This window comes from Pelophylax lessonae (assembly GCF_965119305.1).
Source record: "Pelophylax lessonae genome assembly, chromosome: 6".
Taxonomy (NCBI): Eukaryota; Metazoa; Chordata; class Amphibia; order Anura; family Ranidae; genus Pelophylax; species Pelophylax lessonae.
The window spans coordinates 199389601-199533779 of NC_138773.1; the positions used below are offsets into that span (position 1 = coordinate 199389601).

Genomic DNA, 144179 nt, shown 5'->3' on the forward strand with positions numbered 1-144179 from the left:
TCATGGCGCACTGGGTAACTCTGCTGGCAGCTGGGAAGGATGCAGGACAGGGTTCAGTGTTGTAGCTTGTTTTGCCACCATGCCTCCAAAAAGCTAGGGCTGGTTCTGCCACACCTGGCTACCCCACCACCTCCTCCTCCTCTTCTTCCTCCTCCATGTCCTCTTCTGCTCAATTGTCCTATGAAGTAGTAGTGCTCCCTAAGTGTTCAAGGGGCTATGCAAGTAGTCAGGCTAAAAGATGCACACCAGGGCAGAGATACTGTCAGCTCTGCAGGGGCAGGTTTAGAGATGGTTGATGCCATGACAGCTTGAGCTAGCAATGGTTGTATGTGACAATGGCACCAACCTTCTCTCTGGCCTCCAACAGGGACACTTGTCACATATTCCATGCTTGGCACATGTCCTGAATCTGGTGGTGCAGCGTTTCTTGACCAGATACCCGGGCTTCCAAGATCTCCTAAGGCAGGCCAGAAAAGTCTGTGGCCATTTCCAGCGTCCATACAATGCCAGTGCTCGCTTATCTGACATTCAATGGGAATTCAACCTGCCCACCAACTGCCTCATTTGTGACATGCCCACCAGCTGGAACTCAACGTTGGCAATGCTGCTTCAGCTGCACATGCAGCAGAGGGCCATCAATGGGTACCTGTGTGAGTATGGCAAAAGGACAGGGTCAGGGGAGCTTGGCTGTTTTTTGCCAGTGGCTTTTGATAAAGGATGCATGCACTGTCCTGTCACCATTTGAGGAGGCCACAAGGATGGTGAGCTGGGACAATGCATGCATCAGTGACACTATCCCTCTAGTCTACCTGCTGGAGCACATGCTGCGTGGAATCATGGACAAGGCACTTGAGGCAGAACAGCGGGAGGAAGAAAAGGTCTTCCTTTTCTCACAAGGCCCCCTTTATGCAGATATCATTCCTGCAGGGCCACAAAACAAACAGGAGGAAGAGGAGGAGGATTGCGGCAGCATGGATGTAGAGAATAGCATTCAGCAGTCTTCAAGGGATGGTTTTGATTCCTCAGAAACCCCAGGAGTTGTACTTGGTTGGCGAGAGGTTGCTCCTGACAATGTCATCCTTAGTGACCCAGAGGACTCAGAATCACATGCCTCCTTCAACTTACGTTGCATGGGCTCCCTGATTCTGCAAAGCCTGCGAAAGGACCTGAGGATTTGTGCTATCAAGGAGAGGGATAATTACTGGTTGGCAACCCTTCTTGATCCATGTTACAAGGGTAAAGTTGCAGAGTTTATCCTGCCTTTCCAGAGGATGAAACATCTTGAGGAGGCCTTGAAAAAAAATTTGTGTACCACCTTTCCAGACACTGTCAACATTCTCTGGACGTGTTTCTGAGGCATCGTTCAGCCAAAGGAGGAGTAGTGGAGAAGGCAGCCGGCTGACCGATGCCTATAAACAGTTCTTTAGTTCTCAGCAGCACCCAGGGCTGTTAGGTTTAAGAAACCATTGGCAGCGTCTACATCATTTGGTGCATGATTATCTAGGCACACGAGCAGACTTGGAGACCTTTCCAGCTGAGCATCCACTGGGTTACTGGGTCTTGAGGATGGACCACTGGCCAGAACTTGCTCAATATGCAATGGAGCTGCTGGCCTATCCTGCTTCCAGCGTGCTTTCTGAACGGACATTCAGTGCTGCTGGAGGCTTTGTGATGGACAAAAGAGTGCATCTGTCCACAGACTCTGTTGACCAGCTGACTTTTATCAAAATTAATCAGTCCTGGATCAACAGCAGCTATCAAGCCCCCGATGCTGATGTAACTGTTTGAATTTGCTAGGGGTCTCCCATCCCTTGAAGACTGCATATGCTGCCTATCCTATTCCTCAACCTTGACTCTGCTAGATCCAACAATATTTTTGGTTTAGGTCACCACCAACCTCCAAGGCCTACTTTTTCTGCACTCGTGTGACAGGTGCATACAATTTAAATTTCGTATGTAGATTTTAAAAGCATGCCCTGTCCCTGTGCCGTGTGCCCAGCAAGAGTAACTGTGAGGGGTTATATTCAGGCATCACCAACACCAAAGGCCCAATTTTTGGCACCTGTATGATAAGTACATGCCATTTCAAATTTGTATGGAATTCTTACCAGCAGGTCCCATTCCTGCCCCCAGCAAGAGTAAATGTGAGGGGGTTACATTGTTCAGGCACCACCAACACCAAAGGCCCAATTCTATGAACCTGTATGACAAGTACATGCAATTTCAAATTTGTATGGAATTCTTACCAGCAGGTCCCATTCCTGCGCCCAGCAAGAGTAACTGTGAGGGGTTACAGTGCTCAGGCACCACCAACACCAAAGGCCCAATTTTTGGCACCTGTATGACAAGTACATGCCATTTCAAATTTGTATGGAATTCTTACCAGCAGGTCCCATTCCTGCACCCAGCAAGAGTAATTGTGAGGGGTTACGGTGCTCAGGCACCACCAACAGCAAAGGCCCACTTTTGGCACCTGTATGACAAGTACATGCCATTTCAAATTTGTATGGAATTCTTACCAACAGGTCCCGTTCCTGTGCCCAGCAAGAGTAACTATGAGGGGTTACGGTGTTCAGGCACCACCAACACCACAGGCCCAATTTCAGTTTCAATTTCACTCCAGAAGGTTTGCATAGCCGACACCCAACCTTGGTCAGGTCAGATGACAGCACAGCGCCCCCACTAGATCACTGATAAGAACACATACAACACTTGATCTTTGCCAATTTCAAATTGGTATGGAATTTTTAGGAGCAGAGCCCGCTCCTGTGCCCAGCAAGAGTAACTGTGATAAGTTGCGATGTTCAGGCACACCAACAACCACGGCCCAATTTTTCTGCACCTGTATGACAAGTACATGCGATTTCAAATTTGTATGGAATTTTTAGCAGCAGGGCCCGTTCATGCGCCCAGCAAGAGTAACTGCGATGGGTTGCGGTGTTCTGGCCCCACCAACAACCAATGCCCAATTTTTCTGCACCTGTATGACAAGTACATGCAATTTCAAATTTGTATGGAATTTTTTCCAGCAGCACCCATTTCTGCACCCAGCAAGAGTATTTGCGAGGGGTTACGGTGTTCAAGCACCACCAAAAACCAAGGCCCAATTTTTCTGCACCTGTATGACAAGCACATGCGATTTGAAATTTGTGTGTATATTTGTATATGACATTTTTCCCTTTAAAAATGTTAGTATTGCTGCAGCAGGCTACATACATTATAGAGATGCACTAATTTACAGGTACAGTAAGGGTGGACCCCCCCCCCCCCCCGGCACGATATGTGAATTAAATTTTAATTTTTATACTTTCACTTTAAGCCTCATTGAAATCAGTAAATCACTGCTTCTTTAAAAGTGATTGTTTTTAAAAAAAATGTTTGCATTGCTACATGTTCCCCAGGTCAGGACCCAAACCCCCATACACTTTTTTGGGCAATAATTAGCATTTAAGCCTTCAAAATGAGGCTGTTTGGTTTTTGACGTTCGAGTCCCATAGACTTCAATGTAGTTTGTTTGTTCGAACAAACTTTTCCCCTGTTCACGGTGTTCTGATGCGAAACGAACAGGGGATGTTCGGCTCATCACTATTCATTTCATCAGTTCAGTCATGTCAAAATTAATGAAGTATTCATTGGTTTTTCATCAGTGGTCATCAATTTTTTTTACATTCACTACTAATGCAAAAACGGATGAAAAACTGACCATTTGTCAGTTTACAACTGTTTTTCATCCGATCCGCTTTCCGATCAGGTCCACCTGTCAGTTTTTCAGGTGGACTTGATCAGATGCTCCATGCACCCCTATGGAGCAGTGGAACTCAGCGGTGACATGTCCGCTGACATTCGCTGCTATCCGATCCGGACCGTGAAATCCAGATGGATAGAAATCCTATTTTCCATCCGTTTGGAGAATCGGATGGGATATGATCGGATGAAAACAGACAGGCTGTCTCTTTTCATTCGATCTCCCACAGAGGACAGCGGTGATCTGACAGCTCTGTCTCCGCACACAGAGCGGAGACGGACCTGTCATCCGCCTGCTCAGCGGGAATCGGCGAATCGATCCCCCGCTGAGCAAAATGTCCGCCGGGCAGAAAGCCCGTGTGAAAGAACCCAAATAGAGCTTTCATCAGTTTAAAAAAATGGATGATGACGGATGCAGATGTAAACTGATCATCCATTTACATCCGTTTTTCCATAGGGATGCATTTTTCCATATGGATGCATTGATGTACGTTTTTCATCCATCAACGGATGGATGAAAAATGGACAGCATGTGTGAAAGGGGCCTAAGACCTAATTCCACAGGGCGTGTTTAGCCCCTCTGAATGCTAGGAGAAAAATTGCTTAAAAAACACAGTAAAAGATGAGTATTGTACATGCATTTAGGCGCATCAAGAGTTTGAGCGTTAATGGATTCTACTGGCCAGAATATTAATTTATTTTGACCATTGGAATGCACTAACGCTCACAGGCTAGATGTGTCTAGTCTATTAGACATGACTACATGTGTTTAGGTACCTTCAGCTTCTTTTCTGCTCCTCAGCTCCTCTCCTGAATGCGCATTTGGTGTTTTTTTTCAGCCTTTGGAGGCTCCTTTTCTAATATGCCTGTAAACACTTATAATGGATACATAGGCAGGGGAGGACTGGGCCAGGTGGCAGAGGGGCAGTTGCCCCCTGGACCACTCTGATGCCCTGTAAAAAGGCTGCGCCACTTCTGCCTCAGACATGCCTAAATGATTCCTGGTGGAGAGAATTAAAAAGTCCCCGCTGCTATCCTACTGAGTGCGGGATTAGGACGAGGACAGAGCGCAGCCCCCCCCCCCCCCCCCCCAGCATGGATGGTGTAAACTGTGTCTGAGCAGAGGCCGGTTCCATGCCCCACTGGAGACTCTCCCCCAGCCAGCCCCACATGAGCTGTCCAAGTTCCCCCCAACCTCCCTCTGCTGGCCAGGTCGGGAACCCGGATTCAGCCGGTGGGTAGAGAGTACCTGGAGTGGAGCTTTAGCCTGGAATGGGGGTCACTGCACCATGGACCTCTGGATTTTACTTGCCCCCTGGGCTGAAAGTTGCCAGTCAGCCCCTGTACATAGGGGTAACTAACTAAAACCGATGCACGCAGAATCTGGTGCAGCTGTGCAAAGTAACCAATTACTGTCTAGGTTTTAGCCCTTGTTCACATTGGCTCAATTTGACATGTGATTTGACAGGTCAAATCCCATGTCAATTTGCAGCCTTTGCTGGCTGGCAATGGGAGAGTCCCAATCGGCAGGGCCATCTTAGGGAATGGGCACACTGGGAAGTTGCCCGGGGGCCCCACCTGCCCAGCAACCCAGCCCCAGCCAAGCATTAGTCCTGATTCCCGTGTGCATCCTGACGCCAAACTTAGCAGGTGGCAAGCGCCTGTTGGCCCTGTGCTGCTGTCAGGCCTCTTGGGTCGTGGAGGGGGAGCCCACATCTGCAGGAATGTCTGTCCGCCTCCACTGGAACAGGCACACACAAGACAATCGAGTCTGACTCCTGTCCGTGTGTGTGTGTTCACCGGACGCAGCCGCAGAACTTGGAAGCTGTCATTAGCCTGGCACTGCTGTACCAATAAATATCGCCTTATCAATAATTTGCATTTTTATTCTTGTGGGTGATCATGTAGGCGGGGCCCCAGTGCACTGCATTGGCCGTGGGCCACTAATGCTCTTATGATGGTACTGCCAATCGGTGCGACGCTGACTTTGTGGCGCTGCATATATTTTTCCAAAAGTAGTTCCTGCACTACTTTTGGCAACTTCGGGGGTGACTTTAATAGATATCTGTGCATGAACCCACACAGATGTCTTTCAAGTCGCCCCCAAAGTCAAACTGCAATTCGGCCTTGAAATCGCACGAGTTCAGGTGAAGTTGCACGATTTCAAAGCCGTGTTCAGTGTGAATGAGGGCTTATTGTCAAAGTTTAATTGAACAAGCTGAAGTTAGAAGCTGATTGGTTACTCTGCATAGCTGTACCAGATTCTGTGTGCACCAGTTTTAGTAAATCTCCCCCATAACCTTACTGTACATAGAGGTTCTTTTACAGGCTAACAAAAAAAAAAAAAGTAAAACGTCAAAACCATTTTGTACCCTCTGTGTGGATGAGCCCTACGTGAAATTTAAAACACAAGATTTTTTCTACCACAAATAAATGATTGAAATGAATGCGGTTCCCTTTAACCACTTGCCGACCGCTCACATGGAGCGTACTGCGGCAAAGTGGCTCGTTATCTTCCAGCGACGTAGCTGAACCTGCGATCTGTCCCTGTTTCACACAGTCCCCTCCCCCCACACACGTCAGTAAGCACCAGGCATACATTAACCCCTTGATCACCAATAAAAGTTAACCCCTTCCCTGCCAGTGTCATTTTTACAGTAACAGTGCATATTTATAGCACTGATTACTGCAGTAATGTCACTGGTACCCCCAAAAGTGTCAAAAATGTCAGCTAGGGGTCCAAACTGTCCGCCACAATGTCGAAGTCCCGCAAAAAAAAAATCGCAGATCGCCGCCATTACTAGTTAAAAAAAACAATAAAAATGACATAAATTTCCCTTAGTTAGTAGCTGCGATAACTTTTGCTCAAACCAATCAAAATACGCTTTTACCAAGAATATGTAGCAGAAAACAAATTGACCTAAAATGTTAAAAAATTTTGATTTTTACATTTTTTGGGGGGAATTTCATATAAAAAAATGTGAAAAATATTGTTATTTTTTCAAAATTGTCTCTCTTTTTTTGTTTATAGCGCAAAAAGTAAAAATTGCACAGGTGATCAAATACCACCAAAAGAAAGATATGACATAAATTTAATTTAGGCACAGTATCGCCCGACCGCGCAATTGTCCGTTAAAATAATGCAGTGCCGAATCGCAAAATATGGCCTGGGGTAAAATCTCCTGGTCTTAAAGCGGTTAAAAATACACTCATTGAGAATTTTTTTGTCAAAGACATGTAGCTAAATACATTTTGGCCTAAATATATGGCAAAAATTGAATATATTGGATATTTTTTAACTGTCAAAGTAGAAAATATTGTTATTTTTTCAAAATTGTCAGGTTTTTATATTAATATAGCAAAAAATTAAAAGCGCAGAGGTGATCAAATATCACCAAAAGAAAGCTCTGTTTGTGGAAAAAAAAGGACGTAAATTTAGTTTGGGTACGACGTTGCATGACCGCGCAATTGTCAGTTAAAATCGCACAGTGCCGAATAGCAAAAAGTGGTCTGGACGTAAAGCAGGAAAATCCTCCGGTCCTAAAGTGGTTAATCACTAAACTAAATAAAACATTTGCTTCGCAAAGCAACAATTTTCTACCCTTTATGAAAATAAAACTCATTAGGTTGCCATTTCTCAGATACCCGGCCGAACAACCAACAACCTCTCTACTATTTAACATCAGCACTCTATGATCTTCGCAGCAGTCCGGAAGTAAAAGCTTGTAATGCTCTAATTGTAGAAAAGATGGCATCTCCAGCATTCCTTTAGATGTGCATGTTCTTTTCACAACCTTGCCAGCCAATGTACACTGTTGAATTGTTTTTGGTTCAGTGGCCACTTAATAATTAACCTATAGGACTTTAACTTTGTACCATACATATTGTGCACATAATGAGTTAACCCTTTCATTTCTATGTGTAGCACAATTCCCAGCCACGGTGCTAAATGTGGGTCCCCCTGGGTCACTGCTAGCAACAACAGCACATTTAAGCATGTTTCCCCAAGTGTGAGCACTGAGACAAGGACCAGTCCAATATCTTTGTTTTTTTTTTTTTGTTTTATTTAGGAACTTGGATGGGAGAAGGGATGAGTGGGATACTCCAACAACTGAACTATGCACAAACAGGCAGGGACTCTAGAAAACGCTGACTTGACGCTGGTTAACGCTGGCCGGATGCCTGTTAACGCTGACTTGACTCAGATTAACCTGACTTGATTTTGGCCTTTACTTGCTAAAGTTCTTTAAAGCGGAGTTCTGGGCAAATTTTTTTTTTTTTTTTTTTTAGATAAAAATACCCCTAGGACAGTCAGGGCTAGTGCATTTAAGCAACACTAGCCTATGAACTGTCCCCTGTTTAGTGTACCTGTAAGAAGAAAAACTTACCTTGTAAATTTTTTGTACAGCCCTGCCATCTGCGGTGTGGGCAGCTAAAGCCGCAGTGTCCCTCTTCGTGTCCTCTTCCTAGATTTCGGAGTCCCAGAATGCCATGCCTCGTCACTGTGTGTCATCCCACAGCTGGTTCTGCGCATGCCCAGAAGCTGTTCTCATTCATTCAGAAGGGAATGACGCGCCTGCACCGGAAGTGACGAGGGACACCGGTGCAGGCGCATTGACTCCTGAGATTGATGACACTCATCTCCCAGGAGGAAGTGACGTCGGGGCCGCGGCCACAAAAGGAGGAAGTGGAAGGAAGGTAGGTTAATTTTCATTAAAAATAAGGTAAGTGAAACAAAAAAAAATAATAACAATTATCCAATTTTTTTTCAGGAAGCTTTAATGTAACTGACAGTGTAACGTGTAAAAATAACTCTGCTTTAAGCTCCCTGAGGTACTCCTTCCTGAGGCAGCTGATTATTGAATTTGACTGTACTGCCGAACATTTCAGGGCCCTTCCTGGCGCCCCCTTTACTTCCCTATCTTCAGGGCTCTAACACTTGGCACCCCCTTTAACTGCCACAACTACTGGTTAGATGGCTCCTGGATCCCCTTGACCTTCTGGAGTGGTCCCCTTTCCTAGGCAGACCCCTGGGCAGATCTTGAGTACTCACGACACTGTTTTTCCTGAAGGTCTCTTCCCAGCAGCTCCACTCGGTCAGCACACTTTGGATCCCTTTCTGCAGCCCAGCTCAACCTCCGGTCCCTAGGCTGACCGTCTGGACCACCTTCACTCTCTGTCAGGAGAAGAGACAGCCGTCACCTCCTCCCGCCAAAAGGCGCTCTGTCACATGCTCCCGCTGGATTTATTTCCAGTCCCAGGGTGCATCGCGGCAATCTCCGCCCACTGAGACAGTCATAAACCCTGGTGTGCTATTGACCAGGTTTCCTCCACTGTCCAACAAGTTCCCTCATTGGATACAGTGGGAAGTCTCCCCAGACTCAACAGGCCACACCTGGAAACATGTGACAGACTAGCTAACAATCCAGGACCCCCCCCCCCCCCCCGATAAGCAGACAGGGCCACCTATGGATTTACCTAGCACCTAATTAGGAGGGTGCTACATATGCTTCCAGAATCCATTTGAAGTTTTTACTGCTCTTCGTGTTCCCGTTTGGAACTTTCTAAGACATTGGGGTTAACTTATTAACCAGTTCTGTACCGGAAGGATTTTCCCCCTAATGACCAGGCCATTTTTTGTGATTCAGCACTGTGTTACTTTATTGCAAAATTGCGCGGTTGTGCGACACTGTACCAAAATAAAATTGATGCCCTTTTTTTCCCCACAAATAGAGCTTTCTTTTGGTGGTATTTGATCACCTGTGCGATTTTTATTTTTTACGCTATAAACTAAAAAATAGCGACAATTCTGAAAAAAAAAAATATTTCATCCTTTTAGGCCAATTTGTATTCTGCTATGAATTTTTGGTAAAAAAAAAATTGCAATAAGCGTATTTTGGTTGGTTTGCGTAAACGTCATCACGTCTACAAACTAGGGGAAAGATTTATGTCATTTTTATTTATTTTTCTATTTTTTTTTACTAGTAATAGTAGCGATCTGCGATTTTTAGCAGGACTGCAACATTGCGGCGGACAGTTCGTACCCTTAACTGACATTTTTGACACTTTTGGGGGGACCAGTGACTTTATTATAGTAATCAGTGCTAAAAATATGCACTGTTACTGTAATAATGACATTGGCAGGGAATGGGGTTAACACAGTGGTGATCAAAGGGTTAAGTGTGAGCCTAGGGGACTGTTTTCTAACTGTATTGGGAATGGGCTTGTGAAATGACCACAGAGACCCGTGTTCCTATATAGAAGGATCACAGGCGCTCTGTTGTCATTTCAAAGAGAAGAATGGTCAGCTGTGTTTACAATAGCTGACCGTCCTCTCTCAGCAGGGAGCGATCGCAGGTGCCCGGCAGCACCACTCGCGTGACCGACATAGCCCTACGTCGTTTCGCGCAGCCGAGCCAGCCTGCCGCAGTAAAACTGGCAAGTGATTAAAGACAAATAGACTGTTCAAATTACAAGGGAATTAACCCCAGAGCTTAGTGAAGGAGGTGAAGCTCTGCTGACTTCCATCATCCAATCTTTGTCAAGTAAAAATGCTTTTTTTTCTTATTTTCCTTGCATGTAATTGGGTATTCTTTGCAAATTGGTGAAATTTTACCAACATTTTTAATCCCCTTGCATAGTGTAACTACCCTTGCAATGGTCTATTTGCCTTTAGAAAATCAAACTCATTGTCACCAGAACTGATTGGGGTAGAAAATGAGGGAACAATATTCATCACCACTGTTTTGGTAGAGTAGGAGAGCACTAGAACCTTCCTAGCCTTCCTCAACTGTATTTTAAAAAATGGTTTGCTAGAGTTACCAAAAAAACAAAAAGTGTATTTTTAGTGTAGCACCCTCCCAGGTTGGTGCTATTGAGAGAATATAGTTTTTGGCTCTGTCTGCCTATCAAAGGATAGGCAGCAGGCAAACCTATATTATTTTATGCCTACCAGAGAGCAGGATCTGTGAGTTAGGCCTGCTCATAGTACTCAGAGTGTGATCCATCTGGTATAGGGAGTGTTTCACACTGGTCCAATAGGGAGGCATATTGGACAGTGGAGGAAATCTGACCAATGGGTACACAGGCCTTGATACAGCCCCAGTGATTGGCACAGACTGATTGTCTCGGTGCATTCTGGGGTGTAGTATAAAAACCAGAGGCACATGTGCTGCGGGGTGTATGGCTGGTGAGCAGAGTTCCAGAGGGAGGGTGATGGCTGCCTCCTCCTCTGTAGCAGTGGCACGCAGTCACAGGCAGTGGGACCAGAAGGAAGGAGCTGAACCCAGAGGTCCATGAGAGCTGACTGGAGGGGTAGAGACACTGGAGACCCTCAAAAAACAGTATCGTGAGTACAGGGGATGGTGTCTAGGGGCCTGAACTGAGGGGGGGCACCCCGGTGTAGGAGAGTCAGAGGACGGGTGTCAGCAGGTGGAGTGAAAGGGGGTACTAGGTGTGTATCACGAAGATAATTCATCCTAACAAGTTATCTACATAGAGGCTTAACTCTTAAATTCATCTAAGTGGCAAGGTGAATCAGCAGCCTGGCTGCATCTTCAGACAGGAGTCATCATCAACTGTGAATAGTTCAAGTTGGAATATCCCATTCTTCTCTTCTTCCATCTCTAATTTAAATAAAACTACAAAAACAACTACATTCCCTAGACTGTTCATTGACTGAGCTAGAGAGTAAAGAGTTAAATTGTGCAGGCTGCAGTTGCTATCGGTAACCCAGGGGGATCCCAAGGTGAACAATCCAGCAGTCCTCAAGGGGGCAGTGCTACATTAGTATATAGTCTTACTATCAAATGTGCCCCAACCAGACAAGGTTGTGGTGGTGAGAGTAGGGGGGGGGGGGGTGTCAGAGTAGAGGATGAGGGTAAGTTCATGTGAGGGTGTGGTAGGGCTTGAGAGCACAAGGGCAGTATGCAGGTATGATGATGGAAGTGAAGTGGGTCTGCAGACATTGGTTGAGAGTGTGTGTTGGACCTGTAGAGGTGCATTGGTGAGAACTGGGGAAGGGTATGCAGGCAGGAACATGCACTGGTGATACTTGGGGGAAGCATTCACTGGTGCAGTGGTAAGAGTCATGGTCAGGTCCTCTAATAGGGAAGTACCACCAGTCCTCCTGTAAGGGGCCCAGGCACACAGGGGGGCCCAGACAGTAGGGAGAATCAGTGTGGTAGGGAAGTTACAGAACAATGCCCTGTGCGGCTCTCTGCAGCAGCTGAAAGCCGGTTTCTCTCCCTCCAGCCAGCTTTTAGCTGCTGCAGAGAGACACACAGACACAGGGCACCATTCTGCAATTGCCCCCCCCCCCCCCGCACAGATCCCCCTCGCTGTTCTGTCAACATCTGAATCCCCCCTGTGTGCCTTTGACCCCTTCTCACAGTACTGCCAGCTTCCCTGCCCCTCAGGCTACTGCGGGTACAGGGGGATGAGTCAGGAAGGAGGGCAGTGGAAGGGGCCGGTAAATATGTAATTTACCGGCCCTTTCCTTTTCCGAATGAACACAATGAATGATCGATACCGATCACTTGTGCAAAAAGGTAAATCAGCGCAATTAAATATAAAGTGGTGTAGTGTTAAGACCCAATAATTTGGGACATATAAAGAAAATACAGCAGCTATATAAAACCTCCTTCACTAACGGGAGAAATGAACTATAAACAAATATGTTTACAGCGCTATATAAAATCAAATACAGTGACAATGTGCATCATATAAAGTGCAATATATATTCCTCTTAAGTGCAATATATAATGTCCATAAAGTGCATTCAAAGTAAAGTGCATAAAAGTCCACTAAAATATAAATATAACCGTGGATTAAAATTCAATAAGGTGCTTGATAGATGTTTCATATAAAAGTGCAAGTGACACCACCACCGTTTAGCCACCAGATGGCCTCTCACCTCACTGAAGCATTAAACCAGCCTTGAATCCTCAATAAGACCAGTATAGGGAATGCCACTTCCTGAATCGATCTCACTGAAGCATTAAACCAGCATTGAATCCTCTAATAAGACCAGTATAGGGAATGCCACTTCCTGAATCGATCTCTCACCATCCCATGGACATGATATGTGAATAAAGATAATGAGGCATCTAAGTGTACACTGCTATTATCCTTTAATTGATTCCCATTCAAAGTAGAATTGCACTCACATGAATCGGCACAATGGGCTTGTGCGGACCGTACACACCAAAAACAGTAGCTGTCGGGAGCCGTGCTGGTGGGTCGCTGCTTGTCCGTCCAGGTCTCCTCCCCCTATACGCGTGGCGTCTTACGCTTTCGCGACACGACTTTCTCAGTAGGGGTGGAGCTAATGACGGACCAGCATGCTTATATACACTACACTCCTCCTCTAAAGGTGCGATCTCCGGGTGTCCCCGGAAGCCGGAAATGTAGGTAGGAAATGCAAACCTCTATGTGCTAGGCTATCTACACTACACTCCTCCTCTAAAGGCGCGGTCTCCGGGTGTCCACGGAAGCCTGTCAACATCAAGTTCTGTCAACATCTGATTCCCCCCTGTGTGCCTTTGACCCCTTCTCACAGTACTGCCAGCTTCCCTGCCCCTCAGGCTACTGTGGGTACAGGGGGATGAGTCAGGAAGAAGGGCAGTGGAAGGGGCCGGTAAATATGTAATTTACCTGCCCCTTCCTTTTCAGAATGAACACAATGAATGATCGATACAGATCACTTACTGTGTTCATTCATAACTGAAGCATAGTAAACTATGTTTACTATGCTTCAGCCTTTGAACCATTTTGATATTTTTGGGGATGGGTGGGCCCTGTCAGATAGGCAGATCAACTCATCCTAATGATGCAGATATTGGTACCAACATGAAACCCTGACACCATCTTAGAGAAATACAGGTGGGAAGGTAAAGTGTTACTAAACCCAGGAGCCTGCATTCACTATATTTGGTCTCCCACAGTACACAGAACATGGAAATGCAAATATTTTAGTAAATATAAACTGCCAAATACCTTTTCTCATCAGCAGTATATAGCAGTCGTGTGACTTCTTCTATCAGTGTCTGGTTAAAGCTTGTAGGAAGAGTTTTCATTCTACTCTGACCGTCCTATGAGGCCGCAGGACCCCTGCTTCCCTGTCTGGAGAGTGCTGATTGGCCCTATGCTGGTCACATGCACCCTCCCAACAAAAAAATCCTCTCTAGCAATACATATAAAACTGAGCATGTGCAGTGTGCACCCAAGGCTCTGTTCTATTAGGAAACAGATTGGGGACTGTGGAAGAAGGGGAGGATCAGTGAAGACAGGATCAAACAGCCTTTTTACACAATGGGGAGGATTAATCTCTTAGGTTCCACAGTGAGTATAACATGCATGCTTTACTGCATATACACGTTGATTTTACTCTTGTGGGTTTAGTAACACTTTAATCTTTAAAAATTACCCTTTCTAGGAACAATATTTATTCAACCTAATCAAACATTTTTATTTCTAATCAACTACGGTAATGTTTATCTTATATTTTTATTATGAACATCCTTAAAAGGGCATTAAACCCAAAATCAAACATTTATTATACCGCAGCTTACCACTTTTTAGACGTGATGGCTGCATTCCTTTTCCTTTTTAGGCTTCCTTTCCTTTATTTTCAGCTGGTGATCCAGCCAGTCAGTTGTTTTTCAAAAGACTAAGCCTTCCAGCAGAATGTATCGGTTACAGAGATGAGACAAACTTTTTAACACTAGTAGGGGTGCTTACAATAATAAATTTTTATTTATGTAAAACCTTTATCCCAAAAGGAAAAAACTGTTTACTGTAACTGCTTATGAATTATAAGCTTAAGTTTGGCTTCAATTTGTTAGTATATCAAAATCTGCTAGTACATCTAACACTCCCCTCTCCCAAGACTGATAATGTTGCTGTCCATAGGTGCTCCCTGTGCTCATTCATCCAGAATGGGGGCACTGTAATACAGGAGGTGTGTTACTGGGCAGATCACCAGGTAAAAGCAGAGGGAAATTACCTTAAAAAAAGAAAACTATTGACAGAAAGAGGGCTCAATTCATTTGGGCCTGTTTCCATGGGCCTGCGGCTGCAGTCCACCATTTAAAGTGTAACTCCACTTTTGTTGAGAAAAAAACATTCCCCTCTGGGTGATCTATGTACATTACAAGGATTTTACCAAACTTTGTTGCAGATTCCTACCTTTTGTTATTCTGAAGAAATCATTGTTTGTTCCCCTGTGCTGAGTGGCTAAAATTTGGAGTGGTTTCATAATTATCTATCAGCTGTGGCAGCTGCAGGGCTCTAATGATGGAATCTGCTGGGCCTGCATCCCTTTAGACATGTTCCTATTGGGAGTATCTCACCAAAAATGACATTTTTATTTCAGGGGATGCCAGAAATCTGACTTTTATCTTAATCACTTTATGACCGCAGTTGTACTGCGGCAGGCAGCCGCTTCTGTGCAAACCAACGTAGGTATACGTCGCGTAGGTAGGTCGCCGCTTGTCAGCGGGGGTGCAGATGCAGTGGGCAGACGGCTATGATTGCTGCCTAACACCCGCGTTCGTTCCCCGTGAAAGACAAGAACAGGCAGCTGTTGTAAACACAGCTGACTGTTCTTCTCCCTTAACCACTTCCATACCGAGTCATGTAATATGACGTCGGCAAAGTGGTTGTAAGGATCCGGGCCGCCGTCACATGACGTCGGCCCGTTCTAGCAGCCAGTGCGCGCCCCCGGCGGCGCGCAGCGGCGCGATCAGGGATGAGGCTCGTCCCTCTGACATAGCCCATCCCTGATCAAGGTAAACAGCCAATAGAAATTGGCTGTTTACCACGTGATCGGCTGTGTCAATCACAGCCGATCACATGAGCGGCTCCAGCACGAACCGCTCGTTCTCTCTGCAATGCGCGCCCCCGGGGGCGCGCAGAGCAGCGATCGGGGACGAGGCTCGTCCCTCGGACAGAGTCGATCCCCGATCTAGGTAAAGAGCCAATGAAATTGGCTCTTTATCACGTGACCGACTGTGTCCAATCACAGCCGGTCACAAATGTCAACAGAGAACACGGTAACTAGCTGTCACCGTGTTCTCCTCCTCCCACACTGATCCTGTGTGAGGAAGAGAGTGTGGTAACAGCTAGTTACCAAGTACAGTGCACCCCAAAACACACTGATTGATAAAGAGCACCTGTCACTAGCCCATCAAAGTACCCGAGTACCTGTCACCAGCCCATCAGGCCATCAGGTACTCAGATGACAGGTACTCGGGTACTCTGATGGGCTGGTGACAGGTATTCGGGTACTCTGATGACAGGTACTCGGGTACTCTGATGACAGGTACTCGGGTACTCTGATGACGGGTACTCTGATGACAGGTACTCGGGTACTCTGATAAAGGGTACGCAGGTACTCTGATGACAGGTACTCTGTACTCTGATGACGGGTACGCAGGTACTCTGATGACAGGTACTCGGGTACTCTGATGACAGGTACTCGGGTACTCTGATGACAGGTACTCGGGTACTCTGATGACGGGTACGCAGGTACTCTGATGACGGGTACTCGGGTACTCTGATGATGGGTACGCAGGTACTCTGATGACAGGTACTCGGGTACTCTGATGACGGGTACTCGGGTACTCTGATGACAGGTACTCGGGTACTCTGATGATGGGTACTCGGGTACTCTGATGACAGGTACTCGGGTACTCTGATGACAGGTACTCGGGTACTTTGAGTACCTGTCAACGGAGTACCCGTCATCAGAGTACCTGAGTACCTGTCACCTACCCATCAGAGTACCCGAGTACCTTCCACCTGCTCAGAGTACAGGACGCCTGAAGTACCCGAGTACTTGCCGCCTGCTCATCAGTACCCATCACTACTCATCAGTACTCATCGGTACCTATCACGTATCAGTACTGATCATCAGTACCCATCAGTACAGTATCACCTATCAGTATCAGTACTACTCATCAGTACCAATCACCAGCCTGTCACCTGCCCATCAGAGTACCCGAGTACCTGTCACCTGCCTATCGGAGTACCCGAGTACCTGCCACTTGCTCATCAGTACCAGAGTACCTGTCACCTGCCCAACAAAGTACCCGAGTACCTGTCACCCTTCATACAGCCACCATGTCCAAGTCCAAAAAGGTTTATATACGTCCTCCGTTTAAACCTAAATACCGGTGTTATGGCAGCAGATAGCTGCCATAACCCTGGTATTTTTTTAAACGGTGGACGGTTGGCTTTCCGATAAGGGTGGTCCCAGCGGCGGATTCGCCGTGGGATCACCCTTCCGGGATGGCGGAAGAGGCGCCCCCCCCCCTCCCGCCGCGTTCCGGTCCTAATGCGCCCTGTCTCCGTGAGCTCGCGCGCAGAAGCGAACGCATACAGAAACCCCGCCCACATATGTAAACGGTGTTCAAACCACACATGTGAGGTATCACCGCGATCGTTAGAGCAAGGGGAATAATGTGAGCCCTAGACCTCCTCTGTAACTCAAAGATGGCAACCTGTAGAAATTTTTAAATTGTCGCCTATGGGGATTTTTAAGTACCAAAGTTTGTCGCCATTCCGTGAGCGTGCGCAATTTTGAAACATGACATGTTGGGTATCTATTTACTCGGCGTAACATTATCTTTCACATTATGGAAAAGAATTGGGCTATATTTACTGGTTTCTTATTTTTTAATTAAAAAAAGTGAATTTTTTCCCCAAAAAATTGCGTTTGGAAGACCGCTGCGCAAATACGGTGTGATAAAAAATATTGCAATAATCTCCATTTTATTCTCTAGGGTCTCTGCTAAAAAATATATATATATATAATGTTTGGGGGTTCTAAGCAGTTTTCTAGCAAAACAACTGATTTTAGCTTGTAAACACCAAATGTCAAAAATAGGCCTAGGCAAGTGGCTAGGATGCATGATGATGCTCCTTGGATGTTAGGCCCCTCTGTATGGCTAGACTGTGAAAAGGTCTCACACATGTGGTATTGCCATACTCAGGAGGAGTGGCAGAATGTATTTTGGGGTGTCATTTTTGCTGTGTACATGCTATGTGTTAGGAATATCCTATAAATTGACAACTTTGTGTAAAAAAAAAAAAGTTTTCATTTTTTTCCCACATTTTCCAAAAACCTGTGGAAAAAAATGATATGTTCAAACGACCCATAATGCCTCATAGAATATACGTTGGAGTGTTTGCTTTCCAAAATGGGGTCATTTTGTGGACTTTTCCATTGTATTGGTGCTCTAGGGCCTTGAAAAGTGTGATAGGTAGTGAAGGAGAATGACAGGACCTCTTTCTAGTTGCTGGCAACCATTTTCTAATGCTTGACCTGTGTCACACCATTTTAAATGTAGCCTTGACTTATAATGACTTAATTCAGCCTAAGGTTACTTTAAGTCTTTAGTTAACACGAACAATGACCTAAGTAAATCATCCGATATGTTTTTTCAGTGTTTTCACACCTTAGCTAAAGATACATTCTTTATCGCACATTAACTTCCTCTTTAGTTATACTAAGTCTTAGGGTCTAGACAAGGCATATTTGGCAATTTCTAACGAACATTCTGTATTAACCCATTGTTAAACTTTTGTGAGACATGACTCTTCCTGAGAGCACTCATTCCCCCCTCCCAACTGTATTTCCTGTTCAATACTGTGTATAATAGTTACCCCGCTTTGCAAATAAAAACTAGAATGTTTTAGACTGATCACGGTTTGGACGTGTTTTCTTTAGCAGGATAAAACATTCTCCAGAGCTCTGCTTTATTTTGCATAGAACAGACTAGATTGAGCCAATAAGTCAGGGACTTAACTTTTGAGTATACATTTAAGGTATCTAGGGTGAATATAAAGAGAAATCACCAACAGATTGGGGGCTACGTCTGGGATCGGAGAGAGAGCGGCCATCACGGGTCCAAGGATTCACCGGTCTGGGTAAGGAGATATTTTATTTTATCTGTTTGCCTGTCCGGTGGGACTTGGCCGTTTGGCCCTGGTTCCGTTCTTTGAGCCATAGACACCAAACGCTCAGGGAGCATGTTGGATAATAGAGCAGCTCTGGGAGACGCTCTGGATCTTTACATATATATATATATATATAGAAGCTTCAGGGAAGCTTGAATACTAATATATATATAAAGATGCTTCAGGGAAGCCAGAATATCTTTCAGGGAAAGATATTATATGTTAGGTTGTTGAACCTGAATACGTTCTGGGAACGTATCGAGACAGTGTCTCTGGGAGACACAGGATTTGTCATTTATAAGGAAAGACAATATCCGGGGCTTCTGGGAAGCCCAGGGGATTTTTTCTCGAGAAGAATCCCGTTCCTCTGGGAGGGACAAATAAAACGTCTCTGGGAGGCGTTGAAGCTGTCTTCAACGACGACAGTATTTTTTTATTTGGGTTTCAGGGAAGCCCAGGGGGTTTTAGGAAAACCCCGTTCCTTTAGTGAATAATAAATAGATGTCAGTCTGTTCTGTGTAGAAAAAAAGAAACTACCCCTTTTCTTGCTAACATCTTTCTATCGCATAGAACTGTAAGATTTAGAGTATAAGATAATTTGTTTGTGTGACCTAACAAAAGCTTATTTAGTAAGTAGATAAGTTCGTTCATCACGTGATTGTTTTGTTATTTCATTTTGTTATGCCATTTGAAAATATTGTCATATTGTATTGGAGTATTATATTGCTGGTTTGACATATATGGAAACTGTGTCTATAATTATATAGGACTTGTAAAAATTGCGCCTGCTGACTGTTAATATAACACTGATAGCGACAGTTTCATTATTACTGTAAAAATTGACTGACCGATCGTAGGTTATCAGACAAATCAAGATAAATGTTTTTTATGTGTATTGTTTGTTTGTCTATAATGGTGGGAAAGCCTTCTTGATAGCCACTATACCTGGGAGTATAAGGTGTAATATACATACACCAAATGGCTTTTCAGGAGGGTTTTTAACCATAAAGAGGGTCTAAGGACCCAGATACATTTAAGTGATTTTGTGAATGTGTAAATCTTAGAGACATGTTTTGTTTATGGTTTTGTGAAATTATACTGAAGGTTTAGGTCTGATGCTGGCCATACATGATACAATTTTCTTACAATTTTCAGTGCGGTTTTCTTGAAATTTACCTTCAGCTATGTAGTACAAACCTTTGCCTAATTGAATACAAATGAATGTGTTTAATTTTGACCTCTTATGTGGTTTGTGGTGGATTTAACAGAAAATTGTACGATAAAGAGTTGTCCGGACATGTATGGCCAGCCTTAGAGATATTAGGATACTAGTAAATCTTTTAGTAAATGTTTAGTTGAGTTGATAAAAGTACATGGAAAAAGTGGGGAGAATTGGTTTATTTATGCCCCGTATTAGTACAATAGAATAGGAAAAAAGCTACGTAGAGATATTAGAAGTGAAAGTGAAAGTCTTTAAACACGCAGATATAGACCACAGCGATTGCCTATAGACAGAGACAGGTGAGACAATTTTGGGCTGCAGTTAAATGTCATTGCTGAGTAGCACAGTCTTAGAATTCAAACATTTGTCTTTAATTTAAAGTCACAGTACATGTTAATTGTAAAACAGCAAGTTTCTGGTTGGGCTACTAAAACTTTGTAAAGGTTTAAAAAAAAAAAAAAAAAAGCCATAACAGAGAGCGATGCTGCTGGCTCTTTTGATCTGTCTAAAGAAAAGCAGCCTGTCAGGGCGCATTTTCAAGGGCGATATCAGAAGAGGCAAATAAAAGAGTAGGACATTTTCAACATAGGCCCCCCTATAATAATAATATTACCTTACAAATACCCCTGACCACACCTGCACCCCACGGTTTCATTCTCCAAGGCAGGTGTAGTTTTCTTCGTAATGTCAGACGAGCAGAAAATGTTTGTGTGTCAGATACATTTAAAACTAGCACATTTCCTTACACGAGGGGAAAAGAGGGGGGGTCACTGCTGCAAACGCACTTCTGCATTAGTTCCCTAATTCAGAACAGTCGTAGAACAAACGATCTCAGCATTCCCATACATATGCAATTATTTTTATAGAATTTTTTAGAAGTTTTGCCATTTATACAATTGTACCCATCCTGTATGAGCGTAGTAATAATGAATAAAAACACTATTTTATTAAAAAAAAAAAAAAAAAGAAAGAAAAAATATAAATTGCCGTTGTCGGCAGGATATTTTGAAGTTATTTTTTATAGAATTATAGATAATGAAAAATTATATTTTGCAAATGATCCCCTATGTGAAGGGGAGCCTTCCTGAAAAATTTTGAAAATTGGCTATTTGCCAAGAAAGCGTTCAAGTGTCATATCTTTATTCCTGTTATAATTATGGAATTTATTTTTGGACAGAAAGGGCTACCGCAATTAGTGTGACCATTGGACCCTGTTGGCACAGAGCCAAAAGTTTCAAATCAGATTAACTTTTTATCTGATTATAGTTCTTGAATGATATTTTATGGGTATCCTCTATTAAAAGAGGGGAACCTCTGGCCAGATTTTTGTTAGAATCTGAAAAAAAACAAAAAAAAAAAAAAAAAAAAAAGTTTTTTGGAAAATTGGCACTAAGCCAAAAAGTTTTTTAGTTCTTAATCTGATCAAAGCATGCAAGTGGTATCTGATATGCCATCTCTACTGACAGCCATACCATCCGATGCTACCCACTGTACAGTGATTGGTTTAAGTAGTGTGTTTTTTTTTCAAGCGTCCTATTGGACGAGGAGACACAGCCATCTTTGTTTCTTATTTTTTCAGTCCAGGTAACTTACCTGGTGTAGAAATGCCTTAGGGCCAAGTAGACAATTCAATTGTCCGCTCTATAGTTCTCCAGACCATGCAAGAGGGGATGGACACCTGCTCATGGGTCAGTCCCGCTACAATATGTATATGACATATGTAGTCACTCTGTGGAGGCCAGTCAGAGCGAGTGAGTTTATTGAAGAAATGTACATGTATGTGGACACAAAGTGTCACAGGAATTATGACAGTAGTGTCAGGAAAGTGTTGTTTACCTTGGTTTTGTTCTCACAGAGGGTGATAGTAGAGTCAGTCATATAAGAAGTGGGTCTTGCCAGCCCACAGTGGGTCTTGCCCGCCCACAGGATCATTGCTTGTTATGGATCCGGACTGCTCCTATCTATAATAACATTTTGAGACAAACCACAGGTCCAGAAATGTCACAAGAATTGTTGAATGTGTTTATGTATCTGAAAAATGCTGTAGTTATAGCGCCTGCACAGAGCCTCCCAAATCATGGAAAAATGTTTTGTGTTTATGCAAGGGACAATTGTAAGACCATGACAGGTGTACTTGCCCAGGAGTATGGTGGTGGACTTTGACCTATAGTTTTTGTCCAAAGATGGTCGCAGTCCAGGTCTAAAGGCATGCCTGAAGTGACTCCGAACATAGCACATAGCATCTTGTGAGATGGTAATAGGGATGGCCACATCATTTGCCCTAGGTAGGCCCCAGTTTTCGATGGATTACTGGTATTAAAGGGAGTGTTTCACCACAACATGGTTGTATAGATATAATATATCAAAACAGCCATTGAGGGAGCAGAGGATGTTTTTTGAAGATGGTTCCTGCTCCAGGCCAAAAGATCACACATTGTTAGAGCTACAAACGCATGTACAGAACAAGTTTTAAGGACTTGGGTGATGTTTTAGAAAAAGTTGAGAATAGCCTTTTTCTAAAAGAGGGGAGCTCTTGTGTGTATCCCCGCAGCTAGCGCCCCACTGTTTATTGCCTAGTATTATGGAATAGGACACAGGGGGTGGGAAAGAACATATGAAGTATTACTGACAGTTTAGTGCAAGCATATGTTGCTAGGTGCATCACCTGTATTAGGAACAAACAATCCAAACATGAGCATCTCCAATACCCAAACAAACCCATTCACACATCTACAAATAGATTTCACATATAGGCCTAAAGCAGGGAAGAAATAAGAGTTCTTTTTAGTCAAATAGTGGACGTGTTCAGCAGATGAGTGGAAGCTTTTAGGACCACAAAAAGGGAGATGCCCACACGGTGGCATGCATCAGGAGATTATTCCTGGATGGGGGTGCCTGCTTTGAATTAGGTTTAATTATGCTCCAATTTTCATATCAAAAATATGCCAGGAACTAGTTAAAAAATCTTGAAAATAGATTATTATCCGCAAAGTTCAGGTATAATGGAAAGAATGAATAGCACAAATAAAGAGTAATTGAAACTTAAGAATCAAGTGGAACGGAACGAAAAGTTGCTCGCACATTTTCTTTTCTTTTTACAGGAAAATACCCATCCCTTCAGAGAAGGAGACGTAGTGGTGATGAAGCTGCTGCCCAAAGGAAAGAAACAAAAGGATTTCGCCTACGGCCCAGAGACCACTGTGGTAGCAGTTACCAGGACCGCTGTTTTGACCGAAACACAGCCCTACTTGGATCCATGCCACTAGAGTGAAGTTGGTGCAGACAGGACCTGAGCCAGAGGATCCAGAAGCAAGCAAGAAGGTACTAACGGGGGCAGACCGCCCTGACCTTGAACAGGAGGATCCAGAAGCAAGAGAGGTACTAACGGGGGCAAATTGCCCTGACCTTGAACAGGAGAGTCAAGAAAAGGGGGTACTGACAGGGGCAGACCGCCCAGACCCTGTAGAAAATGACTTTTCCAGTTGCACCGGACTCAGGCAAACTCTGGCTGCTGATAATCCTGATTCCATTTTCAGTGTTTTCCCTTGTATGGACTGTTACTAACTGCATCTATCATCACCCAGAAGATTTGGGTGTCATGAGAAGTATATGCGGACCATACCCTGCACATGAGACACATAATAGAATAAAGAGAGAATTGAGTATTGAGCATAATGTAGATGAGAATCCACCCACTTTTCATAGTGAAATGTTATTAACAAAATTTAAATATGCTTATGCTAGGAAGTCAGGTTTTGAGAAATGTTGGATATGTAGCAAACTCCATCCAGAAACAGCCCGCATCCCTCTTATTGCTGTCCCTTTGAATATTACCCAGTTCCTTAATGAGACCTCTGCTACTTTAACTAATGTGTCAAGTAATAATAATATCACCTTCCCAGTAGATGGTAGAAGCCATTTCCCAGACTGGTGTTTTAGCCTAGGAAATAACACACGTGTTACATAGTTACATAGTAGGTGAAGTTGAATAAAGACAATAGTCCATCCAGTTCAACCTGTGTAGGTGTGTGTGTTAACCCTTCCATTTGCAAAAAGTCAATTCTTAATATTACTTCCTGCCAGGCCCCATTGAAAAAATCATGTTCCCTGTTTGATATATCAAGTCCTAGTTTAAATAAGACCATAATGAGTAATTACCAGAATTTCTCTAGAGACATACAAAAAGTACTGGACCACCTTGTGACCGCAGTACAGAATAGACGCCTACAAGAATATATTGCCCAAAGACCGTTTTCACGGGGACAAAGTATATATGTATGTTGTGGGAAGGAATGCTATCCCCGGGATTAAATAATTATTCTGGAATCATTGATGAGATCATGGAAAAGAACTCAGATGATATTAAGTTGCTAAATCTTGAAAAAAGGGCCATTAGGAAGAAGTTAGAATTACATGATCTAGCTATAGAATGTATGAGTGCTGCCCTCACTGGCCTCTGTGAGCATACTGATGACTATGAATGTTGCACTTGGATATACAATACCACTTTGGAAGTGCCAAATTATTATGACATAATTGCCCAACACAGAAAGGAGGTCAATAAGTTGCAAGAAAAGGCCCGTAACATTGCTAAAAGCTGGGATCCCTTTGTAGGTATGGGAGGTTTTGGTTTTGGAGGGATATTTTCCTGGTTAAAAGACATTGCTATGATGATTGTGATAATTTTACTTTTTCTATTATTTTTATATGCATTTTTTAAGCTTATTATGTGTTTAATCGCTAAAACCACAAAGAACCCAGACTCAGCTAGCAGAGGGGGATCTTATGTAAGTTTGTACTTTAACAGAGATGCTGAAAATGTTGACACATTTCTAACAGCTAGACAAGGTGTTCTGATCCAACAAACCCAAACCCCTTTTGATTATCAGGAGTATGTAAAGTTTTATAAAGCCAAGAAAGCTAAGTCTACCATTTAGGTGGGCAGGTTTAGGTCCTTATTTGATTATACTAAGGAAGCCAAGGACATTGTCGCCTAACCTGCTATCCCTTCCCAGAGAGGCCTTGTGTCCTCTGATGACACCGTGTAAATGATAAGGAGAAAAATCATGCATGTGTAATTATGATTTTTTAGAGGGGATTGAAGGAGAATGACAGGACCTCTTTCTAGTTGCTGGCAACCATTTTCTAATGCTTGACCTGTGTCACACCATTTTAAATGTAGCCTTGACTTATAATGACTTAATTCAGCCTAAGGTTACTTTAAGTCTTTAGTTAACACGAACAATGACCTAAGTAAATCATCCGATATGTTTTTTCAGTGTTTTCACACCTTAGCTAAAGATACATTCTTTATCGCACATTAACTTCCTCTTTAGTTATACTAAGTCTTAGGGTCTAGACAAGGCATATTTGGCAATTTCTAACGAACATTCTGTATTAACCCATTGTTAAACTTTTGTGAGACATGACTCTTCCTGAGAGCACTCATTCCCCCCTCCCAACTGTATTTCCTGTTCAATACTGTGTATAATAGTTACCCCGCTTTGCAAATAAAAACTAGAATGTTTTAGACTGATCACGGTTTGGACGTGTTTTCTTTAGCAGGATAAAACATTCTCCAGAGCTCTGCTTTATTTTGCATAGAACAGACTAGATTGAGCCAATAAGTCAGGGACTTAACTTTTGAGTATACATTTAAGGTATCTAGGGTGAATATAAAGAGAAATCACCAACAGGTAGTAAGAAAGTTTTATGTGTATTTATGCTCCTAGAACGCCTGAAGGTGCTTCTTGGACGTGGAGTCTCTTTTTGTGGCCAGGCTGTGTAAAAGTCTCACACATGTGGTATCGCCATACTCGGAAGGAGTAGTAGAATGTATTTTTGGGTGTAATTTTTGCTGTGTACATGCTATGTGTTAGAAATAGCTTATAAATTGACAACTTTGTGGGAAAAAAAAGAAAAAAATATTTTTTTCTTCATTTTCCCAAGAATTGAGGGAAAAAATTACAACTTCAAAAAACCCACCATGCCTCTTACTAAATACCTTGGACTGTCTAATTTACAAAAAGGGGTCATTTGGGCGTATTTGTACTGTCCTGACATTTCAGGGCCTCAAGAAAGGAGATAGGCAGTCAGTACATCTGGTGTGATCAATATTCAGTAATTGGTACCATAGCTTCTAGACTCAATAACTTTCACACAGACTAAATAATATACACTAATTTGGGTTAATTTTACCAGAGACATGTAGCAGTATACATTTTGGCCTAAATGTATGAAGAAAAATTAATTTTTTGCAAAATTTTATAATTGAAACTAAAAATAAAGTGTTTTTTTTTCAAAATTTTTGCTCTTTTTTTGCATATATCACGAAAAAAAAAACCCCCAGTTGTGATCAAATACCACCAAAAGAAAGCTCTATTTGTGTGAAAAAAATGATAAAAATTTTGTTTGGTTACAGTGTAGCATGACTGAGCAATTGTCATTCAAAGTGTGAGAGTGCTGAAGGCTGAAAATTGGTCTGGGCAGGAAGGGTGTCTAACTGCTCTGTATGGAAGCCGTTAAATGAGCACAGAGCCCATGTGATCCTTCTATATAGGATCACATGTCTCTATGGTCATTTCACAAGCCATGCCCCCCACAGTTAGAAACACACCCCTAGGTACACATTTAACCCCTTGATCACCCACAGTGTTAACCCCTTCCCTGCCAGTGTCATTATTACAGTAACAATGCATATTTTTAGCACTGATTACTGTAGTAATGTCACTGGTCCCCCCAAAAGTGTCAAAAATGTCAGTCAGGGGTCCGTTCTGTCCGCCGCAATGTTGCAGTCCCGCAGAAAATCGCAGATTGCTGCCATTACTAGTAAAAAAAAAAAAAACAAAACAATAAAAATGACATAAATCTTTCCCGTAGTTAGTAGATGTGATAACTTTTGCGCAAACCAATCAAAATACGCTTATTGCGATTTTTTTTTTTTACCAAAAATATGTATCAGAAAACAAATTGGCCTAAAATGTTAAAAAATTTTGATTTTTTAATTTCTTTTTTTTGGGCATGTGAAAATTATTGTTTTTTTTTCTCAGAATTGTCGCTGTTTTTTTGTTTATAGCGCAAAAAATAAAAATTGCACAGGCGATCAAATACCACCGAAAGAAAGCTCTATTTGTGGGGAAAAAAGGACATCAATTTTTTTTGGGTACAGCATTGCATAACCGAGCAATTGTCCGTTAAAATAACGCAGTGCCGAATCGCAAAATATGGCCTGGTCAGGAAGGGGGCAAATCCTTCCGGTCCAGAAGTGGTTAAGCAGACTTCTGGGAAAATTGGTGAGCCAATCACACAAGCAGGAAATGATGTTTCTGGGGTGTGGTCAGTACACATTCTGTGTACAGAATAGCTCCGGGTAGCCATATTGCATTGCATTTTCAGAAAATTACAACAGCTGCAGATTGAAAAGGAAAGGTCATTTTTAATAACATTCAATTACAATATGACTTGTGTCGCAATTGTATACACTATATTGTTTTTCTTTATTTGCTATTTTTTTCCCTACAAGTGGAGTTACCCTTTAAATTTGCTATTTTAGTTTCCTCACTCAGATGTATGCACTTTTTTGAGGTTACTACCCTTAAATATTTTGAACATACCTGTACAGGTACATTTCAAGTAGATGATTGACAGCATGTGACATTCTGGAACGCCTTGCATCTCATTTGGAGCAGTATAAAAGGCAACAACACAGCAGAAATCCTTGCAGTTGGCTGGACACTGGACTTATGCTCCCCACCCTATCGCCCTGTCTCTTGCACCTTGTGTGGTTTGTCAACCTTAATAAAGGGGGGACTTTTTTTTCATTAAATAATTATTTCACTTGAGTCCTATGAGTGAGCAAGTTGTTCTCCGTGTTGTATATTTGAAAATTGATTATTGATCTCAATATGCAGTGCTTATATTAGATTTTTTAAAACCAGGTGCTGCGGCCCCAATTGTTTTTGCCACAAAATGGTTGTTTGGTTTATTTATTTAATGAGTTAAATTAATTGTAAACGATCAGGTTGTAAAACAACCCATTCAGTTTACAATGGAAATGAAAGGTAAAACATTTTTTATAGATTAAAAAAAACACTAATACCTTTACTCTTAGGGCTCTTCTTTACTGTTAGGGCTACAAGATTGTGGAATTGTCTACCACAAGAGGTGGTTTCTGCGGGAAGTATGGTGGCTTTCAAAAGACTCTTAGACTTACATCTCAAGGATCATGACATTAAGGGCTATGTGAGATGATTACAGCCACACACACCTACACAGGTTGAACTGGATGGACTATTGTCTTTATTCAACCTCACCTACTATGTAACTATGTAACTATGTAACCTTTTTTCCCTTTTTTATAAGTGGTCACATTCCCTCTGTTCTCAGTTGCATAAGAGCGGGGGTAGGAGAAACAGCAGCACACTGAGATTCCCAGTGAATAGCTGTGCAGCAGGGGCGTGTCAGGGCAAGTCTGATCTTTGAAGGAGAGTACACTGAGTTTCCAGCATAGTTAGAGAACTGACTACGGTGTGCTGTCCTGCTTAGTGTGGTTAGTTTTTAATAGGAAAGCAAGGGGGACTGGTGGGATCACCAGGGATTTCACACAAAGGTAGCAATACAAAGAGAACAGGGGACTTTCTCATACAAGCACATAGTTCAGCAGGCACATATCAGGAATATGAATTGTTGGGGTGACAAATGCTTTAATTTGCACAAATGTGCAGCCTGCAGGCCTATGCAGCCACCACATCTAATGATTGATAAGTTGCAATATATTATATTTTTGGTTTGGGGCTTAATACTGCTGGGGGAAAATACCAATTTATTTGCTGTATTATTCTTTTATAAACTATAGAGTGTATGGTATATGTGCATGGGTAACAACCGAGGAGAACAAAGAGAACATGCTCTACCTTTACCTGAAAGCCTGGAAACTGGCCTTATTGGGGAGATTGTTTTTTATTTTTAATAAAGGAATTGTCAAAAACTTGTGTACTGTCTTTATTCACTTTTTACACTTTTTTGGTGAATTGCCTAAGTACCCCATACTCATTTACATGGGGGGGGGGCTGGATCTGGGGGCCCCCTTGTTCCAGATTCCGATAAGCCCCCCACCCACACACCCCCACAGCCACAGCCCAGGGTTGTGGGGAAGAGGCCCTTGTGCCCATCAACGTGGGGACAAGAGCCCCCTCTCCTTAAAGCATCCCCCTATATTGAGGGCATGTGGTCAGGTATAATTCAGGAGGGGGTACGCTCTCTCCGCGGGGAGCGATTTCGGGTGCCCGGCGGCAATCGCAAGTGCCAGCCCAGCACCTTAGCTTCCCCACTGGAGAATGGGCGCACGTGCCCCCAGGGTCACTCCTACGAACTGCCATAAAGGTAAGGCAATTTACGGGAACCTGCCAACCTGCCGCTGTATTTAGGCGGCGGCTGATCTGCAAGTGGTTAATCTCGTTTTGGTTGCTGTCACTGCAGAAAACCCAGCTTCACAAAGATGGGATTTTAGAAATGAAAGCAGGCTTTTCAATTCTTTTGTGGCAAGGAGGAAATTCCACCTTGACTTTAATCCAGAACATATGGAGATTTGAAATTGTCTCAAACATACTTTTAAGGCCATCGTCATTTGCATTCCCACGCAGTTGATCCTCTTCTAGCACAGACAATGTTGATTCACCTGGTTTATTCACAAATGATAATCTGTATTTTCAGCCGCTCCCCAGCGCTAGCATCACTGCCTTAGATCCACCCTAGATCATCAGGCATTAGATTCTCATAAGGAGCGTGCAACCAAAATCCTTTGCATGTGCAGTCTATGAGAATCTAATGAGGAACAGGGTTCAGGCGGTAATGTGAGTGATAGGGAGCAGCTGTAAATACAGATGAAGCTTTGCTCACTCGCCTGACCCTCACCTCCTGCTGTATGGCCTAGTTTCAAACAGGTCACTGACTAGTACCTGTTAGATATATTTTTCGTGTTCAAATTATTGGTGTCATTATAATGTTCTCCAATTCTGGTTCTAAGTGACGCAAGACATATATATGAAAATATTGTTTCATAATAGAACAATATTTTATCTAAATGTTCTCTGAATTTGATTAAATTGATTGTTACCTATACATTTTTTTTATCTATGATCAATCTAGAGATTGACTCTAAAGATTATTACACTCCAATATCAAATACTGAATGTTTAAGAGAGGTTGATCACTGATCTTATGCTAAATATCACAAGACTGGAGCAAGAAATAATGGATACTAACAGATCAAATACTTACAAAATCTCCGGGATTTACAAAGAACCATGTACATGCAAAAGAAAAAAAAAATCCAAAAGGTTGCATTCTTTTCTAAAGAAAAATAGATCTGGTTCCCCCAGTGACAGAAGGGTAACTTCAGTTCACAGGAAGCCTCAGACATACAATCTGAAGTGTCTGGCATGGTACAGCAGCCCAGTATACAAACTTATTAATATTATTTTTTTAAAAGATCTGTATTATTACTGAAGGAAAGCACAGAACAAACAGAACACAATGCACAAGAAAATGGCCCTCGCATGGGCTGGAAGTAAATAGTGCCAAAGAACAGGTGAGGGTACTACTTGAAACACTTGGGTTTGCCTCGCACAGTGAAGAAATCAAACGTAAAAACATTACACATCAGAAACTGGTGGATGTATCTGTATGGCCATCCCATACCAGGGTAAACCAAGAACCCTATAAAGAGACCAACAAAACGTCTTAATCAGTAGGGGGAATGGACACTATAGCAGGTTCTGCCAACCACTTAGATCATATCCGGTCATATTTCTTCGAGCAACCTCATTTAATGTAAGTATCCTTGTTTAACCTCCTTAGCGGTAATCCCGAGCGTGACTCGGGGTTGGTTTTTCATATCAGGAGCGGTAACCCCGAGTCACGCTCGGGGTGGATTGCAGAGAGCGCAGCGGTGTTCTCTTACCTTATCCTGGCGATCCAGCGATGATCTCTCATTGCTGTGACCGCCAGCCGAGAGTTCCGCCGCTCCTCCGTCGGTCTCCGTCGCTCTGATCACTTCCTAGTTCCGTTCCCTGCAGCAGCGATGCTGCATGGGAGCGGAACTAGGGAGGGAAATTCAAAAAAAAAAAAAAAAACGTTGCACAAAACACAAAACACATTTTATATATATATATATATATATGCATATATATATATATATATATATATATATATATATACATATATATATATATATATATATATATATATATATATATATATATATATATATTTATATATATACACACACCGGTATATATATATATGCATATATATATATATGTATGCATATATATATATATATATATATATATATATATGTATATATATATATATATATATATGCACACACACATATATCTATATATAATATATAATGCATGAATTATAATCTAATCAATAATATAATTTTATTATATATATTATATATTAAATAATAAAATAATATTATTGATTCGATTATAATTCACGTGTTTGTGTTTCAAATTTATCACATCTGGGATGTCTACTAGACTCTTGTTTTGGTCAGGTTTAAGTCAGTAATTACTAAGAATTGTAGGCCTATAATACATAACGCCAAATTTCCATGAAAAGAATTGTACTGCTTTTGGTATGTAATTCCTGACATAATCATACCGCCAGGGAGGTTAACGGTAGGCTGGTATTCACTGAGTGTTCCCAAAAGGAAAGGAAGGGTGGATTTTTTCCAAGTCATAGTGATGGCCTTACAGGCATAGAAAAGGATGAAACCATGGTTCTTTCTGCTATTGTGGGGGATCGAGTTTTCTACCAGGCCCAACAGGCAAAGGCTCAGAGAGGGATTCACTGAAGTATGTGCTACTGTATTTATCATTCCCATTACTTCCTCCCAGTATCGAGCAATCACAGGACATGTTCAGAAAATATGGGAGAAATCTCCCGGAGAAGAGTTGCACCGTCAGCACTCTTGAGAATGCAAGGTATTCATTTTTTGAACAAGGTAAAAAGGGGCTGAATCGGCGCTAATTTCTCCAAAAGTATGTGACACTATAGCTGAGCTATGTGTAAAAATAAAATAAATAAATCCACTTAAATCAAACACAGTGATTATCTTGAAACAAGGGGGTGTATGGAAGTGGGGGAGATGATAAGTGATAACACACAGTGAACGAAAAAAAAAGTGTAGAGATGCAGTGCTAGTACATTGGTGACTGTAGATACACAGATAATTCTTGAATCTAGGATGCAAAATCCATAAACATAACTAAATATAAATAATGATGTAGAAAAAAATGATGCAGAAAAAAAAATATATATAAAATTAATAATATCAAAAAGTACAATCTTGTGCAAACGGTGCTTCTAATTCTGTGAAATAAAGTGAATTTTTTACTAAAATAATGTCCAAGTGCAGCAAAACATATATAAATGGTGTGACTGAAGGTGATTTTTCAAGGATGGTAAGTGACTATTCTTGTGAGATCCAAATGGTGTCATGCAGGGTGAGCAAGATATCCAAACAATAGGTGCAATGGCCGCTCACCTCACATCACACCAATAAAAGCTTTCTTTTATTATGGTGGCCACTCAAGGGTCAAGATGGTGGGTTCCTCCTTTTCTCCTCTCAAATAGGATTTACAAATAGGGGCTCCCTCAATATCCACTCCTTAAGTATGTGCTCGAGTTTTATAAGATCACTGTTTTCACTCCCAGTTGCTCAAAGAAACAGAATTTGGGCTTTCATAGTGAAGTATGTAGCATTTATTAAACAAAAAACAAGTAGTAACTTACAATTCAGCTGAAGACAGCAAGTAGCCGCAATAGCGGTATATGAGAAGGGGACTTCCGGTTTCGGCCGTAACCAGAAGTGACGTCACCTGGTTCCACACTTGAGAAAGTCACGTGATTAGTGACGCAACGCGTCGGGAGGAACCAGGTGACGTCACTTCTGGTTACGGCCGAAACCGGAAGTCCCCTTCTCATATACCACGGGAGACTGGGTGGGAGACTCTGTCCATAGGAAAACAATCAGTCGTATACTGCACAAATCTGGCCTTTATGGAGTGGCAATGTAACGCTCCTGCGTTTTTTGTAATAAGGTGGATTTGCAGCTGCAGAAAATCTCCACTCAGCAGTCATGTAGAGATGTGTTGAAATACCAATTCCAACTTCCAAGACTCATCACTGTGGTTTGTCTGGTTCAGCACACAAGTATACACACTCAATAAGGTGTTCCTGGAGTGATAGATGTATATAGCAGTATAGTGGTGATGTGCTGAAGGGACAGGTATGAACAGTGACAGTAGATGACAAGCACTTGAGAGAAAGGTTCATGAGAGTATAGATGGTAACAGGTAGGATGCAGATAGGTTAGCAATCATGTATGGTAGTAGGTGGTAGGATAGCAGATGACATACAGGAGAGACTAACCCAGTGCAAGGATAGATGTTAACAGACTCAAGAGCTAGCAATCTAATTAGCAGTGCAGATGGTAGGTTTAGTATTGCTAGAGAGTGACAGTCCTTATAGTGCAATAGTAGTAGTGTAAGTAAGGTTATGGAGGTTTCCCCTGCGGGGTACTTATCACTATAGTATAGTAGTAGAAGGGTCCGGTGATGAGGAAGTGATCCAGTAGCGAGATACAGGGATCAGTAGCGAGGTTCGAGTCTGAGGAAGTGATCCTGGTAGCGAGATACAGGGATCTGTAGCGAGGTTCCACAGCGAGACACGCTTGTAAGCATAGATGCAAGGCAGGTTGAACGAACATGTGAGTGAGAACACCGGCGGTTGAAATAGCCGCTCTGCGGCGCTCAGTGATGACAGCATCGGTCTTAAAGGTGTATGCGCACCTACCAGAAGAGAATGGTGGGACGCATACACGGAATGGAAAGTGGAATAAGGGTACCAGAGGTACCAGAACATTACAGGCAAGAACAAAGCCATTTCTTAAAGATATCCATAAAAAGTGTCGTTTAAAGTTTGTCACAAGCCACCTGGGAGACACACCAAACATGTGGAAGAAGGTACTCTGGTCAGATGAAACCAAAATCAAACTTTTTGGCAACAATGCAAAACGTTATGTTTGGCATAAAAGCAACACAGCTCATCACCCTGAACACACCATCCCCACTGTCAAACATGGTGGTGGCAGCATCATGGTTTGGGCCTGCTTTTCTTCAGCAGGGACAGGGAAGATGGTTAAAATTGATGGGAAGATGGATGGAGCCAAATACAGGACCATTCTGGAAGAAAATCTGATGGAGTCTGCAAAAGACCTGAGACTGGGACGGAGATTTGTCTTCCAACAAGACAATGATTCAAAACATAAAGCAAAATCTACAATGGAATGGTTCACAAATTAACATATCCAGGTGTTAGAATGGCCAAGTAAAAGTCCAGACCTGAATCCAATCGCGAATCTGTGGAAAGAACTGAAAACTGCTGTTCACAAACGCTCTCCATCCAACCTCACTGAGCTCGAGCTGTTTTGCAAGGAGGAATGGGCAAAAAACTCAGTCTCTCGATGTGCAAAACTGATAGAGACATACCCCAAGCGACTTACAGCTGTAATCGCAGCAAAAGGTGGCGCTACAAAGTATTAACTTAAGGGGGCTGAATAATTTTGCACGCCCAATTTTTCAGTTTTTTATTTGTTAAAAAAGTTTGAAATATCCAATAAATTTCGTTCCACTTCATGATTGTGTCCCACTTGTTGTTGATTCTTCACAAAAAATTACAGTTTTATATGTTTATGTTTGAAGCCTGAAATGTGGCAAAAGGTTGAAAAGTTCAAGGGGGCCGAATACTTTCGCAAAGCACTGTAAAATGCACTTTTTATCTTTCAAAAAGTGTTTCCTAGTGCTAAACCTTTCCTCCAATTTCCAAATTGCTGCATTTGTAAATATCAAAAGCCAATATAAATTAATAGTAGTGGTAACAATAAAAAACACTGGTGGGTTTAACAAGTAATTTTGTATAATTCTCCTTTAAGGGGGCATCCAATGCCTACATACTTTTGCTGATAGGTGTCCCTCGTTCCCATCTCAAAAAGTTGGGAGGTATGCTATTACTAGTAGAATCACCAGGTGAAGCTAAAGGGAATAAACCTAAATAGAGATAAAATGAATGGAGCCACCACATTTAAGGATTGGTAAGCCGCAACGAAAACCATTTTGTTTTTAGATACGCTTTAAGCGAACGAATGATTGCCAGATGTGCAGCACCACCTAGTGGGTGGAAATGTGTACAACTAAAGGGATGCTGGGGGTCCCTATTCTCAGATGGAACCCGGAAAGAGATGGATGGAACCTGGGAAAGTAGTAGAAGAGAGGCCTGCTAATTCGCTTCAACAGGATCCCAGCTCTGTCCATCACTAAGGGTGAGATATGGTGGGACCATGAACTAACCATCCACGCCCAACTCAAATCTTGTTTTTACTAACTGCCCTGGCTTTCCTGATGATCTGTAAGCTAGCATGTGTGTATGTAGTCTTGTTATGTTTATATACAAACCAGCTAGAGAGTCTGGCTGACAGTATATATGCATACTACTCGCTTGTTAAATGGACACTATCACCCAAATAAATAGTTTTTAACATATTTTTTTATTTTAATAGTATTGTAGTTGTTTTCCCATATTTGCATGGTGCGTCCAGTGATTTATTAGTAATAATAGATCTTAATGTGTAGCAGCTTCTCTGTCAAATTGTAACGTGCATGCCTTTCTAGTAGTCAGGGCCAGAGCTGGATTACAGATAACCAGGGCCCTAGGCAATGATAAATACTTTGGGCGTTTTTTTCATTGAGCTTTAGTTTTACAAATGACATGTTTTTTTCTGCTGCTCCGTATGATCATTGTAAGTACCATTCACTCTCTATTAACCACTTTACCACCGGAGGATTTTGCTGTCTTACGTCTGGGCCACTTTTTGCAATTCGGCACTGTGCAATTTTAACTGACAATTGCGCGGTCGTGCAATGCTGTACCCAAATGAAATTTACGTCCTTTTTTTTCCCACAAACAGAGCTTTCTTTTGGTGGTATTTGATCACCTGTGCGATTTTTACTTTTTGCGCTATAAACAAAAAAAAAAAATGTTTATTTTGAAAAAATAACAATATTTTTCACATTTTTTTATATGAAATTCCCCCCCAAAAAAATGTAAAAATCTAAATTTTTTTACTGTTTTGGCAAATTTGTTTTCTGCTACCTATGTTTGGTAAAAAAAATCACAATAAGCGTATTTTGATTGGTTTGCGCAAAAGTTATTGCGTTTACTAACTAAGGGAAAGATTTATGTCATTTTTGGTGTTTTATATTTAACGAGTAATGGCAGCGATCTGCGATTTTTTTGTGGGAATGCGACATTGCGGCGGACAGATCAAACCCCTGACTGACATTTTTGACACTTTTGGGGGTACCACTGACATTTCTACAGTAATCAGTGCTATAAATATGCACTGTTACTGTAAAAATGACACTGACAGGGAAGGGGTTAATTTTATTGGAGAGGGAGGGGATAATGTATGCCTGGTGCTTACTAACGTGTGTGGGGGGAGGTGACTGTGTGACACAGGGACAGATCGCATGTTCAGCTATGCTGAATCCTGCAATCTGACCCTGCCTGTCAGTTAGGAGATCCGCCCGCTTTGTTTACACAAGCGGGCGGATCTCCAAACTCGATTCCCCGACGATCGGGGAAGAACAGCGGCGATCGCCGCTGCTCCTCCCCTGGCCCGACTCCCACTGTGACTGAAAACAAGGGGAGTCCAGCGATGTAGGTCTACGTCGCTGGACGGAATCGAGCCACTTTGCCGCAGTACAGTCCCAGTGACTGGTCGGCAAGTGGTTAATAGGACTTTTATTGCAAGATTCATCATACATAAACCAGTATTTAGACACAGTGGTTCTTCACTCTTAACTTAAAAAAGTAAAAGTCAGCAGCTACAAAAAAAAAAAAAGACACTTACCTTTCCAAGAATCTAGCACTGTCCATCTGGGCAGGTTCTTTGCTGGTCTTAGTGCTGGCATATCATAGTTGCCAACATTTGAAAAAAATTTCCAGGGACACTTTACAGCACAGCTATTAATTACTTACTACATCCACTTCCCTGAAGTTCCGTCCACTCCACATAATTAATCCCCGCATACTTATCATCAGATTATAGGGTCTACTCAATAAAGAGAGAATTACAGGAAATTCAAAAGGGAATTTTAAACCGGAGGCCAAAGTAGCAAAGTTGGAATAATTCTCCCATTCAGCTGCACTACTTCTGCCTGTAGTTTAAAATTCTCATCACAATTCCCTGCAACTCTAAAGTGTCAAATGTGCTCAGTTGTGACCATACAAAAAATGTAATATGTAAATATAAATAAAGTGCAAAGTGTAAATAAGTACATTAAGTAAGTGCAAAGTGTAAATAAGTACATTAAGTAAGTGCAAAGTGTAAATAAGTACATTGCCGGGACAATGTAAATTACCCGGGACAGGCTTCTATTTGCTAGAACTGTCTCGGTAAAAAGGGGACAATTGGCAGGTATGGCATATGTACTAAGGGAAGCCGGCTGTGTCTCCTTGCAGCCCTTACCTGCACATGTGTGACCTGTGCTGTGCTTTATGAATGGTCACCCAGCCTTCTGGGACCTGTGGCGTGAATCCTAGGAACTCAGAGCAGAAGTGAGAGCAGATACTTGCTAAAACTAGGCACCTCCCCCCCCCAAAAAAAAAACACCTCCAAAAGGGGGAGAGGAGGGGGGAAGGAGGTGTTAAAGCTGAACTTCCCTTTTAGGGTGAAGTTCCACTTAAAAGAGTGTCCTAGGTATCTGTCTCATGGTAGTGGAACAAATGACGGAGCGTGCAACAGATTTATGAGCATTTTGGTAAGTTGTATATGAATTTGTCACAACAAAACTGTATCAAGCATCTTGCCCTTGAAGTGGCATATCAATTAAAGCTCAGCTCTGGGTTGGAAAAAAAAAATCTTGCAGTTCTCCTTGTAGCAACTGGGGGAGTAATGTAAAGACGGCTTTGCTTATCTTACCCCTGTTTTGGCACTCCAGGCAGCTTGCTATGGGGGCACCAGGGCCGAGCCACAGCTCCCTGTGTCCATTCAGACATGGAGCCATTGCCCGGTCCCATCCTCTCTCTCTCCTCATTGGCTGACTGACTTTGATTGACAGTAGCGGGAGCCAATGGCACCACACTGCTGTCTCAGCCAATGAGGAGGGAGTCCCGGGCAGACGAAACACTCCTACAACATCGCTGGATCTAGATGGGGCTCAGGTATTAGGGAGGACTGGGGGAGAAGGGGGGACCGCTGCACACAGAAGGCTTTTTATCTTCATGCATAATGCATGAAGATAAAAAACCTTCTGTCTATACAATCACTTTAAGGTAAATATTACACCTTTGCATCTTTGAGGCAAAAAAACCCAGTCATTTAACTTTTGCAGTGTTGAGGCCCCTGCAAGGGTAGCTTTTTTCCTGTGTCCTGAGTTGGGCTTTAACAGCTTCAATACAGGGCACTTTCACCCCCTTCCTACCCTGTACAATATTCAGCTGTCATGCAACGCTGTACCCAAATGAAATTTTTATCATTTTTTGAGATGGATAGATCTTTCTTTTGGTGGTATTTAATTAACATTGGGTTTTTTCTTTTTTTGCTAAAAAAAAAATAAAAAAAGACTGAAAGGTTTTTCTTTGTTTCTGAGATTTTAAGATTGTAAATAAATAATTTTTCGCCTTCACTGATGGGCGTTCATGAGACTGCACTGATGGGCACTAATGAGGTTGCACAAATGAGGGGGCATTAATTTGCAGCACTGATAGGTAGCACTGATATGCAGCACTGATAGGTGGCACTGATGGGTGCTGAAAGGTGGGACTGATAAGCACTGATAGATGGCACTGTTGGGCACTGATAGGTGGCACAAATAGGCGGCAATGATGGGCGGCACTGATGGGCGGCACTGATGGGTGGCACTGATGGGCAGCACTGATGGGTGGCACAAATGAGCAGTCACTGATGGGCACTGAAAGGCAGTACTGACTGGCATCGCTGATGGACACTGATTGGCAACACTGATGGGCACTGTTGTGGCTGCACTGATAATCAGGGCACTGATTATCTGTGCAGATCTCCCCTGTAAGGAAATTCTGCTGATCGGCTCTCCTCTCCTTACACTCTGTCAGTGTGAGGAGAGGAATGCCAATAACCTGCATTTCCATGTTTACATGTAAACAGCTCTGATTGGACACAGCTGATCACATGGGTAAAGAGCCTCGTCATCAGTGCTTTAATGAGATCGATGATGCGCCATGTCCCAAGGACACAGGGGTGAATCATTTTAATATATGGCGGATGGGAGGTGGTTAAAGATACATTTTGTTGCAGAGTTACACACAAATTACATGTGCAATACAGTCAATCATTTATTTAAAAGTGAAAGGGATCTTATTTACCTTCACGTTCCTTATTACCAATATCATTTCTTTCTGAATTTGTCACAACAAAAGCTTCAAACAGTAAAAGCGTCACAAACATAACTACTTAACAGAGTCGATACCAACAATGAAAATATTATAGGATTTACATGAATTTGCACAAAGGCTTCCGACTACATCCACACCATCAGAAATGTGTTGTTAATAAATCCCCCCCCCCCCCCAGTGTAACCCCCTATGTATACTCAAAAAGACCTCAGACCTCACAACTACACTAAAAAAAAAAAAAAAAAAAGTGTTGAAAAAAAATTGGCTAGGCAACGATGTTTGACGTCGCTCCGGTCCTCCAAGACCATAGACTTCTGTCTCTGAGGATCCGGGACCGATCGTTTTCCCCACTGCCGGCGGGTCTGGTAAGCGGTGAAAATGGCCGGGACGCGTTGGGAGGGAGGGGGGGTCACCTCTTCCGCCGCACCGTAAGGGTGATCCCGCAGCGAATCCACCGCTGGGGCCACCCTTATCTGAAAGCCGATCGCCCGCCGTTTTAAAAAATACAGCTGCCATAACCCCGGTATTTAGCATCAAATGACCGACGTAAAACTGCTGGGGGAGGTGGGTAAGTGGTTAAAGTGGTTGTAAAGGCTTAAGGTTTTTCACCTTAATGCAGAGGCTCCAGCCGCTGTCGCTTACCTCATTGGACAGATTGATAGCAGCGGGAGCCATTGGCTCCTGATGCTGTCAATCAAAAGCTGTGACACAGGAGTGGGGGGCGAGTCCTGCTGTCTGTGCCAATGGATGCAGCAGCGGGAATCAGGAGCGAACCCACATGGGTGCCCAAGTGGGCACCCAATGAAGAGGACACAGAGGTCCCAGAAGATGGTGGGACCATTCAGAAAGCTCAACGTGACTCGCACATGCGCAGTGGGAAACAGGCTGTGAAGCTGCAAGGCTTCACTTCCTATTTCCCTTACTACAGATGCCAACGCCTGCACTCAAAGCCGACTGACAACTCGGTTAGGGCTGCCAACATCGCGGGATCACTGGAATTCTTTAAGTAGTGGTCCAGGCGTGCGGTATGTTATGAATGTGTACTGGTTGTTAAGAAGCAGCAAGAGCTCGCTCACCCCCTCCCTTTCCTAACATGCCAGGCTACATGCTCGGATAAGGGACTGGTATGGATTTCGGGACACCATGCCATCTATAAAAAATATGTTGACATGAGGGTTGCCTTTAAAATCCATACCGGACCCAGAGAGCCTGGAATGGATTTGGGGGGGGGGGGGCGGTTTAATTTTTAATTGCCAGCTATTGTTGTCAGCTGATGGCTGATCGATAAACAAGGAGGCGGCTGCTGCCCGCTTCTTAACATCCATGTTGTTTAGTGGTTCTTAAGGAAAAAAGTGTCTGCCTGCTCCTTAATAACACCTAATTATTAATCCTATTAAATATGCTGGCTACCAATATGTGTTAAATTACTGCATGTTTTCACTACCAAAATACAGCATGACTTCATAAAATAACTCACTTTTTAGTGAATACCAAAAATCGCTGTGCAGTATCTTACCACATACTCAGACTCTTTGTGAATGGAGCCCTGTATGTCTAATTGTGTTCACTAAGCCTAAATGCACACACCAGTAGTTGGTGGGTGAAGGTTATGGCACAATGGCCCCAAAACCATTTGCAGTAGTTGGGGTGTGGTTCAGCGGCAGACACAATTCTGCATGCAAAAGACACTGTGTTGGATTCTGTTCTGAATTTGGTGCAGTTTAAGTGCTGAAGTCACTTTAGGCTATCAAAAAATAAATAAATAAGCTAAGGCTCAGTTACAAAGATGACATTAGACATTCCACATATTCCTTCATCACCCCACCACCACACACTCTGATTTTCTGTTTTAGTCTGATCTGCATCCTACTGACGTCGGATAACTTCTAAGGCAGCTCAGGTAGACAGGCTAGAGCTAAAATAAGTTTCCTCAGGCTGCTTTTCTTATCTTAGCCACTGATAGCAGCATGAAGGCACAGCAGTAGAGGAAGCAGAGGAACTCCGGGGTTTCTGCCAAATAACCAAGGAAGTAATGTCACTCACTGCTCTACTGGGTCAGCGACACCACTTAGGGAAAATGGCAAATGAACACCCCAAAAACATGAAAACATTATAAATACCATTTTTTTGGGTGCCGAAATGCCTTAAATAGGTTTTTCCTACAAAAACACAATGTAGTATAATATATAAATGAAAGACAGTACACCAAACAGCTTATCTATACAGGTAATAGCACAAATCAGAACTCACCATCAAGACCATGAGTCTAGGCATATGCAAATCCTGATGTGTAGTACAGCAGTGTAATTTTCAGGATGGTAGGATTCTGAGTATCAACTAGTGAACAGAAAGGTACTAGTAATATAGTAGCTCACAGGTATATGGACACCTGGAAACCAGAAGGAGGTGGACAATGTTTCAGGCGGAACTTCTTCTCTATCTCCCCCATCTGTCCAAGTCCCCAATTCAGCCAAAGGTTTTTCAGAGCAGTGTTGCCAGCTCTGCACATGTCCAGTTTTCAGTGAGTTTCTACGCTCAGCATTTCCTCTCTATCACATCTGAGCAACTTTTGTCACTATAGAGTCACACATGTGGGTGTATACATAGTGGAAAATGACAGCCCACTCCCTCCCTCCTCCTCCATGCCCACTAACCAGCTAAACACATTGGGGGTGGGATATAACATGTAGATTGAAGGAGGCTTCCCCTCCCTCTTATTTTAAGACACAGGCTGAAGGGTCGTGACACAGCCTCTGACTGGCAGAAATTCCCCAATGCCATGTTATTGCCAAAAAATAATGAAGATTTGATTTTCAAATATATATTTGTATGACAATTTAAATAGTTTATTGATATTAATTATTTTTTTTTACTCTGTATTTTAAAAGCTGTTTGTTTGTTTTGAACATTTGAGCAGCGGAAGAGGACTAAAAGCTCCTGCTGCTTATTTTTTTATCTGCAGACAGGCTGGGAAAGAGCTGGGTCATGTGACAGCTGTATATCAATAAGAGCCGGTTCACACTAAGGCGATCCGACTTCGAGGGGCGACCTGTGAAGTCGCAGTGCACAGCGTGCACCGCGACTTCGGCTCGACTTGCAGGGACTTCACATAATGGAAGTCTATGCAAGTCGCTCCCAGGTCGCTCCAAAGTAGTACAGGACCCTTTTTCTAAGTTGGAGCGACTTGTGTCGCTCCTATTAGAACGGGTCCTGTGCTAATCAATGGCAAGCGACCGAGCGCGACTTGTCAGGCTGACAAGTCGCGCTAGTCTGAATGGGGTCTTATGAAAAAGGTATTTAGATATTTGTTTTTTTAAATAATTACAGTGCCAACATCCATATACAGAAGTAGGAGGGACAATGTAAATTAAACAGTGTGTGTTAGTATTCCCTTTAACACAACAGCGCAGAATGTAGTTTTTAAAAATGCACTACATCTCTGCAAATACCTTTCTAAAACTCACTTGCAGTGCACTAATGGCCTTTATTGTAAAGTGATAAATATTTTATTCTTCCCATCACCTGAACACCAGCTAAATTTTCACATGTGTCTGAAATTGAGAGGACCTGAGCAAGCTGTAGAAATGCAGATGGAGTATAAACAGCAGGAACACAAATCTGCAGTCTCCGTTAAAGTCTTGGTAACTGAAGTTCCAAAGGTTGGCTTTCATTGCAGAGATCTTTATGCCTCACGTAGTTTGGGCCTTAACTAGTGCAATGAGGTTATCACATGCAATGCAATTATATCATCATATTACAGTAAGTTTGGCAGAGATAGCACTGCAGATTGAGATAGCAGTTGTAGGTCTTCAATTGATTATTAGAGGTGATCAAGACTTAAACTCTGACCTAAGTGCCGTTTAGCATGAAATGTATCAGAAGGTCAAGATTTCTTGATGCAATGAAGCATCCATAAACATTTTATGTGCAGTATCTTGCTGGTTTGCGCTATCAAAGCCTTTGAATGTCATGCAAGCTTGCCAAGCACCCATAGAAGCTGGTGTAGTTAGGCTAAGTTAAGCTAAGTTTTTGTACAGCAGGAGGCTTGTACCCTTTTTTGGCTCACCCACCATAGCCCATGGGCCTGATTCAACCCATGTTCCCAATTCACTACTGCTGCTCTAAAAGTTCAGTCAGGGGAGGAAGGAGTTAGAGATGTTTAAAGCTGGACACCAGGAAAACTATGGCTTCTGTAGCCATAAAAGTGTGCTATACTTCAAGATATGGGTGCACATGTGACCTTCACCCCACCCCTTACTTCCACAATGCACTCTTCAGTATTTGTGCAACCAAATGTCATGTCAACCACTGTCATGTGGGGGGTGGGGATTTACAAACACAGACATGAACCTTCATGGGCTCACACAGGCCTTTCTAACTCCAGCAGGGAGACATCAAAGCATATGGACAGAGTTGTATAAAGTACTCGAAACCCATACTTGAGTAAAAGTACAAGTGCTCGATCAAAAAGTGACTTGAGTAGAAGTGGAAGTGCTCTATCAAAAAGTGACTTGAGTAGAAGTACTAAAGTATTCAACATTTTTTGTACTTAACCACTTAAGCCCCGGAAGATTTTACCCCCATTCCGACCAGGGGGTATTTTGCGATTCGGCACTGCGTGATTTTAACGGACAATTGCGCGGTTGTGCGACGCTGTACCTAAACGAATTTGACGTCCTTTTTTTCCCACAAACAGAGCTTTCTTTTGGTGGTATTTGATCACCTGTGCGATTTTTTGATCACGCGCTATAAACAAAAAAAGAGCGTCAATTTTGCAAAAATAGCAATATTTTTCACATTTTTTTATATGAAATTCCCCCCCAAAAAAATGTAAAAATCAAAATTTTTAAAAATTTTCGGCCAATTTGTTTTATGCTACCTATGTTTGGTAAAAAAAAATCGCAAAAAGCGTATTTTGATTGGTTTGCGCAAAAGTTATCGCGTTTACTAACAAAGGGAAAGATTTTTGTCATTTTTGTTGTTTTTTTTTTTAACGCGTAATGGCGGCGATCTGCGATTTTTTTTGCGGTACTGCGACATTGCGGCGGACAGATCGGACCCTTGACTGACATTTTTGACACTTTTGGGGTTACCAGTGACATTTCTACAGTAATCAGTGCTATACATATGCACTGTTACTGTAAAAATACACTGGTAGTGAAGGGGTTAACTTTATTTGGAAGGGAGGGGCTGTGTGTGTCCCTAGGGGCGTGGTTTCTACTGTGATTGGCTGTGGCTCTAGCTGTAAGGACACTGATCAACGGATCTACATACTAGATCCGAGTGATCAGTGTCTTTGCAGCGAGGAGAATGACAGGCAGCTTGTTTACACAAGCTGCCTGACATTCTCCCTCTCCCCCGCCGATCGCCGAGTGGCCGGCGGACATCGGGTCCGCTGGTCACACGCGCGGGGGGGTCCGTGACCACGCGGGAGCGGGAGCGCGCCTCCGGGGGCGCGCGCTCGCTCACTAGACCCTCACAAGCAAGCAACGTAGCCCTACGTTAGTTTGCCTGTGAGGGGCTGACCGCCGACGTAGATAGTCGTGCGGCGGTCGGCAAGTGGTTAAGTATTGCAAGTAGTTTTTTTAAAAATTTTGCTACTCAAGTACTGAAAGTAAAAGTACCAGTAGTTTTGAAAAAAAAATGCTACTCAAGTACTGAAAGTAAAAGTACAAGTACTGTGTTATGTAGTTATTAAAGAAAGAAGTCAAAAGTTTGAACATCATATTGTTTTTTATTATTTCAAATGCAGCTTTTATTTGTACATACAGTAGCTTTTATTTTCGTATGTGCTGATAATACACACGTTTTGAGCTTCATGAAACCTGCCATCTACTGTTCTGGCAGTGGTAATTTTTATAATTGTAACGAGTAACTATGCAGCACAAAAAAAAAATATCGGAGTAGAAGTATTGAAATCATTGAAAAAATGTAGTGAAGTAAAAGTGGAAGTAGGAGAAAAAAATTCTACTCCAGGAAAGTACAGATACCGCCTTTTGGTACTTAAGTACAGTAGTGAAGTAGTTCTACTTAGTTACTATACATCTCTGCATATGGAAGGTAAATATTAGGGGAGAGGCTATCAAGAGAACCTAACCTGCCACATTGCCATGAATTCCAGGCTCAGATAAAGTTTAATCACTGATAAGTTAGACCGTATAGTCACAGTATACTATATTAAAGCTAAATATTCAGATACATGTGCAAGTCTAATCAATAATGTGTATATAAATGAATTTTCTAAGTGCTCACTACTTTTCTGAGTTTGACTTACTTTTTTTTTGCTGCAGACTGCAAGGTCTATTTATTTTTCTACCTCCCCTTCTCTCCCAGTGATTGTGTTATTATGTATTATTGCCAGCAATGAGGATAACAAGATATGGGTCCAGTGGCTGGCGAGTATTGGAGGGCTGTGAAAGCATGGATAATCCCTGTATTTAAACTATACATATCTAGCAACAATGCTAATCATTAGGAGAGCAGCACTTGCAATTGCACTTGTTTGATGTTACATAGTCTTCTGTTCATTTGAATGTCAGTAACATTCCCTAGTTTTTATAGCCACATGAGTAACTCTGCCAATCACTGGAACAAAAACTAGAGATTATTAGAACTCTGAAACATCACACTTGAATAGTAACACCAAACTCAAAGTCTAAAGACAAAAAATAGACATTTCAGGAAAACTTTGAAGGTGTGTGGCTTTCAGTAAACCAACCACATGCTCAAGTTAAAACACAGAACTGTCCAACAGAAGCTAGAGGACACACAATACACGCATGTGAAAAACCATACAACACATCCCTATGTTTTACAAGCCCAGCCAAACACTGAAACAGAAGTTTGTATATCCAACACCCAATACTCAAGCAAAGTAACCCAGTATAAGTAGCAGAGGAAAGTAAAGACTTTCAACAAACGAGAACAAAGTATTGCAGGTCAGGACTCAGCAATCCCACTACACCTTAAGGAAAAAAAGCAATTGTTTGTCGACAGTAAGATGCATATTTTGGACAGAGAGAACAACTGGTTATCCAAAGGAGTGAAAGAGGCTTTCTATGTCATACCAGAACAAGTATCTTTAAGCATGGTTTGGTGTCTTCAACACCATCTGTCACCTATATATAATATAATTTTTACAACTTTACCCTAATATATGAAATCAATTCACACCTTTAGCTATCTAACCCCTACAAGTAACATAAGTCCCAGACCATGGAAATTTGATTATATATTATAATATTTTAGAATGCTAATTTAGCTTCCCATCATGTTCTTGGATATTCAACATCTACCTATGATGTGGACAACTACATGAGGCTTAATGTGGAGAAATGTAAAGTGTTTTTAGCACTTGGGGGCTAAAAACATAAACACAAACTATTAGCTAAGGGGGAAACCTCTGGGGGAATCAAGGATGGGGAAAGATCTGGGGGTCCTAGTAGAAGACAGACTGAGCTATAGCATGCAATGTCAAGCTACAGCTGCCAAAGCCAGCAGAATATTGGCAGAGATAAAACTATAATTCTGCCACTTTACAAAACTCTGGTCCGACCACATCTGGAGTATTCTGTCCAATTCTGATCAGCGATCCACAGAAGGGATGTGCTGGAGCTGAAGAGAGTCTAAAGAAGGGCAAAAAAAACTAATTAGGGGATTGGAGGACCTCAATTGCGAGGAATAACTACAAGCACTAAATGTATTTTTGCCGGAGAAGAAATGCTTGAGAGGGGACACGATAGTGATTTACAAACAAGTGACCTTCCTACGCTGGGATCAATATATAAAATATTCAGTCTCAGAGAGTGTAAGAGGACACAGGGCCACACAACAAGATTGGGGGAGAAGCGGTATAACCCTCAGCTGCGTAAGGGGTTTTTCACTGTCAGGGCGGTAAGAATGTGAAACTCTCTTCCACAATTGGTGGTTTCAGTGTGGGTATTGATACTTTTAAAAGACTCTTGGACGTGCATCTCAAAGAACACAGTATACAGGGACATGGGAAAGGATTAACCTCACTGATACACACACTTACACAGGTTGAACCGGATGGACTATTGATTGTATTCAACCTTAACTACTATGTTACTATGTTACCTTAACACATTCCATAGTGACTTGATTAAGGTGACTGAGTTACCAGTGTTGCTGTTAAATGCTAGGATATGTTCCTGACACTCGGCAGACCTTTTTTGGTTATGCTTCTTTGACAGAAGCCAGATATTTGGTCAGCTTCTGTCGGACCAGCTGCCGCACACATGGGTCGAATGTCGGCCAGTTTCTAATGAACGCCTGACATTCGACCTGTGTGTATGGGCTTAAGCGTTAAAACGGCTTCACCATTACAGAACGAGTCCTGTTGAATGTGACTTACTACTACTAGCTATGTCACGACTTGGATAAATGAGGACATTCACAGACAGTGTTATCATTTGCATCATTTCTTTTAAAGGCTGGTCTACAACTCTACTTTATTTGCCTAACTTGCTGCAGGGGAGTAGCTATTAAACTGTCCTGATACCTTTATGTCATTCATGGAGCTTTTGATACCAGATTTTTTAAAGTGTTTAATAAATAAATATGGTTTCTCAGTATAACATTCATTTTTGAAGATTTTTACTTGGCTATACTTACATTTTTACATAAGATAGGTGTAAGAAGTGAAAAGCATCAATTATTGTACAATTTTGCTTAATCTTTGCAAACTTCCTTTATAATTCTTTTCTAATTGTATGGTATTTAAATGCTCCTGGATTCTTGTGAAAGATTCACGATAATTTGTACATTCAAAGTGAATTAAAAGAAATAAAAAGTTAAACAACCTGCACCAAGTGTGTGTTTTCTCTCTTTGTATGCTGACTTTAATTGAATTGAACTCAAAATTCTCTCTTTGTGCTTGTGGATAATTTTTTTTTGGAAATAAAAACTACTGTATGTGCCTAGTTACGGCAGTTGTATCAGTCTTTTGGCTGTTTAAGTATTTCTGTTAGCCAAGAGTTCTTATAACCAACTCAAGCACATTATTTCAACAGGAGTGGTAACTACTCATACAATTAAATTATCAGATACTGTAACTTTGTATTTTGTGACTACTGTGTGTATATATATATATATATATATATATATATATATATATATATATATATATATATATATATACTGTCTGTGTATGTGTGTGTATGTATATGCATATATACATATATATATATATATATATATATATATATATATATATATATATATATATATATACATATACTATACATATACTGTTTATTCCCCCAAAGAGATAAAATGTTTGTGTGATATGTACAAAGATGTAGTTTTAATAAAAGGGCAGGGGACACAGACAGCTATACAATCTTCTTAGCATAAAAAATGCTGTAAATATACTTTAAAGAGATACTGTAATAAACCTAAAAAATGCAGGTAAAACACAGAAAATCAAGTATTTCAAACAACAAGTGCACTTTAAAACAAAGCGCATTTATCCTTTTTGCCTCCTGGTCCTGACACTGAGAAGATCTCGGCTTTAATGTCGGGATCCACCGAGATGCCTGGATCGGCAACTGGTCTCAGCAAGCCACTGAGAGCCTGAACCAGCCGCTTACACCCCCACAGCCCAACACTCCAGTGAGCTCTGGAGGGGCAGAACAGAGAGCTGTTGAGTGACAGTCACCGCTCACTGAAGACCAAGATTGGAGCGATTAGTGTTTTGTAATTACTCAGTTCTCAGTCTTAGAGGTGATGGCGGACAAATGCAGCATCGGACCGATGCTTCATCCACCTAGGTGAGTATAATTGTTTTTTTTTTTTTCAATTTGATAGATATATACCCATGCTACAGTAATATGTTATATTGCAAAAAGTGACCTAAAATGTGGACTGCTAAATATGTGGACTGCTGCAGAAATAAAGGTATAGTTACCCCTATAAACTATCTGTGTGCAAATTCCAGCACTGTCCTTTCAAAACATGCAATTCAAATCCTTAAATATATAAATATATACAAATGCTAAATTTCATATTGTCCAAAATGTGAATAAATTAAGTCCTGGAAACAAAGTGCAAAAGTGCTTTCTTCAAAAGTGCAAAAGGTGAATCTTTAAATTCACCCCACAGCTTGGGGCATCAACTTTCTAAATATAATCACACACTTCAGATAATAGAAGAGGCTGTTTAACATTGCCACACTGCTCAGAGCTTGTACAGTGTTTCAATTTTGGCATCATAGTATGGTATAACCATTGCTGTCTGTGGTGTCTTCCAAAACATTAACTTGCTTGCACAGCACAATATGGATGCTGAAGACGTAAACCTTTTACTGACCTTGAAAAGCACCTCTTCCGATAAAATTAGTTATTTAGGTATATGCTTATATTTAGAAATATGCTGCTATGGAGGGTGATTCAATTTAAATAGTGGGTTTAAAGGTGATTGCTTCAGTGCAAGCACACTGTAATGATTGATTATGCCAGGTAACAAAAATTGCCATTGTTATCAACCAGATTTTAGAATTGGCTTCAATTTTCATTGCATGCAATGCAACAAAAAAACAAAAAACAGTCAGACTCCTAACATAAAATACACAGAATCATATATTATTTAAAGCTGAACTCCAGGCAGATAATAAAAAACATCACTTCATGCAGGTATGTGTTTATTCGCCATATATTCACTGCAGGTGACTCTTGTCATGCATTTTAAATCACAATGATTCACTTACCACCACAGTGAATTTTGATGAAAGTCACCCTCACTGTTATATAAATATGCCTCTAAGAGGGCATTGCTATATAAATATGCCTTTAAGTGGGCACTGCTATATAAACATGCCTCTAAGTGGGCATTACTATATAAATATGCCTCTAAGTGGGCACTGCAATATAAATATGCCTCTAAGTGGGCACTGCTATATAAATATGCCTTTAAGTTGGCACTGCTATATAAATATGCCTCTAAGTGGGCACTGCTATAAAAACATGCCTCTAAGTGGGCATTACTATATAAATATGCCTCTAAGTGGGCACTGCAATATAAATATGCCTCTAAGTGGGCACTGCTATATAAATATGCCTTTAAGTTGGCACTGCTATATAAATATGCCTCTAAGTGGGCACTGCTATAAAAATATGCCTCTAGGTGGGCATTGCTATATAAATATGCCTTTAAGTTGGCACTGCTATATAAATATGCCTCTAAGTGGGCACTGCTATAAAAATATGCCTCTAGGTGGGCATTGCTATATAAATATGCCTCTAAGTTGGCACTGCTATATAAATATGCCTCTAAGTGGGCATTGCTATATAAATATGCCTCTAAGTGGGCACTGCTATATAAATATGCCTCTAAGTGGGCACTGCTATGTAAATGTGCCTCTAAGTGGACACTGCTATATAAATATGCCTCTAAGTGGACACTGCTATATAAATATGCCTTTAAGTTGGCACTGCTATATAAATATGCCTCTAAGTGGGCACTGCTATATATATATGCCTCTAAGTGGACACTGCTATATAAATATGCCTTTAAGTTGGCACTGCTATATAAATATGCCTCTAAGTGGGCACTGCTATATAAATATGCCTCTAAGTGGGCACTGCTATATAAATATGCCTTTAAGTGGGCACTGCTATGTAAATATGCCTCTAAGTGGGCACTGCTATGTAAATATGCCTCTAAGTGGAAACTGCTATATAAATATGCCTCTAAGTGGGCACTGCTATATAAATATGCCTTTAAGTGGGCATTGCTATATAAATATGCCTCTAAGTGGGCACTGCTATATAAATATGCCTCTAAGTGGGCACTGCTATATAAATATGCCTTTAAGTGGGCATTGCTATATAAATATGCCTCTAAGTGGGCACTGCTATATAAATATGCCTCTAAGTGGACTGTAAAAGCAATTCATTTGAGGCTGGGTTCACATTGTGTGCAGAGGGGTCCGTGCATCCCTGTTCACCGTTTAAGGTCCAAATTCAGTCCAAATTTTTTGCTGAATTCGGACCTGAAATAAAAACCAGAAGATGAACAGGACCCTTCAAATTACTCCGCAGCCATCTCGGAGCTGTGTGAACCGGGTCCATGAGAGCTGGTCACAGTCCCTGACATGCGAATTGGATGCAGGGAAAACCGCATCCAATTCCCACCAGTGTGAACCCAGCCTAAATGTCAAATTTTTTATGGAGGTGTCAGTCTCTTGCAATCCCCTGTACAGCAAAGCTCATACTGGGAGAAGGAGAAACAGCACAAGGTGCCAATCAGTTATAAAGCAATGCTTACAAGGGGGATACTAATAGAAAGAGCAGAGTGACAGAATGACAAACTTGTTAGTCTCCTACTTCTCCATCACTGTCCAATCACAGGCAGGGGATGGGGACAAGACCTAGCTTTATTGCTTCAGTACTCAAAAGAAAAGTGAGGTCTATAGGCTGACTGTGCTGTGTGGCATGGCTGTGTAAAACTCAGGAATTAATGGACAGAGAAATAAATCTTTGCTATGTAAAAAAAACTCTCATGTGTATGAATCTGTGTAGTTAGTTGTTTGCATGAAGTTCACTTTAAAACAGTAAAAGTATGCCCTAAACCTTTCTTTGGTTTTATTTCCCTTTAGAGTCACAGTAGTACATTCACTATTGTATTGCTATGACCCAGAGTCAGCTAAAAGCATGATATAGCCCCCTAGCAGCTGATGTGGCAGAGCTTAACCACTTGCGTCTGCTCACGTTGAGCCTACTGCGGCAAAGTGGTTCGTTATCATCTGACGACGTAGACCTACGTCATCAGACACTCCCCTTTCTATTCAGTCACAGCGGGAGTCGGGCCAGGGGAGGAGCAGCGGCGATCGCCGCTGCTCTTTCCCGATCGTCGGGGAATCGAGTGTAGAGATCCGCCCGCCTGTGTAAACACAAGCGGGCGGATCTCTGAAGTGACAGGCAGGGTCAGATTGCAGGGTTCAGCATAGTTGAACCCTCGATCTGTCCTTGTGTCACACAGTCACCCCCCCCCCCCACACGTCAGTAAGCACCAGGCATACATTAACCCCTCCCTCTCCAATAAAAATTAACCCCTTCCCTGCCAGTGTCATTTTTACAGTAACAGTGCATATATATAGCACTGATTACTGTAGTAATGTCCCTGGTACCCCCAAAAGTGTCAAAAATGTCAGTCAGGGGTCCGATCTGTCTGCCGCAATGTCGCAGTCCCGCAAAAAAAACGCAGATCGCCGCCATTACGCTTTAAAAAAAAAACACCAAAAATGACAGAAAACTTTCCCTTAGTTAGTAAACACAATAACTTTTGCGCAAACCAATCAAAATACGCTTATTGTGATTTTTTTTTCCAAACATAGGTAGCATAAAACAAATTGGCCAAAAATTTAAAAAAAAATAGATTTTTACATTTTTTTGGGGGGAATTTCATATAAAAAAATGTGAAAAATATTGTTATTTTTTCAAAATAAACGCTCTTTTTTTGTTTATAGCGCAAAAAGTAAAAATCGCACAGGTGATCAAATACCACCAAAAGAAAGCTCTGTTTATGGTAAAAAAAAGGACATAAATTTTGTTTGGGTACAGCGTCGCACGACCACGCAATTGTCCATTAAAATCGCACAGTGCCGATTTGCAAAAAGTGGCCCAGACGTAAGACAGCAAAATCCTCTAGTGGTAAAGTGGTTAAAGTGATTGTAAAGCTGGATACACACTATCCATCTTTTGTGGTTAGATTTCCTTCAGATTTACCTTTTCTATGTAGTGCGAGGGCCTGCCAGATTGCATACAAATTGAAAGTGTTTAGGTTTGACCTCATATTATATGGTTTTGGTAAGTCTAAAGGAAAAAGTCTTCAGAAAATCTTATAGTGTGTGTGGTCCATTAGAGTCCATTCACACTAGGGTGACTTGTCATGTGACTTGTCAGCCTGACAAGTCGCGGTCCCTCGCGGTCCATTAACTGGTACAGGAGCCGTTCTAATAGGAACTACACAAGTCGCTCCGACTTAGAAAAAGGGTCCTGTACTACTTCGGGGCGACCTCGGAGCGACTTGCATAGACATTCATTATATGAAGTCCGTGCAAGTTGCGCCAAAGTCGCGGTGCACGGGACTTCACAAGTCGCCCCCGAAGTAGTACAGAGTCGTGCCGCGGTAGTGTGAATGCGGGCTAAAGGTTTTTTTTTTTTTAAATTAATAACAATGTTATACTTACCTGCTCTGTGCAGTGGTTTTGCACAGAGCAGCCCCAATCATCTTCTTTTTGGGTCCACCATCAGTGGTCCTGGCTCCTCCCCCCTATGGAGTGCCACCAAGAGCAAGCCTCTTGCTATGGGGGCACTCGAACAGGCTCTCTCCTTAGCCATGCTCGTGGAAATAGACATTGTCCATCCACACACTGAGCCTGGCTCAGCACACACCGAGCGTGGCTCACACACCATGCGTGGCTCACTGGCTGTGATTCTGTATGAGCCAATGGGGGGAGAGAGACCTGAAAGAGCCACTGCTCTCATGCACATCGCTGAACTGAGATGAGGCTCAGGTAAGTATAAGTGGGACTGGGGGGGGGGGGGTGGCTGCACCCAGAAGGTTTTCTACCTTAATGTATAGAATGCATTAAAAAACATTCAGCCTTTAAAACCACTTTAAACATTTTCTGAATAGTAGACCTAAGACAAGTATAGACATGCAGTACAGCTGCATGAACATAAAGAATGTGTCTTTTGTTGTGTTAAAGTATAACTAAAGGCAAAACTTTTTTTGCTGTTGTTTTGGTTAGAACCCCTGTCCATTTCTATTGCTGTCTCTGTGTCCCCTTTAAGGAGATTCAGCCTATTTGTCCTGTTTACCATTATCTTTGAAAGCAAAAGAAAACCCCACATTTTGGGTTGTCCCCAGAAAAGTAATAGAGGGAAAATTTTCCAATGAGGACACTAGTTCTTGTGACTTGGGGATTCCCAAGGAACTCCCTCAATTTGCATGGATTTCCTTTCACTTCCTGTTTTGGCTATGGGACAGGAAGTGAAGTTACATCTCCCCAATGGGATACAGATGGCAAAAACAAACCTTAAAGGGGTCATAACTCTCCCTTACCCTGTTCAAAGTAAAATATTTTTCCTATATTTCTACTTTAATACTTTACTATTATATGAACCTGCCCTTTAATGGCAGCAAATCCCACACAAAGCCCAGTGGACCAGGTCTCCAGTGGTGCAATGCACCTATGGCACAGTGCTCCAATCAACAATGCTTATGTTTTCAAAGCTGCATTGTTGATTAAAGCACTGTGCAGATGGTGTGTTGAGTCACTGGAGACCTGGACTGCTGGGTCTCCAGCATGCTACCAGTACAGGATAGTTTGATACATTAGCGAAGCAGTAACAGATTTAAAATAAGCACAGAGATTCTTTACTTTTTATGCATCCTGACTTCATACCCTTTTTAAAATATGAGGGCTCATTTGGACTTTAAGATCTTTGCCCTGTAATGATTTTATGGCCAAATGATTATTATTATGCAGGATATATAAAATATCAACAGTTTGTGAAGGGTTTTACAAAGTAAAAGGAGACAGTACAGTTAATACAATTTAATACAAGAGAATTAGAAGGTCCCTATCTGTGAGAGCTTACAATCTAAAAGGGAGGGGCAAGTAATGCAAAAGGTAATAACTGTGAGAAAGTAATCATACCGTTTATAGCTTAAGGAGGTATAGACTTCCATGAAGGGATGAATTTTCAGGGATAACCTAAAGGCTGACAAAGAAGGAGATAATTAGACAGATTGGGGTAGAGAATTCCAGAGGATGGGAAAACATCTGGGGTAGTCCTGATGACAAGCGTGGGAGGAAGTGACAAAAAAGCAAGAAAGGACGAAGTCCTGGGACGAGTGGAGTGGACAATTTGGTTGATATAAAATAAGATTGGTGGCTTGGGTCAGAGTTTACAGTTTTGTATGGCGTTAATATTTTAAATTTTGTACATTAGTCTAGCAGAAGACAGTGGAGGGAGTAGAAGAGGGGGCAGTGGCTTCTTAACAGCTTGTAAGGTGGATGAGTCCAGCAGCGGTATCCATTATAGGCTGTAGGGGGATAGTCTGTGTAAGGGTAAGTCAATGAGAAGGAATTTTCCATCATCGATGCATGAGGAAACCAGGGAGTGAATCAGTAGTTTTATGGTATATATATATAAGTTGGTATTGGATGCCATGGAAGGTAATCAACTGACCCATGGAGGAGGTTTAGACCAGGCATGTCCAACTTGCGGCCTGGGGGCCACATGCGGCCCGGAACCCCAGGCAATGCGTCACACTGCCCCCTGACAATTTTTTTTTTGCTGGGGAGGAAGGAAGTCGGGTCGGGGGCATGGACACAGTGGCTTCCAACTAACGGTAGGCAGAGGCTGCCTCGGAGGGGAGGGGGGAGGCGAGCATGTGCAGTGTTTCTGACTCCTACCACCATGACCACTTCAAATCACTGAAGTGGTCATGGTGGTTAGAGTGTTCCTTTAATATCTCTCAGAAGAAGTAAACCTCTGTATACTGATTCCATTTAATTTCATCATTCTCTGTATGTGTTAAATTAGTGCGGGGGGGGGGGGAGGGGTGGCATCACAGGAAGGGCACAGCGGCATTTTATTGCTTATCTACCTTAACTATAGCATATATTTTATATGCGGCCCGAGAAAATTTCTCTACACTCAATGTGGCCCAGAGATGCCAAAAGGTTGGACACCCATGATTTAGACGGAGAACAGAACAGGTCTGAGGACAAAGGCTTGGGGGACCCCTAAAGAAAGAGTAAGAGGAGAGAAGGAGATAATGTTGTAGGTGACATTGAAGGTGTGCTGAAATAGTTAGTAGAAGAACCAGAATAGAACAGAATCTGGGATGTCAAAGGAGAGTTGTTATTTGAAGGGGAGTGCATGGTCAACTGCATCATAGGTGGCAGACCTAAGAGTAAGAGTACGGAGTAGTGGCAATTGGTTTTAGCAGTTAGTAAGTTGGTATGACATATTGCATATGCTTTATTAGCAAAAAAATAAAAAGTCCACATAGTCCATATGTCACTCTCTGCAGGGCATACTGTTGTGGGCATAAACCAACTCTGTGTTGAATGCCTATTGAAAAAAATGCTTATTTCCACAATTTAGCAAACCATTGCATGATGTATATTTCTGTTAGGGTAATATTCATACATCTAACTTCTACTAACCTTTCTGCAGTTCCATTTTTCTTATGTCAGCTGGAAAATGGCAAGAGGTGCCTCCTATTAACTGTGACTGAATTGTATTTCTAGGCAACGCACAGAAATGAGAACACATTTGCTACTTTTCTGAAATCATGCCAGCCAAATAATTGCTGCACATTTTCTCACAGTTTGAGTTTTCTTTACATTTAGAGTCTATTAGGAAATCTTCTGTCCACCATGCCACTGGTACACAATTAAAATTTTTATTCCATACAAACTCCTACCAGAATCTCAAGTACAAGCCAATTGAGATGGCGCAGGTACTTCTTTTGAGAGATATTGTACTTCAGGATATTCTATACAGTCCATATGAGAAATGTTGACATTAACCACTTCTGGACCGAAAGGTTTTGCCTCCTTAATGACCAGGCCATTTTTTGCGATTCGGCTCTATGTTAATTTAACAGACAATTGCGCGGTCTTGCGACGCTCTACCTAAATAAAATTAATGTCCTTTTTTTCCCACAAATAGAGTTTTCTTTTGGTGGTATTTGATCATCTCTGCGATTTTTATTTTTTGCGCTATTAACAAAAATAGAGCGACAATTCTGAAAAAAAAACAAAAAACAATATTTTTCACATTCTGCTATATAACATTCCCAGAAAAAAAAATTAAAAATCAAAATTTTTTTAACATTTCAAGCCAATTTGTTGTCTGCTACAAATATTTTTGGTGAAAAAAAATCTCAATAAGCGTATTTTGATTGGTTTTCGCAAAAGTTATCGCGTCTACTAACTATGGTAAAGATTTATGTCATTTTTATTGTTTTTTTTTTTTACTAATAATGGCAGCAATCTGCGATTTGTAGCGGGACTGCGACATTGAGGCGGACAGATCAGACTCCTAACTGACATTTTTGACACTTTTGAGGGGACCAGTGACATTACTTCAGTAATCAGTGCTAAAAAATATGCACTGTTACTGTAATAATGCCATTGGCAGGGAAGGGGTTAACCCAGGGGCAATCAAAGGGTTAAATGTGTACCTAGGGGCGTGTTTCTAACTGTATGGGGGCGGGGCTTGTGAAATGATCCCAGAGACCTGTAATTCTATATAGAAGGATCACAGGAGCTCTGTGATCATTCCAGAGAGAAGAATGGTTAGCTGTGTTTACAACAGCTGACCATTCTTCTCTCTCAGCGGGGAGCGATCACGGGTGTCACGCGGCAATCGGAGCCACCTGCCCCGTGCATCGGAGTCCACACTGCTGAGTGGTCTCCGGCCCGTGCTCACCCGCTAGCTGCAGCCGTGCAACCGACTTATACCTATGGCGGTTCGCGCAGGAGGGCCAGCCTGCTGCAATATTTCTGCGGCGGGCGGTCTGAAATCGGTTAAAGGCTAAGATTACCTTAAAAAAATAAATAAATGCAAGTATTTTTGCAGATATAAAAAGGTGCATTTATTATTAATATTATTATTATTTATTTATTTTTTAACTGGAACACGCAGAGCATTGAACCCACAATCAGCAGATCTTGGGTGCAATGTCAGGCTCCTTCACAGTCTCCCTCTTGCTTTGTACCCATATCTCTGTATAGGCTTTCAGTTACAAAGGTTGAGGAATTCTGAATAAACTACAAGCGTGCTGAGCAGGGGGGCTCGCAGTCCATTCATAATACAAGTACCTCTGTCACAATTTTTTCATTGACAGGAATCTGTAAATGAATGATGAGGCTGTGCGGGCGGAGTCGGGCTGTTTTCCGAGCTGTTTCAAAAAGTGACAGTGGGTGCAGGAAGGAGATCCCCCTGTTAGCTGTCACAGAGAGGGGCATGCTAACAGCGGGAGGTAGGTGCAGAGGAACATGTCACACCCTTATATGGGTGTAACACGTAACAGGCTCCTGAAGATAAATGTATCCTTTAAGCCCAAGCCTTGAAGAACGGGGAATACTTGGTCCCCGAAATCCGTTGGCTACCGTTCTTTCTGTTGGCACATTAACACCAATAATAAAGGGTTACAGACATTGGAGATGATCATTTGCTGCTCTGTTTAACTTATTTTGGACTTATAATTGCTTGTCTATTTCGCTGAAAATGTAAAACATTTACATTATAACCAGTCAATATTATAGACTTCAGAAGCTTCTTGAGCCACCTTCTTCTGATGTCAGCAGGGCTCTCAACAGAAAAGCGCATGGTGTTCTTTGCATATTTAGAGGCATCAGTTCAACACGGTATACAGTATATGAAAGGGAAATGCTCTCTTCCTGTTATAAAAGCATGTCACTCCCTGATACTCATGTGATAGAGAAGAGCAACTTCATTCATATTTATGGTGGACTAATGTAGCTCGGTTTATGCTGCGTCTTTTAATGTGATAATCTAACTGATTGTTAATACGACATCACTATTAGCAACTCATTTCGGTTCCAAAGTCTGTAATAAGGCCTTTTAAAGATGAGATGTGAGTAGCATCGACGCTCAAGAATGCTGATGAGTCCTAAGGGTTGTTTGGTTGGTGTTAAAGAAGTACAAAAGTAGAGACAACCCTAAAGAAGTTTCTTCTTTGATTGGCTTGATTCCATCAGTAATCATGCAGACTGCTCTGGTAAGAGCTTTCCTCAACATTTGCTCTTCTTAGTAGTTTTTAAGCTCTTTAATTTAGAATTTAGTATTCATAATCCGTTATATTATATGGTAAAATGGATTATAACAAATATATATTCATCATATGAAATATAACTAGAATTGCTACAGAAACCTCACCTAATTTCTGGTACACTCTTATTCACATCAACCATGTTCTCTAAATCCAATTAAACTCAAATGTAGTTTGAGACAATAAATGTCACCTTCCACTGATACCTTAAAGAGAAAGTAATTAGGTTAGTATGTGCAAACTGTTGGCGCTATATAAATCATGTATTAAAATAATAATAATAATAAAAAAATTAATAATAATAATAATAAGAAGAAACTTAGCATAGGGGTTGATTTACTGAAACTGGAGAGTGCAAAATCTGGTGCAACTGTGTATGGTAGCCAATCAGATTCTAACTTCAGCTTGTTCAATTAAGTGCTTAAGAAAAATATAGTAGGTATATTACCACGCGCCACTGGGAAAGGGTGAATTGGTAAATGTGCAATCTATATAAATAATATAAATATGTGAGATAGCAGCTGCTGTAGGAACTAATGAAATAGTTGTGAGTAATTGGTCTAGCAGACCAAATACAGCGCTTGCTTATATAAGTTAATAAATATATTGGTAAAAAATATAAATCATCAATTATGGTGAATATGAAGTGCAACAGTGTTTGATAAAATTAATAAATCACAAGCAATAGTAGATAAAAGGATCTGGTGACTAAAATTGCTCAGATATAAATATACAAATATACAAAAAATCTTGGTAAAATTCAAAGTTCAAATCATCAATTTTCAGTGGATATAAAGTGATGCAAAATTATAAAATAATAAATAAAGTGACTAATAGTGCTCAAGTATAATTAGGCAAATGTCCTTAGTGAAAGTGATTTTCCAAAGTTCATACAAAAGTGCTCGTGCTCAAACTTGATAGATATGATCTCAGCTGTTTCTTATCCCAAGTGGGTAATAGGTTGGGTCACTTACCAACTGAAGTGGGTACTGAATGCCATACGGCACCAGAACCAATCAAGCTTTGTAAGCCCCCTGGGCTAAATGGATCCCCTCGAGATGTTATCCCATGGGCTGGCAACAGCCCCTCAGGCTCCCTTGGTACACGATCCGATCCAATGTGGGGAGAAAGAATTCTCCAAATAGTGTAGTATTTAAAGTTTATGCAGTTTATTTACCCAATTCGTGGGTTTAAAGCATTTAAAAACATGCAACAGTAACATTGGAAGCTAGCTCCGTGAGGAGGACGTGCAGCCCGCACCGCTGACCACCAATGTTACTTTTGCATGTTTTTAAATGCTTTAAACCCACGAATTGGGTAAATAAACTGCCTAAACTTTAAATACTACACTATTTGGAGCATTCTTTCTCCCCACATTGGATCGGATCGTGTACCAAGGGAGCCTGAGGGGCCGTTGCCAGCCCATGGTATAACATCTCAAGGGGATCCATTTAGCCCAGGGGGCTTACAAAGCTTGATTGGTTCTGGTGCCGTATGGCATTCAGTACCCACTTCAGTTGGTAAGTGACCCAACCTATTACCCACTTGGGATAAGAAACAGCTGAGATCATATCTATCAAGTTTGAGCACGAGCACTTTTGTATGAACTTTGGAAAATCACTTTCATTAAGGACATTTGCCTAATTATACTTGAGCACTATTAGTCACTTTATTTATTATTTTATAATTTTGCAGCACTTTATATCCACTGAAAATTGATGATTTGAACTTTGAATTTTACCAAGATTTTTTGTATATTTGTATATTTATATCTGAGCAATTTTAGTCACCAGATCCTTTTATCTACTATTGCTTGTGATTTATTAATTTTATCAAACACTGTTGCACTTCATATTCACCATAATTGATGATTTATATTTTTTACCAATATATTTATTAACTTATATAAGCAAGCGCTGTATTTGGTCTGCTAGACCAATTACTCAAAACTTGTTCAATTAAGTGTTGACAAGAAAAACCTGGAAGCTGATTGGTTTCTATGCAGCGCTGCACCAGATTTTGCACTCTCCAGTTTTAGGCTGCATTCACACCTGTGCTTTAGCGGTTTACTGGCATTTTTATTTGAGAGCTTTTGAGCATTTTTAGAAGTGTATTATAAGCATTTTAGAAACATATTACAAGCGTTTTACAGCTTCAGTCATTTTTGTTTAGCCAATAGAAAACACTAGGGGGAGGAGAAGTGGAGGAAATTTGTGGTGGAGAGTGTTTTACAGCTTCAGCCATTTTTGTTTAGCCAATAGAAAACACTAGGGGGAGGAGAGGTGGAGGAAAATTGGGGGGGAGAGCATTTTACAGCTTCAGGCATTTTTGTTTAGCCAATAGAAAACACTAGGGGGAGAAGAGGTGGAGGAAATTTGGGGTGGAGAGTGTTTTACAGCTTCAGGCATTTTTGTTTAGCCAATAGAAAACACTAGGGGGAGGAGAAGTGGAGAAAATTTGGGGTGGAGAGCGTTTTACAGCTTCAGGCATTTTTGTTTAGCCAATAGAAAACACTAGGGGGAGAAGAGGTGGAGGAAATTTGGGGTGGAGAGTGTTTTACAGCTTCAGCCATTTTTGTTTAGCCAATAGAAAACACTAGGGGGAGGAGAGGTGGAGGAAAATTGGGGTGGAGAGCATTTTACAGCTTCAGGCATTTTTGTTTAGCCAATAGAAAACACTAGGGAGAGGAAAGGTGGAGGAAATTTGGGGCGTAGAGCTGCTGTTTGAGCAGAAAATAAAATGCTCCTAAAAAAAAAAAAAGGTCACATGTTTTGAGGCGTTTCTATTTAAGTCTATGATCCCAAAAATGCTTGTAATCTGCCAAAAAAGAAGCTCATGTGTTTTTTTTTGAGCGACAGGTGCTTTGCTTCAGAACAGGGGCCATTAAAATGAATAGAATTTGGCTCGTTGAATGTTTTAGAGCTACAAGCTTCAAGCAGAAAATCGCTCAAATGTGAACGAGGCCTTAATCTCAGTGAAAAAAAAAAAACTTGATATAACATTGTTTTTTTTTGGTGCACTACAGATGACCCTCAGAGATGAAAGTGGCTGATGCGTTTCGATGAGAGGACATTCTTAACATCTATAAACCTTGAAAACTGATGTGCAGAACTATTGTATTCCAAGGTACGTAACTCCCTGCCATCTAGGATTCCAAATCTCACAAGAATATGCTTTTTTAGAGTGTTTTTTTTTGATTATACGTAGCAATTTTAGAGTGTAGAGGTGCTACTAAATAGTTTTCATCTATGTCAGGTAGGAGGTCTGCTTTAAGCAGGGCTGCTAATTGCATTTACTGACAGAGGATCATATAAGGGAACATTTACAAATCTGTATGAGAAATATAAACTTTTTGCTCTTCGCTATAATTAGATTTAATCCAGGGCATCTTTCAAAAACAAAGTATCATCAATAAACATTTGCTAAGAAGCAATATGTAAACTAAACAATATGTAAATGTTAGGGCTACACATATATGCATGATTTTTATGTACTGTAGGTAAAAATCACAGTGTAAACTCCACTGTCTTTGTCCGCTTTGTTATGTTTTCCCAGTTTCTCCATTCAATTGAATGTAAAGTAAGATTTAAATTGAAATGGAGAGTTTTCCAAGGTTTTAGTCCACTCAGCTGTGTATGTTTTAGGGCTTTTTTTGCCCTCTTTTTAAAAACAGTGTTCTGCTTAGGGATTGTCCCATTATACCCCCTGAGGGCAGTACTGGCACTGAATGTGACCCATTCAAGTGGATGCATGGCACTCAGTTGCAGTTGTGGTCTTACAATGTTAAAACAGGCAGTGCAGAGGCGACATATTGCCTCCCAGTCAAATGTTTTCTGATAAGTGATCCACCATGAATCGCTTTTTTAGAGGGGCAGCAAGGGAAGAGCTGCCTCAATCTCATCATCCCTGATACATTAGTTCCATCATACACCAGTCTGGATCTGCAGTCTGCTGACACTCAGACTTCTTGCTTAGCTCAGGTCTATTCAGACAGGGACCACCCCTGTCCCTCTTCAACTGTCACTCTCAGATATCAGTCTAGCTCTGCGGCATGTGTGCTTAGTAGTGATGGGCCGAACACCCCCTCTGCACCAGAACATCTCGAACAGGGAAAAAGTTCTAGCGAACATGCAAGCTCCATTAACCTCCCTGGCGGCCTGATTATGTCAGAATTTCTGTGCTAAAAACGGTACATTGTTTTGCATGGAAATCTGTTGTTTTATATTTTAAAACTCACCTTCCCCTGCGATCCCCCGCCGTCCTCCCCCGCTGTCCCCCACCACCGTCCTCCAGCCATCCTCCCGCTGTCCTCCCAGTCGATGCTGACACTTGCCTTCCAGTTCCCTTCCCTGCGAGCGTTACGACGCAGGGGGGTGGAACCGGTGGCAATTTAAAAAATGTAAATAAGCCAAATGACATGATACAAAGCTTTGATCCTAACTGATTACAATGTATCATGCCAGTTCACCACAGGATTTCACCTGGTGCCCTGCCTGTGCTTTTCCAGTTCTTTGTGCCTGGAAAATTGAGAACGACCATGGCATCCAAAAAGCGTTCTTTTTGCGCCAAATCCCTTTTAGACGAACTGGAAAACAGCAACAGCAAAATGGAGTTACTTGAAGAACTGAGCGATAGCGATTTGTGGGAAAATTCGTCATCAGATACGGAATGTGACGACATCGACGATTCTGATGTCTCTTTCTGGCACATAGCTCCATTGGAAATTGAGAAGAATCATTTGATATACTTCCCAAATTCCACAAGCTATGTGCCAGAAAGAGACATCAGAATCATCACTGCCATCACTTTCCTTAACTGATGATGAATTTTCCCACGAATTGCTATCGCTCTGTTCTCCAATTAACTCGCTGACGCTGTTTTTCAGTTCGTCTAAAAGCGCTTTTGCGCAAAAAATGCTTTTTGGATGCCGTGGTCGTTCTCTATTTTCCAGGCACAGGCATTGGAAAAGTCACCAGGTGCAATCCTGTGGTAAAATGGCATGATACAGTGTGATCAGTTAGGATCACAACTTTGTATCATGTCATTTGTGTATTTGCATTTTTGACTTTGCCTCCGGTTCCACCCCCCTGCGTCGCAACGCTCGCAGGGAAGGGAACCGGAAGGAAAGTGCCAGCATCTGCTAAGCACAGAGCAGGGAGAGAGTGTGAGGACGGCGGGGGATCACAGGTAAGGTGAGTGTGCTTCTGGGGTAATCCCGAATGTGGCTCAGGGTTACCGCTTTTGGTACTGAAAGTTAACCCCGAGCCAAACTCGGGAATACTGCCAGGGAGGTTAAAGTCTATAAGATATGAACATTAAAAATCAAAAGTCCTACATTTAACCTTCTCCCATCCGCGCTACAGCCTATATACGGCTGCAGCGCGGACTCACATTTTCAGGAGGCCGTTTTTATACGGCCTCCCAGAAACAGTCTCCCCGCACGCTCCCGCGAGCGCGCATCGGGGAAAATCTGTGTCGGCCGTGTCCCATGTCCCACGTGATCGGACCGTCCAATGAGAGATGATCTCATATGCAAACATATGAGATCATCTCTCATCGCCAGCGCTCCTTCCTCACACAGAGCCTGCGTGTGAGGAAGGAGGGAGAGCTGCCCAGCGCCGGGGACACAGAAAAAAGTAATCAGGGCACCGATCACCAGTGCCCTGATTACTAGAGGTACACCAAACACACCTTCAATGCCCACAGTGCCCGCCATCAGTGCCCCCCATCAGTGCACACAATCAGTGCCCATAGTGCTGCCAGTCAGTGCCCATCAGTGCCTGCTCATCTAGGCACTGATGAGCACTGACTGGCAGCACTATGGGCACTGAGTGTGGGCACTGATGGTGCTGCCCATCAGTGCTCATCAGTGCCGCTCATCAGTGCCACCCGTCAGTGTCCATCAGTGCCACCCGCCAGTGCCCGCCAGTGCTGCCCGCCAGTGCCCATCAGTGCCGCCCGCCAGTGCCCATCAGTGCCGCCCGCCAGTGCCCATCAGTGCCGCCTGTCAGTGCCACCTCTCAGTGCCCGTCAGTGCCACCTCTCAGTCCCCAGCAGTGCCACCTCTCAGTGCCCAGCAGTGCCGCCTATCAGTGCTCATCAGTGCCGCCTATCAGTGCTCATCAGTGCGGCATATTAGTACCTCTTCATCAGTGCCACCTCATCAGTGCCCATAAGTGCCACCTCATCAGTGCCCATCAGTGCAGCCTATAAGTGCCCATCAGTGCCGCCTCATCAGCGCACATCAGTGAAGGAGAAAAATTTATTTATTTTCAAAATTTACTCGCAAAAAAATAAGAAAAACTTTTTTTTTTTCAAAATTTTCTGTCTTTTTTCTTTTTTTTTTGTAAAAAATAAAAAACCTAGAGATGATTAAATACCACCAAAAGAAAGCTCTATTTGTGTGAAAAAAATGATAAAAATTTCATATGGGTACAGTGTAGCATAACCGCGCAATTGTCATTCAAAGTGTGAGAGCACTGAAAGCTAAAAATTGGTCTGGATGGGAAGGGGGTTTAAGTGCACAGAAGGCAAGTAGTTAAAGGCTTATACATATGCAAGTTATTGCCATAAAAAGTGTATGGGGACCTGGGTACTGCCCTGGGGGACATGTATCAATGCAAAATAATGTTTTTAAAACAATTGTTTTTAAAGCAGCAGTGATTTTAATGATGCTTAAAGTGAAACAATAAAAATAAAAAAATAAAAATTATATATATGTTTTTAGCAAAGACTCTGGGGAATAAAATGGCGGTCATTGCAATATTTGTTGTTAGGCGGTATTTGCGCAGTGGTCTTTCAAACGCAATTTTTTGGGAAAAATTACATTTCACTACATTTAAAAAAATAAACAGTAAAGTTAGCCCAATTTTTTTGTATAAGGTGAAAAATGATGTCACGCCGAGTAAATAGATACCTAACATGTTATGGTTTAAAATTGCGCACACTCGTGGAATGGCAACAAACTACGGTACTTAAAAATCTTCATAGGCGACTCTTTAGAAAATTTTAACGGTTACCAGTTTATAGTTACAGAGGAAGTCTTCTTTTAGAATTATTGCTCTCGCTCTGGCGATCGTGGCGATTTGAACACTGTTTTTATTTGCGGGCGTGACTTGCATATGCATTTTCACTCACAGCAATGGGAACGCTTTAAAAATTTTTTTCCCTATTTGTTTTATTAATTTTTTTATTTTTAGCACCGTTTTAAAAAAAATAAAAATGTGATCACTTTTATTGCTGTCACAAGCAATGTTAACATCCCTTGTGACCGTAATAGGCAGTGACACGTACTCTTTATGGGGGGATTGAGGGTCTAAAATACCCCAGACCCCTCCACTGCACTTCAATGTAGCAGCCGAGTAAACCGGAAGGAGGGAGGGGAGGACGTCCCTTCCCTCTTGTTGGGATAACGGCCGAGCGGCTGCTGAGCTGCATTGGCTGTTATCTCCTGAAAGCTGACCGGCAGCTCTAAAAAACAGTACCAGGTTAATGCCTGCAGCTGCAGGCATCATCCTGGTACAACCAGGTACCTCGGTTTAGTGGTTAACAATGGGGCCCCCAGATCCCTGCCCCCCCCCCCTTTGTGAATGGGTATAGGGTACATCTTACCCATTCACCAAAAAAGTGTACAAAAAAAAATAAACACATAAGACAGTTTTTGACAAGCCCTTTATTTAAAAATAAAAATAGTGTCCCCTGATGTAAATCCATCGTCAATCATGCCGCCCGCCGCACCAACGTGATTGACGATGGATTTACATCGGGGGGGACACTATTTTTTTATTTTTAAATAAAGGACTTGTCAAAAACTGTCTTGTGTGTTTATTTTTTTGTACACTTTTTTGGTGAATGGGTAGGGGTACGATGTACCCTATATCCATTCACATAGGGGGGGCAGGATCAGGGGGCCCCCTTGTTAAAGGGGGCTTCCAGATCCCAAAAAGCCCCCACCTGCAGACCCCCACAACCACAGCCCATGGTTGTCAGGAGGAGGCATGGGGACAAGGTGCTTTGGGGGCACCCCACGCCGTTTTTTTTTTTAAATTCTGTCATGGGGTTCCCCTTAAAAGCCATTCAAGTTCCAAAGGGTCCCCCAAGCTGTTTTTACCCCAGTTTTTTAAAATTTACATTTTCTTTTTACAATTATTTTTTTTAATTTAGCTCTCAGCAGGGAAGCTTTAACAACTTATTGACTGTGTGCGCTCGGTGGGCGAACATCCCGATAAGTGCCGAGAAAGTTAAGGTGTTAGGCGAGTACCTGAATGGGTCGATGTTTAGGCCAAACTTATGCTCGGCCCAAACCGTTCACCCAATCCTAGGGGTGCCTGAACACTGTAACCCCTCACAGTTACTCTTGCTGGGCACAGGAACGAGCCCTGCTGTTAAAAATTTTAAACAGAAATTGAAAGTACATGCACCTGTTATGTAGGTGCAGAAAAATTGGACCTTGTGTGTTGGTGGTGCATGAAGACTGTAACCCCTCACAGATACTCTTAATGGGCGCAGGAATGGACCCTGCTATATAAAATTAAACACAGAACTTTTCACATTGGAACAAAAAACGTTTCCTTTCATATGGATATTCATATCCGGATTTGGACACTTTGACTTTAATAAGCAGTTCATAAGATTTACACTCTTCTGACTTCCACTGAAAGGTGGAAGTAACATTGGACTCTTCTAAGATTAATATCTACCAATAAATATCGCCTTATTGATAATTTGCATTTTTATTCTCGTGGGTGATTGTGTAGGCGGGGCCCCAGTGCACTGCATTGCCCGGGGCCCTTTAATGCTCATAAGATGTCACTGATCCCTTTCCTTGATACCATGAATCCTCGGGTGCTTTTGCACGATTTCCAGAATCAGGAAGCCCATGCAGCATAAGTTTGAGGAGGCATGAGATTCTGAGTCCTCTGGGTCACTAAGGATGACATTTTTAGGAGTAACCTCTCCCCAGCCACGTACTACTCCTGGGGTTTCTGGGGAATGGAAACCATCCCTTGAAGACTGCTGTATGTTATCCTCTACATCCATGCTGCCACAATCTTCCTCCTCTTCCTTCTGTGTGTTTTGTGGCCCTGCAGAAATGGTATCTGCATAAAAGGGGCCTTGTGAGGAAAGGAAGTCCTCCTCTTCCGCCCGCTGTTCTGCTCCAAGTGCCCTGTCCATGATTCCACGAAGCGTGTGCTCCAGGAGGAAGACTAGAGGCAAAGTGTCACTGATGCATGCATCGTCGCGGCTCACCATCCTTGTGGCCTCCTCAAATGGTGACAGGACAGTGCATGCATCCTTTATCAGCAGCCACTGGCATTGCGAAAAGAAGCCAAGCTCCCTTGAGCCTGTCCTTGTGCCATATTAACACAGGTACTCATTTATGGCCCTCTGATGTGTGTGCAGCTGCTGCAGCATTGCCAATGTTGAGTTCCACCTGGTGGGCATGTCACTAACAAAGCGGTTGGTGGGCAGGTTGAATTCCAGTTGAATGTCAGCCAGCCGAGCACTGGCATTGAATGACCACCAGAAATGGCCACAGACTTTTCTGGCCTGCCTCAGAAGATCTTGTAAGCCCGGGTACCTTTCAAGAAATGCTGCACCACTAAATTCAGGACATGTGCCAAGCATGGAACATGTGTCAAGAGTCCCTGTTGGGTGGAGAGAAGGTTGGTGCCATTGTCACATACAACCATTCCTGGCTCAAGCTGCAATGGCGTCAACCCCCTCTGAGCCTGCCACTGCAGAGCTGACAGAATCTCTGCTCCGATGTGGCTCCTGTCCCCTAGACAGACTAAATGAAGCACTGCATTACATCTTTTAGCCTGACTGCTTGCGCAGCCCCTTGAACGCTTAGGGAGCACTGCTGGTTCAGAGATTAATTCAGCAGAAGAGGCCATAGAGGAAGAAGAAGAGGAGGGGTTGGAGCAGACAAATGTGGCATAATCACCACCTGCTTTTTGGAGGCGTAGTGGCGGAACAAGCTCCAGCACTGAACCCTGTACTGATTCCTTCCCAGCTGCCAGCAGAGTTACCCAGTAACGTCCCTGACCATGCCTGCTGGACCATGAGTCAGCAGTAATGTGAACCTTCCTGGTGACCGCTCTGTCCAACTAGGCCAAAACAATGCCTTCCACATGATGGTACAGAGCTGGAATGGCCTTATGTGAAAAGAAATTCATTTTTGGAACCTCCCACTGTGGTACAGCACATTCCGCAAATTCACAAAATGGGGCAGAGTCTACCAGATGAAAAGGCAGCAGTTGTAGTGCTAGCAATTTGGCCAAACCAGTCTTTAGACGCTGAGCATGTGGATGGCTGGGACAGTATTTTTTTTATGGTTCAGCAACTGGGGTAGCAAAATTTGCCTGGTGGTGAAATCAGTTAGCAGATTGGGTGCCTGTGGCACCCATTACTATACTTTCATCCCTCTCATATAGCATATTTTTGAGAAGACTTTAGGTATAGTAGGGGTAAAGAGGGGTAAAGATTCCCGATGAGGAGCAAGGAGAAGTCTGCATTTTTTTTTATCATGTGGGTCTTTCAGGTGCTGTTGCCAAAGGACTGCATGGCAGGCCATCATATGTCTTGTCAAGCATGTGGTGCCCAAGCGGGTGGTGTTCTGGCCACGCTTGATCCGCTTCAGACAGAGATTGCAAACAGCATGTATTGAAAAAAGCCCACACCAATTAACTTTTGGAAGTCAGCGGGGAGTTAGCAGCGCCCTGCACCTGTGGAGCTCTATGGTGTGATGCAATAGGGTGGCTGCCCTTAAGCCGGCCCATGGAGGACATCCTGCCTTGTTGGAGTTGTGCCTCCTCCTCCTCACTTTCATTCTCTATTCTCTCAGGCACCCAAGTACATTCAGTGACCTCATCATCCCCTCTCTCCTAGTCACTGGAGCAAATTTGGCAGTATGCTGCAGCTTTTGGAACATGACTGATAGTTGCGTGACCGTCATTGTCACCACCTCTCTCTAGGCTCACGTCAGTTCCTTCCTCAACCCGTTAACCAACATCGGAGCATTCAAATTGCTCCGCATCCTCCAGCATCATGTAACTGACACTATGAACAAATAATTCAGGTGACTCCTCCGTGCATGATGGTGGGACTACGGAAGGAGTAGCTGTGGACAAGAAGCCTGTGAAATAGGTCGCTTTGACAGCTGCAGGGAAGGCAAACTAGTATGAGCCTGGGTGACAGAGGATGAGGACGGTTTAGTTATCCACTCCACTAACTCTTTTGCATGTTGTGGCTCAATAACACAGCCAGCACCGCCTGCAGAGGATGCACCATGTCCGCGACCACCACTTTTCACTGTGGGCACAGAGGCTGCTTGCCCTCTTTTAGTTGCCTGTGAGCGTCTGCCTCTCCTTGTTGGCCTTTCGGACATGATGGGGATTTTTTGGGGGGGTTTTTATAACTTTTTATTATAGAATATGGGATGGAAATATGGTGCTTGGGTGCAATACTTTTGTGCTTGGTGCACTATAAATCGTTTTATTACAGTTTTTTAAATACAGAAAACCTAATAAAGCAAAAAAAAAAACCCCTGCTGATGCAGATGGAATAGCACCTGTGATGCAGAAGGGGGGACAGCAATTACACCCTAAATAATATTAGTGCTGCTGTGCCACAAAAAAGAAAACCCCTGCTGATGAAGAAGGAATGGCACCTGTGACACAGAAGGGGGGACAGCAATTATGCCCTAAATATTATTAGTGCTGCTATGCCACGAAAAAAAAAAAAAAACCACACTGCTGACGCAGAAGAAATAGCTCATGTGATGCAGAAGGGGGGGGGGGCAGCAATTATGCCCTAAATATTATTAGTGCTGCTGTACCATGGAAACAAAAAACAAGAAAAAAAACAGACTGCTGACGCAGAAGGAATAGCACCTGTGCTGTAGAGGAGGGGACAGCAATTATACCCTAAATATTATTAGTGCTGCTGCGCCACAAAAAAATACTGGTGATGCAGAAGGAAGAGCACCTGCAACACAGAAGGGGGAGTACTAATATTGCAGCAACAAAACCTGATGCTGCAAAAAAAAAAAAAAAATGCAAATAAATTAAAAAAAATATATCAATAGAAAAATAAAAAACATGGGATCACTGGGGTGACACAGCCATGTTGTATACACCAACACTTCAATGGCACCACTACACTGTGTTACACAAGAATCAGCACAGCACTACACTGACTGCACTACAATGTGTTACACAAGAATCATCACAGCACTACACTACACTGACTGCACTACATTGTGTTACACAAGAATCTGCACTGACTAACTTAAACTGACTGAAAGCACAATCCACTAACTACCCTGCCTAATCTCCACTCTTAACACACTACACAAGGCTGCAGTGTAAGCAGCAGCTTTATATAGTGTGGGGCGTGGACTTAGCCCCTGAGCCATGATTGGCCAAAGGCACCCTGCCTTTGACCAATCATGGCTCTGACAGGACATTGTGCTGTGATTGGCCAAAGCATACAGGTCAGGTGCACTGCAATCGTGAAGTGCATTATGGGGCGCTCGTAGGCAGGCAAACCTCCCCCTGAGCGCCCCGGGTGTTCGTGTGTTCAGCGTTCGACTCAAACATAAAGCCCATCACTAGTGCTTAGACTATCACAGCACATTGAAATCCTGACTTCCGGACTGTTTGGAAACTTTCTTATTTGTGGGTAAGACCAAGCTGTCTCCATTCATTGTCCTCCTTTGGGATGTTTGTTCTAATTTTTTGAGGGATCATTTTACTTCTGAAAAAGGATCTCTCCCTGTCACCTACTACATCTCTACAGTGACAGACAATGCTTCTGCCAAAGGACTTAGGGTCCTTTTACACATTTCTGTCATCCGCTCCATATGCCCGCATATCATCCCATCCGTTTGCGGATGATATGCGGACATAATGTAAGTCTATGGCATTGCGGATGTCAGCGGATGACACCGCTGACATCCGATTTTCCTTCCTTTCCGTTTTTTACACGGAAGAAAAAATGGGGTTCTGTTCCATTCGTAAAAACGGAACAGAACTGAAAGGAGGAAAATCGGATGTCAGCGAATGGTATTCCACTGATATCCGCAGTGCCATTCACTTACATTATGTCCGCAAATCATCCGCAAACGGATGGGATGATTTGCGGACACACGGAGCGGCCGTGTGAAAGGACCCTTAGGCCCCTTTCACACATACAGTCCGTTCAGTTCATCAGTTCAGTCACGTCAAATGTATCAGTTTTCATCCGTTTTTCATCCGTTTTTCGTCAGTTGTCGTCCGTTTTTCATCCGTTGTCATCCGTTGTCATCAGTTAACATCAGTTTTTCATCCGTTGTCATCCGTTTTTCGTCCGATCCGTTTTTTTGACGGATGAAAAATAGGGCATTCATCCGTTCAAAAAAACGGACATTGACGGAAGTGGATGAAAACGGATGTTAACTGATGATCATCAGTTGTCATCCGTTTTTACATAGAGATGCATTGATGTCCGTTTTTCATCCGTCAACGGATGGATGAAAAACGGACAAACGGACAGCATGTGTGAAATGAGTTCAATTTAATTAGCTAAACATGCCTCACAAAGAGCATAGCAGTGTCAGCGAGCCTTGATGCTGCAGCTTCCATTAATTCCTATTAAGTGCATCACCCATTGAATTGTAAATGCAGTTTGAAATTGTCAGGTCAATAGAACCTTTAGGCTAAATGCACTGTGTGCACCGTGCATCGGGAGGTGTAATAGTTCAGGATACACATATAAGCACTAATGTTCATGGATGATCAACAATAGCTGTTTTTCTGAGGAGAGGGTCATTGGACAGTCTCTGTGTTTGCTCAGATATAGATGCAACTAAGCACCATGTAAAGGGTCATTATCCCAAACCTGACAGTTCCAGACTCCACCATTTAAAATAATTGTTCACAATTGATGAGTAGCTTGAAGACACATTCAGAAAACAGGGAGCTGTCGGCTCAGATATTGTGGAAGAATTATATATTATGAACTAGACAACTATAAGCCTGAAGGTTCTGGCCTGTGTATCCAGCGACAATATGCTGCCATTTTGTCTCTGAAATAAGAGATAATGACACTGCGCAACATAACTGCTCTGTGCTTCTGGTTATCTCTCTTTGCTCTATAGACAAAAGTACCACCAGCACACAAAACTAATATTTTCAATAGTTTTAATATATCCTTGTAAAAGCTAGATGTACACTATATTGTCAAAAGTATTGGGTCGTCTGCCTTTATAAGTACATGAACTTTAATGGAATCCCAGTCTTAGTCTGTAGGGTTCAATATTGAGTTGGCCCACCCTTTGCAGCTATAACAGCTTCAACTCTTCTGGGAAGACTGTCCACAAGGTTTAGGAGTGTGTCTATAGGAATGTTTGACCATTCTCCCAGAAGCGCATTTGTGAGGCCAGGCACTGATGTTGGATGAGAAGGCCTGGCTCGCAGTCTCCACTCTGATTAATCCCAAAGGTGTTCTATCAGGTTAAGGTCAGGACTCTGTGCAGGCAAGTCAAGTTGCTCCACCCCAAACTCGCTCATCTATGTCTTTATGGCTCTTGCTTTATGCACTGGTCTAAATCATTTAGTGGAGGGGGGAATTATGGTGTGAGGTTGTTTTTTCAGGGGTTGGGCTTGGCCCCTTAGTTTCAGTCCACTTATTCCTAATTCATTCATTCCCAATATTGCACCTACTTTTTTTATCTAGGAAAAGCATACTGACAAGCCCAGGGATTTTGCATTGTCCTGTTTTTCCCCAATGTTCCTCCACTGCACACATTGTTCCATCTTCCTTCTTCTAGTCATCAGGAGCCAGCTGTCTATTCAAGTTTCTTGCAGCCAGCCCCCAGAGGATGCAGCACCAGATAAATCTTAGGGTCCTTTCACATGGGCTTTCCGCCCCGGGGGACTCCGTTTTGCTCAGCGGGGGATCGATTCGCTGATCCCCGCTTTATAGGCGGATGACAGGTCTGTCTCCGCTTACTTTGCAGAGACAGACCTGTCAGATCCCCGCTCTCCTTTATGGGAGATCGGATGAAAACGGACCGCCTGTCCTTTTTCATCTGATCCTATCTGAACCCGATCTTCCAGACAAATGGAAAATAGGATTTCCATCTGTCTGAATTTCACGGAGAGGATCAGATCAGATGGCAGTGGGTGTCAGCTGAGACATCAGTCTCCGCTGACATCTGCTGCTCCATAGGGATGCATGGAGCATTCGATCAGGTCCACCGGAGAATCTGACAGGTGGACCTGATCGGAAAGCCCATGTGAATGGACCCTTACTGAGCTATCATGAAAATACCTGAAGCCTGTCCCAGGAAGCTGTAGGAGAAGGTTTTACAAAATTTTTGCCTAGGTTAGAATTGAGGCAAGAGATGGATCAACCACGAGTATAAAAAAAATGTTATTGAAGGTAATTAAAAACCTAATAATAAAAAACAAAACAGTGGGTTGTTTTTTGATGTGCAGGGAAAGGATTGGGGTTGAGGAAAATGTTTGCACACTGTTGAGTGAAGGTGTGCTTTATTATTAATTGCTGTTCCTTTTTATCGCAATATTTTTTTATATTGTGATGTCAATAATGTATTCATGCAGATTTGTTAAGTTAATGAGAATACGGTGTAAATGAGGTAATCACATGAATAAATTAAAAAAGTTTCACCTGTTTTATGATTGTTTAGGATGGTGATTGTAAATAATATATATAACAATATATATCTTAAATGTTTGTTTTATCACAGATGCATGATAGGAAAAGGCAATCTGAAGAAGGTTCATCTGCTTCAGGACATGGTAATAGAATTCAAAAACAATAGTCTTTACATTTCAATAAATTCATCTTTTTACTGGTAAATACCGAATGTTTTATAGGAAATACCATATGGTTTATACAAGCTTTACTACCGCAACCATCATTTTCCAAAGTTTCTTAATTATGCAAGCCTGATTTTCAAGCCCGACCTTTCTAATAATATCTGTGGACATCTTCCAATCCCCAATAGTGGAGGTGCCCATTTATGTGTTGAAACATGATTGCTAAGCAAAGAGCTACTTTTTTACTAGCAAAAAAAAAACTCATGTTCAAATACACAACTTTAACATTTTGACTTTAGTTTCCCACCATAGCTTTTTGTCAAAATTTTCTCTTGGCTTAGTGAATGTAGTGAAAATTTACTTTGCCAATAATACCTTGTCACGTGCAAGGTAAAAAAGAAGTCAGTATTTTTGCTTGCACACAGGTGAATGATGGAAGTCAGCAAAGCTTCACCTCTTTCACTAATTTTAGGGAATATTCCCTTGAAAAGTGAACAGTCGATTTGGTTTAAATAAATAAACACCAAGATTTTGACAGTCTTAAAGCAGTAGATACCGCACTGTTGGGACATGAAAGTCCTACCTCGGATCTAGGTAAATCTAAAATTCACCCCTATCAGAATTGTCATTTTGGCTAAGTCTAAAGAGATGCGGGTAGAAAGGGGTACACAGGGGCAGAAACAACTAGAGTTGACAAAGCTGAGCTACTTGAGCTGAGTTACTGAAGCTAGATGGAGCAGAGATGTAGAGCTGACTTTCTGTTCCTGTTATTTTTACTACCTATGGCTTTTATACATTTAAGATCACATAGGCCAGTATGCTACGTATTATTTATTGGCAGAGCAAATAATGACATTTAATTTTCACTATATACTACTATTATGTTGTGTAAAATGCCTGAAAATTGTATATTATTACGATTGTAATAGCGATGTCATGTAGAAATATTGCCCTGATCGATCTGAACATAGGTTCTTTCCAGTGCTTTAAGTGGCCCAAAAGAGGTGCCGGAACTCTATTATAGCCTATAAATTTTGTCGCCCCCCCCACCCCACATCAGGGTCCCCACAGAGCACCCCCCCCCCCCTGGCCTGGGCTGGGACTCCGGAGCAGGGGGACTCACTGGTGGTGACTGTTCTGGCTCTGGAGTGGGAAATATTCTTGGGGGGGGGGCAATTTAGGGGGCAGATGTCCAAAATTAGAGTACTGGTACGCTAAGGCGCACGGAGAGGTGGCGGTATGCTCAAGAGTCATATTTGGAAGTGGCGGTACTGAGTACCAGTGCATACCGGCCCACTTAAAGCACTGGTTCTTTCACAGAAAGTCCAGCTGACAGTGGTACACGTATTTCTAAAGATTAGAAAGGAATATTAGAGTTGAAAAACTTGAAGAAAATATAATAAGTCTTCCTTAGAAAATTTCAAGGAAAAGTTAATTTTCATATACTGTATGTGTTTTGGCAGCTGCAGAGTTTCATATACTGTATGTGTTTTGGCAGTTGCAAAAGTGGCTGTAGTAGAGAAGAAATACTTCTAAGCAGTTGTGGAACTGGACTGTTTTCTGTAATAGATCTGGAGGTGTAGTTGGAGTTTTTGGAGTTACCTGGAGGGTTAGGTTTGTCCAGGTTCCAGAACAAACTTGGAGGTAGAGATCACCATACTCCACACACCGCTCCAGGTGAGTTCACCCAAACAAGCAATAAAAAAAACTGGTCAGGTGCCAGTCTGGCTTGTACTGTAGAAAATCAAGAAGGCAGGGATGAATGACCGAACATTAATGACAGTAAAATTTCGGCTTCTTTATTGCAATGATTAAAATATCCATAGAATCACAACACACAGATGAGGAAAAAATGTTAACGCGCTTCATGCTAAAAGGTGCTTAATTATAGCATACCACTAACAGATCCAAAGCCATTTAAATCACATTATACCTGATTACACCTCACAGCTTGACCCAATCAGTAATCAAAGCTCTTATACTCACAAACTCTAATAATATTTAATGTTATAATCTCTCTCTCTCGCTCTCTCTCTCTCTCTCTATATATATATATATATATATATATATATATATATATATATATATAGATAGATAGATAGATAGATATATAATATACACAACTGTTCAGAAAAATTAAGGGAACACTTTTTATTCAGAGTATAGCATTAAGTCAGTTAAACTCCTGGGATATTGATCCAGACAGTTAAGTAGCAGAGGGGGTTGTTATTCAGTTTCTGCTGCTTTGGTGTTAATGTAATTAACAACAGGTGCACTAGATGGGGAACAATGAGACAACCTCCAAAACAGGAAGGGCTTTAGAGGTGGAAGCAACCGACATTTTTTCCCTACTCATCTTTTCTGACTGTTTTTCACTAGTTGTGCATTTGGCTAGGCTCAGTGTCACTACTGGTAGCATGAGGTAATACCTGGACCCTATAGAGGTTGCACAGGCAGTCCAACTCCTCCAGGATGGCCCATCAATAGGTGCCATTGCCAAAAGGTTTGCTCTGTCTCCCAGCACAGTCTCAAGAGCATGGAGAAGATTCCAGGAGACAGGCAGTTACTCTGGGAGAGCTAGACAGGGCCATATAAGGTCCTTAACCCATCAGCAGGACCGGTATCTGCTCTTTTGTGCAAGGAGTAACAGGATAATCACTGCCAGAGGCCTACAAAATGACCTCCAGCAGGCCACTGGTTTGAATGTCTCTGACCAAACAATCAGAAACAGACTTCATGAGATGGCCTGAGAGCCCAACGTCCTCTAGTGGGCCCTGTGCTCACTGCCCAGCACCTTGGAGCTCGATTGGCATTTGCCATTGAACACCAGAATTAGCAAGTCAGCCACTGGTGCCCTGTGCTTTTCACAGATGAGAGCAGGATCACCCTGAAAGGGTTAAAGGGTCTGGAGAAGCTGTGGAGAACATTATGCTGCCTGTAACATCATTCAGCATTACCAGTTTGGTGGTGGGTCAGTTATGGTCTGGGAAGGCATATCAATGGAGGGACGCACAGACCTATAGGCTAGACAATGCCACCCTGACTGCAATTAGGTATCAGGATGAACTCCTTGGACCCATTGCCAGACCCTATGCTGGTACAGTGGGTCCTGGGTTCCTCCTGGTGCATGAGAATGCCCGGCCTCATGTGGCGAGAGTATGCAGCCAGTTCCTGGAGGATGAAAGAATTAATTCCATTGAATGGCCCCTGCGCTTGCCTGACCTAAATCCATCATGTTTCGATTCATCCGACGCTGCCAGATTGCACCTCACTTTGTTCAGGAGCTCAGTGATGCCCTGGTCCGAATCTGGGAGGAAATCCCCCAGAACACCATCCATCTTCTTATTAGGAGCATGACCCAACGTTGTCAGGCATGCATACAAGTGGGGGCCATACAACTACTGAGTGCCATTTTGAGTTGTTGCAAAGAAATTTAAGCAAAATGGACTAGCCTTCTGCATCATTTTTTCACTTTGATTTTCGGAGTGTCTTTGAATTCAGCCCTCTGCAGGTTGAAAATTTTCATTTCCATGACACGATGTGGCATCCTTTCCTTCCTAACACATTACCCATTCCATATCAGTGTAGATATACAGAATAAAGAAAGTATTCCCTTTGTAGAAACTGGGAAAAACGATGCAATTTTTGTGACAAAGAAAGGCAGTTGGGATACAAAATAAAATATTAATTTCTATATTAGTATCAATAGATACATTTAACAGTAATATATTTCCTCAATTAGGGAGATACCAGAACCACATCCACTGTGCATGTTAGACATGCTGACATAAAAATGAAAAACACAACAACATAAATAAACCAAGACCGTCCGGACGCCAGGTGATCCTGACACATAGGAGGTTACCATGGCAATTCGCCTTATATTAATTACCAATAATGTATATATAAGGTAGTATTCCTGTGTGTGAGCCCCTGGGAGCTCGAGCTAAGGGATAGGGCAGTGGTTTCAATAGGAGGACTGGAGGACCAAAAATGCGTAATGTTATCTTCTATTAAGGGTATGGTAACCCTATGGTTACTGCAAGCCCATTGGATGTACCTATGTCCATGTATTGAAGAAACATAGATATGCTCGGGAATTCCCTAGATACTATATCCAATGATCTATATAGATCGGCAGTCCATGAATCGGGTACCATGTGAAAGAACCCTCTAAGATAGGAACTCAATAATAGAGGTCATCTTCTGTAGATGTGAAATGATGCCATGACAAGTAAATGTCCGTATGGATCTCTGCTGATGGATATTGGGTTGGTATATATATATATATATATATATATATATATACATGTGGGGAAGTAATGTATTCTCTCAGGTATTTCTGACATGTAGGGGTGTATATATAACACTGCCTGTTCCCTAGTACTATTAGAAGCAGCTTCTAGGGGAATGGTGCCGCTGGTGTAAAGGGTCTTCAGTGTACCTGGGATCTGTGGTATGCCTGGTGTTAGCATGGCTGTGTACAAGCCATGTATGGATTAGGGGTTACACGTGTTTGTAGTCAAGGCTATATTAGCGTAGTACTTTACCCCCCTTATAACGCCCATGTTCAGCCGATCATTGCCACAATCCCTTCTACGGTACTTCTGGATGATGCAAGTTCAGACACCCGCTGTTAGGATTCCTTGGTATTGCTCCAGAATGACCCTATGTGCATGTCAGCTACTTCTCCTGCGCAATCTATGTCTGATCACCGGCTTATCCATTTCTCCACATAGCTCGCCACCATACTTGGGATGCCTTGTGTAGCGTCTCAGGCATTGATGATGTCAAAGTGTTTCGCAATGCTATTGTGTAGCTTCGTCTGCACATCAGGTGGTTATCCAAAGGTTCCATTTAAACGTGTCTCTACGTTGGACAGAGCCACCCTGTTCAGTTTTCTCTTAAAGGAACAGCTTTTTTTTTCTCGTGTTGTGTTTATACTGTCATAAAGGAAAAGATTTACTACACATCATCTGCATAAGTATATTGTCTCCACAATGAAGCAACTGAAGCAACTAAACTTTTGTTTTATTTATTCTATGGTATTAGGAGAAGGGGAGGGGAAAGGGGAAAGAAAGGAGGATGGGGGAGGGGGAAGGGAGGAGGGGGGGATAAAGAAAAAGACAAAGAGAAAAGAAGGAGAAGAACAAGACAGATGACAAGAGACAGAGACTACTACAGAAATAGCTATAATGGGGTCTTATTTGCTTTCCACTAATATTACTTCTTATATGTCTACTTAAGACTCCAAACAGACCTGTAAATTAAGTTCTGTGTTCAGGCCATTTGGTAGGTGGGAATTCAACCTGTATATTCACCACTTTTCCTTTTGTAGTAGCATCAGATTCGAAGTCAGCCCCTTCTAAGGGGCAATTTTAGCATATGCGGTAAATCCCCTTCAACCGCATACCTTCCAATTTACCATAATGGTATTGGGCAAAGTGTCTCGCGAGTGTTTTTTTTCCCCCCTAATTTCACGTATGTGTTCACCTATCCTAACTTTTAGTTGGCGTTTCATTTTGCTTATATAGAATTTATTGCACGGGCAAGATAGCACATATATAACCCTTGTTGTAGAACAGATAATGAGGTTACGTATCTGATGACTTTTTTCCACTAAAGCATGCTTAAACACATCAGTTCTGTCTACATATGGGTAGATTTGACATCTCCCACAGGGGAACATCCCATTGCTCCTAGGGAATTGCAATTCAGGTTTCAGGTTTCTTAGTGAACTCACATTTGATCAAAATGTCCCCCAAGTTTTTGGCCCTGCATGCCACCAACTTGGGGGTTGGATCCACTATATTTGCTATTCCTGGAGTGTTAGAATCCCCAAATGCTTCCATATTATATATATAATGTTTTGTACTGTGTCCCACTGTGCCCCACATTGGGTAATTATTCCTATCTGGCTAATATCTCCCTGTTCTGTCTCTCTCATTTTCCTTTTAAGGAGATTTTTTTCTATTGGGTCTGTCCTGCTATTCTTTTCTTTGCTTTTTTAAGTTGCTTGTGTGAGTAACCTCTTTCTCAGAATTGTTTGTAGAGACCATTACTCTCTTTTACAAAGGTAGCCGACTTTGTACAGTTACGTTTAACGCAAAGGAATTGACCTATTGGGATCCCATCCTTGAGCCATTTAGGGTGATAACTGTCCACACTGAGCAAGGTATTAGCTGTTGTTTCCTTTCGGAATGTGCGTGTAACCAGAGTATTATCTCCTATCGCTATCCATTGATCTAGAAAATAAATTTGTTTCCTATCAAAGACATAAGTCAAACGAATATTACATTCATTGATGTTCAGGTTATTAATGAATTTATGGAGGGTCTCAGGATCTCCCCTCCATATGACTAGTACATCGTCGATATACTTAAGCCACGTATGTACGTGGTCTAGGTATATCTGGGAGACATACACTACCTCCTCCCACAGTCCTAGATGAAGGCATGTGTATGCCGCGGCCCATGACGCTCCCATCGATGTGTCTTCAATCTGTTTGTAATATTTGGACATAAACTGGAAGTAGTTATTTTCCAGGGCAAAGGCTAGTATATGCTCCAATAGCTCATTTTGGGGGCCGCATTCAGGGTAGTGTTGTTCTAAAAACACTATCACCGCTCTCAATCCCCATGGATGCCGGATCGAGCTATATAAGGACTCTACCAGACCCAACCAGCCACACATCTTCATCAATTATGAGGTTGGGTATTTTCTCCAGGACATCCCTTGTGTCCTGAACATATGGTTTTAAGCTTGTTACCATGTCTTTTAAAACATATCTCCCGATCTTTTCCATTGGGCCTTTTATTGCCGATACAATCGGCCTTTCTGTTGGATTTTCTTAGGACTTGTGAATCTTTTAAATGATATAGAATGTGGGTACATTGAAGTCTTTAATATGCAAATACTAAAACTCACGTTTACTAAGTAAATTTGCTTCTTTTTATTTTTTTAATTTTAGTATAGATATCCAGCATGATATTGTTCCCAATTGAGATCTGATGTGTTTTCAAAGTGTTCCTTGATTTTCTTTGAGCGGTGTGTAAATATATATACATATATATATATATATATATATATATATATATATATATATATATATATATATATATATATAAAATAATATATGTAAACATACTCTAATATTCATGTGTGTTCCTTAACTGCAGATGTGGATAAGAAAGATGAGGTTAAATTGGATGGCAGTAACAGGTAAGTTTTATCTGTAGTATTTACTATTTACTATACCATATCTTTATATGGCTTATGATAATTTGGCCACACAAATGTAAAAATGGGCCAAAAATCTTCTAGCAAACTGAACTAATACTGGACACACAAAAAATGTTCTTGTCATTGTTTCAATATTCCCGAATGAACATTAATAGTAGTTTTTATCTTTAAACTGAATAATGGTCTCAAACTTAAGATAAAGGTAATTGGATGGATTAGAAAACTCAGACCAGTGTCAAGTCGATCCACTGGTACATGGATCAAGTTTTTGAACGTGAAATTGTAAGTGACTGGATTAATGAAGACAAATTTGACATTTAGTTTGCAGAGGAATATTATTTCAGACATCAGATTGATTAAAACAATTGTATCCAGTGGCGAATTGCATGAAAAATCGAGTGGTATACCGTGAGAATTACTTTGTATGGTTAAAATTACTTAGAAGGAATACCATACTAGCCTGGGGAACAGAAGGAAAATGTTCTGGGGTTGATTTAGTAAAGCCAAATAGACTGCACACTTTGCAAGTGCGGTTGCACTAACTTTCCTCAGTTTAGTGAATGTGACGAAGCTTCACTTTGTAAAAAAATACACATTCAGGTATGGGGAACTTAAAAAAAAACAGCATCTTTGCTTGCCTATGATTGGATGATGGAAATCAGCAGAGCTACATACATTCACTAAACTCTCAGGAAAATGTGTGTAAGTGTACTTGCAAAGTGCATAGTCTATTTGCCTTTAGTAGGTCAACCCCTCTGCATCTATCAGATGGGATATCTGAAATAGTGCATGCAAATAACGCTTATATTACCACTATCTGCAGCTCTTCCAAATGCCATTATGGACTTGCACTATTTAAAGTGTAAACCCAATATATAGTTTTCAGTATGTTTGACATTATGGGGGAGATTTACTAAAGCTGGTGCACACAGAATGTGGCGCATCTGTACATAGTGACCAATCAGCTTTTAGGCTGTGCTGCCAAAGCTGAAGTTAGAAGCTGATTGGTCACTATGCACAGGTGCTCCTGATTCTGTGAGCTCCAGTTATAGTAAATCTCCCCCTATGTCTCATTGTATACAGTTTTCTAAAGCAAATCATTTTTTTGTAAATCTATTGCTCGGCAGACTGACAACACTGCTGCTAATTTTTAACACAGTGGTTTAACTTTGTTAGCCTGCAATAGGTAGAGTTACATAGTTACATAGTTACATAGTTAGTGAGGCTGAAAAAAGACACAAGTCCATCCAGTTCAACCTATGTGTGTGTGTGTTTGCTTTTAACCGTACATTGTATACCCCTCTATGTTGTGGTCTTTAAGGTGTCCATCCAATAGTTTTTTGAAACTATCAATGCTCCCCGCTGATACGACTGCTTGCGGAAGAGAATTCCACATCCTTACCGCTCTTACAGTGAAGAACCCCTTACGCACTTTAAGGTTAAACCGCCTTTCCTCTAGTTTTAGTGAGTGGCCACGTGTCTTATTGTATTCCCTTACTCTAAATAGTTTGTTCCTTATGCTAGGGTCGCCAGTACAGTATTTGTACATTGATATCATATCCCCCCTCAAGCGTCTCTTCTCCAGAGAGAATAGGTTCAGTGCTTGTAGTCTTTCCTCATAGCCGATGTCCTCCATTCCCCTAATTATTTTTGTTGCCCTTCTCTGGACTTTCTCCAGTTCCAGCAAATCCTTCCTGAGGACCGGTGCCCAGAACTGGACAGCATACTCCAGATGTGGCCGGACCAGAGTCTTGTAGAGTGGAAGAATAATCTCTTTATTTCTGGAGTGAATCCCCTTTTTTATACAACCCAGTATTCTGTTGGCTTTGCTTGCAGCGGCTTGGCATTGCATGCCAATTCCAAGCCTGTTGTCTACCAGTACCCCCAGGTCCCTTTCCATCCTAGACTCACCCAGAGGTTCCCCCCCTAGTGAGTAGCTTGCTTTCTGGTTTCTGGCCCCCAAGTGCATTACTTTACATTTTTCTACATTAAATCTCATCTGCCATGTAGTTGCCCACCCCGTTATTTTGTTCAGGTCTGCTTGCAAGATTTCCACATCCTGCATAGAAGATATTGGCATGCCTAATTTAGTATCATCTGCAAATACTGAGATTGTACTAGATATCCCCTCCTCTAGATCATTTATGAATAAATTAAACAGGATTGGTCCCAGGACAGAACCCTGGGGGACCCCACTTTCCACACCCGCCCAATCCGAGTACTCCCCATTAATCACCACCCTCTGTACTCTCCCCTGGAGCCAGTTCTCTATCCAGGTACTCACCTTATGGTCCATACCTACCTTCCTTAGTTTGTACAGTAAGCGTTTGTGGGGAACGGTGTCAAAGGCCTTTGCAAAGTCCAGATACACCACATCCACAGGCTTACCTTTATCTAAGTGGCAGCTCACTTTCATTTTCAGGTTGATCCTGACAAGATCGCTGGGATAAAAATTAAAAATAAAATGGATAAAAATGATATTCTGACAAAAACTGTATACAATGAAGTATGTTGCCAGATATGCTGAAAAAGTAAAACTCTGCTAATGTCTATCTAGCTCTCAATTGATACACAGTGGGGTTGATTTGCTAAACCTGGAGAGTGGAAAATGTAGCTTCCAAGTTTTTTTGTCAAAGCTTAACTGAACAAGCTAAAATTAGAAGCTGATTGGCTGCTATGCACAGCTGCACCAGATTTTGCACTCTCCAATTTTAGTAACTCAACCCCAGCGAATAAGTATTTTTACTTGGCCAGTAGTTGAATGGTGAGGACAACTATTGGTCTTAACACAGAAGCCCCTTTGCAACTCTATCCATCCACCATGTCTTTCTAAATCCAGTTCCAATGAAATGTTCATTTTCCATGACTTATGAAAATATATATAAATAAGTATTTTTATGAATTGGTTAGAAAACATGAATAGTAAGATTATTATATATGGTAATACCTGTATGGTCTGTGTTCTAAGATTTCTTCTTAACTGTTTTATTAGGTCATGTCCAGCTTACATATTATGTTCAGATTTATACAAATCTATGAAACACAATTACTTTTTAATATTCTTTTACAACGTGCAACCAAGTAGTGCCATTTGAACTTCATAAGACAAAGACCCTTTGAAGATTTTATACTAAACATGTTTGAGAAAGTATTTGTAAAGGATTCTGCTTGACATAAACCTGTGCTAAAGTGGCCGATGATGACATGTACAAAGTGGTGAATTCACGAGTATATTTTAAGTGCCTAGCAGAGATAATAGCTTGAAGTATATATTAGAACAACACATTATTGTACTTCTCAAACCAAAAGATGATCTTTCAGAGAAGATATATTTTTTTAATTTTTAAACAACATATCCGTTATTTCTTGGATGTAAAGGAATGAGATTATCGGATTCTATATTGCCACTTTACGGATGTTGCCTGGTCTATAGCAAGTTATTATTATGTTCTACCCTAATGTATTTGGATCTACAATGCAGTGGACTTCAAACACTTTTCTAATGGATGGTAACTATACAATATTTTTTAGAAAAAGATGTTGGTAGAAAAATAGTTATAAGGGAAATTTGAGAGATGAAGTCCACCAAATCTGTCATGTTTGTCATGCAATATTACAATGATTACATACAGTATATAGAGGATATTGAGCTAAGAGTGTGGGTTCCATTGTACATGAAATAGTAAAAATATATGTTAGTATGTTTAAAAATGTACCAGTTTGGTCAGCATTGCAAGCTTTCCCTGTGTCCTCCACAGTAAAGGCAGAAGCGTTCAAAGTTTAAAGTGGAACTGCAGAATGGGGAAGAGTTAGAATCTTTATCATATTTTTATTGTTGTCTGTGTCCATGTTGTGGACATTTTCTTTCCATTCTGATCACCCTGACAACACAGGAAATTAGGAGAATCTACACAATGGGGACACATATAATAAAAACCCGTTAGACGTTCTAAGCCTTTCTCGGTCTAATAAAATAAATGTTTTTATTGCTGTCTGTACCCAGTAGTAGAGATTCTTAAAGACAAAATTCCACAATAAGTCCATTCCTGAAATCAGCTTTGCTGAACTGGTTAGTGGAGAGGTTGCCATTATTAATGATGGAACTGAACTGGCATCTGTAGCAGCACTTGAAAAACAATCTAGTACAGCACAGAAGTTCCCAACCCACTGTTGGAACACAGCACTGTATACTATACTGAATAAAATTAAGAAAGCAACACTTGTTTTTGCCAGCTGTCCGGATGGCTGGTCTCAGATGATATTGGAGGTGAAGATGCTGGATGTGGAGGTCCTGGGCTGGTGTGGTTACACGTGGTCTACGGTTGTAAGGCCGGTTGGATGTACTGCCAAATTCTCTGAAACACCTTTAGAGATGGCTTATGGTAGAAAAATGAACATTCAATTCACGGGCAACAGCTCTGGTGGACATTCCTGCAGTCAGCATGCCAATTGCACACTTCCACAAAACTTGCGACATCTGTGGCATTATGCATGTGATAAAACTGCACATTTTAGAGTGGCCTTTTATTGTGGCCAGCCTAAGGCACACCTGTGCAATAATCATGCTATCTAATCAGCATCTTGATATGCCACACCTGTGGGGTGGATGGATTATCTCAGCAAAGGAGAAGTGCTCACTAAGGCCCCTTTCACACATACGGTCCGTTCAGTTCATCAGTTCAGTCACGTCAAAATGTATCAGTTTTCCATCCGTTTTTCATCCATTTTTCATCAGTTTTTCATCCGTTTTTCATCAGTTGTCATCCGTATTTCGTCAGTTGTTATCCGTTTTTCATCTGTTTTTCGTCAGTTGTTATCCGTTTTTCATCCGTTTTTCGTCAGTTATCTGTTTTTCATCCGTTTTCATCCGTTTGTCATCCGTTATCATCCGTTTTTCATCCGTTGTCATCAGTTTTTCATCCGTTTTTCATCAGTTGTCATCCGTTTTTCGTCAGTTGTTATCCGTTTTTCATCTGTTTTTCGTCAGTTGTTATCCGTTTTTCATCCGTTTTTCGTCAGTTATCTGTTTTTCATCCGTTTTCATCCGTTTGTCATCCGTTGTCATCCGTTTTTCATCCGTTGTCATCCGTTTTTCGTCCGATCCGTTTTTTTGACGGATGAAAAATAGGGCATTCATACGTTCAAAAAAACGGACATTGACGGAAGCGGATGAAAACGGATGTTAACTGACGATCATCCGTTGTCATCCGTTTTTACATAGAGATACATCGATGTCCGTTTTTCATCCGTCAACGGATGGATGAAAAACGGACAAACGGACAGCATGTGTGAAAGGGGCCTTACACAGATTTAGCCAGATTTGTGAACAATATTTGACAGAAATAGGCCTTTTGTGTACATAGAAAATGTCTTACATCTTTGAGTTCAGCTCATGAAAAATAGGGGCAAAAACAAAAGTGTTGCGTTTATAATTTTGTTCAGTGTATGTGGAGCTGATCCTACATACTGTTTATACAGCGCCAGGGCTTTTTTTCCAGCGGAAACGCACTCTAGCACTGAATGTATGGGCAGGGCTACTGGGGTGTGCTGGAGGATTTGTTGATGCTGGCTGCTGGGGGCTCTATTGTCGATGGGAAGGATCTATGGTTGCTGGGGTGGATCTAATGTTGTTGGGGGTATTATACTGTGGGGTGTGTATTGTTGCTGGGGTTGGTATATTGTTGCTGCAGAGTGTTTTGTTGCTGGCTGCAGGGAATCTATTTTACTGCTTTTTTTGTTACAATTATATTGTAATGTTATGATTATTTTGTTATAACAAATTCCATACAAATTACTTAGTGCCATAAAATGATACTTGGTCCTGTATTCTTTAAAAGGGGCCCTACTGAGACGTGGGTAAGGGGTAAGAGATGGTGCTCGGAGGTGGGTTAAGGGGTGGAGACAAGAGGTGATTTAGAATGGGGGGAGTACCTTCACCTTTTACCTGAGAAAAAAAAGCTCTGTATAGTGCACACAGCTGCTGCAAGCAAAGGACCAGTTTGGTCCAATCTATTTATAGTTCACTAAAACCTGGAGTTAGGCTTTAAACAGAGAGAACTTAGTACACACCACAATGAAAGGAGGATAAAAATCAATGATTTTTAAAAACAAAATGAAAAAAAAATCTGATTTAAATTGGAGTTTTTAAATTGAAATCAGATTTTTTTTATATTTTTCACATTTATTTTTTAAGAAAATGCTTTTGGAGTAAAAATCTATCAAAAGATCATTTTCTATTCAAGATATAATAATGATTTAGTTTATTCAGCATGAAATGGAGCTTAGTTATGTAACATGAGGCTGTATATTATGCAATATTTACATTTTTGGTAAACTCATTTAATGATTTCAAGCTCTGCAAGCTGACATAACATGCACTGCACTGATGTATTCACACAATTTCACAATAACTACCAGCAAGAATGAGTCCTTACATTTAAAGTGCTCCTGTCATTTCAGATTCATCATGGCAGCACCTGTTAGTGGGCATCCACTCACCTGCTGCTGCCACAACCCCCACCTTTTTGTGTCACTGCTGCATCACCAGCAACGCCATTAAAGTGAATGGGACTATCAGTGAGTCAACAGCAGGTCAGAGGAGGAGTCGCTACAGGATAGAAATGACAGTTGCTCTTAAAAATTTTTTGATTTAAATCAAGCCTTTTTACTAGTGATTTAAATCATGATTAAAATTGTGATTAAAATTGATTTGATTTAACCGGTTGCCGACCGCCGCACGACTATATACTGCGGCGGTCAGCCCCGGCCAGGCAGAGTGACGTATCGGTACGTCACTCGCCTGTCACTGACTTGCGAGCCTATCGCGGGCGGGCGCGCGCCCGCCGAGGCGCGCGCCCGCCGCGGCTCGTTCACAGGCAAGTCAGTGCGTGTGACCGGCGGACTCGATGTCCGCCAGTCACACTGCGATCGCTCCTGTGAAGGGAGAAAGACAGAGCAGCTTGTGTAAACAAGCTGCCTGTCAGTTCTCCCTGTGTAAAAGTGAAGATCTGTCCGTTCTACTATGTAGAACGGTTGATCTTTGCTTTTACACCAATAGGAATGTCCCTACACAGTTAGAATCACGCCCCTAGGACACACTTAACCCCTCCCTGTCCAATAAAGTTAACCCCTTCCCTGCCAGTGTCATTTTTGCAGTAACAGTGCATATGTATAGCACTGATTACTGCAGTAATGTCACTGGTAACCCCAAAAGTGTCAAAAATGTCAGTCAAGGGTCCGATCTGTCCGCCGCAATGTCGCAGTACCGAAAAAAAATCGCAGATCGCCGCCATTACGCGTTAAAAAAAAAAACACCAAAAATGACAAAAATCTTTCCCTTTGTTAGTAAACGCGATAACTTTTGCGCAAACCAATCAAAATACGCTTTTTGCGATTTTTTTTACCAAACATAGGTAGCATAAAACAAATTGGCCGAAAAATGTTAAAAAATTTTGATTTTTACTTTTTTTTTGGGGGAATTTCATATAAAAAAATGTGAAAAATATTGTTATTTTTGCAAAATTTACGCTCTTTTTTTGTTTATAGCGCGTGATCAAAAAATCGCACAGGTGATCAAATACCACCAAAAGAAAGCTCTGTTTGTGGGAAAAAAAGGACGTCAAATTAGTTTAGGTACAGCGTCGCACGACCGCGCAATTGTCCGTTAAATTCACGCAGTAAAAAATCGCAAAAAAACCCCTGGTCCTTTAGCAGCCAAATCCTCCGGGGCTTAAGTGGTTAAACCACATCCACCCTGCCACAATGTGGCCTGCATTTTATGAATGGGCTGAAAAAGGCAGGAAACAGTATGGAGTAACCTTGTGGAGTATAAAGAAGAGTGGATATTTATATCCATTATTCCTTATAAATGAACCCCTATGTGTAGTTGGAATGTGTTTGATAAGATAAGAGGACTAAGCTGTGCCTGTGAAGTCACACATAGCTCTGTACTTCCAGTTCCTCTGTTATTTTTAGCTATAGTAGGCATAGACAGTGAATGTGAACTTGCTCAAGCATAAAACTTATGAATACAAGTGTCTATAAAATTCACTTGAAAAGCTGCCTAATTAAAAAGTCAACTACCTGTGTAACTGATACATCAAAGGCAATAAAATGACACTTCTCTAGCTTAATGCATAGCCCTTCTTATGTATTAAATAATTGTGTTGAATGCTGCATATTAGATTTGACCTGTGGCTTTTACCTATCTTGTAGCGCAGTGAAGGGCTTGAATTTTAAGATACATTTCACTGTTTTTTTTTTTTTTTTTTTTAGAAAACTCTTGTAAACCATGCAGAATGCCTATTGTACAGCAGAGGAAAACAGAGAGAGCAAAATATCACTGGGGTTTTTTTACGACAAGCCGCTTTGCTGCCAATCAGACCTAACCTTAAAGTGATACTAATCACACACTGTTTAATTTATATTATCCCTTCTCTTTCTGTGTGTGGATGATAGCACTGTAATTATTTTAATATTTACAGAGTAAATTAAATAAATCATATCAATAAGCTGTTTGAATTGGCAGTGTTTTGCCCCTTTAGCCTGTGTCTTAGAATAAGAGGGAGGTGAAGCCACCATTAATGTACATGTAATATACTAAAAAAAGGGAGAGAAATATCTGCGCTCAGAATCAAAAAGAGACCAGCAAAGAAATAAAGAGATATAGGCAGACAGCTAAATAGGCAGATTATAATCCTATAAACAGCAATAGATCAAATAGAAGCAGCGCCAGTAATAATTACACATATAAAAATAAATGCAAATAAATAATGATCCTTGAATCATAAAACAGAAAAAGTCCCAGAGTCCTTCAGGAGGAGGAAAGGAAAGACCAATCCAAATCATCCAAACACCGGTGCACAAAGTGGGGAACAGATGGAATCACCCAATAGTGACAGCCAAACCGCTTACCAGAAGATCTGACCCTCCTACTACAGAGCGGTCAGACAAAGCCAGAAAAATCAAAATAGGCGGTGCGTTAGGAGGGCTCCTCTTTTGTCTTCTGACCATAACTGGCTCCCAGACTCTTTAACAAGGGGATGATGCAGAAGAAACCAAGCCTGAACCTCTCTTGTTCCCCAATAGCAGTACTCCTCTGTACTTCCAAGACGATGACTTAAGCCTCGTCTTGGAAGTGCTGTCCTTCCTTCCTTCCAGGGAGCTGTCTGGAAGAATGACTTCCCAGGAGAGCGTCCCTTTCTCAGCTTAGAAAAGCCAAGACACACCTGGAGAGCAGATCCTACGGAACAAAGAACGTTACACCTTGCTGGGTTCTGCGTGTGTGGACAACCTGAGAAGTACAGTGGTGTACTGCTACTGGGGAACAAGAGAGGTTCAGGCTTGGTTTCTTCTACATGTAATATCCTGCAGCCATTGTGTATAGCTGGTTAGTGGGCATGGAGGAGGCGGGAGGAAGTGGGCTGTCATTTACCACTGTGTATATACCAACATGTGGGACTCTATAGCCACATGTGCTGCTCAGATGTGAGCGGGAGGAAATGCTCAGCATAGAAAATCACTGAAAACTGAGCATGTGCAGGGTTGTCACCACAGCTGCCAAATCCCTAGCTGAATTGGGGACTTGGATAGAAGGTGGAGATAGAGAGCAGCAGGATCAACCAGGTTTTTTGCAGAATACAGAAAACAAATCTCATAGTGAATGAGTGAGTATGAACAGCATGTGTATACAGCATTTATTAATAGTTTTTTAAAAAAATTTGAAATCTATTTTCTTGAGTCACCTACCTATTTTTCCTCTGTGTGGACTGATCTCATGTACAGTATGCCAAAAATGCTGATATCTTGATAGCAAATATCCACATTTTTAATATATTTTTTAAAATATTTTTTTAGCTGGAAAAACACAGCCTGCACCCTTTTAGACAAAAAAAGAAAGATTTGAAATCACAAACATTTGCAATAATGCTGACAGGTGTATGATTCTGAACATATGTGATTTCCAGAGACATTATGAATATATTCATGTTTCTTTATTTTTTAAGTGGTAATGGACAAGTCCAAGAGCAGTTGGGAAGCAGTTTACCCCCAGGGTATTATAGACAAGGATACTGCAGCTGCTGTCAAGTACATTACATTAACCTAGAAAAGGTAAGAAAACGTAACATTGAAAGAACATAAAGATAGCTGTAACCTGAATTATAGTAAATGGTATTTGACAGTGTGCTCTTTTTTTCGGTGATTGATATACATTCTACAGTGTGATGTCACACTAAGCTTCTTGTACTTCTCCAATGAGTTTTTTGATACTTGTAAGTATTTATTTATTTTTTTTGAGCAAAGAGTTTATTTACAAATGGCTTGTGTTCAAGGGCCAAGGGCTGGAAATTAAAACCCCGTTCACACTGGGGCGATCCGACTTGCCGGGGCGACCTCGAACATTGAAGTCTATGTAGGTAGCTCCGGGTCGCCCCAAAGAAGCTCCGGACCCTTTTTCTAAGTCGGAGCGACTTGTGTCGCTCCTATTAGAACGGGTCCATAGCTTCTCTATGGCGAGCGACCTACGGCGACCTGTCAGGCGACCAGGTCGCCTGACAGGTCACCCCAGTGTGAACGGGGACTTAAGCGTCTGTTGCCCCAGCACTTCATATTCCTGATATGTGCCTGCTGTACCATGTACTTGTATGAGAATGTATCCTGTTCTCTTTGTATTGCTTCCTTTATGAGAAATCCCTGGTGTTCCTGCTCGTCCCCTTGTTTTCCTATTAAAAACTGACCACACTAAGCAGGAGAGCACATCCTGGTCAGTACTCTAGCTATGCTGGGAATTTAGTGTACTCTCCTCCAATGATCAGACTTGTCCTGACTTGCCCCGGCTGCACAGCCATTCATTGGGCAGCTCAGTGTGCTGCTGCTTCTCCTACCCCCATTTCTTATGCAGCTGAGAACCGAGGGAATGTGATCAATTATAAAAAAGCAAAAAAAAAAAGGTATACAATAATGTTTTGCCTTTTTTCAATTCTATTTTAAACTGAATGGCTTGTTTTACAAGATGATCGTTTACAATCACTTTAGGCTCCGTTCACATGTAGGCGTTTTAGGGCGTTGTGGGGGCGTTTTTCTGCTCTAGGATCAGCTCTTAAAACGCCCAACAAGACAAATCCTATTCATTTCAATGGCCCCTGTTCACATCTGAGCGTTTTGACGCCGTGAGCAAAACGCCCAACCCTCAAAAAAGTACATGAGCTTCTTTTTGGGCAGATTACAGGCGTTTTCCATTGGTCTCTATTCAATCTAAAAATGCCTGCACAAAAAACGCCTGTAAAACGCCTGCAAAAACGCCTGAAAAAACGCCCATAAAAACACCTGTAATAGCAACGCCAAGATGTGAACGTAGCCTTAAAGTGGTTGTAAAGGCTCAAGGTTTTTCACCCCCATGCATTTTTATGCATGAAGGTAAAAAACCTTATGTGTGCAGCAGCCCCCCTAATACTTACCCCATCTCTCCCCCTAATACTATCCCCTCAATATTTGCCCCATCTGGATTCAGCGGTGTGCACGAGAGCAGTGGCTATCCTGGGTCTCTTCCTCCTCATTGGCTGAGACAACAGTGGGAGCCATTAGCTCCCGCTACTGTCCATCACAACCAGTGAGCCAATAAGGAGAGAGTGGGGCAGGGCCAAGCCATGCTTCGGTTCTGAATCAACACACATAGTAGTGTCTCAGGAGTGAGCCTGCTCAGGTGCCCCCATAGCAAGCTGCTTGCTATGGGGGCAGGAGGGAGGGGCCAAGACCCTCAGCAGGGGACACGAGAAGAGTAGAATCTGGGCTGCTCTGTGCAAAACCACTGCTGAGAGCTGGTAAGTATACCATGTGTGTTATTTATTTATTTTTTTAATCTGCCTTTTACCACTTTAAGTTTTCACTATAATGTGTTATGGATCATTATTTACCACTTAAAATCTGTCACCAAACAGATTATCAATTTCAGGAGATTTTATTGGAAGACGCCAAGAAGATGCATCTGTTTAGCCTTACCTTCAGTCTTGTACAGTTCTATAGGCTCCTCTCCTGTACTGAAATTATGAGAATGCAATGATTATTGCTAGCAGCTGCAACAGCTGCTAGCAATAATCACATGTAAAATCCAGCAGGCTGGTTGTAGCCAAGTTGATCGATTGATCAACTTGGGTACATCTAGCCTGCCCATACATGGTTCGAATCGCTGCCAGTTCCTGCTTAACCGGCTGTGATCCGAACCGTATATGGCCAGCTTAAGTTATGGGTCCTGCTCAGATTCTGTGTAAGCAGCTTCCCCCCTATGCACTGACCACAGAGGTTTGCTCGTTCCACACTACCACCCTCCATAGGGCAACTTTTATTTCTTTTTTTATTTATTACAAGGTGATCACTTATAGGGAAGCCACTGGCACAGGATCTGCATAGAATGGGGGCTATCACTGTAGTAGTGCATACTTATATTGGTCCATGCTGGTTCAGTGGAATAGGAGGTGAAAGCAATTGTTCCAAATAGAATACAGCAACCAATGATTGTAGGATTGTTTTGGGATGTTTTGAAGTACCAATGACCACCAATGAGTGTTGTATTGGGGTGTGTTGGGTATATCTAGCCACTGCACACAATGCAATTTTAATGCAACGCAGTTTCCTTCTTTACTCTCTGCCAATAATAACAGAAGACTGATGCTTGCAAGTTTCTTTATATTCCAAAAAAGTGTAAAAAAAAAAAAAAAACCTTTGGGGGGTTCGACTTTCCAAAAAGGGGTCATTTGGGGGTGTTTTTTTGATAAGTTTTATAACAGAACATTAGGAAAACATTTTTTTTTTTTTTTTAATGTTGTGGCTTTTTTCCTTTATATAGTGAAAAGTAAAAAACAAGTGGTTATTAAATATTATCAAAATAAAGCTCTATCTGTCATAAAAAAAAGGGTAGAAAAAGTATTTGAGTATCAGTGTTGCATTACTCAGTAATGGTCAGTCAAACTATTACAGCACTGAAAACTAAAAAGTGGCCTGGAAACGAAGGTGGTGTAACCTGCTGGCTTTAAGGTGGTTAAAAGATACAGAAAATAAAAATTGAAATGCAAAACAAAATGTATTTGCCTTGTATTATTGCATTTTATTTACTATATTTAATGTCTAATCTTCTTTCTAGCACCTTGCAAGTGACCAGCACAGACGAATATCCAAGCTACATAAGAATCGATTCAGAACAAGCGCATTGATGGAGCGATTCTTGCAGGATGTTCATCTTTACCATCCTCAAGACTACCATGATACTAGGTAAGTGTCTTTTGTGACAACAGACCTTCTGCTATCTTACTATGGTACTTGTGAGAATCTACAGATTAAGTCCCCTAAAACTGATGGTTCATTTTTAGAACTAAAGTGGAAGTCTTGTCAAGTTTTTTTGTTTGACTAGGGTGGGAAAGGGTTTTTCTTATGCTGTCTTAATAAAGGGACCCTATATGGTTCTGAAATGTTGGCTTTTTGTGCTGATCATGCTAGTCAAAACGACATCCTTTATAATATATGGACCCATACCAGGATGTACACCTTTTTACATGATTGACTGTGCCATCAATTAGATCACTTCAGCACTCCTATAAGTAAAATTTTTATATGTACCATATGGTGTTTAGCTAATGTATGTATGTCTTCGAACGTTTGATTCGATTTCCCTTCACTTGGTGTCCACCAACTCGGAAAAACATTAGCCCCCTTTGCCTAGTAAATAATCCTAGTTTTCATCTGAGAGTGTTTTTTTTTTTTTTTTTTTTTTTTTTTTATTATTCACAGATACTGTAGTTTTTCCACCAACAGTTTTTTGAAGAAAAGCTTTGTTCTTTATTGTTTGATCTTTTTCATAACGCAGAACAATGGCCTCTAACCCTCTATAGAATAAAAGCCGGGGCTATGTTCCCAAATAACTTGAATAATAGAAAACAATAAAAAATAAAGGGACTTTTAAAAGCTGGAGGTTAAGAAGTACAAGGTACAGAAATTGATGAAAAAAAGACCTCACTGCATTGCAGCATTCATTCTAGAATTGTTACATTTATTTTAATGAATTCTGACAATTAAAGAACTCACATGAGTTTCATAGATTAAATTAATACAAAAAAATGTACAGTAAGATCTATATTACAGTATGTAACCTTAAACAGGATACTTCGTTCATTATTCGTAGCATAATATAAACAATATACAGTATCTCACAAAAGTGAGTACACCCCTCACATTTTTTTAAATATTTTATTATATCTTTTCATGTGACAACACCGAAGAAATTAGACTTTGGGGTTTATTTACTAAAGCTAGAGAGTGCAAAATGAGTTACATTTCTGCATAGAAACCAATCAGCTTTTAACCTCAGCTTGTTTAATTAAGCTTTGGCAAGAAAACCTGGAAGTTGATTGGTTTCTGTGCGGAATTGTGACTAATTTTGCACTCTCTAGCTTTAGTAAATACACCCCTTTGCTACAATGTAAAGTAGTTAGTGTACAGCTTGTATAACAGTAAATTTTGCTATCCCCTCAAAATAATTCAACACACAGCCAATAATGTCTAAACTGTTGGCAACAAATGTGAGTACACCCCTAAGTGAAAATGTTCAAATTGAGCCCAACGTGTCAATATTTTGTGATTTTGTGTGGCCACCATTATTTTCTAGCACTGCCTTAACCCTCTGGTGCATGGAGTTCAACAGAGCTTAACAGGTTGCGAATGGAGCCCTTTTCCACTCCTGCATGACGATATCACTGAACTAGTGGATGTAAGTGACCTTGAGCTCCTCTACCTTCTGTTTGAGGATGCCCTACAGATTCTCAATAGAATTTAGGTCTGGAAACATGCTTGGCCAGTCCATCACCTTTACCCTCAGCTTCTTTAGCAAGGAAGTGGTCGTCTTGGAGGTGTGTTTGGGTTCATTATCATGTTGGAATATTGCTCTGCGGCACAGTCTCCGTAGCGAGGGGATCGTGCTCTGCTTCAGAATGTCACAGTACATGTTGGCATTCATGGTTCCCTCAATGAACTGTAGCTTCTCAGTGACGGCAGCACTCATAAAACCCCAGACAAAGACACTCCCACCACCATGCTTGACTGTAGGCAAGACACACTTGCCTTTGTACTCCTCACCTGGTTGCCGCCAGACATGCTTGACACCATCTGAACCAAATAAGTTTATCTTGGTCTCATCAGACCACAGGACACACAGGACATGGTTCCAGTAATCTATGTCCTTGGTCTGCTTGTCTTCAGCAAACTGCGGTCTTTCTTGTGCATCATCTTTAGAAGAGGCTTCCTTCTGGGAAGACAGCCATGCAGACAAATTTGATACAGTGTGCGACATATGGTCTGAGCACTGACAGGCTGACCCCCACCCCTTCAACCTCTGCAGCAATCCGGCAGCACTCATACGTCTATTTCCCAAAGTCAACCTCTGGATATGACGCTGAGCATGTGCACTCAACTTCTTTGGTCGACAATGGCGAGGCCATTTCAGTGGAACCTGTCCTGTTAAACCGCTGTATGGTCTTGGCCACCATACTGCAGCTCAGTTTCAGGGTCTTGGCAATCTTCTTATAGCCAAGCCATCTTTATGTAGAGCAACATTTTTTTTTTCAGATTCTCAGAGAGTTCTTTGCCATGATGTGCCATGTTGAACTTCCAGTGACCAGTATGAGAGAGTGAGAGCGATAACACCAAATTTAACACACCTGCTCCTCATTCACACCTGAGACCTTGTAACATTAACGAGTCACAAGGTAAAATGGCTAAATGGGCCCAATTTGGATCTTTTTACTTAGGGGGTGTATTCACTTTTGTTTCCAGCAGTTTAGACAATAATGGCTGTGTGTTGAGTTATTTTAAGGGGACAGAAAATTTACACTGTTATACAAGCTGTACATTCACTACTTTACATTGTAGCAAAGTGTCATTTCTTCAGTGTTGTCATAATAAAATATTTACAAAAATGTGAGGTGTGTACTCACTTTTGTAAAATACTGTATACGCACAGAGAGATGAAAGTACAGTCATCGGAGACAAAAAATTTAATTGATTAAAAAATTGGCCTTTGATCCAAATATGTATGTAAGCATGTATTTTAGATTGGAAAGCACTCACTGTGGGAGATGGCCTCATGCAAAAAGCAGTAGTTTGCAGAGTGGAGGGAGGAGGTGTAGGAGTGTAAGAGAGGAAAGAACAACAACAAAAAAAGAAAGTAGAGTGATGATAGGGTTCTGGCACAGTTAGTAAAATGGTGCCTATGACTGTTAAGGAAGATTACTTAACTATTTATCTCAAGGATGTTGTAATTGCGGATTTATATATGATTTATTACCTAAATTCCAAAGCTATACTAACTTACTTTAATCCTCTTCAAGCTAGAAACAGCTTAATAGTAGGAGTTCCAATTCAATCCCATTGCTTTTTAGAATCCATTTTATGGGCAAGTCTGTGGTAGAGGGATAGCTCAGAAAGGAATACATTTGGTGGGTAGGTAACAAAAAGTTGTAGAGCTGCAGGCTCTGAATATTGTCAACCTCTTGCTGTATAGTGTTGCATTGGAGTGGAAATTGCAAACATGGCAGAACAGAATTATGAATATTTGAATCGGTAAAAAATCCACAAATATATGTTCTCTTTGATGGTCTCTCAATTGAAACATGGTGGAGCTAAACAGAGATGGTCAGCCGTGATTTTTGTCACCACTGAATAAACTACATTGATGGCATACCAATTAACTGTTCCCGTGAATTGACATGGAGACATCTTTAAAGCCCATTTCTCCATTAAAATTCTGTGAATAGATTCCAGATGCTATAAAGTGGTAATTCTTACTGTTTATTTCCCTGGTAAAGCAACAATGGCCATAATAAAATAGCTTGACCTTCATTGTAGGGCAGGCCGCTTCAGTTTATGTGGAGACAACGACACCTCTGCACCAGTCCAACACACCCCCAGTGAGTCAGAGCTAGAACTCTTCATTCAGCAGGATGTAAGATTTGTTGATTGTAGTGCTCTGACCAACAGGTGATGTGTCAGACTCCTTAAGGGCTCTTTCACACAGGCGGACCATTCAGATCCACCTGTCCATTTTTTTTGGCGGATCTCAACAGTTCTCCCATGCATCCCTATGGGGCATCGGATGTCAGCAGAGACATGTCTGCTGACATCCGATCCGATCCGTCAAATCTGGACGGATGGAAACCCTATTTTCCATCCCTCGATCGGATAGGATGAGAACGGACCGACAGTCCGTTCACATCCAATTTCCCCATAGAGATGCATGGGGAACTGACAGCTGTGTCTCCGCACACAGCGCGGAGAACAGCTGTCATCCTCCTGCTCAGCGGGGGATCAGCTGATCGATCCCCCCGCTGAGAAAAACGGAGTCCGTCTGACGGACGGAGTGTGTGAAAGGGGCCTTAGAGAGACTACTGCTTATAAAAAAGACCAGCATCCCAATCTCTGCTGAGTGATGGCTGGGGATAGCATATTTTACTATGACCATGACTGCTTTACCAGCTAATCCAACAGTGAGTCTGCTCCAAACAAACATCTAGAAAGATGAATATTTTTTCTTTATTACAGGTATGCTGTGCGAATAGGAACACATTACAAACATATTGTTACCTACCTGTATTCAGAGCCTGAGATGACGAGGGTGGTCTCTTGTACAGTTCATGTCCATGCTCCCCTAAATGTTGATACAGGGTCTGCAAGGGCAAAATAAAGGCACAGGTACCAAGGTGTAGACACTGGGGAGCACTGGTATCTTATTAGCAGAGGCATAGCTGGTTATGCAATGAAAAAAATGCCAAATCCAGTTGATGGTGGAGTCAGGTCCCACACCTGGCCAAGTGACAGTTGGATAGAAGGACACCACAGCATAAGCAGAGTCAGAAACAGGCAGGATTCTGCAACAATCGGGCTGGCAGGTACAGATTCACTAGGCAGAAGCGTGGTCAATAGTCCAAACCGGCGTCGGTGGTGGAGGCAGACAGCGAACATAAGCAGACAAGGGTAATCCAAGAGGGTCAGAGAGGATCAAGGATGTGTATCAGGAACTAGATCTCAAGAACAAGACCATACAGCAAAGAACTAGTGCAGAGGTCAGGTTTATTTTGCTGCTTGGTGCCAATGGACATGCATGCACGTACGCATGTGGACATGCACACACGTACGCATGCACATGCTTGCACTTTTGTTTGTTTGTAGCAAGCAGTGTATGTTAGTTGCAGTCATATCGACTGCTTTTTTTAATACTATAAATCCAATATTCCATAGTCCCTAGAGAATCTTTAGAGCAAGCAAAAGAGGGTGGTTACAGTTCTACATACAGTGGAATCATGAACAACAAATGTAGCCACCCTCTAACAGGAAGTTTGATCACTAAAGCAAAAAAAGTAATTTGGAGATTTGGAGGAGACTGAAAGCAATAGAAGGTACTTATTTGACTTAGGAATACATACTTTTGGAAAAAAAATAAAATAAGGAATACAGTAAACCCCCCTCCATTGCGGGGGTTACGTTCCGGACCCAGCCGCGAAAAGTGAAATTCCGCGAAATAGAAAAACCCTATTAAAATGCATTGTAGGCATGTTTTTTTACTGTCACTGTACGTGTAGAAGCATTTTAAGGTCTTTAAACACACTTTTAAAACAATAGAAACTCATTTAAACACATAAAAGATACTGAGAGACAGAGCAAGAGCTATGAAAAACACAAAAATCTTTCATTTTTAATGATTTATATAGTAAAATAACATTACAAAAAAAAACGCGAATTACCGGGACCGCAAAAACTGAACCGCGATGTAGCGGGGGATTACTGTACATACTTGACTATTTTTTTTTGTTCCTTTTACTTGAGTTGCATTTCAGTTTAAGCAGCAATTGGAGAGTGTGGGGTAACTCTTTGTTCTTCTGCACAATGGATTTGGACACAGGGTTAAGGGTAAAAAAAAAGCAGCACATTTCTGTGGTACCTGCCTATTTCCCCATGTTTTGTCTCTTTAAAATATATCCTGAAGGTACAGAAAAATATCAGTTGATCCTGCCAGAAATCCATGGAGTTCCTAACTTACTCTGCACATTATTGTTTTTAAAACTTTTTTTTTAATCAAGCCACCCTTTAAAATTATGCAAAATCTCAAGGCACCCCATTCTTAAATGCAAAAACGAAACTAATAGTTTTACATATTGGAGCAGCATCCTCACACGTGGGACACCCAACATTAGAGTTGATCTAGTTTTTCAAAGGAAATACACCTTTGCACAGTGGGGTTGATAACTACTAAAATGGGGTTACTAAAATGGGGAGTACAAATTCTGAGTTCAGATGTGCATGGTAGCCAATCAGCTTCTAACTTCAGCTTGTTCAATTAAACTTTGACGAAAAAAAGCTGGAAGCTGATTGGTTTCTTTGCAGAGCTGCACAAGATTATGCACTCTCCAGTCTTAATAAATCAACCCCATTGGTTAGTATTCCAGTGCTTCTCTTTTCTCCCTCTCACTCAGCTAATGTGATCCCATGGCTGAGGGGAGAGGAGCGGGGGAGGGGAGGGGCAAATAAAAATGCTGTCCAGGCTTCCTACACCCTCCTTATCAACCGATGAAGCCTCTGGTTGTTAGGATGCCAAGAGCAAGGCTGTAATGCGGCACAATGAAAAACTGTGGCCCTGTGTGATAAAAGGGCAGGCTTGAATGATCTGCTAGTTTTTACATCATTTTGGGCAGTTTTGGGCAATTTTTTGGCTGGTTTAAAAAGGCTGGACTACAGAACATATCCCTCATATGTTTTAGAGAATAAAAGAGGGGTGTTCTTTAGTCAAACTAAGTAGTGGGCAGTCTAGGAAGACAATGCTGCTGATTTACAGATGCAATGCAATGAGTACAGGTTGTCACCCTAGGGCAGTGAAAGTGTGTTATTGGAAAGATCACTAGCTGAAAATAATAATATTAAAAATAGAAAACTTTAAACATCTAAGGACTGGTAAAATGCAATACATAATTTTTTGGTCCTGAGTTTTGATTCATATTTGCCTTTTTCAGACCAACTTATGATGATATTCCAGAAGTTAATGTGCCTACTTCCTCGTGTGAAGACAGAACATGTAATTTCTCACAGGAACATTTGGGGGCTGTTTCCAGCAGTGGAAGACTAACTGGCTTGGACAAGCATTGTATTTCTGAATCATATAGATCACTGTTCAATTGCAATGAAAAAACATTTACACAATCACACAACACTAACCCCAAAGAGGGCCAGTGTTCCAAAACTGGGGAAACCCAACAAAGCATTTTCCGAAGTTTTCCGACTACTTGCCAAAAAGCCTTACATAAAACAGTAAACACCATACCTCACTATAGCACTTTACCTTTATATTCTAATAGTCAGTTGACTGCAAATAACAGTTCCTTTAAAACTCTGCATGCTGGGCTATGTTCAGGGTCCACTAATAACAAAGAGACAAATGATGAGAAATGCAAAAAGTGCCTAGCTACATCTACTTCAAAAAACACTACAAATGACTTACAAAATAGCCAGTTCAATTTCCAAGGCAGCTATCATCATCTGACCTCAGGCACTTTGTTTAAGAATGAAAGGATTTTCAAATCTCAGGAAAACAAGGAATGCTTTCTCAGGGATCATGATGAGTTATGTAATGAAGCAAAAAAACTGAAAAATGATAGACAATGTAAAGGATTTTCCCACTTCAAGAACAAAGGTATTCACTTGAGCAGAGGTGATGGAACCTTAGTAGATGAGACCATTGAGGCAGTAATCAAAAAATACTGCCATGAATCTTCATCAAACAAGACAACAGAAAAAGATGAAGAAAGTGTATTGTCCCTAAATGTCCCATCCATTACTGAAGATTCTACTCTAAGTTTTGATTGTATTGCACCTTCAGAGTTAAAAGAAGATCACTTAAAAGTCACAATGACAAATTTAGACTTGCACAAACAGTCTAATGTAAACATCGATGAAGAGTACAAATCAAAACTTAAATGTATCCTGCGTGAAAGTCCAACAAAAGAAGTACAGGTTATAAAACACGAACAGGATGAGGAAGTTCTTCCAGCTCTGCCTCATATTCCTCCATCATTTGTTGGTAAAACTTGGTCTCAAGTAATGTATGAAGATGATTTAAAAATTGAAGCCCTGGTCAAAGAGTTTAGAAAAGGAAAGTTCCATTGTTACTTTGAAGATGATTGTTCCGTGAATGTGGGCTCTAAGAGAAAACATAAGGGCAGACAAATAGAGAAAAAAGTAGAGACAAAGACAGAGGACTTAGATGAGTCCCACAAATTAAACTTGCTGCCATTATTTGAAGATATTTGTGAGGACCATCACCCTGAAACAACTAGTATTAAATCCGAAAGACTTTTAAAATCTAAGCTTCCTAAACCATGCAAACGAGTGTGGAGGCAAGCTTCAAGATGTCAAGTTGTAAAAGTCAGCCATGGTACTCAGACAAGTTTGGTCAACTATCCGGTGGTAAAAAAGAAAGTCCTGAAAAATGAATCACAAGGAGTTTTTGATGACCTGGAAGACGAAAAGACTCCAGACATGAAAACTAGAATGTGTGCTTTAAAACTTCCAGAATCATACACCAAAATTTTAACTCCATTGCAACCCAAGACAATGGTATATGTTCTTTCCCACCCAGATATAAAACCAAGTACTTGTAGGAGAAATCGTAATCAGTGTTCCACTGACAGTAGGGACTCTGTATTTTATAAATATAAGCAGTCACCTCTGAAGTATTATGACCCTTCGACTAATCGTATTCTCAAAACCCCTCCCAGGAATTCAGTACGAGGAATGAGTAGCAAGGCTCTCTGTGTTCGAAAGCTGTTCAGAAGCCTTAGTAGTGAAGGAAATGTTGATAAAGTAGATCCTGAACAAAAAGAATCAAGCACCTCTAAGAAGTCTCTGAGCAGTTCTTCTGCTGCTTCTTTACACTTTGGATCTGTTAAGGGTAAGGATTTAGGCTCCAGCATTAAGGGAAGTGGATCTTCTGTGAACTCAGAATACATAGGCACTGGCTTTTTAAAACCAGGGCATTCTAAAAAACAATATGCACGCATTACCATTTCTCAATGCAAAGCAGCTAACACCAAGGCCAAGGAAGACACTCAACACAGTATTTTGCTCTCAAAATCTAAAAGTAAACCTTTGAAACAGCAGAAGTTGATCACAAGAGACCCTCATAACTCTTCAGCTAGGCTTAGGAAGTCACAAATGGAATCTAGAGATACTGTACGCTCTAGACATAATCCTCACAGAATGGTGAAAAATTTAGGAAAACAAACACAAGGAGTATCCAAATGTAGGAAACGGCCAAGCAAAAAAACTTCTTCAGTTCTTCCAAAATCAAACAAATCTTTTGCTCGGGTTCGTCAACCAAATAAAGAAAAAGTGAGAAATCAGAGGAATGAGATTACAGTTCAGGATCATAAGAAAAGACTGGTAAAGTCACAGTTTGTTTCACTCAATCACCAAAAAAGAAAGCAAAGTATGACAAAAAACAGTTTGCAAAATAAGTATCAAGAGAAAAATATTACTAGATCACGGAGCAAAACCTCTGAGCTTATAGTGCAGAACACAATGCATTATCTAAGAAGCAGACATGCAGTAGCAAATAAAGCTTATAATACTAGAACTTTTACTAACACACTGACCAGAAGAAAAGTCAGGTGAACTTGTATTAAAATGTCAATGTTTATGGACTAAGACACTAAAACACTGTGTGCTGGAAAACGGGTATAAGGTACATTTTTGATACTTTTTTATAGTTGTTTGGAATATTTGCTGAGATAATATTCAAAATATTTTACACTTTCATAATCTATTAATAACGTTTATTGTAAGATATATTTCTTTATATAAAAATATGTAAATTGAACTGAACATAAGCATAGTTGTCTTATTGTATATTAATGTATTAAGACCAGAACAGTGCTCTATATTCATCTTACTGATTTCTATAAATGTTATTAAAAGGGGTATATATTAAAGCTTTATTTTAAATGCCATAAAATGTTATTTAATGGACACTGATTATAATTAGAAAATGGAGATGTAAAAGAGGCTCTAAGTTTATAATGTAATTTAGTAAACTTTGAAGATGGCAACCTTCAAAGGGTAAGGAGACTTTCCCACAAAGTTTTCTTAACCTTGTGCATCAACCCCCTAAGTAGTTCAAACTCACTCTCCCCACCACAAATTGCTATACTTACCTAGATCTTGTTTACATCCCTCCTCCAGCTTCTTGATGTGATGCCTGCACCTGCGCAGTTCTGCCTGTAGACTTCTATGCAAATGTAGATGGATAGGAGCTGATTTGTGGGGGCTAGACCTACCTAGTCGGTGTGGGTGAAAAAGAGTAAGAAAGCTTTGGGGGGAAAGTTTCTTTACCCCTTAAAGTGCATGCATAGGCAGAACTCGTTGGTTCATGTTTTGCTGTCTGTGCACCACTGAGGACATTTCCCTTCACTCCCCATCCTAGAAATGCAACAGGCATTTAGAAAATATCCCAAAGTGAGGGGAATTCCCCTCTTGTACAGTTATTCCAGAAACAGATCTTTATTGGAAGATTACCCCCCTTTTGAATGCAACTCTAATATTTTAATTTCCTCTCATTCCTTTCTCGGTGATAGTAGTTACCAGTAAAAATAAAGAAGACAAATCTCCAGAGAGGAGACACAGGTACGAAATAAAAATGTGAAAGAAGATCTACTCCTTACTCAATCTTTCTAAAGCAAAAAAAAAGTTTTGGGTAGAAATAAACTTTAGCAATGTAAAAGTTACTTTATCTAGACATCATTGCCGACTGCAATGAAATTAGAGAGTTCACAGTAAATTATAACTGAAGGCAAAACTTTTATTTTAGTTTTGGATAGAGTGGAAAGGGAATAGAAACCCTGTCAGTTTTTTTGCTGTCTGTGTTATGCTGGCCATACACTAGCCAAAATATCGTTCGATAAATCTGTCATTTGGTCTGTTCGTTCATTTTTCACCCAGTTAATGGGCACAAATAGAAAATTGGTTTTAACTTTAGAGCCGAAAAATCGAAGGAACAGTTTGGAAAATTCGGCCGAGCGAATGATAAATTGAAAGGTTAATGTGTTTCTTGCCCGAACTGTTTGCACTAGGCACATGCAACAAGCTGAACGAAAAACGGATTCATTTATGTCCATTGAATGATTTATCATTTGAAATTCGGTCATTACATGATGGCCTGATCGTCTGCTCTCATGGCCAATTTTTTGTTTTTTCGAAAATGAGTTTGAACGATTTTTCGGCTAGTGTATGGCCATTGGCCAGCTTTAGGAAGATTCACCCTCTCTGTTTGTCATGTTTACTGTTATTATTAAAAATTAAAGAAAAGAAAATCCAAAAAATGTTGGTTGTCCCCAGAAGAGTAACAGAGAGCAAAATCTTCTAGTGGTAACACTAGTTTTAATGATCATGGTGACAACCAAGGATTCCCTCTCTTTGGGAGGATTTCCTCTCACTTCCTGTTTTCGCTATGAGGCAAGAAATGAAGGGAAATCTCTCCTATGGGACACAGATGGCAAAAAAAAAAAACTGATAAGGGTTATAACCTTCCCTCACGCTAGCCAAAAATTAAAACAAAGTTTTGTCTTCACTTCTACTTTAATTTTAATTCTTTCTAATTCACAGCAACTTTTTAGAGAATAGCTTACAAGGTCATTGTAAGTATATTTTCTTGTGCTTTGTAACTTTTTACTTTCAGCTTCCTGTATCAACAATCACATTCAACTACACTATATGGCCATAAGTTTGTGGACTGTTGACCATCACACTTCCCTATATTGTCAAAAGTATGCAAACACTCCTCCAAATTATTGAGTTCAGGTGTCTCCAGTAAAGGGTACTGCTAGCGCTATAGTATATGTAGCAGGTTTTCCAGGCATTGGGCCTGATATGGGTCTGCCATTGTTACCGGTGATACCTTCAGCCCATTTAAGCTGAATACCCAAGTGTGAGAGTTGAGACAATCACCATTCCGGCATCTTTGGTTTGTTTTATTTATTTGAAAATGGGGGTGGGAGAAGGGAATGAATGGGATACTCCTCTGGCTCAACTAGGTACAACTGGGGCACTTTGCAGAAAAATGCCTGTTAGAGCTGTCTTGACACCAGCTGGATGCCGACCATCGCTTACTGCCCATTGAAAAATGTTTTTTTACTGAACTGTGCTAGAACTTGACTTGTAACCCTCTGGTTAACTCAAAAGATCCTAGACTCTTTCGATACATGACTCTTGACACTCTGTTAGGCTCAAAAGTCCTGTGAACAGCTTCCTCCAGCCCTTCACTGACTGAGGTAGCTCCTTGTAACTGCTTGTGCTGCTGCAACTCTCAACACTGTACACTGCACACTGCATGCTGTACACATTAATTCTTCAGGGCCCAACCGCTGGCGCCCCCCTCTTTACACTTTCAGGGTCCTCTACTAGGCACCCCCCTGCACTTCAGGATCCTCTCACTAGGCACCCCCTCTGACACTTCATGGTCCTCTCACTAGGCACCCCCTCTGACACTTCAGGGTCCTGTCACTAGGCCAGTGTTTCTCAACTCCGGTCCTCGGGGCACACTAACAGGCCAGGTTTGCAAGAAAACTGAAATACATCACAGGTGATCTAATTTGCTGCTCAGTGATTGCAGTATTCTAGTCTGCATCTCCCCAAGGTAATACTTAAAATCTGGCCTGTTAGTGTGCCCCGAGGACCGGAGTTGAGAAACACTGCACTAGGCATCCCCTCTGACACTTCAGGGTCCTCTCACTAGGCACCCCCTTTACCGCTAGCTAGCTCCTGGATCCCTTGGACCTTCACCGGAGCGGTCCCCTCTCAACTAGGCAGACCCCCAGGGGCAGTTACAGTACTCACAAACTTGGAATGCTTTCCTGAAACTGGGCCCCCACTTTCGCTGGCCTTCGGCACACCAAATCCTCTCTGCAGCTCAGCTCAGCTCTCTCTGTACCCTCAGGCAAGCCGCCCGAGACACCCGATCCTTCTGATAGGAGGAAAGACAGCCGTACTCTCCCTTCTGGGACTCTGCTTCCCACCAAAGACGCTGCGTCATGTGCTCCCCTCAAACTTATACCCACTCCCTGAATGCTGTGCGGCAGAATCTGCCTTCCTGGGGTAGATACAAGCCTGAATGTGCCACTGATTGGGTGTCCTCCACTGCCCAATGAAAACCCTCTCATGGAGCCAGTGGGGAGACTCCGCTCCCAATGGCAACACCTGGGAGACATGACAGCCCAGCTGAAAATCAGGGCCCTACTGTTAGGCAGCCAAGGCCCACTATACTTTTGTCTAGCACCTACCTTGTAGGATGCTACACATACAAAGATATTTTGGACAGTCATGAACTTCCAGGCTTGTGACAACAGTTTGAGGGAGTCCTTTTTCTGTTTCAGCAAGACTCTGTCCCTGTGTACAAAGCCATGTCTATAAAGACGTGCTTGAAATGGTTTGGTGTGGAGAAACTCAGTTAGATTGCAAAGAGCCCTGACTTCTACTCCACTGAACACTTTTGGTGTAAATTGAAACACTGATTAGAAGTTAGGACTTCTCATCCAACATTAGTACCTGATCTGAAAATCGTTCTTAAAAATACTGGGGTGGTAAGTGGGGTCCCCCAAGGCTCAGTCCTGGGACCAACCCTGTTCAATTTATTTATGAATAGCATTGAGGACGGGATCAGTAGTTCTATATCAGTTTTTGGCAGATATCCTACAGAATGACCTGAACAAAATAACAGAGTGGGCAACGACATGGCAAATGAGGTGTAATGTGGAGAATTGTAAGGTTTTGCACTTGGGGACTAAAAACATAAAAGCACAATACACTTTAGGGGGGAACCTTTGGGGGAATCAAAAATGGAGAAAGATCTGGGAGTCTTGGTAGAGGAAAGACTAAGCAATAGCATGCAATGTCAAGCGGCAGCTGCCAAAGCTGGCAGAATATTAGCATGCATAAAGAAAGGGATGTATTCCATAGATAAAACTATAATCCTACCACTTTATAAAACTCTGGTCCAACCTCATCTGGAGTATTCTGTCCAGTTCTGGTCGCCAGTCCTCAGGAGGGATTTGTTGGAGCTGGAGAGAGTCCAGAGAAGGGCAACTAAACTAATTAGGTGATTGGAGGACCTTAATTATGAAGAGTGTCTACAATCGCTTAATTTATTCTCCCTGGAGAAGAGATGCCTGAGAGGGGACATGATAGCAATTTATAAATACCTTAATGGTGATCTCAGCATAGAAAAAAAGCTATTCAGTCGCAAGGATTGCATGAGGACTCGAGGACATACAATGCGATTAGAGGAGAAGCGTTTTGACCTCAGGCAACGCAGGGGGTTCTTTACTGTTAGGGCTACAAGATTGTGGAATTCTCTTCCACAAGAGGTAGTTTCTGCGGGAAATATGGCTACTTTCAAAAGACTCTTGGATGTACATCTCAAGGATCAGAGCGTTAAGGGGTATGAGAGATGATTATGGCCACGCGCGCCTACACAGGTTGAACTGGATGGACTATTGTCTTTATTCAACCTCAACTACTATGTAACTATGTAACTCATCAATTCCTCATCAAAGCTCAAATACTGTAAATGTAATAATCCGGGGTTCACAAAATGTTAAATATAGTACATCTGATTGGTGGCTCACTCTGCTATTTTTGACTTTCTACCATGGCCCAGGTAAAATTCTGCATTAGGCAGAGACACTGCCTTTGTCTGAGACGGGAATCAGTGCCTAGCCTTGGCTTCATCTGAAACCTAAAAATAGCGGCTACATGCATGCTAGTCATAATCACAAAGAGCCCTTAACTCCTTCACGCTGCCCGTACGCAAACATGAGGCCTCACTGGACTGTACTTTTTTTCTGTGGGGCCACACGGACTGGGCCCCACTGGACTGGCCTTTTTTACGTGGGGCCACATATTTGCGTATCTCCCTTTCTGTGAGCGCGCTCCCAGCTCAAAGACCAGGTTCTCAGCTGGAGCCCTGGGTCCCATACTAATAATCGAGACCCGGATCTCCTGATTTCGGGTCACCTGATTGCTGTGATAACCTCTTAATGGCTATCACAGTGATCAGTCACTGTGAAGCGCTCCCCTGCACTTCCTTTCTCTGTGAATGTAGGAGAGATAAACTTAATATCTCTACCTCTTTTTGCAGAGAAAAAAAAGTGTGTGTAAAAAAATAAATAAATAAATAAAATAAAAATAATAATAAAAAAAATAAAATACAAAAATACAAAAGAATACCTAGATCAGGGTCTGATCTAGGTCAGTGCCAGGGTTAGTGTTTGTGTCAAAGTCAGTGTCAGTATTTTTGAGAGTACAGTTCATGATCATAAGAAAAGACTAGTAAAGTCACGGTTTGTTTCACTCAAACACCGAAAAAAAAAGAAGGAAAGTATGACAAAAAACAGTTTGCAAAATAAGTATATAAGAATATCCGATTGCCTCTTGGGGGATCAGGAAATAATTTCTCGCCTGCTGGAGCAAATGATCATGCTTTATTGTGTTATTTTTTTGCCTTCCTCTGGATCAACTGTGGGTATTAGATTGTGTATACATAGTAGGATTGTATGTTTGAGTATGTACAGTGGGGATCGAAAGTTTGGGCACCCCAGGTAAAAATTTGTAATAATGTGCATAAAGAAGCCAAGGAAAGATGGAAAAATCTCCAAAAGGCATCAAATTACAGATTAGACATTCTTATAATATGTCAACAAAAGTTAGATTTTATTTCCATCATTTACACTTTCAAAACAACAGAAAACAAAAAAATGGCTTCTGCAAAAGTTTGGGCACCCTGCAGAATTTATAGCATGCACTGCCCCCTTTGCAAGGCTGAGACCTGCCAGTGTCATGGATTGTTCTCAATCATTGTCTGGGAAGACCAGGTGATGTCAAATTTTAAAGGTTTTAAATGCCCAGGTTCATCTGACCTTGCCCCAACAATCAGCACCATGGGATCTCCTAAGCAGTTGTCTAGAAAACTGAAACTGAAAATAGTTGACGCTCACAAAGAAGAAATGGCAGTCATCAGGAACAGTGGAAGTTAAAGCAAGATCTGGAAGACCAAGAAAAATATCAGACAGAACAGCTCGCAGGATTGTGAGAAAAACAATTCAAAACCAACGTGTGACTGCACGAGCCCTCCAGAAAGATCTGGCAGACACTGGAGTTGTGGTACACTATTCCACTATAAAGAGATACTTGTACAAATATGGTCTTCATGGAAGAGTTATCAGAAGAAATCCTCTTCTATGTCCTCACCACAAAAATCAGCGTTTGAACTTTGCAAATGAACATATAGACAAGCCTGATGCATTTTGGTAACAGGTTCTGTGGACCGATGAGGTTAAAATTTAACTTTTTGGCCGGAATAAGCAAAGGTACGTTTGGAAAAGAAGGGGCACAGAATTTACTGAAAAGAACCTCAGTCCAACTGCTAAGCATGGGGGTGGATCAATCATGCTTTGGGGTTGTATTGCAGCCAGTGGCACAGGGGAACATCTCACAAGTAGAAGGAAAAATGGATTCAATAAAATCTCAGCAAATGTTGGATGGTAACTTGATGCCATCAGTGAAAAAGCTGAAGTTAAAGAGAGGATGGCTTCTACAAATGGATAATGAACCTAAACACACCTCGAAATGCACGGGAGATTATATCAAGAGGCGTAAACTGAAGGTTTTGCCATGGCCTTCACAATCTCCTGACCTCAACATAATTGAAAATCTATGGATAGACCTTAAAAGAGCAGTGCGTGACAGACAGCCCAGAAATCTCAAAAAACTGTAAGACTTTTGTAAGGAAGAATGGGCAAAGATACCTCAAACAAGAATTGAAAGACTCTTGGCTGGCTACAAAAAGCATTTACAAGTTGTGATACGCCATTTTTTTGTTTTCTGTTATTTTGAAAGTGTAAATGATGGAAATAAAATCAAACTTTTGTTGACATTATATTATCATATTATAAGAATGTCTAATCTGTAATTTGATGCCTTTTGGAGATTTTTCCATCTTTCTTTGGCTTCTTTATGCACATTAATACAAATTTTTACCTGGGGTGCCCAAACTTTCGATCCCCACTGTATATGTGTGTGTATGGATATATATATATATATATATATATATATATATATATATATATATGTGTGTGTGTGTGTGTATATGTATGTATATGTATATATATATATTTTTTTTTCTCTTCTATTGGTTGAACTAGATGGACTTGAGTCTTTTTTTAGCCAGACTACTTATGTTACTATGTAGCTAGAAACCAAAAATATTTATTACGTAAATGTCCAATGTAGGTTCAAATATTTATTGATTTCTTATACTGTATCTACATGAAACGCAAGCAGATCTGTTCTGGAGTTCCAAGCATACCCTGCTGTAACCATTCTATAGTCATTACAAGACACAATATATAAGATGCCAGATGATAATTAAATCCACATTATCTACCTAAAGCATTACTCATGGATGGGGTTAAACTTTAATTATATATTGTTTTTTCTTCCCAGTCAAATGGCTTTAGGTTGTTAGGATTGTTTTCCTAATATAGTTTAGTGAATTTGTTGCTTAATGAACTTAATGCTTAAAATTTCTCATCTACATAAGTTGAAACAGCCATGTACAAAACTACCAGTTACACTTGGAAATGGTGAATACTTTTTATACTTTTGTATGTATATGACATGAAAGAATTAGACAGCACTTTAGATTATGCATAAATCCACCTACCCCACTTCTTGCCCCAGAGGAATTTTCAATCCAATAACCCTTCCTCAGTCATACAGACACATAACTATTTACTTTGGCAGTTTGGTCAAAAGCCAATAGAATTCAGCATTTTGGATTTTGGGTAAAACTGGAGTACACAGAAGAAAATGAATGCAAAGAAAGAACATACTGTATAAAGTGCATGAATATGTTGTCCTTGGTAAGAGGGACTTTGCTAGTAAGTAACTTTAACTATGTAAAATGGCCTTTGTGTTGCTAGTCAAAGTGACATGTTTCCCAAGGCAATGTAGCCAGAAGACAAAGAAATGTGCACCTAAGAGGTAAGATGCTTTCATATGGGCTACACGAACCCAGCTTGTAAGGCCAATAATACACCTCAGAAAGTGCCGCCATGGTTAACAGAAGATAGACTTAGAGCTAAACTAGAGAAACTTAACATAAATAAATCCCCGGGACCGGATGGCTTGCACCCGAGGGTTCTTAATGTGCTCAGCCAGGTGATTGCCAGACCATTATTCTTGATCTTTAAGGATAGTTTACAGACGGGTATGGTGCCAGCTGATTGGAAAAAAGCCAACGTGGTACCAATATTTAAGAAGGGGCCGAGATATATCCCGGGTAACTATAGGCCGGTCAGCCTAACATCAGTAGTCTGCAAAATTTTGGAGGGGATGTTAAGGGACCACATACAAGACTTTAGTAATGAAACTGGTATTATAAGTAGTAATCAGCATGGATTCATGAAAAATCGTTCTTGCCAAACCAATCTATTAACCTTCTACGATGAAGTGAGCAGCCACCTAGATAAAGGTAAGCCTGTGGATGTGGTGTATCTGGACTTTGCAAAGGCCTTTGACACCGTTCCCCACAAACGATTACTGTACAAACTAAGGAAGGTAGGTATGGACCATAAGGTGAGTACCTGGATAGAGAACTGGCTCCAGGGGAGAGTACAGAGGGTGGTGATTAATGGGGAGTACTCGGATTGGGCGGGTGTGGAAAGTGGGGTCCCCCAGGGTTCTGTCCTGGGACCAATCCTGTTTAATTTATTCATAAATGATCTAGAGGAGGGGATATCTAGTACAATCTCAGTATTTGCAGATGATACTAAATTAGGCATGCCAATATCTTCTATGCAGGATGTGGAAACCTTGCAAGCAGACCTGAACAAAATAACGGGGTGGGCAACTACATGGCAGATGAGGTTTAATGTTGATAAATGTAAAGTAATGCACCTGGGTGCCAGAAACCAGAAAGCAAGCTACTCACTAGGGGGGGAACCTCTGGGTGAGTCTAGGATGGAAAAGGACTTGGGGGTACTGGTAGACAACAAGCTTGGCAGTGGCATGCAATGCCAAGCCGCCGCAAGCAAAGCCAACAGAATACTGGGATGTATAAAAAAGGGGATTCACTCCAGAAATAAAGAGATTATTCTCCCACTCTACAAGACTCTGGTCCGGCCACATCTGGAGTATGCTGTCCAGTTCTGGGCACCGGTCCTCAGGAAGGATGTGCTGGAACTGGAGAAAGTCCAGAGAAGGGCAACAAAAATAATTAGGGGAATGGAGGACATCAGCTATGAGGAAAGACTACAAGCACTGAACCTTTTCTCTCTGGAGAAAAGACGATTGAGGGGGGATATGATATCAATGTACAAATACTGTACTGGTGACCCGAGCATAAGGAACAAACTATTCAGAGAAAGGAGGTACAATAAGACACGTGGCCACTCACTAAAACTAGAGGAAAGGCGGTTTAACCTTAAAGTGCGTAAGGGGTTCTTCACTGTAAGAGCAGTAAGGATGTGGAATTCTCTTCCACAAGCAGTCGTATCAGCAGGGAGCAACGATAGTTTCAAAAAACTAGTAGATGGACACCTTAAAGACCACAACATACAGGGGTATACAATGTACGATTAAAAGCAAACACACACACGCATTCATAGGTTGAACTGGATGCATAGGTTGAACTGGATGGACTGATGTCTTTTTTCAACCTTACTAACTATGTAACTATATGTAACTATATTAGATAATAATGATTTACGTGTTTAGCGTTACGTGGGGCTAACTGTCTGCAAATTGATAAAAACATACATTTCAGGTACTTTTTGTGAGGCCATCCACATTTCCTTAGTACATATTTCAAACTTTTCTCAATACAAATAGGCTGGGAGTTCTATTTTATTACATGGCATCTGTTGTGTCTGTCAGGGCCTTAGATAATTTTTTTCATGGTTCGGGGGATTCAGCCTTGGGCTTTTAGAGGGGAATGTTACATATCCTTTCCTTCCCACAGCCTAAATTGAAGAAGAACTTCATTAACATTGTCAAAAAATACTTAGCAACCAGCACCTGTTGCACAATATAAAAAGTGAAGTGGCCAGTATAATGAAATACACAGCATAGTGCATATAGTAGGGTTTAGGTGTACACAGAATGTGCATAGTAACCAATCAGCTTCTAACTTCACCTTGTTCAATTAAGCTTTGACAAAAAAAATATAGAAGCTGATTTGTTACTTTGCACAGCTGCACCAGATACTGTGTGCGCCAGTTTTTGTAAATCTCCCCCACAGATTGCAGGGGTCAAGTGTGCATAAACACACAGCGCAGGGGTCAGTGGTACATAATGCAGGGGTACGTAATGCATACAGTGTAGAAGTCAGGAGGGCATAATGCAAAGTTATCTACTCTATCAACTCTAGATAGAGTCCAACAAAAATTACTTTACTCCACAAGTCAAAAATCCCCTCCAGTTAAGTCCCCCCCCCTGTACAGATTCCCTTTAATACAGATCTCCTCCCATTACAGTCCTACTCACCTGCCAAGTACAACTCTCCCTCAAGTACAGCTATCCCTCCTCCATGAAACCCATATAATAGGGAGGGCCTTCCCCACTCTGGACTGCCACTGTCTGTCTCTGAGGTCTGATAGGTAGCAAGAGTGGCAGCTGCAAATGCTTCTGGTCAAATGTTTCACAAGGGGGGTGCGGCGGGGTGGGGGTGTTGGACCGCACCAGGGTGTCCATCGAGGGAGGGTGACAAAAAAATAAATAAAAGTATAATCACATAAAGTATCGCTCACAAACTGTACAAGCATTGAATTATGGAGAATAAAACAAAAAACAAAAAGTGGAGTTACACGCAGTCGGACAAATATTCAAATATGCAACAGCGAAGACAGTCAGCAGGGGACAGTTACTCTCAGCACTGCTGAGATGTATCAGGACATTGCACCCATTTGTCCCAAATCTTATTAAACTTTTGAGGGCACCCCCTGTGTTTATACAGAAGTTTATGGAAGGGGATGACGTTATTAATTTCTTTAATCCATTTTGTCATGGAGGAAAGTAACTATCTGTTGCCATAGAACCTGCAGTTGGGGGCAGCTCCATATCAGATGGAAAAAGGAAGCCTCAGGTTCTCCGCACATAGGGCAAGAGGGGACCAGGTCGTGGTTGTATTTCGACAGTCTAAGGGGGGTGAGATAGGCCTGGTGTATGATAAAGGTCTTGGTCAAGCGGTCCTCCAGTTTCAGCGACACAAAGCGGCACATCTCCAGGTCATCCTCCCACTCCTCGTCCTCCATGTCCCCCACGCTCCGCTCCCAACGGGTCTTAAGTGCATACGCCATAGTGGTGGAAGAGGGTGTGTGGAGTTCAGAGTAAAACATGGAGATGAGGTGACTGGGTTCTGGGCATTTAACAATCTCAAGGGTGGTAATCGGCTCTATCTCTGGTGGACCGTCAAGAAATTGAGACTTATAGGCATGGGAGAGCTGCAGGTATCTGTAGTGCATAGGGGCAGGGAGAGAAAACCGTTCCCGCAGTGTTTCGAAGGATTTCAGACCAGCAGGCGTGGAGATATGGCTGAGGAGAAGGATACCTCTCCCACTCCAGACGGACAGAGCAGGAATGGAGAGGAACTCCCGTAATGCACCATTGTGCCACAGGGGGGTGAGGGTGTGGGTCGGGGGACACTGGAGCTTGGACGCTACCACCTCCCAGATTCGACAATAATGGTATAATAGGGATCTGGGGCACAGGGGCTCCATCGAACCCCTAAAGCCCCGAAGGATAACGAGGAGGGGATCTCCCAGAGGCTGAGCCCACCCAGGGCAGAGGAGATTCAAAAAACGCTCCCTATCTGTTTTGTCTACGTGGAAGAACTGAGACAACTGTGCTGCTAGGTAGTATAGATTGAAGTCCGGTAGGGCCACCCCCCCTAGGTTTGTGGGATTTTTGAGTTTACGCCAGGAGATTTTGTGCCGGTTAGCACCCCAAACAAAAGCTTTAAGGAGCGATTCCATCTGCTTAAACAGCTTGAGCGGTAGGTAAATCGGAGAGTGCCACACAACGTAAAGAATTTTGGGAAGGAGAACCATTTTATTTAAGTTGACTCTACCCATCACTCCCAGTGGTAATTTGGACCACACTTGAATTTTAGCCTTAAGCAGAGGGAATAGGGGTTGGATGTTGTCCGGGACATAATCTGCCGGGCTAGCCGTCACCTGAACTCCCAAGTATTTAATAGGGGATACGCATTGTAAGACCGGGTTCACGGGGGCGGTCATCAGCGGGCTTTCGTCGAGCAGGAGGATTTGCGATTTATCCCAGTTTATCTGGAAACCAGAGAACCGCCCGTATCGTTCAATTAGGGAAAGGGCTGTAAGTAAGGATTCCTGAGAGTCCTCCAAATACAGCAAAGTGTCATCGGCGTACATGCTGATCTTCTCCACTAATGCCCCCCTACGCAGGCCACGAATCCCAGGGTGTGCTCTAATGGCCATCGCCAGAGGCTCCGCGGCCAGGGCGTACAGCAAGGGGGAGAGGGGTCTGAGTCAGAGTTCTGATGCTACTTGCACCCTCCCCCTTCTCCAGCCCGCCTTATTTGATCTAAACAAGAAGAGATGCCGGGAGGGGGGAGAAGTGCAGTCTGCAGTGGAGGACAGGCTTGTTTAGCCTAGCAGTAAGGTAAGCTGGCTGCTAGCTAAACTCGGCAACATGTCATGTCGGTGGCTTGTTGTCTTAGTGGGCAGGAGGAGGAGGGAGGGGGGAGAGAATGGGCTCTCTGTAGCAGGCTCCTGTCTGTTTTTTTTTTTTTTTTGTGTGAGAACTACTCTGCTTCTGAAAGGTGGATACAAATGAAGCAAGGGACGGATGGAGCAAGAGTTAAAACGATGGAGTTATGGAAAAATGAAAATAATGGAGGGTGAAGTGGTGGGAGGGATGCTTGGATGCACAGTTTAATGAAGGGATGGGGACAGGGGGTGATGGAGGGATGCAGACAGGGGGTGATGGAGGGATGGAAACAGGGGGTGATGGAGGGATGGAGACAGGGGGTGATGGAGGGATGGAGAAATGGGGGTGATGGAGGGATGGAGTGATGGAGATAGGTGGTCCTTAGAATTGGGGACATAATATTTGGGTGATCCTGGTGGCTTCCAGGGATTTCCCCTCACTTTCTGTGATGGCTATGGAACAGAAATTAAGGGGAAATCTCTCCAGTTTTGACATAGGTGGCAAAATCTGATGGGTTATAATAGCCCGCCCTTACTATATCAAAAATAACATAAGAAATATGTTATTTTACCTTAATGTCTATCTTAAACCACATTGCTAATTGCATATTGTACTTGTTTGTAGCTTATGCACTGAAATTTGCAATTAAACCTGTCATTTTGTAACTTTTGGAAAATGCCAGTAAAAACTTGGCTGTGCCAGTAAATTTTGAGTGTCGTGTCAGTGAATTTCAGTCTGGTAGGTTGGCAACACTGGTGACACCACTGTGCCTGAGGCAGGAGCCCAAGCTCCCGGTCTGTGGCCCCGCCACCCGCTGCCTCTATGTCTCGCGGCCTCGGAAATTGCAGTGTGTTATAATCTATTCAGACCAGCAGCCTCGTCCAGCAGTGTCACGAACAGATGGTGGGTGTGTTACCTGACCCCACCTCCTCGGCTCAGCTCCTCCTGTGTCCTGTACATTGCTGGGGTCCTGGGAGCAGGCAAACGAGACGAGCGGCAAAGGTCTGGAGTGGCCATCAGTGCCATAAAAAAAACATTATTAAAAGGGGTTGGGGGTGACACCGTGAGTTACCGCACAGGGTGACACCAACCCTAGTGACGCCACTACTTCTGGTGCTTGGGTAGCTGTCAGCACTAGCTGATAAACTACTGAAAGGCGGATCCACAACCCAAAGCAAGGAACACACGCATCCAATATTTCTTGGAGACTCAAATGCTGAAAAGTCTGATGTAGAATTCCATTGAGTGAGTGTCAACACCGACCACTGGAGAGATGAGTATAATCTCTATTCTACTGCCTGAAACTGCCACCAAGGTTTTTTTTAAATGACTGACAGTGTAATTTTAACTAGAGGTCAATAACTAGCTTTTCTAAACCCTCATTATTGCATGCACAAATTTTTAAATTGACTTAATAAAAATAGAATAGTCTCACTAACTAGAAGCATCCTGAAACTTGTAAATTCAAATTATGTATACATTTATTGTTCCACTAGAAATGATTTTAGATTGTGTAGGGTCCACACATGAAAAGGAACAAGTAATATTGGATCATTTCATATATCATATCATATCATATCCTATCTATTTTCTCTCTGCACATCCTGGAGATACCATAACAGCCTCAAACCACCCCTGTTTTTACTATAGCAATATTACTCAAGTGTGGAAAAGGATGCTGGATTTTACCAAAAAAGTAGGGGTCACGGTTTAGCCACATACATTATAAATTAATTCTCAATGGGTACATACTGTATTGTCTGGCTTAACAGTACTAGGAGGAGATCTGGACGTTCCCCTTAACCTCCTACTGGATTCTTCCAATGGTAAATTTTCTCTAACCCTTTTCATACTCTGACAGTTTAAGAAAGACATTTAGATTCTAACGCTTCTTGACACCTGGTGTTATCTCAATCTGAAAACGAAAGACTACAACTTTTTTTCGATGTCCCACAGTAATAACACGCTTTTGAACTATTTCTCACTCAACCCAATCACCCAACGTGACCTTACTAAAATACACACAGCCACCATTAGGAGTATGGCTTTCTCAGACCATGCTCCAATAACCATCACTCTTCAGCTTTTCCAACCTGACTTCACCACCAAAATCTGGCAGTTGAACCCATCATTACTGACAGATCAAGTTCAGGTTGCCCAGCTACATCACCGAAAACTTGACTATTTTAAGTAAAATGCCACCCCCGAAGTAACACCCCTGATGTTTTGGGAAGCCCACAAAAGAGTCACATGAGGAGAATTAGCAGTTATTTCCCAGTGCCAAAGCATTTTTCCTTTTACTTGAGCCTCTAAGTCTATAAAATATCTTGGAAATAATTTGCTGTCAAATCTCAGTGATTTGAATTCTCTCAGTTTTGCCAATACACAAACCCTCCCTACCTCTGACCAGAGAATTTTCATGGTTTGGCAGAGCAGCTATATTTTAAAAAAACGACTTGCCTGTTCCTCTTTCAGACCATACCCATCTTCCTTCCTCAACACTTTTTTGCTACCATACAGGCTGTTCTGTTCATTTTTTTGAAACAATAAACAGCCTAGAATATGAAGTTCCACCCTTACCCTTTCAATAACACACAGTAGAGTATGCCTATACGATATTTAGAAATACTACTGGGATTGTCACCTAACTGGAATTGTAGACTAGGCAGTAAACTCCAAAGTCAAGGACTGGATAGCACTTGAACAGTCCTTTTCAAATATTCTGCAACAAATTTGGCCTTGGCTTAGGACATTTTGCATTCCTGATGTATTTACTTCACACCCTCTAATTAAATAATGTCATCTGCAATACGTGTGACAAAACTTGTTGGGTGAACCCCATAGGTAGATGGTCGTATGCATGCGCGATTGGGGAGGACGGCGGCCATCTTTTTGGTTGGAAACGGAACCACGCCGGTGACACACACGCTGCTGCCACTCTGCTGACATGTAAGCTGCTCTCTTTTACTCTAATAAACGATTGTGGAATTACTGCACCACGAGAGGCACCTTTTGTTTTGTATCTTGTGAGATCATTAAGGCAGATCAGTGGCTCGAGATCTAAATTGCAGGAAGTGAAGGAACTGCTGCTTCAGATCGGTGTTTTACAGCTATATACCATCTGCTGTTTATGACCTTTTGGTCTATTGATCCGGTAAGGGTGTTTTGGAGACCTTCTTTGGTGGCGGATCTATTGCACCCCTTGTTGCATTTCCAGGACTGTCGGTGTAGTTTCAGACTATCACGTGGTTATTTATTATTTTATATGGACTTTATTGGTTCACTCTTCTGATTAGCGCTACATCCCTTATTACACCCTCTAATTAAAACTACTCTCTGAACTTTCCATAGTTTGCATCAAAAATACAGTCTCTCATCCAAACAAAACCACTTACCCTGATTTGCCTCAACCCAGATTTTCTAACCAGTAAACTATTCCTTCGCTCTTGGTGGATGGAGGCTTTACTTCCAGCATGCATCTTTTTTGACCTACGCACTTTTCACCCCCTGCTCGATTTGCAATATCTCAGCCAATCTGGACAATTCCCCTGCTTCTTAAATTTTTAGATTAAACATTAAACTTTACTAGGCCCCTAATTAAGTTTGAGAAATTGTAGACTTACACCAACCCCTTACATCTCATGAGCCTACACTATGCTCTTTCTCACCCATAAGTCCCATGCAGACTCTGCAGCAGTTGCATGGGTCAAGGACTTAGCCCTAACTTTGACGAATGGATTGGGAACAAATGAACACTATCCTTAAAGGGTCTATTAATGTATAACATATAAGAAGCAATGCACAACTTTGGAGTAGATAGGGAATAGATCAAGTCACGGTAATAAAGGAATGTGACATATTAGCAGAGAAACAATAACCTTACACACTAAAACCTGGATGTGTTGGATGCTCCTTAAGGATACTGATCTATATAAATGCTATATAACTACCAATGTTTGAAGAGGAATCTACATGTGTGTATGCAAGTGCAATGTCAATCTCTCTCTTTGCAAGTGGTCCAGAAAATATAAAAGACACCTCATCCCTGGAAATCTCACTTCCGCCTATTTTGTTTAATCCCTGATTTTCTATTTTGCCTCTCCCCCTCCCCTTTTTTCTCTCTTTTGAGTCTCTCTTTGATCTTTCCTTTTTCCGTATTATACTTCCCTCCCACATTTTACTACACTATATAGTGTGGATATAGTGTGGATGAGCAAATCTGGGGTGGAGGAACTTAAATGACCCACATAGAATCCTGACCTCAACCCAATAGAACATCTTTGGGAAGATTTGTGAATTAGAGCGGAGACTGCGAGCCAGGCCTACTTGTCCAACATCAGTCCTGATCTCACAGATGCGCTTCTGGAAGACTGGTCAAACATTCCCATAGACACACTCCTAAACCTTGTGTACAGCCTTCCTAGATGAGTTAGAGCTGTAATAGCTGCAAAGAGTGGGTCAACTTAATATTGAACCCTAAGGACTGGGATACCATTAAAGTTCATGTGCGTGTAAAGGCTAGCGTCCCAATACTTTTGGTAATATAGTGTATTTTTTATTTATTACTTCTATTTATGGATAAGCTACGAGTGGTTCTAAACATTTTTTACTGGATGTTTACCCCTTTGGGATACACATTACCTCTCACTTCATTAGCCCATTTAAAGAGTACTCCTATTTTTCACACCTACTGTACATCCATCCTATTTCCCATTTCATAAGTTCATATTTTAAAGAGCAGTAGCTACACCTCTAAGTCCTTGGGATTCATTTACTAAAACTGGAAAGTGCAAAATCTGGTGCAACTGTGTACTAATGCTTTGTACATCTCTGCACCATTATACATTTATTTGTTCCTCTTCATTTACAGTATCTCACAAAAATAAGTACACCCCTCACATTTTTGTCAATATTTTATTATATCTTTTCATGTGACAACACGGAAGAAATTACACTTTGCTACAATGTAAAGTAGTGAGTGTACAGCTTGTATATCAGTGTAAATTTGCTGTCCCCTCAAAATAACTGAACACACAGCCATTAACCAGTTACGGACTGCCCGCCGCAGTTAAAGGTCAGTTAGGGGTCCGATCTGTCCGCCGCAATGTCGCAGTCCTGCTAAAAATCGCAGATCGCCGCCATTACAATTAAAAAAAAAAAAATGACATTAATCTTTCCCCTAGTTTGTAGACGCAATAACTTTTGCCCAAACCAATCAAAATACGCCTACTGCGATTTTTTTTTTTAACCAAAAATATGTACCAGAATACAAATTAGCCTTAAAGCATTAAAGAATTAGATATTTAATTTTTTTGGGAATGTGTAATAGCAAGTGATCAAATACCACCAAAAGAAAGCTCTCTTTGTGGGAAAAAAATGACATAAATTTTATGTCGGTACAGCGTCGCACGACCGTGCAATTTTTTGTTAAAGTAATGCAGTGCCGAATCGCAAAAAATGGCCTGGTCATTAATGGGGCAAATCCTTCTGGTCCGGAACTGGTTAATGTCTAAACCGCTAGCAAAAAAAGTGAGTACACCCCTAAGTGCAAAGTAGGCCCAAAGTTTCAATATTTTGTGTGGCCACCATTATATTCCAGTACTGCCTTAACCCTCTTGGGCATAGTGTTCACCAGAGCTTCACAGGTTGCCACTGGAGTCCTCTTCCACTTCTCCATGATGACATCACAGAGCTGGTGAATGTTAGAGACCTTGTGTTCAACCATCTTCTGTTTGAGGATGCCTAATAGGGTTTAGGTCTGGAGACATTCTTGGCCAGTCTACCACCTTTACCCTCAGCTTCTTTAGCAATGCAGTGGTCGTCTTAGAGGTGTGTTTGGGGTCGTTATCATGATGGAATACTGCCCTGCGGCCCAGTCTCCGAAGTGAGGGGATCATGCTCTGCTTCAGCATGTCACAGTACATGTTGGTATTCATGGTTCCCTCAAGGAACTGTAGCTCCTCAGTGCCGGCAGCACTCATGCAGCCCCAGACCATGAGACTCCCACCACCATGCTTGACTGTAGGCAAGACACACTTGTCTTTGTAATCCTTACCTGGTTAGCGCGACACACGCTTGACACCATCCGGACCAAATAAGTTTATCTTGGTCTCATCAGTAAGACCAATGTCCTTAGTCTGCTTGTCTTCAGCAAACTGTTTGAGGGCTTTTTTGTGCATCATCTTTAAAAGAGTCTCCCTTCTGGGATGACAGCCATGCAAACCAATTTGATGCAGTGTGTGGCCTATGGTCTGATTACTGACAGGCTGACCCCCCACCCCTTCAACCTCTGCAGCAATGCTGGCAGCACTCATACGTCTATTTCCCAAAGTCAACCTCTGAATATGATGCTGAGCATGTACACTCATCTTCTTAGGCCTGTTCTAAATGGAATAAGTCCTGTTAAACCGTTGTATGGTCTTGGTCACTGTGCTGCAGCTCAGTTTCAGGGTCTTTGCATTGGCAATCTTCTTATAGCCTAGGCCATCTTTATGTAGAGCAACAATTAATTTTTTCAGACCCTAGGAGAGTTCTTTGCCATGAGGTACCATGTTGAACTTCCAGTAACCAGTATGAGAGAGTGAGAATGATAACACCAAATTTTACACACCTGCTCCCCATTCACACCTAAGACCTTGTAACACTAATCAGTCACATGACACCGGGGAGGGAAAAAGGCAAATTGGGCCCAATTTGAACATTTTCCCTTAGGGGTGTACTCACTTTTTTTGCCAGCGGTTTCCATATTAATGGCTGTGTGTTGAGTTATTTTGAGGGGACAGCAAGTTTTACACTGTTATATAAGCTGTACACTCACTATTTTACCATGTAGAAAAATATAATTTCTTCAGTGTTGTCACATGAAAAGATATAATAAAATATTTACAAAAATGTGAGGGGTGTACTCACTTTTGTGGGATACTGTATGTACCTGATGGAGGACTTATTTTTTGCTATTGCCTGGTAAATCTATTCCTGTACACTTGTATGCTTTTTTTTTACTATTTTTTCTGACCCATTCCAATAAATATATTTGGAGCAAATGAGATACACAACATTAATGAAGATACAGTTCTATAATATTTAAGGTCCCTTTTGCATGCATGATGCTTTTTAATGGATTGATTGGGCTGCACAATTTGTAGCATTTGCTTCAGAGAGGTTTGATTCTGTTTTTTGCATCCCTGTAATCAGAAATAAGTTACCTGCTGATTACAGGCGGTCCCCGGGTTACAAACATCCAACTTACAAACGGAGAGAGACAACAGGAAGTGAGGAGAAATCTAGCATTAGGAAGGGAAATTTACTCCTGTAAGAGTTATCGTGGGAAAAAGGTGTCTCCACTGAAGCTTTATCACTAATCCTTGTTTCCACAACAACCCAAAATTTTCAAAATCCTGTTGTCATAGGGACAGAATGTGGGGTGAAATCTTCTGAACAGGGGCACAGACAGCAAAACAAATGTTACAGGGGTGTTAACCCTTCCCTATGCTTTCCAAAAAATGTAAAAATGATTATTTTGGCTGGAGCTAAACTTAAAAAATTTACCTGTTCCGACTTACAAACAAATTCAAATTAAGAACAAACCTGTTCCTATCTTGTTTGTAACCCGGGGACCGCCTGTAATCTGTCTGAGGTTGGGTGGTTCCCTGGGGACCAGCATTCGGAGTTGTTGTAATCTTTCTTTGAGTTTTATCCTCTTTGGGTTTTGAAGGCAGTGTTTCTTCCATAAGAAAGGTTACAAGAATACAATGCATACATTTGCAGCGTGGTGGTGCAAGCTTTTTACGGTCAAAAGAGGCGGTGACGAAGGGACAAATCGCCTTCTAGCCACATGTCAACCATCTTTGGAAAGGGATTTACGACAGATCAATTTTCAGAGGGCTGGCAAGGGCTGCCAGCAGTTTGGATGACCTCTAAAGAACAGAAAATAATACAGGTCTACACTTTCTCCAGGATGTGTAATTTCTCATGTTGTCACTTCTTCCTCCCCAAAGTAGGATAGCATTGGTCTATGTAGAGGGAGGATAAGATAGGGTATTGTATGTTGGGAAGGAAAACACATTTTATGAATTTGATATTTTGCCACTGTCATACAATAAAATCCATGATATGCTTAACCACTTTACCACCGGAGGATTTTGCTGTCTTACGTCCAGGCCACTTTTTGCGATTCGGCGCCATACCCAAACGAAATTTACGTCCTTTTTTTCCCACAAACAGAGCTTTCTTTGGTGGTATTTGATCACCTGTGCGATTTTTACTTTTTGCGCTATAAACAAAAAAAGAGCGTTTATTTTGAAAAAATAACAATATTTTTAACATTTTTTTATATGAAATTCCCCCAAAAAAATGTAAAAATCAAAATTTTTTAAAATTTTTGGCCAATTTGTTTTCTGCTACATATGTTTGGTAAAAAAAAAAAAAAATCACAATAAGCGTATTTTGATTGGTTTGCGCAAAAGTTATTGCGTTTACTAACTAAGGGAAAGATTTCTGTCATTTTTGGTGTTTTTTTATTTAACGCGTAATGGCGGAGATCTGCGATTTTTTTGCGGGACTGCGACATTGCGGCGGACAGATCGGACCCCTGACTGACATTTTTGACACTTTTGGGGTTACCAGTGACATTACTACAGTAATCAGTGCTATAAATATGCACTGTTACTGTAAAAATGACACTGGCAGGGAAGGGGTTAACTTTATTGGAGAGGGAGGGGTTAATGTATGCCTGATGCTTACTAACGTGTGTGGGGGGAGGTGACTGAGTGACACAGGGACAGATCGCAGGTTCAGCTATGCTGAACACTGCAATCTGTCACTCCTTGTAACTTAGGAGATCCGCCCGCTCTGTTTACACAAGCAGGCGGATCTCCAAACTCGATTCTCCGATGATCGGGGAAGAGCGGCGGCGATCGCCGCCGCTCCTCCCCTGGCCCGACTCCCGCTGTGACTGAAAACAGCGGGAGCGCGCCTCCGGCGGCGTGCGAGCGCCGCCTACAGGGGGAGGAGTCCAGCAACGTAGGTCTACGTCGCTGGACGGAATCAAGCCACTTTGCCGCAGTACAGTCCCAGTGACTGGTCGGCAAGTGGTTAAAGACACTTAAAGATTAATACTGCTTACACGCATATGGGACACTGTATCCTACACAGAATAAGTTAACTGACCATATAAATAGTTAATACACTTTAATTTAGTCAAATAATTTCTGTCACTTTTAATTATTGTCAAAAGCTGTCCTTGAATTTCCCTGTATGATGCTGGGAATGTACATTTGTATATTTCATGGTTTCAGAAATTGATCGATGGAAAGAGAGAGAGAAACATACAGCCTTTAATAATGGATGAGGCTTCAGATTATAAATGGAGCATGATCAGCAAATCTCACCATCATCAATTATTGTTATTGTTCATGTGACCAGTTAGTTTAATGTTTCTTATTGGACACCAATTAGACCAGCCTATCAACAAAGGCCTAGTTACTGGTAAAAAAAAAAAAAAAGAAAAAAAAATTTACCGTATATAAAACATAAATTATGAATGACGTTAGTAACTTTTATAATTGTCTTTGTACAGAGCTAAACATGCCTAGCTAAGTACTGTATTACACACTGGCAAAGCATAGATCAGGCTGAAAACCTATTTAAATATATTCCTAATAGCCACAAAGGATGTCAATTCACATTGTATGCAATAAATGTCTTTACAAACCCCGTTTTTACCTTATAAATGTAGTAGTAACAGGTTCACTTGCTGTACATAGCCTTTTCAAAGAGCAGAGATGTGGAACTAGAACCCTCCTGTAGAAAATTACAGGAGAGGGCGGATACAAAATCCTGCACAAAGAGCAAGAGCAGCAGTGATGGGCAGGGCCGCTGATAGGGGGGGTCCTCCTGTAGGGGACCCAGGCATAAAGGGGGGCCCCAACAGCATTGGGAATCAGTGTTGTCGGGCGGAGGGGCAAATACAGAAGGAAGCCCTGTGCAGCTCTCTGCAGCAGCTGAAAGCCAGTTTCTCCCCCTACTGCCAACTTTCAGCGGCTGCAGGTAGAGACACAGACACAGGGCATCATTCCTGTAATTGCTTCTCCCACTGCCTGCTTCTAATTCTCCCCCTGCACCCCACGTGCCCCCCTTTCACTGTGTTGTCCCCCCCCTCCCTCCTGCAGCACTGCAGGCTTCCCTGTCCTGTAAAAAAAAAATAGCAAATTGGAAAAAAATAAAAATAAAATTTAAACATTGTAATAAACAATTGTAAACATTTTTAACTTTTAAAAAATGTAAAAAACAATGAAAAAGGGCTAATTCACACAGGTTCTCTGTTATGTTTGTGTCTGCTAATAATGATTTTAGCGTTTTTTGTGAAAAAAGTGTCTTGGCATTCGGGGGCCTTGCCAGGTAAGCTGTACAGGGCCCTGTGATTTCTAACAGCAGCCCTGGTCACGAGTCTTTGTTATAATCAGTGTCTGCGCAGGACAAAGATTCACACTGGATTACTGCACAGATCTGGAAGAAGTATACAGTACAAAGCACACCAAGATTCAATGAAGAATCTGCATATTTTCTTATATGAAAATATAACACTCCGGAGTTTGGCTTTAATAATAGACAATGCACTGACCACCCATGACCACCACATATAGTCCAAAATGTAACAAATTATATCAGTGTGATTGTGATTAACCACTTTACCACTAGAGCATTTTGCTGTCTTACGTCTGGGCCACTTTTTGCGATTCGGCGCTGTGCGACTTTAACTGACAATTGCGCGGTCGTGCGACGTATTTGATCACCTGTGCGATTTTTACTTTTTGCGCTATAAACAAAAAAAGCGTAAATTTTGAAAAAACAACAATATTTTTCACATTTTTTTATATGAAATTCCCCCCAAAAAAATGTAAAAATCAAATTTTTTTTAATTTTTGGCCAATTTGTTTTCTGCTACCTATGTTTGGTAAAAAAACCTCACAATAAGCGTATTTTGATTGGTTTGCGCAAAAGTTATTGCGTTTACTAACAAAGGGAAAGATTTCTGTCATTTTTGGTGTTTTTTTTTTAACGTGTAATGGCGGCGATCTGCGATTTTTTCTGCGGGACTGCGACATTGCGGCGGATAGATCGGACCCTTGACTGACATTTTTGACACTTTTGGGGGTACCAGTGACTTAACTGCAGTAATCAGTGCTATAAATATGCACTGTTACTGTAAAAATGACACTGGCAGGGAAGGGGTTAATTTTATTGGAGAGATAGGGGTTAATGTATGCCTGGTGCTTACTGATGTGTGGGGGGGGGGGGGGCGAGGTGACTGAGTGACACAAGGACAGATCCAGGGTTCAGCTATGCTGAACCCTGCAATCTGACCCTGCCTGTCACTTCAGAGATCCGCCCGCTTGTGTTTACACAAGCAGGCGGATCTCCACACTAGATCCCCGACGATAGGGGAAGAGCGGCGGCGATTGCCGCTGCTCCTCCCCTGGCCCGACTCCCGCTGTGACTGAATACAGCGGGAGCGAGCCTACGGCGGCGCGCGAGCGCCGCCCACAAGGGGGAGTGTCTGACGACGTAGTACTACGTCGTCAGACGATAACGAGCCACTTTGCCGCAGTAGTACTACGGTACTCAGTGGTAAAGTGGTTAAAATTAAAAACTCAGATTTCTAGCACTTCCAGGTTAAAGCGTAGTTCCGGCCTCAAAATCCACTTTGGGCCATCCGCTTGCTCAGTGTCACCTATAAAATAAATGGATAATCACAATTTTTTTTTTTGTTTACTTACCTTGATATTGAAGAAAATATACTCACCTTTCTTCCACTTTCTCCCTCTGTGGCCGCGCCCTACACCATCACTTCCTGCTTGCAATGATTCCTGGGAGCTGAACGTCATCGCTCCCAGGAATCAATGCGCCTGCACTGGCCCCGCTCGTCACTTCCGGTGCGGGCACGTCATTCCCTGCTAAACAGCTTTTGGGCATGCCCAGAAGCTGTGCAGGGATGACGCTTCTGCTCCGGAAGTGGCGGCGGGGCCAGTGCAGTGCATTGATTCCTGGGAGCTGAACGTCATCCCTCCCAGGAATCAATGTGCCTGCACCGACCCCGCTCCATAGGCGTGCGCACAGGGTGTGCCAGGTGTGCCTGGGCACACCCTAATAACCCTGTGTGAACCCCTGATATTTCAGCAAAGCCCCCTAACGGCTCCTACAAAGTTTATAAAAAATACTAAAAATAATAAAATTGTAAAATATAATAAAAAATAAAAACTACTGACACCATCCACTGCCCTCACACCACTCTCTGCCCTACTGACAGCGTCCACTGCTCTACTGACACCATCAGTATATATACACATGTATGTGTTTGAGCTTTTTGAGGTGCACACCCTTAATGCAATAGGCTGTGCCCCGCTTGTCACTTCCGGTGCAGGCGCGCCATTCCCTGCTAAACAGCTTCTGGGCATGACGGCGGGCCGGTGTAGTGCATTGTGGGACCGAAGAGGACACGGAAGAGGATCGCGCTGGCTTCAGCTGCCCACACCTGAGATGGCAGCGCTGGAGAAGAAATTTTCAAGGTAAGTATTTCTTCTAAAAGGTAACTGCGACCCGGGACAGTTCAGAGGCTATCCATTGTGGAATGTACTAGCCCTGACTGTTCTGGGGGTATTTTTAGTAAAAAATAATTTCCGAGGCCGGAACTCCGCTTTAAGAGCAGCCTGGGCAGCTTCCTGTTTTATGATGCATTTCAGGAGATGCCTCTTAGCTTCAGAGAAAACAGTCTTTCGTAGAACTCTGAGCCCCTGTTCACACTAAATGCAGCTTTGAAATCACACTAATGCAGTCACCACATCTTTCGTAAGGTGCAATATAATAAATGTTCACTTAATACCACTGTAATGCCTAACTACAAACGTATTTACTGTGCATAAGCAGATAGATGTGGGTGAAGAGTATGTCCTGAACACCTTCATGACTAGGGATGGGCATTATTATAATCATTGCTCCTGTAAAAAAATATTTTTTTGCATCGATTCATGTCCCCCAGGGCAGTACCCAGGTCCCCATATACTTTTTTGAGCTAATAACTTGCATTTAAGCCTTTAAAATGAGGACTTTTGATTTTTCATGTCCGTGTCCCATTGACTTTAATGGAGTTCACAAGTTCGCTAGAACATTTCCCCTGTTCGAGATGTTCTGGTGCGAACCGAACAGGGGGGTGTTCGGCTCATCACTATTCATGACCCATAATATGCAAAGCATTCAGCATTTGAATGTCCCCTACACTTCCTGCTTAAATGGTATCAAGAAGAAATGGTAGAAGCAGAACCAGCCCCAGAAGTAAGTAGTATGAACCCCCCCCCCCCCCCCCCAAATCTAGAAGGCTCTGCACAAATGCCATGTCTGCCTCTGCTGAACATGGCATTGCATTAGTAAACAAATGCAAATGCAACTAACTGTTTTTAAAGCAGTTGGCTAACAAAATAAAGCTGAACTCCAGCTAACACTTTATAAGCAATTACATCAAACATTTTTGTTCCTTGTAGGATAAAGGTTTTACATAAATGAATAAAAGCTGATCATTGTAAGCACCCCTATCCGTGTTAAATTGTTTGCCTCAACCCTCTAACTGCTACTTTAATGAAAGTTGAAAAATAACAGACTTAGGCCCCTTTTACGCTGGCTTTCCGATCAGGTCCGTCTGTAAGTTTTTTTTTAGGTGGACCTGATCGGATGCTCCATGCACCCCTATGGAGTAGCAGATGTCAGCGCTGACATGTCCGCTGCCACCCGCTACTATCCGATCTCAGAGGCGGCTCTCTAATTAGGCCGGTAAGGCGGCCGCCGAAGCCCTCGCAGTTAAAGGGGCCTCGCATGATCTTTCCCAAACATTTTTTTTTTTTTTTTATTGAATAGATCCGGGGTCCTCAATAGGCGGACTCCGGACCCACACGGATTAAAATCTGGACCGCCGAAGCGGTCTGCTTCCTTCTGTCTCAGCGGGGGGCAGAATGGAGAGGATCGGGAGGATCAGAGTGGCTGTGTTTACCGCTGCATGATTACAAAAAGCCGAGTACAAGTTCTTCTTACCCGGCGGAGAGGATGTCCTACAAAGTCCCGCCTCCTGGGCCGGCTCTTACCTATGATAGACAGAACACTGGTGACATCTATCATAGGAGCCAGTGTCCAGGAGGCGGGACTTTGTAGGACATCCTCTCCGCCGGGTAAGAAGAACTTGTACTCGGCTTTTTGTAATCATGCAGCGGTAAACACAGCCACTCCGATCCTCTCAATTCTAACCCCCCCCTCTGATGACAGAAGGAAGTAGACCGCTTCCACGGTCCAGATTAATGGGGGCACACACACTGGTCAATCTGCAATATTGGGGGCACACATACTGGTCACTGCATTATTGGGGGCACACACACTGGTCACTGCATTATTGGGGGCACACACACTGGTCACTGCATTATTGGGGGCACACACACTGGTCACTGCATTATTGGGGGCACACACACTGGTCACTGCATTATTGGGGGCACACACACTGGTCAATCTGCAATATTGGGGGCACACACTCTGGTCAATCTGCAATATTGGGGGCACACACTCTGGTCACTGCATTATTGGGGGCACACACTGGTCACTGCATTATTGGGGGCACACACACTGGTCACTGCATTATTAGGGGCACACACTGGTCACTGCATTATTGGGGGCACACACACTGGTCAATCTGCAATATTGGGGGCACACACTCTGGTCACTGCATTATTGGGGGCACACACACTGGTCACTGCATTATTAGGGGCACACACTGGTCACTGCATTATTGGGGGCACACACTAGTCAATCTGCATTATTGGGGGCACACACTGGTCAATCTGCATTATTGGGGGCACACACTGGTCACTGCATTATTGGGGGCACACACACTGGTCACTGCATTATTGGGGGCACACACACGTCACTGCATTATTGGGGGCACACACACTGGTCACTGCATTATTGGGGGCACACACACTGGTCACTGCATTATTAGGGGCACACACACTGGTCACTGCATTATTGGGGGCACACACTGGTCAATCTGCATTATTGGGGGCACACACACTGGTCACTGCATTATTGGGGGCACACACACTGGTCACTGCATTATTGGGGGCACACACTGGTCAATCTGCATTATTGGGGGCACACACACTGGTCACTGCATTATTGGGGGCACACACACTGGTCACTGCATTATTGGGAGCACACACTGGTCAATCTGCATTATTGGGGGCACACACTGGTCAATCTGCATTATTGGGGGCACACACTGGTCAATCTGCATTATTGGGGGCACACACTGGTCACTGCATTATTGGGGGCACACACACTGGTCACTGCATTATTGGGGGCACAGACTGGTCAATCTGCATTATTGGGGGCACACACTGGTCACTGCATTATTGGGGGCATACACTGGTCACTGCATTATTGGGGGCACACACACTGGTCACTGCATTATTGGGGGCACACACTGGTCACTGCATTATATGGGGCATACACTGGTCACTGCATTATTGGGGGCACACACTGGTCACTGCATTATTGGCGGCACACACTGGTCAATCTGCATTATTGGGGGCACACACTGGTCAATCTGCATTATTGGGGGCACACACTGGTCACTGCATTATTGGGGGCACACACACTGGTCACTGCATTATTGGGGGCACACACATGGTCGCTCTGCATTAATGGGGGCACGCACACTGGTTGCTCTGCATTAATAGGGGCACGCACACTGGTTGCTCTGCATTAATAGGGGCACACACATGGTCGCTCTGCATTAATGGGGGCACGCACACTGGTTGCTCTGCATTAATAGGGGCACGCACACTGGTTGCTCTGCATTAATAGGGGCACACACATGGTCGCTCTGCATTAATGGGGGCACGCACATGGTCGCTCTGCATTAATGGGGACACGCACACTGGTTGCTCTGCATTAATAGGGGCAAACACATGGTCGCTCTGCATTAATGGGGGCACGCACACTGGTTGCTCTGCATTAATAAGGGCACACACATGGTCGCTCTGCATTAATGAGGGCACGCACATGGTCACTCTGCATTAATGGGGACACGCTCTGCATTAATAGGGGCACACACATGGTCACTCTGCATTAACGGGGGCACGCACAATGGTCGCTCTGCATTGGATGAGGGCAAGTTTTGGGGGAATGCCTTTTTTTGTTATTGGCGTTCTGTATAGCACATGGTCGCTCTGCATTAATGGGGCACGCACACTGGTTGCTCTGCATTAATAGGGGCACGCACACTGGTTGCTCTGCATTAATAGGGGCACGCACACTGGTTGCTCTGCATTAATAGGGGCACACACATGGTCGAAATTTTTTATCGCGCAAGGGGGGCCTCATATTTTAATTTTGCCTAAGGCCTCAAAAAGTCTAGAGCTGCCTCTGTCCGATCTGATGTGGTCTGTGAAATCCAGACGGATGGAAACCCTATTTTCCATCCGTCCAGAGGATCGGATAGGATCGCATGAAAACAGACAGGCGGTCCGTTTTCATCCGATCTCCCATAGAGGAGAGCAGGGATCTGACAGGTCTGTCTCTGCAAAGTAAGCGGAGACGGACCTAACATCTGCCTGCTTAGCGGGGATCGGCGGATTGATCCCTGCAGAGCAAAACGGAGTCCTCCGGGCAGAAAGCCAGTGTGAAAGGACCCTTACTGGTTTGATCACCAGGTGAAAATAAAGAGAAAAAGACTAAAAAAAGAAAATGAATGCAGTCACCACTAGGAATTTGTAAACTGCAATTTAATTTTTGTTTTGGAGTTTATTACTGCTCTAGGTGTACATGTAAATAAAATTATTGTTGAAAAGATAACTGCATTTTGCTTGCATATTTGACCAGGGGCTTACATACAGGGGTCACATTTGCGACCCGGCCCCAATGCTCTAGGGCAGTGGTCCTCAACCCTGGTCCTCAGGGCCCACCAACAGGCCAGGTTTGCAAGATAACTGAAATACATCCCAGGTGATATAATTTGCTGCTCAGTGATTGCAGTATTCTAGTCTGCATCTCCCCAAGGTAATACTCAAAATCTGCCCTGTTATTGGGCCCTGAGGACCGGAGTTGAGGACTGCTGCTCTAGGGGGCCTGTGCAGCACCCTGTGCATCTGGATAGGAGGGGCAGCAGGGGTGTCAGACAGAGAAACCAATCCCCTCCATTCTTCTCCTGCACCTGCTGAAAGGGAAGGGGATCTGTTCCTCTGCATGGTGCCCCGAAGCCCCTCTTATTTACCTCCTGCTGTGATCACACTTCTGTGTACTCCACCGCTCCCCCTCTCAACTAGGGATGATCGAACGGTTCGGGTTCACCATCGGTTCGGCCCGAACATTGGGTGTTCGAGGTTCGGCCGAATTTAGAACTTTTTGCCCAAAAAGTTTGGAATTCGGCAACCAGAACCGCCCAAAATGCAATGCTTCAGGAAATGGGCTTTAAAAGCCCGTGATTGGACCAGAACCATTAGCAAAAGCCAATTGAGGGGGCAGGAGAATGCTAGGAATGTGATTGGAGTGACTAGGGGGTCCCTAGACCTATTATTAGTGAATACGCCCCCCCTATATAAGATCGCCCCCGCCATATTCCCAGCATTGTTATACTGGACATGGAAGAGAGTGGAAGCAGTTCTGTTAATTTTACTTTAAAAGTGTCATTTAGCTATTTTTAGTGTGAGGAAAGGGATATCTAGTGTAGTTAGAGTGCTCCTTTACACTTAAGTTAGCTTCAAAAATTTAGTTTCTGTAGGGAAAGTGTTAAGTGTCAGGGGACCGTAGTGTAGTGTAGGGTTAACTGGCAGTGACTGCTATGGCAGGGTGACAAAACCCTTCCATAGCAGGGTGACCGCTATAGAGAAATTGATAATTTCTCTGAGTTGCTTCGGGACAGGATTATGGCTTCTCACCAGCAAGCATTTTTTATGCTGCAGGGGCTGCCACTGCCAGTGCTTTTTTGAGGACATGTTTGATGTCAAACATGACATCTGAACATGTGTATAGGGGGTATATATAGACATATATGTCTGAATATATACCCCTAGACATATATAGGTGTGATAGTAGCAGAAATAAATGCTTGCGCTAATGAAATCATTTACAGTAATATATTTCTGCTACTATAACACCTATATATGTCTAGGGGTATATATTCAGACATATATGCCTATATATACCCCCTATACACATGTTCAGATGTTTTGCCTGCCTCAAAAGAACCCCAAAAAATGCCAAAAAAACGCTAGCGTCAAAAAAAAAAATGCCCAGGTGTGTTTTTGCTGGCATTTTTTGGGGGGTTTTGGGGGCAGGCAAAACATCTGAACTTGTGCACAGTGCCACTATACACAAGTTCAGATGTTTTTTCTGACTGCAAAGAACCCAAAAAAATGCCTGCTTTGAAACCGGCAAGGTGTTACAGCAGCGAAGCCATATTCCTGTGCTCAAAGTTTTCTAATACAAACAATCCTTTTTTTTTTCTGGTTCTGGACATGCTACAGAGCTGAAACTTCACAGGTACACCTTTTAGACCCCCCCCCCAGACACAAAATCACACAAAAAAAGTTCTTAAAAATTGTAATTTTTGATAAAAAAGCCAATTATTGAAAAATTAAAAAAAAAAATAAAAAAAAAAAAAAAAAAGATTTTTTGATTTTTACTTTTGGATTGGGGGGGTCTAAAAAGTGTACATGTGAAGTTTCAGCTCTGTAGCATGTCCAGAACCCCCCCAAAATTAGCATTTTCTTATAATCTTTATTAGAACAGGAATACGGCTTCTCTACAGCGCTTTTTCTTGCATTTATCGGGCATTTTTGGAGGCAGGCATGACTTTTTTTGGATTTAGTGTCTGGGGGGTCTAAAAAGTGTAACTGGGAAGTTTCAGCTCTGTAGCATGTCCAGAACCAGAAAAAAGATCATTTTCAGTAGAGCAGGGATGGTGGGACCCCTCTTTTACACTTATATGATCTTTTTTTTGGGGTTCTGGACATGCTACAGAGCTGAAACTTCACATGTACACCTTTTAGACCCCCCAGACACAAAATCACACAACAAAGGTTCTTAAAAATTGTCATTTTTGATAAAAAAAAAAGTAAATTATTGAAAAATTAAAAAAAAAAAAAAAAAAAAGAGATTTTTTGATTTTTACTTTGGATTTCAGATCTGGGGGGTCTAAAAGGTGTGCATGTGAAGTTTCAGCTCTGTAGCATGTCCAGAACCATGAAAAAAAAAGATAATTTTTCAGTAGAACAGGGATGTGGTTCGGGAGCCTCCTTTAACTTTAACACCTATATGATCTTTTTTTCTGGTTCTGGACATGCTACAGAGCTGAAACTTCACAGGTACACCTTTTAGACCCCCAGACACAAAATCACACAAAAAAAGTTCTTAAAAATTGTCATTTTTGATAAAAAAGCCAATTATTGAAAAATTAAAAAAAAAAAAAAAAAAAAAAAAGAGATTTTTCTTTGGATTTAGTATCTGGGGGGTCTAAAAAGTGTACATGTGAAGTTTCAGCTCTGTAGCATGTCCAGAACCCCCCAAAAATTAGCATTTTCTTATAATTTTTATTAGAACAGGAATACGGCTTCTCTACGGCGCTTTTTCTTGCATTTATCGGGCATTTTTGGAGGCAGGCATGACTTTTTTTGGATTTAGTGTCTGGGGGTCTAAAAAGTGTACATGTGAAGTTTCAGCTCTGTAGCATGTCCAGAACCAGAAAAAAGATCATTTTCAGTAGAGCAGGGATGGTGGGACCCCTCTTTTACACTTATATGATCTTTTTTTTGGGGTTCTGGACATGCTACAGAGCTGAAACTTCACATGTACACCTTTTAGACCCCCCAGACACAAAATCACACAACAAAGGTTCTTAAAAATTGTCATTTTTGATAAAAAAAAGCCAATTATTGAAAAATTAAAAAAAAAAAAAAAAAAAAAGAGATTTTTTGATTTTTACTTTGGATTTCAGATCTGGGGGGTCTAAAAAAGTGTACATGTGAAGTTTCAGCTCTGTAGCATGTCCAGAACCATAAACAAAAAAAGATTGTTTGTATTAGAAAACTTTAAGCACAGGAATATGGCTTCTCTGCTGTAACACCTTGCCGGTTTAAAAGAAGGCATTTTTTTGGGTTCTTTGCAGTCAGGAAAAACATCTGAACTTGTGTATAGTGGTACTGTGCACAAGTTCTGATGTTTTGCCTGCCTCCAAAACCCCCCAAAAAATGCCAGCAAAAACACACCTGGGCATTTTTTTTTTTGACGCTAGCGTTTTTTTTTGGCATTTTTTGGGGTTCTTTTGAGGCAGGCAAAACATCTGAACTTGTGTATAGTGGTATATATACACACATACATATATTTATATACACACCTAGACATATATAGGTGTGATAGTAGCAGAAATATATGCTTGCGCTAATGAAATCATTTACAGTAATATATTTCTGCTACTATCACACTTATATATGTCTAGGTGTGTATATAAATATATGTATGTGTGTATATATACCACTATACACAAGTTCAGATGTTTTGCCTGCCTCAAAAGAACCCCAAAAAATGCCAAAAAAAACGCTAGCGTCAAAAAAAAATGCCCAGGTGTGTTTTTGCTGGCATTTTTTGGGGGGTTTTGGAGGCAGGCAAAACATCAGAACTTGTGCACAGTACCACTATACACAAGTTCAGATGTTTTTCCTGACTGCAAAGAACCCAAAAAATGCCTTCTATTAAACCGGCAAGGTGTTACAGCAGAGAAGCCATATTCCTGTGCTTAAAGTTTTCTAATACAAACGATCTTTTTTTTATGGTTCTGGACATGCTACAGAGCTGAAACTTCACATGTACACTTTTTAGACCCCCCAGATCTGAAATCCAAAGTAAAAATAAAGAAATCTCATTTTTTTTTTTTAATTTTTCAATAATTGGCTTTTTTATCAAAAATGACAATTTTTAAGAACTTTTTTTGTGTGATTTTGTGTCTGGGGGGTCTAAAAGGTGTACCTGTGAAGTTTCAGCTCTGTAGCATGTCCAGAACCCCAAAAAAAAGATCATATAATTGTAAAAGAGGGGTCCCACCATCCCTGCTCTACTGAAAAATGATCTTTTTTCTGGTTCTGGACATGCTACAGAGCTGAAACTTCACAGGTACACTTTTTAGACCCCCCAGACACTAAATCCAAAAAAAGTCATGCCTGCCTCCAAAAATGCCCGATAAATGCAAGAAAAAGCGCTGTAGAGAAGCCGTATTCCTGTTCTAATAAAAATTATAAGAAAATGCTAATTTTTGGGGGGTTCTGGACATGCTACAGAGCTGAAACTTCACATGTACACTTTTTAGACCCCCCAGATACTTAATCCAAAGAAAAATCTCTTTTTTTTTTCTTTTTTTTTAATTTTTCAATAATTGGCTTTTTTATCAAAAATTACAATTTTTAAGAACTTTTTTTTGTGTGATTTTGTGGCTGGGGGTCTAAAAGGTGTACCTGTGAAGTTTCAGCTCTGTAGCATGTCCAGAACCAGAAAAAAAGATCATATAGGTGTTAAAGTTAAAGGAGGCTCCCGAACCACATCCCTGTTCTACTGAAAAATTATCTTTTTTTTTTCATGGTTCTGGACATGCTACAGAGCTGAAAATTCACATGCACACCTTTTAGACCCCCAGATACTAAATCCAAAGTAAAAATCAAAAAATCTCTTTTTTTTTTTTAAATTTTTCAATAATTGGCTTTTTTATCAAAAATGACAATTTTTAAGAACTTTTTTGTGTGATTTTGTGTCTGGGGGGTCTAAAAGGTGTACCTGTGAAGTTTCAGCTCTGTAGCATGTCCAGAACCCCCAAAAAAAGATCATACAATTGTAAAAGAGGGGTCCCACCATCCCTGCTCTACTGAAAAATGATCTTTTTTCTTGTTCTGGACATGCTACAGAGCTGAAACTTCACAGGTACACTTTTTAGACCCCCCAGACACTAAATCCAAAAAAAGTCATGCCTGCCTCCAAAAATGCCCGATAAATGCAAGAAAAAGCGCTGTAGAGAAGCCGTATTCCTGTTCTAATAAAAATTATAAGAAAATGCTAATTTTTGGGGGGTTCTGGACATGCTACAGAGCTGAAACTTCACATGTACACTTTTTAGACCCCCCAGATACTTAATCCAAAGAAAAATCTCTTTTTTTTTTCTTTTTTTTTAATTTTTCAATAATTGGCTTTTTTATCAAAAATTACAATTTTTAAGAACTTTTTTTGTGTGATTTTGTGGCTGGGGGTCTAAAAGGTGTACCTGTGAAGTTTCAGCTCTGTAGCATGTCCAGAACCAGAAAAAAAGATCATATAGGTGTTAAAGTTAAAGGAGGCTCCCGAACCACATCCCTGTTCTACTGAAAAATTATCTTTTTTTTTTCATGGTTCTGGACATGCTACAGAGCTGAAAACTCACATGCACACCTTTTAGACCCCCAGATACTAAATCCAAAGTAAAAATCAAAAAATCTCTTTTTTTTTTTTAAATTTTTCAATAATTGGCTTTTTTATCAAAAATGACAATTTTTAAGAACTTTTTTGTGTGATTTTGTGTCTGGGGGGTCTAAAAGGTGTACCTGTGAAGTTTCAGCTCTGTAGCATGTCCAGAACCCCCAAAAAAAGATCATACAATTGTAAAAGAGGGGTCCCACCATCCCTGCTCTACTGAAAAATGATCTTTTTTCTTGTTCTGGACATGCTACAGAGCTGAAACTTCACAGGTACACTTTTTAGACCCCCCAGACACTAAATCCAAAAAAAGTCATGCCTTCCTCCAAAAATGCCCGATAAATGCAAGAAAAAGCGCCGTAGAGAAGCCATATTCCTGTTCTAATAAAAATTATAAGAAAATGCTAATTTTTGGGGGGTTCTTTTGAGGCAGGCAAAACATCTGAACTTGTGTATAGTGGTATATATACACACATACATATATTTATATACACACCTAGACATATATAGGTGTGATAGTAGCAGAAATATATGCTTGCGCTAATGAAATCATTTACAGTAATATATTTCTGCTACTATCACACTTATATATGTCTAGGTGTGTATATAAATATATGTATGTGTGTATATATACCACTATACACAAGTTCAGATGTTTTGCCTGCCTCAAAAGAACCCCAAAAAATGCCAAAAAAAACGCTAGCGTCAAAAAAAAATGCCCAGGTGTGTTTTTGCTGGCATTTTTTGGGGGGTTTTGGAGGCAGGCAAAACATCAGAACTTGTGCACAGTACCACTATACACAAGTTCAGATGTTTTTCCTGACTGCAAAGAACCCAAAAAATGCCTTCTATTAAACCGGCAAGGTGTTACAGCAGAGAAGCCATATTCCTGTGCTTAAAGTTTTCTAATACAAACGATCTTTTTTTTATGGTTCTGGACATGCTACAGAGCTGAAACTTCACATGTACACTTTTTAGACCCCCCAGATCTGAAATCCAAAGTAAAAATAAAGAAATCTCATTTTTTTTTTTAATTTTTCAATAATTGGCTTTTTTATCAAAAATGACAATTTTTAAGAACTTTTTTTGTGTGATTTTGTGTCTGGGGGGTCTAAAAGGTGTACCTGTAAAGTTTCAGCTCTGTAGCATGTCCAGAACCCCAAAAAAAAGATCATATAATTGTAAAAGAGGGGTCCCACCATCCCTGCTCTACTGAAAAATGATCTTTTTTCTGGTTCTGGACATGCTACAGAGCTGAAACTTCACAGGTACACTTTTTAGACCCCCCAGACACTAAATCCAAAAAAAGTCATGCCTGCCTCCAAAAATGCCCGATAAATGCAAGAAAAAGCGCTGTAGAGAAGCCGTATTCCTGTTCTAATAAAAATTATAAGAAAATGCTAATTTTTGGGGGGTTCTGGACATGCTACAGAGCTGAAACTTCACATGTACACTTTTTAGACCCCCCAGATACTTAATCCAAAGAAAAATCTCTTTTTTTTTTCTTTTTTTTTAATTTTTCAATAATTGGCTTTTTTATCAAAAATGACAATTTTTAAGAACTTTTTTTTGTGTGATTTTGTGGCTGGGGGTCTAAAAGGTGTACCTGTGAAGTTTCAGCTCTGTAGCATGTCCAGAACCAGAAAAAAAGATCATATAGGTGTTAAAGTTAAAGGAGGCTCCCGAACCACATCCCTGTTCTACTGAAAAATTATCTTTTTTTTTTCATGGTTCTGGACATGCTACAGAGCTGAAAATTCACATGCACACCTTTTAGACCCCCAGATACTAAATCCAAAGTAAAAATCAAAAAATCTCTTTTTTTTTTTTAAATTTTTCAATAATTGGCTTTTTTATCAAAAATGACAATTTTTAAGAACTTTTTTGTGTGATTTTGTGTCTGGGGGGTCTAAAAGGTGTACCTGTGAAGTTTCAGCTCTGTAGCATGTCCAGAACCCCCAAAAGAAGATCATACAATTGTAAAAGAGGGGTCCCACCATCCCTGCTCTACTGAAAAATGATCTTTTTTCTTGTTCTGGACATGCTACAGAGCTGAAACTTCACAGGTACACTTTTTAGACCCCCCAGACACTAAATCCAAAAAAAGTCATGCCTTCCTCCAAAAATGCCCGATAAATGCAAGAAAAAGCGCCGTAGAGAAGCCATATTCCTGTTCTAATAAAAATTATAAGAAAATGCTAATTTTTGGGGGGTTCTGGACATGCTACAGAGCTGAAACTTCACATGTACACTTTTTAGACCCCCCAGATACTAAATCCAAAGAAAAATCTCTCTTTTTTTTTTTTTTTTTTTTTTTTAATTTTTCAATAATTGGCTTTTTTATCAAAAATGACAATTTTTAAGAACTTTTTTTGTGTGATTTTGTGTCTGGGGGTCTAAAAGGTGTACCTGTGAAGTTTCAGCTCTGTAGCATGTCCAGAACCAGAAAAAAAGATCATATAGGTGTTAAAGTTAAAGGAGGCTCCCGAACCACATCCCTGTTCTACTGAAAAATTATCTTTTTTTTTTCATGGTTCTGGACATGCTACAGAGCTGAAACTTCACATGCACACCTTTTAGACTAAATACTAAATCCAAAGTAAAAATCAAAAAATCTCTTTTTTTCTTTTTTTTTTTAATTTTTCAATAATTGGCTTTTTTATCAAAAATGACAATTTTTAAGAACTTTTTTTGTGTGATTAATAGTTAATGGGGCATGACCCAGAACCCTAGGCACTTTTTAGGGGCATTTATTGGGTTTTGGGGCTTCAAAATGGTGTTTTTTGATTACAGAAGTTCGGGTCCCATTGATTTCAAAGGGGTTCTGAAATCCGGGCCGAACTTTCGGGAAGTTTGGATGTTCTGGCCGAACCGAACTTTTCAAAAGTTCGATCATCCTTACTCTCAACCCCCAACTGCACTGATGGTTATCCCCTCCTCTCTCCTGCCAGCTGTTACGGGGGATGCTTTTAAGATAGAGAGTGGGGAAGGGGCTGCTAAATGTGTTATCTGTATCGATCACTGACTCTTTTCATTCATAAATGAGGCATAGTTAACTGTGCTTACTATGATTCAGTATGTGAATGACCAGGAAGCTCTGTACAGAGCTATTCTTATTCATTCATTCTGTGCAGCTGAGGCTGCAGAGAAGGAGATAGAGGGCTGTATCCTCAATGTCTCGTCTCCGTCTCAAAGGTGAAACTTCAGAGGTCTGTTTAGACCCCTGATATTTCACCAAATTCCCCCCCCCCCTGCCAATAATAACAAAAATAAAGAACTACTGACACCAGAACTGTCAGAACTACCAGGGTCGCAAAGGTCACACTTGTGACCAGGCCCTAGCATTCAACCACCATGGGGGGCGCTGAATGTTCTTGCACTGGGTCCCTGAAGGTTCTATTTATGCCTCTGTATTGTCTGTATGCCATCGAAAGTCTATGGCTAACCTGAAGAGTAACTTCACTTGTGCTGGGAAAAAAACAATCCCCTCTGGGTGA

The 144179-nt window shown here is 41.7% G+C and overlaps 1 protein-coding gene across 1 annotated transcript; it reads left to right on the plus strand.

The window, feature by feature from the left end:
• Positions 1-35242: 35242 nt before the first annotated feature.
• Positions 35243-105277, plus strand: ZDBF2 (zinc finger DBF-type containing 2). The gene is made up of 7 exons (XM_082262001.1): positions 35243-35321; positions 62301-62401; positions 75030-75081; positions 82281-82323; positions 92349-92454; positions 95480-95607; positions 102387-105277. The coding sequence occupies exons 3-7, from the start codon at positions 75030-75032 to the stop codon at positions 105040-105042; spliced, it is 2985 nt and encodes a 994-aa protein (XP_082118127.1). The 5' UTR covers positions 35243-35321; positions 62301-62401; the 3' UTR covers positions 105043-105277.
• Positions 105278-144179: the final 38902 nt, after the last annotated feature.

Excerpts from the sequence above, each read along its gene's own strand:
- ZDBF2 (XM_082262001.1), top strand. The coding sequence starts at position 75,030 with ATGCATGATAGGAAAAGGCAATCTGAAGAAGGTTCATCTGCTTCAGGA. Across the intron at positions 82,324-92,348 it reads AAATTGGATGGCAGTAACAG|TGGTAATGGACAAGTCCAAG; the intron begins GTAAGTTTTATC and ends TTATTTTTTAAG. Across the intron at positions 92,455-95,479 it reads ATTACATTAACCTAGAAAAG|CACCTTGCAAGTGACCAGCA; the intron begins GTAAGAAAACGT and ends TCTTCTTTCTAG.